The following is a 144,179-nucleotide window of genomic DNA, read 5'->3' on the forward strand; positions in this document are numbered from 1 at the left end:
CGACTCCATGGCTAAATGGTTAGCGTACTGTCCTTTGGTCACAGGGGTCCCGGGTTCGATTACCGGCACAGTCGGGAATTTTAACCATTCCCCAGGCACGGGGCCATCTTCATCATCATTTCATACTCATCACGAAGCGCAGGTCACCTACTAACGTCAAATCAAAAGACCTGCACTAGGCCTCTCCGGAGGCCACACAACATACCATTATTGAATAAAATGGGAAATGAATTCAATCAAACAGGGCAGCTGATAACATCCGCAGCACCACTCGCAGGCGCAATGACACTCGGTCGCTAGCCGGTATAATGCACGCTTTTCCTCCCCACTACTCAGGCAATCACACATATAAATCCATTTCTAGTGAAACTATTAGTCTAAAACCTACCTGGCATTACATTGGATGTTGAAAATGTTGCCCCTCAGCTGTCAAACACGCCTGACACCTCGTAAATAGGTTTGCTGACACTCGGCGAATCTCAGCCAGTGTGATGTTCGAAATAACTTGTGTAAGTTCTCTTGTAGTTCTTCTCTTGTGTGAGAGTTTTTTCTATTTGTTTTACGTCGTACCGACACAGATAGGTCTTATGGCGACGATGGGATAGGAAAGACCTAGGAGTGGGAAGGAAACGGACGTGGCCTTGAATAAGGTACAGCTCCAGCATTTGCCTGGTGTGAAAATGGGAAACCACGGAAGCCATCTTCAGGGCTGCCGACAGTGGGGTTCGAACCACTATCTCCTGGATGCAAGCTCACAGCTGCGCGCCCCTAACCGCACGACCAACTTTCCCGGTGTGTGAGAGTTGTTCACATACACTTTTCCCTTCAGCATGCCCCACAGGTAATAATCACAGGGATTTAAATCATGAGATCTAGGGAGATAATTAACCACACGATCTTCGAAAACTTCCCGCATTACCTCCATAGACCGGTTAGCAGCGTGTGCCGTTGCATTATCTTGCATAAAGTAACCATTACTCCTTTCATCTTGCGTCAGCTCTTGAAAGAGTGGTCTGGGAATGAGGTCTATATTATATCGATCAGCATTTATTGTTTCGCGGGAAAAAGATATGCCATATAATTCTGCGAGGACTTATTGCGCACCAAACTCCTATTTTTACATCATGAAGTGGACGGACATGCAGCTGGTGGGGATTTTCTGCACACCAGTAGCGATTGTTTTGACTCTTTGCATTGCCACTTAAATGTAGCCATGATTCATCACTATAAAATAAAAGTTCTGGGTCAACGTGCCCATCGTGAACTGACTGAAGCAACCAGTTACAATACCGAACCCTAGCGAAACTCTCTGGTCCTCTTAAATATTGGGCAGGGGTGGGTTTGTACGGTTTTGTTGCTTTGTGGGCAGAAGATGAATGAATCGAAAACGGCATTCTGTATATGAATGCTTCGCATAGCACAACACACGCCGTTCTACTGTATACCGTGCATCACTCGTTAAACACACGATCAGTGTTCCTACAGAAACTCCGCTATTTTAAAGCGAACACATTGAACACGCTATCAATACCGCAGATGTTAAACTGAACTATTGCTGTGAAGCAACGGTTATCGCTACCGTACTGCATTAGATCATCTTAGCCGGTCATGAACAATATATCCCTCGGCAAATGAGTCACCCGACCGCGCTATCGCCACCCGTGCGTGTTCCTCTGACACACGGAACAAGCCATAAAAAATAGACCCTGTGTTATTCCCCTTTTGAATTAATAAAAATCAAAATAAAAGGGCCGGGCTGAGTGGCTCAGACGGTTAAGGCGCTGGCCTTCTGACCCCAACTTGGCAGGTTCGATCCTGGCTCAGTCCGGTGGTATTTGAAGGTGCTCAAATACGTCAGCCTCGTGTCGGTAGATTTACTGGCACGTAAAAGAACTCCTGCGGGACTAAATTCCGGCACCTTGGCGTCTCCGAAAACCGTAAAAGAGTAGTTAGTGGGACGTAAGGCAAATAACATTATTATTAAAATAAAAGGTGTAACAAAACAAGAAAGGCATAATCTTGTTAAGATGACTGTTATTCTGTGAAATGCGGGAGAGACTTGGATTATAGATTACCATATTGATCTGAAGCATTTATGGTAGTTATTTGATGAATATACATACCTTCATCATACATACATACATCTCTATTATAGACTGTTATGCCGTTCAGTGTTCAGTCTGCAAGCCTCTGTGAATTTACTTAATGCCTCCACAGTCCTCTATTTGTACCAAGTTCGGTTCTCTACCTCCATATCATGTACATTTAAATTATTAGAAAATTAGTCTAAACATCATCATATTGGTCTCCCTCTACCTTTCCTACACTCCATGATCAAGTTAATTAGTCTCCTAGGTAATCTATCCTCCTCCATTCGCCTCACATGACCCCACCACCAAAGCCAGTTTATGTGTTCAACTTCACTTTTATCTCATCATTCTGAGTACCTCCTGCCATCGTTCCCACATGTTTGTACCAGCGATCATTCTCACTAGTTTCATGTCCGTTACCAAACACAGTAGAGACAATACGCGACACTTCCGGATTTAGCCTTGTTAAAATGGGAGACAAGTCCCAAGTGGCGCTCCGAGTGGCTTGACCTGAAAATTCGCGCTAAATTCAAATATCAATGGAAATGTATATACTGAAATGGATAAATAAATTACGTCTAGAAAGAAAGTCTTACTAAGATATTAACTTCAAAGTTGCTAAAGCAATTCTCGATAAATGAATGAAGAATTATTTAACAGGCTATTATTTAAAGACTGAAATTAGACATATAATCAAGATGTGAAATGGACTGCTGTGAAAGGGCTTGATCTTTCATTTATGCATTACATTTTTAGATTTAGAATTTTTGCCTGAACATTCACGGCTAGATTTTTCCTTTTTCTCATTTAAAAGCATTGCATCATCATATTAAACCACTTGTCAACAAAAATATCGGCACATTCCTTACACATATGATTCAATGAATTTACATTGAAGAGCTGGACAATTTTCCTTTTAACTTGAAGCCTACTAACAGAAAGACAATCTATAAATTTAGCATCAAAAACATTCAAACATTCCTTATAAGCAATACTTGCCATAATGCCATTACATTACGGTAAAGCAAATTTGCATAATCATATTGTTTCAACAAAATATGAACATTTCTTAAATCACCCATATTTTCTTCAGTGCTTGACAACGCATTACGGCATTCCAAATTGGGTAATTTGGAACACAACCAGCCACACTCATGTGCATATATATTTTCCTGAATTAAATCAAACCCACAAATTACACCTACAACAACACATCTGTATTGAAGGTTAACTGCTTCAATATAAAATAAAATATGCTTATTATACTTTAAGGCAGTTAAAATATGGGTCGAGCAGGTCAGAAGATTATGAAGTACTATAAAAATCTCTTTGTCACTGGAAGAATATACACTGACTGACAGTGACAATGCAACACCAAGGAGGAGTGGTTCGAAAGGGATGAAAGTTGGGGAAAAACAGAGACGGCACGGACGAATAATTGATGTTTATTTCAAACCGATATGCAGGTTACACAATGCGCACGGCATCGACTCAGTAGGATGTAGGACCACCGCGAGCGGCGATGCACGCAGAAACACGTCGAGGTACAGAGTCAATAAGAGTGTGGATGGTGTCCTGAGGGATGGTTCTCCATTCTCTGTCAACCATTTGCCACAGTTGGTCGTCCGTACGAGGCTGGGGCAGAGTTTGCAAACGGCGTCCAATGAGATACCACACGTGTTCGATTGGTGAGAGATCCGGAGAGTACGCTGGCCACGGAAGCATCTGTATACCTCGTAGAGCCTGTTGGGAGATGCGAGCAGTGTGTGGGCGGGCATTATCCTGCTGAAACAGAGCAATGGGCAGCCCCTGAAGGTACGGGAGTGCCACCGGCCGCAGCACATGCTGCACGTAGCGGTGGGCATTTAACGTGCCTTGAATACGCACTAGAGGTGACGTGGAATCATACGCAATAGCGCCCCAAACCATGATGCCGCGTTGTCTAGTGGTAGGGCGCTCCACAGTTACTGCCGGATTTGACCTTTCTCCACGCCGACGCCACACTCGTCTGCGGTGACTATCACTGACAGAACAGAAGCGTGACTCATCGGAGAACACGACGTTCCGCCATTCCCTCATCCAAGTCGCTCTAGCCCGGCACCATGCCAGGCGTGCACGTCTATGCTGTGGAGTCAATGGTAGTCTTCTGAGCGGACGCCGGGAGTGCAGGCCTCCTTCAACCAATCGACGGGAAATTGTTCTGGTCGATATTGGAACAGCCAGGGTGTCTTGCACATGCTGAAGAATGGCGGTTGACGTGGCGTGCGGGGCTGCCACCGCTTGGCGGCGGATGCGCCGATCCTCGCGTGCTGACGTCACTCGGGCTGCGCCTGGACCCCTCGCACGTGCCACATGTCCCTGCGCCAACCATCTTTGCCACAGGCGCTGCACCGTGGACACATCCCTATGGGTATCGGCTGCGATTTGACGAAGCGACCAACCTGCCCTTCTCAGCCCGATCACCATACCCCTCGTAAAGTCGTCTGTCTGCTGGAAATGCCTCCGTTGACGGCGGCCTGGCATTCTTAGCTATACACGTGTCCTGTGGCACACGACAACACGTTCTACAATGACTGTCGGCTGAGAAATCACGGTACGAAGTGGGCCATTCGCCAACGCCGTGTCCCATTTATCGTTCGCTACGTGCGCAGCACAGCGGCGCATTTCACATCATGAGCATACCTCAGTGACGTCAGTCTACCCTGCAATTGGCATAAAGTTCTGACCACTCCTTCTTGGTGTTGCATTTGCTCTGTCAGTCAGTGTATATGCAAACATAATATTACTGACATTTTCTTGTCACGAGGGAAACAGAAGAAAGACCGCGCATTCTTCTCTACTTCATAGTTACTGCAGCCAAACACAACACATACCTTTCCTCTCGTGTTGAGAGGAGATATCAAGCAATGACACACGATACTATTTAATTATGTCAACTCACTGTAAATTCATTAATAATACCAAAGACTTCAGACACAAATACACATGCTCTTATGACAGAGTCTGTAGTTCTCAGGCCAATCCACTAGAGAGAGCTCTGATAGCTGTCCCTCGATATCTCGCTGAGTGTCACGTATTGTCTCTAATGTATTTGCTGTTACTTCTAACTTATGAATAAGATATCCTGAGTCCACCCAGTTTCACTCCTGCACAGCTAAGTTGGCCTAAAAACAGAACAATGTAAAGATAGTTTCTTCTTTCTTACAGAATACTGTTGATCGCAACTGCAAGCTCACTGCAAATAGCTTTGCTGCACCTTCATTCAATCTCACCATACTGCACAATCTAAATACTTCAAATGAACTACCTCTTCCAGTTTTGTATTTCCAATCTGGCATTCAATTCTCTCAGGTTTCTTCCCTACTAACATCACTTTAGTCTTGAAAATGATAATTTTCATATTATACTTGCTGCAACTATTTTCTAATTCCATGATATTCGATTGCAGGCTTTTAGCACAGACTATCATAAGACCAAGTCATCAGCACATGCCAGACCACATTTCCGCCTAACTAAATCCCTACTTGCCACTTCATAGCTTTCTGCAGATGATCCATGTAAACTACGAACAACAAAGGTGAAAACTCACAGCCTTTTCTAATGCCTGTAAGTACCTTGAGCGAAGAATTCACCCTGTTGTCAGTTCTCACTGTAACGAAAACGTCAATATAAATATATTTTTTGATTACTTTTAATAATGTATCCTTAATCCCATAATCTCTCAGTACGGCGAACATCTTTTTCCTCATACGCCTTTCTGAACAGCACCTTCGAGGTCTGAAAATACACAGAATTTCTACCACTGATCGTACCCTCCTTTCCAAAAAGCTAGTGAACACCTAGCCTGGTATACTGTACTTGTTCCTGTATCACTTTTCCCACGCCTGTGGGGGGTGCAAACTGTGTTGCTCATGGGGATTTGGCCCTCTTTTACGGCCGGATGCCCTTCCTGACGCCAACTCTCTATATTTTTAAGTCACCTCCGTACAGGCCATGAAGGCCTTTGGAAGAGTGGAAGGTAAAGGCTTCCACCATTGTTAACCTCGGCACGCGATGGGGTAGAGTGGTTGGCTCTACGCCCGGCCGCCTTTGCCCCCAGGAATTAACCTGGTACTCATTTTTGGTGTAGGCTGAATGAACCTCAGGGCCATATGCACCTCCGGAAGTGGAAATCTCGTTTCTTAAATTTTACGACTTCCTGACGGGGATTCGAACCCACGTCTTTCCGGGCGAACCGAGTACGCCTTTACCGCCTCGGCCAGGCAGCACCTCCAACTCTATATGGAGGGATTTAATCACTATTGTGTGTTTCTGTGTTGGTTGGTAGTGTGTAGTGTTGTCTGGATATGAAGAGGAGAGTGCTGGGACAAACACAGAAACACAGTCTCCGAGGCAGAATAATTAATCAGACTCGATTAAAATCCCTGACCTAGCCAGGAATCGAACCTGGCGCCCTCTGAACTGAAGGCGTCAATGTTGGCCTTTCAGCCAAGGAGTCGGACTAGACTGGTATACAGATCAGTGAAATACAGTTGTTGCAATCCTTCCTGTTGCCCCGCTTATAGAGAGGTACAGTTACTGTTTTCATCCATTCAGAAGGTACCTTAACAACATTCAAAACTAATGCTATTACTCATCCTATTGACCGGATGTTAATGACCTAAAAATTATTGAAAAATGACCTGTAGAATGCCCCTAAAATTATCCTAAGCTGACCTCAAGTTTTAAAAAATTACCTAATAAAATGATAAATTTCTTAATAATCGTCTTAGACAAATAATGAATACATGGTTAGAATATCTGTATTGTAAAATCTGTAATATACGAGCACTGCACCAAAGACTAAAGACTTCAAAAACGTACCCTGTTGTATATAGCATTATATTTTATATTTTATTGGAATATGTGGCATTCATGTTTAGTCTAAGTAATGTGTTACATTGTACAATCATTATTGAGTAAGCAGGTTCATCAGCAGCTGACGATGACCTAATTAACAGATCGAAACCGGTGCTGCGTTTTAATGTGATTGAAATATTTTAAACACTTTATATAATAAAGTATTGATTAGGTGGAAAACTCTCATTCTTTATACTTGTGTGAACCTCCCATATCTAACATATTTATTGCAGAATACACTTAATTGTCACTAAGCATCGGCTCTGAATACTCAGAAAAAAGATGACTTTTCATCAAAATCTGAGCCCTACTCATTATGATGTAACCCTTCCAGCTTGCCGGATAGAGTGGTGTTCAGTGAGCTCTCACCACCGTTGTCTATCCATTTAGGTCTCTCTCTCCATGATCACTCTCCGGTCTCCTCTCTTCTCTCTCCACCCTTGTTTGAGACCACGCTCCCAAGGTACCGCTACGGTACTTGAATTCTTGTACTGTTGTAATGTATTGTCATTCATCATCAATGATCTGCATGTAGGGCTGTCACCCAGGTGGCAGATTCTCTGTCAATTGTTTGTTTTTTGAAGGTTTCCAAAGAACTTGGAAACTTTTTGAACATTTCCCTTGATAAAAGATTCGAATTTCTTACTCCTCATTCTATAAATGAATAATAAATGTCCCTGAAGATGTATTTGGCAACCAGTTTTATCTTTACTCATTTTCATGGCAATGGTTTTGGTTTTGCTTACTTATAGGCTACCCATTTGTTGAGCTGGTCTTGTACCTCTTTTTCTGCATCCCCCCAAATACCTACATCATCAGCAGACACCAAGGCATTTAACTCTCCATTTAGTTGTTTTTCTCAAGTCCTTCTTTAGAGCATCTGACTGTCGCAAACAGCAGATATGAAAGAGCACTTCCCTGTTGTATTCCCCGAACTGTCTCAAACCATTCTGAATGATAATCAGCAATTCTGTTGCAACTGTAGCATTTATTGTATAACATTTTGATCTTGCCAGTGTGATAGTCTGGTACGGCTAGTTAATCAAGGCTTCTCCAGATGACATTTGTTAGAACGCTGTAAAGGCCTTTTCCAAATCCAAGAAGACCACAAATAGATTTTTATCCTGTACTTCTCCATGAGCAAAGCACAGGTCTACAGCACTTTGTGAGATCTAAGGCCATGTTCTTCCTCTCAGATAGGCTCTAATATGGTCCAGAGTCTAGCTTTGATAATCTTTTCCATAATCTTTAAACCATGGGACAGAAGTTTAATACCACTGTAGTTCTCTTATATTAACTCTAGTGTACCGTATGTTTTACCACATAGCTCGACAGCACTCCTTACTAGAGCATTCCTCATGTTGTCCCATTCTTCATTACCTACCACTTTTGGGTTCAGAAACTGGTAGTTTATTTTTTTACTCTCTTGAAACTGTTACTTGTTATCCCATTCCTCTAGTTTCCAGTTCTTAATCTTGGGTTTCCTTCTCCTACTTGTGAATTGCCACAAGAAGTCGATGATGACATTTACAACCAGATACAAAAGTTGAAAACTAGAAAATCGGCTGGAATTGATAAGATTTCAGGGGATATACTAAAGACAATTGGTTGGGATATACAGTAGTACCAAATCTGAAGTACTTATCTGATTATTGTTTGCATGAAGGAGCTATACCAAATGAATGTAGAGTGAAGGAGCTATACCAAATGAATGTAGAGTTGCTATAGTAACCCCTGTGTATAAAGGAAAGGGTGATAGACATAAAGCTGAAAATTACAGGCCAGTAAGTTTGACATGCATTGCATGTAAGTTTTGGGAAGGCATTCTTTCCGATTATATTAGACATGTTTGCAAAATTAATAACTGGTTTGATAGAAGGTAGTTCGAGTTTAGGAAAGGTTATTCCACTGAAGCTCAACTTGTAGGATTCAAGCAAGGTATAGCAGATATCTTGGATTCAGGAGGACAAATGGACTGTATCTTGATTGACCTGTCTAAAGCATTTGATAAGGTGGATCATGGGAGACTAGTGGCAAAAATGAGTGCAATTGGACTAGACAAAAGAGTGACTGAATGGGATGCTATATTTCTAGAAAATAGATCTCAGAGAATTAGAGTAGGCGAGGCTTTATCTGGCACTGCAATAATTAAAAGGGGAATTCCTCAAGGCAGTATTATTGGACCTTAATATTTTCTAATATGTACAAGGTGTCCGGGTTAAAGGTATAGTAATATATAATTTAATAACTTGAGAAATAATGGTGATATTCATTGGCGGTTTGTTTCTACAACTAGGGTAACTCAATTTGTTTTCTGTGTTTGCTTGCGGTGGCGGTGGTACCACATGTGCATGCACGTAACTGCATTGTTCACGAGAAGCGCGCCAGTAACCATGTGGACTCAACAGTAGGAGGTGTTCTGCATGCTTTCGCTCGCGGAGATAAAACCCGTTACACTAGTAAAACGTAGATTTCGGTGTGGGTATGAACTGTTACGAACTGATGACGTTCCCACTTACGTAACAATCATGAAATGGGACAGGCGCCTTCGAGAATCTGGGACCTTGCTGTCGATGTCGGGCCGCCACGCCAAGCACGCTGTTTCAGAGGCTGCTGTTGATTTAATCCGTGAGTACTTCAAGCGGAGCCCTCGTGAGTCAATTCGACAAGCAAGTAGGCAGTTACAGTTACCTCGTTCGACAGTACACGATTTCGTCCACAGAAGGTTGCACCTACGGGCGTACAAACTGCAGCTTCACCAGAAAATCAAACCTCAGGACAGGCCGCTATGGAAGGCATTTGCGGAGACAATTCTGGCAAAAATTGATGGAAACGAGGCATTCCTCAATTCGGTCTGTTTCTCAGACGAGGCTACATTCCATATTTCCGGCACGGTAAACAAGCACAATTGCCGCATATGGGGATCTGACACCCCCCCACATAGTGATAGATTTAGAACGGGACTCTCTGAAAGTGAATGTGTGGTGTGGATTGTTGAAGGATAGGGTTATTGGCCCATTCTTCTTCGCGGAGCCTACAGTTAAAGGAACACGTTACCTAGACATGTTGGAGCAGGTTTGCCACAACTTCCTCGTGACGTGATCTTTCAGCAAGATGGTGCACCATGCCATTATGCGGAAGTTGTGAGGGATTTCTTGAATCAGGAGTTCCGGGAAGCCCCGACATTACGCAACTTGTTTCTTTTCTGTGGGGGTTTGTCAGGAATCAAGTGTACCAGACACCAGTTCATGATCTACCAGATCTGTGTCATTGCAAATGTTATGCCTACAATGCTGCAGAACACTTGGAGAGAAGTGGAATACCTATTAGATATCTGTCGCACTATTAATGGTGCGCATATCAAGGTTTATTAGGTATGCAAATAAACATTTTGAGTTACCCTACTTGTAGAAACAAACTGAAAGTAAATATCTCCACTACTTCTCAAGTTATTCAATTTTACATTATTATACCTTTAACCCGAACACTTTGTATAAATGATATGAGTAAAGAAGTGGAATCAGAGATAAAGATTTTTGAGGATGATGTCATTCTGTATAGAGTAATAAATAAATTACAAGACTGTAAGCAACTGCAAAATTACCTCGACAATATTGTGAGATGGACAGCAGGCAATGGTATGATGATAAACGGGGTTAAAAGTCAGGTTGTGAGTTTCACAAATAAGAAAAGTCCTCTGAGCTTTAATTACTGCGTTGATGGGGTGAAAGTTCCTTTTGGGGATCATTGTAAGTATCTAGGTGTTAATATAAGGAAAGATCTTAATTGGGGTAATCACACAAATGGGATTATAAATAAATATCTGTGGGAATATCTGTGTAAATATCTATAGGAATCAACATCTATATCATAAGTGGTATGTTCCGGGCTGTCAGCGGAGAGATGGCGTGGAATGACACTAGTAGGCGAATAAGTTTGAATGGAGTATTTAAAAGTAGGAAAGATCACAATATGAAGATAAAGTTGGAATTCAAGAGGACAAACTGGGGCAAATATTCGTTTATAAGAAGGGGAGTTAGGGATTGGAAAACCTTATCAAGGGAGATGTTCAGTACATTTCCAATTTCTATGAAATTATTTAAGAAAATGCTAGGAAACAACAGATAGGGAATCTGCCATCCGGGCGACTGCCCTAAATGCAAATCAGTATTGATTGATCACTTTCAAGCCATTCACTTTGATATCTCCCAATTTAGCTCCACTACCTATGTAAGTATGTATGTAATATGTTTTATTTATCCTGGCAAAGTTAGGGATGTATTCCCTTTCTTACACTTAACCGCACTCTATCTGAGATTTTGATTTGCCATCCCAGCTGTATCTTGTCACCTTATGACATTCTTTCTTCTGGAACCGTGCATTTTTGACTAAGAGTTTATTACTCAAGCACAGGTCAAGTAAAAGTTTTCCTTCCATACCCGAATGGTTTCATGGTTGCCTCGTATCCTGTTCTTTCTGTTCCTAACTGGGCATTACAGTCACATATCATTATGAGGTTCTCTTCATCGATGTTGTCTTCCAACTGCTGTAGGAAATTTATCTTTCCTTCTTCACTACAGCCTTGTTGGGGAGCGTAGACCTGAAAATGTTTAAGATATTCTTCATTTACAAAACCTTTACTTTAATTATTCTTTCAATAACATAGGTGACATCAGAAATACAGTCAATGTCCTGGTGCAGGACTATCCCCATACCATTCCTTGCTGTTGTCTTATTTCCACTCTAACAAAGTTTATAGTCATTATCTAATGTTTTTGTGTCACAACCCTTCCATTGTGTTTCAATCAGGCCTGAGGTCGTTAGATGCCTGTGGTCCATCATGTCAGTGATTTCATTGACTTTATTGGTCATGGTTAATATACTCAACGTGCCAATTCTTAAATTGTATTCTTTATGTCTTTTTAAAGTGTCTCTTTTAGTACACTTTGGAGGAACATCACATCCTACACAGCCATCATCAATTCCAAATGTATCAGAAATGTTGGTCGCAGTCTGTGTTTTACTATTCTTTCCTCTCCGAAAACCGAAAAAGTAGTTAGTGGGACATAAAGCAAATAACATCATTGTTATTACTATTCTTTCCGAGGCTCGTTTTTGTGTTGAATCATCAATGCAGGTGGCAGATTCCCTATCACTTGCTTTTTCTTAAAAGTTGTCAAAGAATTTGGAAATTTACAAACATTTAAAAACATTTGAAAGCAATCCACTTTATTTTCCTATTCTGCTGACTTGCTAGGTCTACCACAATCGAGGGATTTTCTGTCAGCGAGAACTCCCCTAGCCCTTAGTAGTCCTCTACTTCATCTACAAGGTAGCAGATCAATTTACTGTACTCTTATTAATCCCCGAGTAATGGCTCTTCCATCATCTCCACTATACCGAAGTCCATCTTCTCCACTGCAGATGTCTTAGAGGTTTTCACTCGTAACAGTCATTTGAGAACTTTACCAGATGCTACACACCGGGTCAGTGTGATCTCGGACTCACGTCAGCAGGGTCGCCACACCATGCCGTAGAGCTGCCTCACAGAGAGTCGCTACCCGTAATGCTATTTCTCTGTGTACCAATTTCATCCCAGCCTTCCCACTCCATTTCAAATTTTCAGGTCTAATTTCATCTATTCTTGCTGCTTTATGACAATAGAGTTTATTTACCATCCTTTGCACCTCCTTAAGCGTCATTTTACTAACCCTGTATGCCACCTGAACCAGTCTGTTGCCTGGAACCTTTCAATAATCGTTTCCATGTACTTCTGTCCAATTTCCTTGTCCACGAGATTCTCTGTTCTTGTTCGTCAGCAGACAGATTTCACTTTCTCTATTCTAGGCCTAGAGGTACTTATTGTACAGTATAGAATCAAAATCTCAAAAAGCTATTATTTCTGCACTTAAGTTGGTTGACTATCAACCTTTATCTCTCTGTCGAAATTCGCTCAGAGAGCATAAAGAAACTTACCACTTTGTAGCATTTTTCCAGTTTCGATGTCTATACTCCCCTTGCGCCACTATATCCCACAAACCTAGGTACATTTTGTTGTCTGTACTTTTCTTGCCTCTCCCCAATCGCCGCTACTGGGTAAGAGTGATGTTAGTAATGCCATTCGTTATGCAGCCAGTCCCTGTGATGAATGGTGTGAAAATGTTGTTCATAGGGTCAATTGGTGTATCATTTTCAGTAGGCTTGACAGACTGATATTTAATAGCATTTTCTGGCTTGGTGAGGAAAGTAACTGGAAACTAAAAAATCTCACTTCTCATTTCCCTAGTACAACTCTTCAGTGACACCTAGGCCATCTGTGATGGCTGATGGAGGAGCTATTAGGCTCAGTACTCGAATAGACATCGATATTAAAACAGCTCTAGAGTTCACATCCTCATTACTCTCCGCTGTTCTCCAGGTTAGAAGTGACTGTCAAAGGCATCTGTTCCATAGGTTAAAGGTAGCCTATTTTCAAGCACAGAATTAACAGGAGCCTCACTGTGCTGTGTTTGCCCCAAGAACTCTGAAGGACTAGGGACAAACAACATTATAATAAACCAAAACACAATACAACAGGCCATCGGCGCAGCAGCTCAGATTCCAGTTCTGAGGGCATGAGATGGGTCTTATGGCTACGAAGGAATAGGAAAGTGCTAGGATTGAGAAGGAAGCAACAATGGCCTTCATTTTTTTTGCTAGTGGCTTTAAGTCGCACCGATACAGATAGGTCTTATGGCGACGATAGGATAGGAAAGGACTAGGAGTTCGAAGGATGCGGCTGTGACCTTAATTAAGGTACAGCCCCAGCATTTGCCTGGTGTGAAAATGGGAAACCACGGAAAACCTTCAGGGCTGCCGACAGTGGTATTCAAACTCACTATCTCCCGAATGCAAGCTCACAGCTGCGCGCCCCTAACCACACGCCTAACTTGCCCGGTAATGGCCTTAATCAAGGTACAGTTCCAGATTTTGCCTGGTGTGAAAACGAGCAACAACGGAAAATAATCATCAGGGCTGCCGACAGTGGGGTTCGAACCCACTATTTCCTGAATGCAAACCGCACGCTACGTGACCTAAACTGTATAACCACATACTCGGTAAAACCATCTGCAGAGTTGCCGAGAGTGGAATTCGAACACACGATCTCCCTAATGAAAGCTTACAGCTATGTGACCCAAAACTCAAATACAAAGATCTTAATTCTGAACTTCATGAGACCTACTGAGGAGTTGTTCAATACAAATTGCAGCAGACCTGGTTACAAAAGCCGCAGATGTCCTCATGCTGACCACATGACAGCCATCTAATAATAATAATTATCTGTGTATATAAAAACGAATGTGTCTTTGTTTGTCCCGTATGTGTTCCTACACCATTCATCCGATTGCGATGAAACTTTGGTGAGTTGTTGTGCGTATGCCTGAGAAAGTTTCTGAATCAGACACTCTTAGCACCCTAGGGGTTGGGGGTGGTGGGAAGGGGTGAGTTATAAAAATAATTAAAAATAGTTTCGAATCCATAGTTTTTAGTGTTGCTGAAATGAATAATGACTCTCCAGATATCGTTTATGTTCAAGTTCAGCCCCTATCGGGCTTGGAGGGGGGGGGGGGGGGGGGTGGATGAGAAGGGGTGAAAAAGAAAATGTCCAAAATGACCAAGATTGGAGATGAATGTGTTTATGTTCCAGAATAGCTCTCAATCAAACTTGGTAAAAATATGTCTTACTATCCAGAAAAAAAATACTGTGGGGGCAAGAAACCCTAGCTACCATAGGGGAGGGGATAATATATTATGATAATAAATAAAAACGACTGATATTAGTGTCGAATCCATTGTTTTTGTGGACGCTGAGAGGAACTGTAACACTCTGGGTGCTGTTTAAGTCAAATTTCATTCCCAATCGGAATGGGGATTAGAAGGGGCGAAAAAGAAAATGTCAAAATGACAGAGATTACAGATGTAAGTGTGTATTGTGTCTGTTCCAACACAGCTCTCAACCAAACTTGGTACACATAAGACTAACTATCTGGAAAGAAAGTACTGTGGGGTAAGACACCCCAAGGGGCAGGGGAAGAAAGTGAGTGAAATATAAAAATAATAGAAAACGACCAATATTAATGTAGAATCCATGGTTATCGGGGTCGCTAAGATGAATAGGAAACTTCGGATACCGGTATCACTTTAGTCCAAGTTCGGTCCCTATAGTTATGAGAGTGAGAAAGGGGTGAAATTAAAAATAAAATAATGTACTTCATACAATTTATTTAAAAACGATGTGTATTACTAAATTTAAAAAATAAGTACGTGGTTCAAAAACATCTAACGGGTAAATTAATAAACGCAGGCGAAACCTCGGGTACGTGCTAGTCATAATAAAGTGAAGATGCTATTCGTTTTATGTTCCACTAACTACTTTCACGGTTTTCGGAGACGGCAAGGTGCCCGAATTTTGTCCCGCAGAAGTTATTTTACGTGCCAGTAAATATACTGACACGAGGCTGACGTATTTGAGCACGGAGGTACTCAACACGGAGAGTTTTTTCTTTAAATAACAATTTAAGGAAACCGAATATTAACCGACAAAAAGGAATCTCCACCAATGTAGGCCTATATATTATCTGCGCACTTTTTAGTGATAGATTTTTGTACTCGTTGGAGAAGTAAGAAGGGTTCCGTTAATACTGCCAACTGAATGGAAATGAATTCTGAATTGAATCGATAATATGATCGATCGATATGAATTTTATAAACCTTTATTATTTTAAGCAAACAACTGCGTCACACACACAATATATAATACTATATAACATTTCCCATTGCGAAACGTGTTCCTAGCATGAATTCTATAGTTTGGCTTTACTGTGTAAACAACAACAGTACGAGTACTTAAAGTGTACGCCAGATGTCGCACAGCGATGATAAGCGATTCTTAGTTTGTGTTTCAAAGGTTGCCAATACGAATCTCGAAGATAACCGAAGTCGACCACTTCAGCACTAGGGTGTAAATCTAGCTCGTTGGTGTAAATCTATCACTAAAAAGTGCACAGATAATAAAGAGAAACTGTGGATTTTAACAAGTTCATATAGCCTAGGCTACCCCAACTTATAATTTGATTTAATACATAGCATTTTACACATGCATCCTAAAGCAATAATTAGGATTAAAACTTAACCTAAATAGTACTAAATAATATGTTTATCCGTAGTTATGGGTAAAAGACTTTGCCCATTCGTGACATTTCAAATTAACCTAAATTGTACTGTTTATTCGTTGTTATGAGTTAAAAGACGGCCCATTCGTGACATTTTGCATATTGGCATCACCCCATAAACGCAGTAATTAAAACTGAGAGGACTTTTCCTATTTGTGAAACTCACAACTTGACTTTTTTGATCGGGTTGTTGCATTTTCAGATTAAAGCTCGCAAATCAGCTGTTTTCAATCAGTAATGGCTACTATACCCCACTACATCCAATCCCTCCTTGAACGCCAATAACCGAACACTGCCGAACCTTACCCCCACCACTACCCGTGTAAAGCGCACCAGGGAAAGGTCTGTATTGGTAATTAATAGTGTTACAGTGTGATTTATTACAATTATTGGAACTGGGTGATATAACAAGCCCATTCACATTTCAAGAGAAGAAGAAGTGTCGCATACTCTGCCTTTGTCGCTAGTAATACATCCTTTCCTAAATTCAGCCTGTTTTACTGACTGTTACAAATCAAATTTGTTCTTCAAGAGTTTGTTTTAAGTGATTAAACAACATTCAAATACTTGGTTTTGTTTCGAAGTGGCTGGTATGTAGTTATACAAGGCGCGTATTCGCCTATTCTACAGCTAATTCCGTTAAGTGAGTTACGGATTTTCTTCATTGAGGAATTGTGATTTCTATCATTTTACACTGTGTCCACAACGTCTAACATACTGTCGGTAATGTTCAAATTCAATAATTCAATTTTGCTAAATGTATAGATCTCAATTGAGAATGTTAGAAGTTAATACTAATCTTTCTCAGTTTCAGCATTCTACATATTTGTAATATTTAATGTTATTAATTTTCTTAAATTTGATTCTTAATTAAGCATGAAAAATAAATACGCATATAACTAGCTTGCTTTATAGAAAACTCCCAGCAAGTGCCTGCAAGTTGTGTGTACTAGCCAGGGTGCGAAATCGCGCAGGGGGGGGGGGGGGGGATGTCTCCCGCACCGATGATTTTATCTCAGAGGCTCCCCCCACTAAAATTTCCCGGGGGCTTCCTTTCATTATAAAATAAACAGGAAAATGTAGAACCCATAATTTATTACTGAAATTAATGATTTTTACTGGGCATATATTCATAAAAACATCAGAAATAATTCAAATGACTGCCAGACCTTGAGCAATGAAACAACGCAGCAGTGGCAACTCCGCACCTGCAGCCTATTGTTGATGTTTCACGCTGGCAAGTCCATCCTCCCTCGTCATTGCTATAAGTAGCTCGAGTTTACACCACTCCTGTACTTCTTGGAGTCGGTGTGTTTCCTATAGGTATCAATAGGACAATATTCACTTGAGCAGGGTACAAACAGACAAATTTGTTTAGTCAACACATAGCCCTGGTAGAGGAAAGTTCCATTAAAAAAAGCAATAAACCATGGAAACTCATGCCTTGTCTGGCCTTTCTTAAGATAGCAAGTCTCTCATAAATTTCTCAGCTGATTGGAATAGCGTTCTAATGTTTATCGTTCCCGTTATAACAGCAAAATTTGAACAAAAAGATCTCAAATTTACATTTTTCTGGGTGAGAGGGTAATTGAAATACAGGGGAATTTTATACCCCCCCCCCTCACCAGGTACTGCCTGAAAAAAAAATTAGTAGTTAAGCCCTATGTTCCTTCTCCCCCCACCACCACCACAACTTCTTTCTGATTTCGCACCCTGTTAGTGGCAATATATCGTATATCTAAATTTAGTGGAATGATGATTTTTTTTCTGAAGAGCAACTCAGGTGAAGAAATGCAGATGGTAGTTTCAGAAAGAAATTGCGATATGTAGTGTGTAATTTTAATTATTATTTTGCTGTGTTATTTACCTTTGTGTGCAATTTTCTAGTGATGCTGTGAATGTTGAGTTGTTCTTTACTCTGTATGCTGCGACATATGGTAGTAGGGTAAAAAATCTTGAGAGGTTCCCATTTAGGATATCTATATCTTGTTATATCAGTGTTGTTATGGAGATTTTTCTGTATCACATCATTACGCCACAGCAGCTATATACGGTATTTATTCGTGATGATTTAGGTAACAGTTGGCTTCCTCTCTGATTTATTGGTGTGTAAAAGATTTTCAGGGGTAAGTGACAGTGAGTTTGCAGGGGGTCGAATCCTAGGATCTGCAGTCCTGAAAAGCGTTACCGTGGTATCCCCATTTTATCATTCATTAACCTTAATTAATGCTGCTGCATACGTAATATTATCCCTTTCCCTTGGAGTTGTTGGTGCAACATTAAACTGCTAGCAGGAATGGAAGAACAATCTTCAGGAATAAATTCTGGCTGTGGAAACTGTAAAAGGTAGTTGCTGGAAAGTAAAGCCAATAACATATTATTAGAATAACCTGTGATGGCCAGAACAAGTAAACACGGCACTCTTCAGTATTGTCCCCACCGGTGAAATATACAAAATACAATTGATCGTAGTTACCTGAATAGATATGTGTTTACATAGAAATCTGTTCCCTGGCAATGCATAAGAATCAACTCAATTAGCCACAGGAACGAAGCTAGTATTACCTGTAGGAGAAATTTTAGTATTCATTGTTAGTGCAGTATGTTTACATTTACAGTAAAATATAACAAAGTGACTAGCGAACACTGCTGTTGGGTGAAATGAATTCTCTGAGGCACTACTCGAGTTATTGAACATAGACAATTTTTGCGCCACCTGGGGAACAATAAAAACTGCTAAACATTTAAACCACTCGTTTGACATGGAACTCCCTACAAGGGGCACTCTGGTAAACACCACTCAGTTGTGTCATTAGACAAGACACGCATAGAAAAATAAAGAAACGGCACTTAAGTAAAGGTTGGTGGCCTTGTTCATGAAATGAGCTGATAGCAGTATTGTATAAATTTTTGTCTTTATTTCAACAGAATTTTCTTCATTTTCCATTTCCAGTCTTCTGGGTAGAAATGTGAATCAAGAACCTCCTCAGTTTTTCTCTCTCCACCACTCCATTCCTTCCTCGAAATTTTTTTCTTCTTTTACTCCACTCTTCTCTGTACTCTCCTTACCGTAGCCATTCACCCCTTTCTGGGCATTCCCCAATGTCTTTCTCCTATGACTTTCTCTGTAAATACTTACTGTGGAACTCTATCCTCTTCCATTCTCATCATTTGTCCATACCATTTCAGCTTTTGTGTCTCTATCTTGACTTTCAGTTCAGGGATTCCAATTCACTCCCTCATTTCTATGTTTCTGACTTTATTCCTTTATGCCCTCCCTATTATTTCTCTAAGGAATTTCATCTTGGCCTCTTGCATTCTGCGTTCATCATGTTTTTTTGTTGTCCATGTGCTGGTGCATATGTCAAAATTGCTGTGTAATACATTGGGTGCAAAATTTTCCTGCATTCCGTTGGACGACCCAGTTACAGACTATACATCTCACACATTGGTTAAACTCATTGGCCTGTTCAAGTCTCTATCCAATTTCTTATTTTATTTAACTTACCCATTTTCTTCAATTATTCTCCCTGAATACTTGAAGCTTTCCACAACTTCTAATGGTCTTCCAATTACTTCATTATTCCCACTTCCTTCTCTATTACCTCTTGTCACCACTATTATCGTACCCTTTTCCACACTTATTTTCATTCCATATTCCTCCATCTCCTGATTCCTTACATTATCTTGTTCTTGTGCTTCCATTTCATCTTCTCCACATATTATTGTCTCATCTGCAAAGAGTGAGGCCTTTGCCTCCTTGGTTCCCATTTTTGTAGTACACCGGTACTCGTATGGATTTCATCCATGATTGTAATGAAGATTGGAGGGGATAAAACACATCCTTTTTAAGTCATGTTTCTACTTTGAACCAGTTTGTTTGTCCTTTCGTAGTATTCATACTGCTTACTCACTTTTCTTTCATGGCTTTTATGATTGGTTCTTCACTTCTCCCTGCATCCGAGACCACTTGCCATGGTACACTGACATATGCCTTCTCAATATCGATAAATATCATCACTGAATCCAGCTTAAATTCCCATCTGTTCTCCATCACATTCTTTAGGTTCAACAGGTTGAAAACTTTTAAAATTATGTTTGCACTGAGTAAGGAGTATGACACTGTATGGAAGTGAAACACAGATAATAACTGGTGCCGAGAAAAACAGAGTTGAAGCCTTTTAAATGCCGTGTTATCAGAAGTTCTTGAAGATCAGATTGATAGAACATGTCTCAAATAAAGAGATAGTGAATAAGCTTATTGAGAGGGGAATGGTTTGAGAGAATTTGATCCTGGGAAGGAAAATTTTGACAGAACATATCTCAAAGAACTGTGAACTTGTTCAGTTAGTTTTGAAGCTGATTGCAAAGGATAAAAGTGGTAGGAAGATTCCAGTATATGGATCTGGGTGATCAAAGTGATATGCAAACCATACAGTCACTGAATTTTCAAGAAAGGTCATCTTGTTTTGGTTTCGGTTCCATATAAAACTGTATGTTAGATAGCTATTAACGATATAAGGTGTCATGCAATAATAGGGGTCCTGACTGTGATCTTGATATTGACAGATAAGTTAAATTATATTATGGAAGTGATCGCTGTTTTAGAAATCATGTAAAACTGCAGGTCCTTAGCTTTGATCGAAGTATTAGTCATAGAAAACTTGAGGTCCTGTATGTATGATCACAATATCAACAGTCATGTAAAATTTTGGGTTTTTTCGTATGATCATAATATTGAAGGTCATTTAAAATGAAAATGTTGTTGCTTAGTCTGTTAACAAACACCATAAGTATCAATGACATTAATAAGGTAATATATTTTTCTGGATTATGTTTTAGTGTAAGGTCACTGGAAGTAATCACCCATTCCAGTACCTTCTAACTACTTCAGTTTGCAGTGCAAAATGGACCTGGAAGCAAAGATCAAAGAGGAACCAGGCTGGATTGAAGGAAAAACAACTGCATCCCTTGTAAGTCTCATTCCAGATAACTTTATAGGGGTCAGAAATTAACCCTTAATAGCTGAATAAGTTTGGCAGGGGCATAATTTTCTATGTGCTTCCTCAGTATTAACACCAGCAGTCACCAATTCCTGAATGAGCATCTATGCGTAGTACAACTCTGTTTTGTTTATTTGTCTGAGAATACACCACAATGCGCTACACAAATCTGCCAACACTTAGGAACTTAAGTTTAGGCTTGGATTAGTCTGTACTTTTTACTGTCAGTATTAAAATTACTTTGGTTTAGGGGTTGCACATTTTTTATTTTTCCCCTTTGATTATAATAGATGATGGTTGGCCGATCTTACTTAAAAAAAACCTAATATCCTCCTACACTACTGCACCATCATTAGCACCACATGTCCTACCATAATTAGTATAGAAGAAGTTTAATCACAAATCTTTCATTAGTGTTTTTGAGCCTGGATACACCAGTCTGCTAAACGAAATGTCAACACAGGTGTGATTATTCTGGGTTACCCTCACATCCACAATGTGCTGGAAGATATTATGTGTTTTAAGGAACGAGCAGATTTGCCTATGACATACGAGGTATGAAATAGCTCAAAATCTGAATATATATTTTCTCTAAATAAGTATTTTGCTCAGATGTTGAATTCTTCTACAAAGACAGAATAGTGATTGGCTCATTTTATTCCTCAAATACAGGTCAGATTCTATGATATATACAGTAGAGAACCATGTCTAAGGGCTCTAGAATATATGATTTCTGAGAATGATTTCTTTTATATACCCCTTCTTAGTGTGCTCTGACACTTTAAGGACTTAAGGCACATTAAACAGAACTTTTCTTTCCTCTTTGTCATTATTTCCTTGTCCTTTTTGTGCATCCTTTTCATCCATTCCTTTGTTCAGCTACTGTTCTCTTCTGTATTGAATTTGTTAAGTTGGTATATTCTAGAACTTATTACTTTAATTCACTTTTATTGGTTACTTAACTTACATTAGAATATAAGCTTTTAATCACAGTCCCTCCCCCCTTTAATGCTGACAAGGTTTTATGAATCCAAGAGTGAAATTTAAATGTCTTGTAGTACTGTAGATCATAAAAGATCTTCTGAAACTGCAGATATGCACTCCAACACTGCTGATTCTCCACTGACGATGTTCTCATCCCCTCAGTTCTTCACAGAACACTACATAACATGCTTATAGTAGAAAAATATTTCATTTCTAGCTGCTTTAACTTTGGGTTACATCACATCTTTCACTGGTATATGACTGTGATAAGTTTGCTTCCTTCATGTTTATATTTTTTATTTTACACTTGGAAGCATTGAAATATGCTGTTTGAAACAGAACTGTATTAGTTTTATGTAGCCCCTGTGATCTCAGCAAAACCATAGTAGAGAATGTGATTCCATTGTTTCAAGTAACTTTAATCTGGCTATAAACAGACTCTATGCTGAGAACAAAAAATCATTTAGAAATGTTGTAACGCTTTTAATTGGTTCAGACAACTTTTATGATTTGATTGATATGATTAAACATATGAAAACAGTTCATACAGTTTAGTGTTTATGCCTATGGCTGCTTCCTTCCAAATTCTGTGTGAGATGGCCCCAATTCCATCCCTGGTATTATATCTTCTGGTGTGGCTAGAAAATGTTTCACATTTTGTGTTTTGTTCTCAGTCTCAGCCTTTCTCTGACATAAGGAGTGAGCAAGAATAGTAACACCTTTCTCAGTGCAGCCTTTGGTTTTAACAATCCTCTGCTTGAAGAAATCTTCCTTAAACATTAGTGAAATTATGAAAGTAACTGTAATACTGGAAATTAATGAATTAACGTGCTCATTTGTTTGTGACTGTATTTGTAGACATGTGTTATGACCATACCTAATACATGTTATTTTTCACAGAAAAATTTGGAACATGTATCAGAAGTGATAGCTCTGAAAGAAGAAGTTAAATCAGAGTTAACCGAGCCAGAGTCATCGCAGGAAAACTCTCTTGAGGTAATGTACATAATTTGATAAGCCATCGTCAGATAATGGAAAAGGTTAGAAAGTGGCTCAACAGATACCGGGGTTTGATCCATCTTTTTAGTGCATATGATTGACAGTCCTACTGATAATATACTTTTTTATGAGATGGCTGTTTACATACCTAGTTTTCACTTTTCCTTCAAGTTGTTCCACAATCTTGCGTTATGAATTGTGCAGCAGTTAGGATTATTCCAAAGACCTCTACTCTATGTCATTTGGTAGCTGGTATCATTCCTACTGATACTTTTGAATTTGTTAATTAGTTTTGAACACAAAGTAGCTGAAAGGTACATTCTTTTGTTACTGTTACAGGATATTTTACTGGTTGTTTCCAAATGAAACATCTTTGTTATCTTATTGATTATATTAATTATTGTTTTCTAAACAATACAGTAATTTGTTGATACAAGTTGCAGGTGATATGCTTGTTTACTGTGTTTGTTTGCTTGTATACTACACACATTGTAGCCATCTCTTGGCAAGTGAAAAATTTATTTTTTTCCCTAATGTGGTCTGTGATGTACTAGTCCATTGTGATTTATAATATTTGTACCGGGAGGTGCACCTCAACCCTGCACATTTAAAAGAAGTGCCTTAGGGAACACTATCTATTGAACAAAACTTGAAACTGCTAATGCATAAAGTTGGGACATTGATCGGAAGATGTCACTACTGAATAACTCAGTAGTATATTATTTTAAAGTTTCCTAAACTGACTGGATTTCTTTGTTATGTTTTGGTATACATCAAAAAGTTTGTATTTTTCTCCATAGATGTCCCTACAAAAAGCTGAGGTCATGCACTCTGGTGCAAGGTGGAATTATTAATGATTTAAAGAAGTTTTGGGTTTATAAGTTTTCTCAACTAAATTGACTTTCATTTATTTTGATACTACAATGTTTTTGCAACACTTCCTTCTCATCCTGCCAGCTTTGAAGTCTGGTAAATCACAAATTTTCTGTATTTATTTTTCAGCCAATCATAAGCTTCTTGTAACTTTTTGAGTATCAAATAAAGTGGGAGGGTGTGGTCGGATTTAGCCCAGAACCTTCTTGAACCCTCCCCTTGGGTATAAGAGCCGCGGTAGTTACCTTGTCTTATTCTCGTCAAATTTCTGAGTGTGTGTGTTAAGACAGGAGGAGGGGTGCCTAATTCTTTGGCAGGCAGAACGTCAGCCCAGGTAATGGCCACCAGTTTTCTATATCTGTAGCTGTCTCTGCAAACTCACAGCTGTTTTCAAAAATGTAAATATTCATTCTGCTAATGTAAAATTTCATACAGACTTAAACTGTAAATTGGGGATAGAGAGTATGTTACCCTCTCAAATTTCCCTTCAGTTTATATTGTTGTAAGTACGATTTTGTAACTGTTTTCTCCTGTAAATCACTCATTAACTTCTCTTTCGAGTCACCTCAGTTGTGTAGAATTTGTCTCTGCATCATCGGGCCACAAGCCCAAGTAGGTTTTTAAAGCTTGGTTTTCAAGGAGCGCAAGTTTACGACTGTATACTTTTTGAGTCTGGGCCAGTAATATAACCTCTTGTTCTTTTCCATGAAGGCCCAGTAGTATGGGTACTACATACCCCTGTGTAAAGGAATTGTAAATTGTAGGTTGGACCGAGAGATGCTAGAAATTGTAAGGTTTTGTGTAATGTTTCCTTGAGTAGGCTGTAATGAATTGGGAGCATAGCCTCCTTCGTTGAATTTAAAGAGCATGTAAACTCTTGTCTGTTATTGGTGCAATTTTGAGTGGGGCCTTCGGAAGGCCGTATGTGTAACCTTTGGAGCAAGGTGCTCTTGAACTGTGTCTTGAGAGATATCTCTCGTTATCTAACCAAATGCAACATTTATGATGATGTAAACTTTTAAATTGAAGCTGGAAGCTCAAAACTTGTAACTTCCAACCCTTGGGTTTCTATTCTTGATTGTTATTTTGTACCTGACATTTTGTTCCTTCACCTAGTGAAGAATTTTGTTAAATTTGAGATCTGAAAAGAAATATAACCTTCGTTTTAAAGTTTAAATTAATCTTTGATATCGTAGATAGACCCATTCAAGCTGACACCTTCTTACACCTCTCTGAGTTCCAGAGATAATCTCACAACAATATTACTTAAACATGCGATGAATAAATAAGCCATTCAAGAGTTATCTTGCCTTTCTGTTTCATACTTCATAAGGGATAGTGTTTGTGAATAGGCCTTGTAAGTTCACCATTACTCACCTGAACATTCGTTACATGAATGAATTCCTCATTACCAGGATGCACATTTGATCACTGTCATCGTCCACTTCATAGAATGAGTGTCATCTTCTTTCAGTATGACTATGTTGCTATGGGGTATTTCATAGCCCATTTATTGAGATATTCATTTCACCATCTCTTCCAGGAGTTCTGGGTTAGCTGCTGAAAATATAGCTATGTGGGCAAGGTTGTGATGAGAGGGGAAGTATAATCATGATCAGGGAGTGTAGTAATTGGCTCTCCTATAAGGAAATGGGATGTAGTTAGGTAAGAAGTGTCAAAAGGGTCATCATTTAGCTTTGGTGATTGGATGCGAGTATGTGTTGTAAGAATGGTCCATTCTTTGTTGGTGAAGTGATAAGAATCCATCACTCATCTGAGGTGTTATATCAGAATCTTGACAGCTGCTTCCTAGATTCCACCAGAGTGTGACGCTGCACAAGGGATGAAACGCCACGTCAGTCCCATGTCTGCAGTTGTGTGAAAAGATGGTTTCTGAGGGTGGTTTTGCAGAAAGGCCTTGATTTCTGTAGCTGCTCTGAAGAAGTTTGTGCTGTAATTGCTGTAAGTGTTCAGGGGTTGACCTCTATGAGAACTAAGTCTATAAAGTGCAGAGAGAAATGTTTTGGTGATATCAGGTATCTTGTCTATGTTGACAGCCTCGGTAGCTAGGCAGTCTGGTCTTGTTTGATTTCACATGATTCTTCATTAGAATTTGGCCAGCGGTTTTAAGGAATGGGTAATTCTGGGTTACAGGCACCATTTGTGTATTTCACATTAATTGTTCTGAGGTATCTGCATTCATCATAGAACACTTGAAGACATGTATCAGTGTGGCATCTTTCTGTCCCCCTTACTGATGAGATCCTAAACTTGTCCCTCAGAGAGTTGAGTGTCAGGATGAAATAGTCGAAGGTGTTCCGCCATCATAATTATATTTGTGAGATGATACAGAATTTCTAAATTTTTTACTCCACTGTTATTGGAGTCTATGTCAACAAGAAGATGGCCTTCTTTATCTATGATTGGATTTATAGTCTTTATACTGTATGAGTTGATAGTTTCCTACACAATATTAATCTAACATTTGTGTAGAGCGTTCAACTCCTATACGAACAGTGGACTTTATTTTCACTCCGTGGGTTGTTTATGACAATCTTAGATAATTATATGTTACAAATCTCATGACTAGTCCATATTGAAATGTACATTAATTCAACAATGTTACAAAAGTTTATTGAAATCCACGTATTCAATATGCATTGGGGTCTTAAAATTAAGATTTATATATTGTAATACTAATTTAAGGGGACATGTTTCGCCCATTGTTTGGGCATCATCAGCCGTGATCTCATGCCTAAGGGACTATAATCAGGATCCTGATTACTCTAGTCAAGTTACATAGAGGAATGTGTGTTATAAAAATGAGGAAACTTGTAAGTTCACAAACGACAATTTACACAATTAAGACACGTTTAAAAAATATTTGGTGAGAGGATGTATGTGTTATAAGAGTGGTACCTTCTTTGTTGGTGAAGCAATAAGAATCCATCACTCTTCTCAAGTGATATATCAGACTCTTGACAGCTGCTTTCCAGTGTGGTGCTGCAGGAGGGATGAAATGCCATGTCAGTCCCATGACTGCAGTTGTGTGAAGAGTTGGTTTTCGGAGGGTTGTTTTGCTGGAAAGCCTTGATTTCTTTTGCTGCTTCAAAGAAGTTTGTGCCATTATCACTGTGAATGTTCAGCCTACAGCCAGCAGCGCATAAGCTCAATGTTCCGCCCATCTCCTCTCCTCCGCCACACACCCTTCCATCAATATCACACAGGTACAATACAAGAAGTGAAACTGTCATTGGTTCTGATGCTGAGAAGGCAACTAGTTCCCACCAGAAAGGTCGACGGGGTGAGTAATTTTATACACAGCGTTTTTCGTCAAATTTTACCCTTTGTGCTCTAATCTTAAAAATCCTTCTAGCCTCCTCTCGTTACAGATTCTTCACCACACATCCCTCAGTATTCGATTTCAACACTGAAGCTGTAGCCAACTTCTAGCACAAGCATTCCCATTTGAATAATAGGACAAGAGGAGGCTATCACATCAGCTAGTAAAGACACACACGTTAACACACAGTCGTGAACCTTTTTTCACGCCATCATCAAAAATAAGAAGACTATGGTCTCACCAAACAAATACGGGATTAACAGGGTGTCCACCCGTATGAAATACTGGTGATCGGGGAATGTCAGGGAATTCCAGAAACAGTGGGAAAACCAGGAAATGTCAGGGAATGTAGAAAATAATCTGGAAATTCGTTCTTCTGCCAGATAAAATGGACATACCTTATTTGTACGTTAATAGAAGCAATTTTTCAATTTTTGTAAGATTAATCTTGGGCATGTCTTTTATGCCACGAATAAATTGTAAAGAAACCTGAATAAACATTAACAAAATCAAGTGTGATCGCGAATATGAAGTAACCAATATCTTCTATAGCTATATGAATAGCATATAGCAGGCACTAGCGACTATGTTCGGTCGAATTTTCAATTTTTTGATCTGCTTACTATTGTATATTCTGTGTTGTTGGGGAATGGTGAGGCCTATATTGCGTTCTCAGTTTTCTAATCGTAATCGCTTAAATGTATGGTTTCCACAGCAAAACATGCATATAGACAAAATTCCAGTACCCAACAAATGACTGTGTTTGTTTACTATGTAATGACGTGTGCGATAGTCACTACCTCATAAAATGTAAAAAGAGAAAAGACACTGACTCAATGCAGGAAAGTGTGAAATTCGCTTAAACTTAATACTCTTTTGAGTGCTCATTATTATTATGATTAATATTACAATTATTAAATGTGCAGATGTAGGTAAACCTTGTGTAAATGTGTAATGCAACGTGACACTGTTCGAGTCGCGCCATGTTGAGTTTCTAACCTATCTGATGAAATGGTTGGTGATGGACGTCAGTGAGTGAGGCTCCACAGTAATCAAGAGATTTGAAGGTGTTATACATCAGTGGAAGTGATAGAAACTTGCGGAAGTGTTATGTTTGTATTTACGAATCGATATACCCATATTTTTTGTCGGTGTTGATCTTTTTCTTCCAAATTTGCAATGTAAAGAAAATGGGGAAACAGTGGATTTGGAAGCCCAGCCACTACCAGTGCTGCCAACGTAGACTGCCTCGTGAAGTGCGTGCTGGAGGGATTCATTAACTCGGACAGCTTCTTTGAAAAAATTGTGCAGGCCATTACGACCCGCATCACACAAGTGGTTATAAAAGAATTTGAAAAGAGTTTAAATTTTAACATCGAAGCATTTTCAGAGTTAACTGAAAAACATGGTAAGGAGGCAGAAATCTGCAAACTGAAGGAGGATATGGATGCCAAGTGCAATTCATTGGAGCAGTACAGAAGGAGAAATAATGTTAGAAATTTCGGCATCCCTGAATGTTCGAACGAAAACTGTGATGAACTAGTGCTCAACATGTGCAAAGTAGTAGGTGCAGATGTTAGACTTAATGACATTGATAGGTGTCACAGAGTAGGACCTTGATTACCAGAGAAAACAAGGCGTATCCTAGTGATATTTGTGTCTTATCGGTCACAGCAGGATGTCTTCGCTAGGTAAACGAAACTGAAAGGCTTATCGACAACAATCCATGAAGATCTTACGGCTTGAAGACAGGAATCCAGTGTTTTGTTCTTACAAACACTTGGACTGACTCAGGAGACATCGTAATCAAGAAGGCGGACAGGATGGAATTAAGAGTGTGCCAGTTAAAGGAACTTCCTATGGCATAAGCTTCTGTTGCAGTGCTGCCTTATCACTTGAAAATGTGAGTCAACTCCCATCCTTTACCGTAAGTCGCAGCTGAGAAGCTAGCTTTTTAAATTTTTTTTCAAGTAACCATATCTATCTATCTATCTAGGTATGTATCATCTATCTACGTATCTATCCATTTGCCAAATTTATCTATTTATCTAAATATCTGTTCACTTATCTGTCTTCTTATCCTACCACCTATCGATCTACTTACTCTTTAATAAAATTTTCCTAACTGGATCTTATTTAAGTCAGGCCTCTGTATTATGTCTACATAGATCTAACATCAACACTACATAGAATAAGCTCCTACTTGAGCATTCTGTATGCCTAATCTGCTGGTGCATGTTATCACTATTATTATTATTATTATTATTATTATTATTATTATTATTATTATTGTTATTAATATTGTTATGATTACTGATAATTTAATTATCTAAAATATATTAATTGCTAACCATTCTTAGGATGTAGTCACATGCTGTGTTCTAGTTAGTTTCATGTTAGCAGTTGGTTTATTTATTTAGCGTATGGCTTTACAGATACAACACACAATGATTTTGAAAGACAAACTATATATTTATATCCAGGTTATTTATATAGCTAACTGTCTCTGGAAGCGCATGGGCAAAGTCACTGATATCACCACTGTACTTTCTTTTTGGACATTCGCTGATAATTTTCAGGATGGTCTGTTTGGAGGCACCACAGTCGCAGTTAGGCGTAGGAATTCTTTTCCACTTGTAGTGGAAATCTGCGCAGTTACCATGGCCCGATCATATCCTGTTAAGAGTAGACCAGGTTTTCCTAGGAAGCTCAAATCCAGGTGGCAGTGACGGTCCTATGTGTGGCAAAGTTGACTCAGGCCTAGTATCTTGTCTTCCCTGTCATTCCTTAGTAATACTGAAGTTGATATTCTTCAGTTCTACTGCAGTTCTTAATGGTGGATTTCGGGACCTTAGACGGTTCAGTTAAACATCAGCGATGTCGTCATGTATTGGTAATTGGGGATTATTTATTAATTTCTTAAATTCCCTGAGGAGAGCATTTTTACGTTGAAGAACTGGTGGGGAGATATGCCTGAAAATAGGTAGACTGTATGTTGGTGTAGACCTTATTGTGCCTGTGACAAGTCGCATCGTGGTGTTGAGCTGCGTATCTATGAGGTTGGTGTGAGGGCTATTCAGCCAAACAGGAGCGCAGTACTCAGCAGCCGAGAACACAAGTCCCAAGGCGGTGCATCGGAGTAAAGTTGCTGTTGAACACCAAGTTGTACCACATGATTTTTGAATTACGTTGTTGCGAGTTCTTACTTTGGATTGGACGTTACGAAGGTGTTGTCTAAAGGAGAGTGTTCTGTCTAAGGTAACTCCTAGGTATTTAGGGAATATATTATGTCTCGATAACTGATTTCCAATGTACACCTGCAATTGTTTATTAGCCATCTTGCTGTTTAGATGGAAACAGCATCCTTCTGTTTTATTGGCATTAAGTGTAAGTCTCCACAATTTAAAGTACTGTACCAACACTTTTACGTCGTCCATTAAGGTCGATATAGATGTTGATTCCCATAGGGAATCTGAAATATTTGTCCTGAATGAGTAAATTTATAATGCCAATATAAATGGTCCGTTATTGGACATTATAAATTTTCCAGCTAACTCAATCTTGGTTGCCAGCGTTTCGCCCTCGTGTGCTAGGGTGGGCTCTTCAGTTGGTACCTAGCACACCTACCAATACGCTGGCCAGTGCATACCATGGAGGCCACTGCGTAGGCTAACTGGAGCCACCGGCAGTGCCAATGCACTAAGAGACTTTGTCTCATTATCAAAAATTGATGCCTGCTTGGCCATCAGGATGATGATGGAGTTGATTCAGTCCTGGCTGACAAATCTTACGATTGGTCCCTTTAGCACCCTTTAGGATGTGGTGGGATCTAGAATGTGTGATTAATTGGAAACCAATCATAATTTATCTTCACGTCTTCTTTAAAAATCATGGCTCGAAACTGGTCTTGTGAATAGTTCTGAAAACTTGCCCTGTGGTGCTAGCCTTGAAAATGTTAGCTATTCATATCTGTCGCATGTTAAGCTCCTGGCCAATACGAGAAAAGAAACGGATCGCCACGTGGTCATGCATCTATGAGCTTAAAGGCGACTTGATCCAAGGTTATCGGATCCTGGCCTTCACCACAGCTGTTATAAATGGCCCACTGACCGAATTAAATTAGCCTTTTGCGGCAATCTCAATGTTAACCATGTTACGCTATATTCGGATAAAATATGTTGTAGATGAAAGATTTCTTTCCACAGTATATACTACTGTATAAATGATACAGAACTATAAAAAAGTGTATTATTTTGATATATTGATGCGTTGTTGAATTAGTAATATATTTTGTAGAAATCCTATGTGTGGTGTGATAATTGCATTTTCAGATTAAATTGTTCTGTAGAACTTTAAAGTGAAACTATCTGTAGGTTTGTACAGTGCTTATGCAGTGTCATTCTACATTATTAACAGTTTTCTGAGATGCCTAGCTATCTTTTAGCTGTTAATTTTAATACTATAATTGGTTTTACAGTAAAATAATGATAATCATTTCATTTACTATTTGTTAATTGATAATTCACCCAAGTGTCATTTAAATTTGTTTGATCCGATCCAATCTCTTCCCTTTGGAGATAAATTGACCCATGATCGTTTCTCTGTGCCTAGATACTTTTGAATCATGATTACTTTGTTTCCCAACACGGATAGATCTGTGTTGATATAGGGCAGTCAATGTTCATAGAACTATTGTGATAAATCCATGTCTTGATTGTTGTCTCTTTTTCTCCGTACCTCAGTGGGAGAATTTGTTTGTTGTATCGTGTGATACTGAATGTTCACATTGTCAACAAATGTTAGTTGAAGTGAATTGTTTTTTAGTGTTTTACTCTAGCTGAAGTTCTGTTAGGTTCTACTTTCGTTAGTTTGATTACCTCAAGAATATGTCTTTGGCAGTTTTTCTGAGTAGGATTCTTTCGTGGGGTTTTCTTCGGACTGTGCTGCAAGAATATAAGCATAAACTTGGCAGCATGGTTTATCGTAATTACCATGCCGACATGCTTGATAAGTCTCCTAAATGGGTACTTGGTGGAAGGCATACGGAGAAGCTGCGAGGAAGTAAGGGCTACCTCAATCCTAGAACCGAAGAGCATAGGTAGGCAGCTCATCTTGACTTCAAGGGAGGAAAGCATTCTCTGCATAGAATTTTGAAGGATGTGAATTTGGGGTTCTACTTTACTCTTTACTTTTCCCAAGTATCCCCATGTATCGTTAAATTTTGGACATGTATATGAAAACCTATGTCCAAATGTGCATGTAAACCTGGGGAACTTAAACACCGAATTTTTAAAATAAGGACTTGCTTTTTAACGTATTCTTTGAAATTACATATTAAGATACTCTCACAATAAGTATTGGAAGGAAAGAAATTCAAGCAATTGCTTCTTTGTGGTACTGAGCAACTGGGCGTTTAGCTATCGGCCTGCATTTGGGAGATGCTGGGTTCGAACCCAATGTTGACGGCCCTGAAGTGCATGTTTTCCATGGTTTCACATTTTCGCAGAAAAAAATGGTGTTACTGTACCTTAAATAAGGCCACAGTTGCTTCCTTCCCACTAGTAGCCATTTTTAGCTCATCACCGCCATACGACCTATCTGTGTCGGTGTGAAAGGGAAATGGTAGAAACCATCAAATAAACAAAATGCTGTAGGTTATGTTAAATTAACTTTCAGTAGTAAGGTTTAAATTTGTGATTATAACTGGCCACTGTTCTTTGACCGATAATTACATTCAAACTTTTCACCTTTTTGTCTCTTTCATAATACAAGGAAACTAAATGTTATGTACATAGTCAATGAAAATTTACAGTACATTCTCCGAAGTTCCATAGATTCATAGTTTAGGAATGTTTTAATTCAGTTTTGTAATTAGTATACATCTTAATGTGGTTTAGAGTTATTGTAGAATAGTTGGTTTATTAGTAAATATCATTCTGCTTTATTATTTCTTAATCTTTTCATGGTATGGGAGATATCTGCTTGGCAATGTAGTTACTTCTTTTGTTTCTGTTAATCTGCTGTAATTAGGATAATGTAAGTCCGGTTTAGAATTGAAGAGTAGCTATGTTAATTTAGATAGTAACTTGCTTGCTTTGGAAAGGCCAGAAATCTCATGACTTCACAGATGTCTATGAACTTATTTACCAGGTTACATCCGGCAAAAATGGTATTGACTTCATTGTGTGTGCAAGCCTACAAGATAGATTTACTGAGGTTCAGCGCTATTCAGACAGCCTTACGTCAATTACACTCGACAGTGCATCCTCTCGAACTTGTGTTTTCTCTGTCACAATCTGGCTGTGATGACCTGGGTAAGGAACAACGTTGGCAGTAGCTACGAGATCATGTTGCAGCGTGTCCTGAAGATGAGTTTCCACTCGTCTGTGGTGACCACAATGCGCATGTTGGTCACATTAATAATTTTTATAGCTGCCATGGTGGTAATACCTTCGGTATCTGATATGGTGATGGAACTCATATTTTAGGTTTCACTTGTGGTGATTGCAGCAAGCAAATTGACCTTATCGTTGTTCAGCACCGTGATCTCCAACCAACAAAGTATGTGCATGTCATATCATCTGACTGTGTACCACCTCTGCATAAGGTAGGCATAGCGGATTTAATGACCTCTATGCATCGTAGAGGTGGATTGATAAATGCCCCCGAGAAGATCAAGTGGTGAAAACTTCAAGACTGGAAGGAGACTCTAGCAGACAGCATAAATTTTCCTCTCGTTGACCTGAATGCAATTGGCAACATTGGACACATTCTACGGATCTTTCATTGCAGCCGTCACAGTAATATTCGGTACGACATAAACTAGCTCCTACTGTATTGAAAATCAAGCGTTCTTATGGATGATTCTAGTCCAAGAAGAGGCGAAAAAAAGACAGAGGCATACTGTATATTAATTGGCTTTCACAAAAGACTCCAGAACTAAGGGAAAGAATTGTCTTTGCCGAACGTGTGGCTAAGAAATCTGAATCGAGGCGCACTCACTGTAATTACCTGTGTACAATGTGTATCAGAAATGTACTGACAAGTAAATCAGAGATGGCCTTCGTGTAATGTTTAATATGATGGTGCAGTTGGATTGCCGTGGAAATGTTTCTTTTTCAGGAAATGAAGTATTTATTCTATTTGCTATACCAGAGAGTCAGCCGCTGCCCGTTGCTGTGCGTCAGAATAGGCAACGGAGGGGAAGTGAAAAGTGGGAGACAGAGGTAATGATCGGTGAGAATGGACAAGTTTCTCGATCATTTCGCATAGTCGCTTCCGAGCTCCGGTAGGCAGTGTACAGTTTGTTCTACAGAAATTGACTACTATGTGATCCCCTAGAAAGAGAAGACATACTTGTGCCAAGAATACAGACAGCTTTCCAAGTCGTTTGCCACACACTACACATCCTGGACAGAGTCCAGAGGTCACTAACTACTACACCGTTGTGAACTATGCACCAAAATAGGAGGGGGCCATATAGAACTTCTATTGTAATCAAACCGTTGGGCGTATTGATTCCTTCGTTTAGTATTTCATTGAATTTACAATGTTGTGAGTGAAGGATCTCACAGTCGCGATGCGGCAGCTTTGCATCTTCGAGCATGTTAATTAATAATGAATATTACTGCGACAAACAGACGGGAGGACAAACAATCTGGTGCTTTCCTTGACTGACAAGTGTGTCGATGTCCATAATCCTGTAGACTGCTCCTTCGGGCGATGGGTGAAACATCCTGGCGAAGATTACCGAACACGTAGAGGTCCTCTTCTCTCTTGACTGGATAAGAGCTGAAACTGACAAAGATTTTAGACTGTGTTCTCGCACACAACCACGTGGAAAATATCGAAGAACAGTACGTAACTTGGTTCTCGAAAATCTGCTTCACTCGACGACTACCAGAAGATAAGAGATAAGAGAGCGTTTATTCCAAAAACACAGGTATTTAAGCATTTACCCGGGTGGGTGTGTCTCTATGTCGTCTCGTAATTGGACATCGTACTTTCACCTGTTGGGTTCTCATAATTCTAGATATTACTGTCTCCAGAGTATTCCACACGCTCTGCTAATTAGGGCGGCCTTGAGAGTTTCCCAGTAGGTCACATGACTCAGCTGGCTGGTCGATTGAATAATCAATACTGCGCTCCCTGCCTGTCCAAACCGGTTCTCTATAAGAAGACACGACTCTGTTGGCATAAACTTGTAATATATCACCCTTAATGAAAGAATGATAACATCCCATTTCCACATACAAGAAAATGTGCATTGTAGGCCAAAGTTGAAGGGGACAACACGAAAGTCAATTCTTCGAAGTATTGATTAGTGTATGTGTGAAGCAGCTATAGCAGATGAATGAATAATTGGTGTAGTAGCACCGTGTGGCTATTAGATTCACGTGGTCAAATGTGTCACGATTGACATATCTAATGATTTTCATAGGGTAGATCTCGGGAAACTACTGACAAAAATTGGTGTGGTTGAGATAGATAAAATAGTGGCTAAATGGGTGACTATAAAGACGTGGCAAAATTATTAAACATAAAAAAATTGAGAATTGGGCACATAAGATGTTACCAATTTTTATGTTGATGACTTTCGACTTGGTATGCATCCCGTTAGCTTCCGTGAGTGACTTGATTAGACTGGGCATACCCTCAAACAGTATTTTACACTGACTCTTTAAATCGTCATCATGACACCAGATCTGAACGAGCTTCACAGTAAAGCCAATTTTTGTCGTTATATTCGTTTGTCAGACTTTTCTTTTCTATTGCCCAAGGATGTTCTATGGGGTTCATGTCAGGACTGTTTCTAGGCTTTGTGGCAAGGAGGCCCATCTTGCATAAAACTAAATTCACTTTGGCCAAACCACTCTTGCACCTGAGCTATCAAACGGGTTCTTAATGCTATATAGTTCACGTCTCATAGTTCCTTCTACAATATATAATCGTCCACAGCCGTACCAAAGAAACACACTCCAGACCATCGCTGAAGTTTGATGCTTCACTCTCTGCTTCACTCAATCTGGATGGAATGCTTCTACTCCTGACACATCGACTTGTCTCTTCTTCGACAGGAAATACCGATTCGTCACTAAAAGAACCTGAAATAAATAAAAAAAATAAGCCTAGCATTAAATGCAATAAGCTGTACAGTTTGAAAGAAAAATTTCATACATTTACTGTACTGTACGGTTACACCACTTACATTGGGTTAAAATGGAATAATGAATGATAATTTAGGAATTACAGTAATTGTCATGGACTTGCCTGTTTCCATTGATCAGATGACCAATTCTGGAGAGTCTTAGCCCACTGGAACCTCTTTGCAGCCATAGCAGGAGTAATCTTCGCTTTTCTTTGAGGTCGTCTTGCTCTCAATCTAGCATTAAACAGCTCTCGTCTCAAAAATTCCTGGCTGGTTCCAATGACCCACACTCTTCTAATTTCTTACGTAAATCCAAACTAGTAACCTTGCGGTAGTTTACTGACAAATTAATAAGTTTTGCTTCCTCCTTGGGGTTAGTTTCTTCTTTCGCCCACAGTTTCCAACACGTTGTTGTCAATTTCTCTTCCCCTTATCTTCACATTTTAAAATTCTACTTACAGATTGCTGTGATGGATGCAATCTAGAATCTGTATCTTGCTGTGAATAACGTTTCTCAACAAGTAACTCTCTGACAATGCCTTTCTTGGCGAAAGGTCATTTCGTCTCCCCATAACCTCAACATTTGACCGTTCTCAAGAACCAATATTAAAAAATATCAACTGAACTCGTGGATAGTATCAATAATGCATGTAACTTACAGAATGCCCAGTCTTAACAATAGGTCACATTATCTACTTCTATACAGCAACAATATGCTTATATAGACAATAAACAACAGAACATGTTCACTAACAAAAGTGAACAAAACCATATGAATAATGAAATTACATTGTGGTTCTCACTGTAGCCACTGTATGATAAAATACAATAGTGTGGACAGGGATTTGCCAAGTGGTAACTTTACCACCAAACATGTTCAAGGATTAGGCTATAAAGGTCAATAATTTACATTAGAAATATACCTTTTACCATTAAAATTTGGCCTCGTCTGGTGTATTTCTAAAAAGTAGAACTCAGAGCTTTAGAGTAGATTAAGCTTTATTTGATCCTGTAACAATTATGGGATTGGGTCCCATGGGGTAGTATTGAGACCTTTATTTTCGGATATATATAAACAATTTGATTAATGAACTGAGAATGGTGATGAGGCTCTTTGTAAAAAATAAGTTTCAGGATTGTGAGTAACTGCTTAAAGGACCTTGACAATATTGTAAGATGGACATCGGGCAATGCTATATTGGTAAACGGGGTGAAAAGTCAGGTTATGTGTTTCACAAATAGAAAAAGTCCTCTGTGGTTTAATTGTTGTGTTGATGGGGTGAAAGTTCTTCATGGGGATCTCTGTAAGTACCTTGTTATTCATAATAAGTATATATCTTCATTGTGGTAATCATATGAACATATTGAAAATAAAATTTACAGGTCTCTTAATATGTTCATGAGGTTATTTAGGGGTTATAAAGGAGAGGGCATATTAATCTCCAGCAAAACCACAATGAGAATATGAGACCATCAGCAGTATTACTTAAGTGGAGAACAGGCAATTATCCACAGAAATAGTTCCATTTCTTGTGGGTGATTTCTAACAAAAGAGTTGTGTTAGAGAGATGTTAAAAAGCTCCAGCTGAGAAGACTTTGAGAAAGGACACAAGCTGTTCGATTAAGCAGTATATTCTGAGATGTCATTGGAAAGATGGCTTGGAATGACATTAGCTGATGAATACATTTAAGTCATGTTCTTTTAGTGTAGGAAAGGTCACAACATGAAGATAAGTTGGAATTCATGGGGACAAATTTTGGCAAATGTTCACTTATAGGAAGATGATTTAGTGATTGAAATAATTTACCATGGGAGTTGTTTCATATATTTCCACAATCTTTCTCTATACAAACAACCAATAGCCCTAAATGCTGTTGTTTCATTCATTCATTCCTTGATTGGGACATTGACTGATTTATGATTTTTGGTCTTAATGTGCTGTACAGAGAGGGATGATGGATATTTCTATGCTTATGATTTAAGCATTGTCCACTTGTTGGGAAAGTAGTGGGAATAATGTGGGATTATTTGATATTACAGTGAAGTGTTTTCGGAAAGAAAGTATATAGGAACATGGAAATGAACAAAGAAGTTACAAGTCCAGTTGGTATAGAAAGATGGGAACAGAGGAATGTGAACATAAAAGGATGCTAGTTGCTTTACGTCGCACCGACACACATAGGTCTTATGGCGACGGCATAAAAGGATGAAGAAAGTAGCTATTCAGTGTGGAAATAGGGATCAACAGAAAGAGAAACACAAGCACGGGATGTTATTGGGTAATGATTTGGAGATAGTGTTTATTATTATTATTTACTTTCCTTAAATTGTACATGTGCACATACACGAAAGTGCCTCCTCCCACACATGTATGTGTACACATACTCTGGTGAATATTCACAAATATGTAGGTAATTTTAAATTTACATATTTGCAAATGATCCTCCTTTTCTATGCTACCTTGTCTACTGATATCTTACACTGTGTTCCTTTTCATGTTCTTATCTCTGCTATCATTTGTCTGAAAAGCAGTGGCAAAAGGGACCAGGCTAAAACGCAGCAGGTCATTATGCAAGTTAGGTTCCAAAAAGGGAAAAAATAAATAAATAAATAAATAAATAAATAAATTCAATGTAAATTTTAATCTAATAGAAGTTGTATACTATTATTTGAACTAATTGCACAAGTTGTGTATGTGTTGATTATGTTTGTAATAGAGAAGATGTTATGAGTAAAATTTTGTAAATTATATACATTTATTAAGGATGAGCTGTGTGCTTAATAGTAAAGAAAGCGTATATTGTGTAATACTGTATTTTAGGAAATTGCCTTCTTCTGTGTTCTTTTAAAATTTATTGCTTGATAATAATGTATTTTTGTGTACTATTTGCCACCAAGGTAGACACCTCTCTTGTATTTAGATTGATTTTGAATTGATTGTTCCTTTCCATTCTTATATTTTTTAAATGAGAGGTATATTAATTTTAATCTTTATTGTGCCACTATGAAATTTATTTTCTCAGCTGTTTCTTGTTTAGGCCTATATATTTGTACTCCCTTACTTCTTTACTCTACTTTTCTTATTACTTACTTATAGCCTTCCGAAGATACTAAGGAGGAAATATTCATAGAAGAACATACCGATGATCAGCTGTTGCCATACATCAAAGAAGAAACAAAGTAAGTACACTACAAATCCTATATAATATAGAATATGTCGTACCTATTCACAGTTGTGTTCAGTGTTGGTTGGTTTATCTCCAAAAACTGGCCATTTTCGTCAATTGAATCCTTTCTTTACAAGGTTTCATTTAAATGCAAATATCGTAAAATTCTTTTGGTTAAAATCATGTTAAATATTCAAGAACTTTAAGATCATATTTAATGTACCATCATGTAGTTTTATTGAAAACCGGTATATGTCTACAAAAAGAATCTCTGGTAAAGCTAGATATTTTGAAGTGTATTTGTTTACATTACCTTTAACCAACTATGAAGAAAGTGTTCCTTCTTTTACTGTCTCTGCACCATTAGTTCATCACATTCTTATCATCTGAAATGCCATCTGAAACTATTGCCTCCAGTTATTCTGAGTAAGTTTTTGTACGTTCACACCAACAGTGATACACAGAAAAAGCGATGTTTGTAGATTATAAATTAAATCTACAAATTCAGAATTGTTAAGTTTTATGTACATTGTATCATTTTGAACTAACATAATCATTCTCATTAATCAATACAATGATGGCTGAGTTCAATAAAGTTATAACTCAAAGAATGTCATTTTAAACTATTTCGTTAGATTCCTTTTTTATGATAATTTCTGCTCTCTTGTTTGTTAAGTCAGATTCCTCCAATTGTGGACGCCAAAGCAGATAATGTGTTGTAGAAATGAAACGTTCAGGTCATAATGCTACATCATCGATATCATAGCTTTCAAATAAAATTTGTTCATTGTTGTAAGCGTAAAAATATGTGGTATTGAATTTATGTTCATTCCAGTGTTGTGGTCACACTTGCTGATTCATTTTAGTGTTCATTGTCAGTCAGGGGCTTGTAGTGTGTTGATTGCAAACATACTTACACAATTAGTATAAAGTAATAAAATGGTCCGGTACAAGTGGAGTTTTAAATTTGTGCAGCTTGCCTAAAAAATTCAGAATTCTTTAAGTAAGTGAATTTATTATCTCATAAAATTAGATAAATAGGGGGTACATTATTGCTTCATGTCCTTAGGTTTAACCTCAAAGTGCCCTACACATGACCCCCGGGTGCTACTAAGAAAGCAATAACTTTGGCTGCTGGACCTGTCTTTTTAAAGATCTCCCAACAATGGAAAAGTTATTTCATGGAAATGGTTCTTCTCATAGCTCCCAGACAAGAAACATTGGACCTTTCATCCATGTCTTCCAGCTTAACGTAGAGAGCAACAGCAAAGCAAAATGTGACTACCTATCCAAGGTTATCCTGGATAATAATATAGATTTTGTGGCTATACAGGAAACCCATACAGCCAATGAAGAAGAGTTTCGGAAAAGGGGCCGCATTAATGGTTATACAGCACTTGGTGCAACATATCACAGTGCACATGGTATAGCTACTTATGTTCGTAATAATATCCGAGATGCCTCACTGCTCTTTCAAAACGAAGACGAAGACATCCATTGTGTTTCTGTGTGAGTGGCAGATGTTACTATTTTTAACATTTATAAACCCCCAAACGCACAGTGGCCAAGTACAGTACTACCTAATGCTCAACACCCTGCAGTTTATATAGGCGACTTCAACAGCCATCACGAACAATGGAAGTACTCGAATAACAGTGAATGTGGAACAAAACTCGTAGAATGGACAGAGATGAACAATCTCCATCTGATGTTTGACCCAAAAGATCTTGGTACTTTCCAATCAGCTGCATGGAATAGGGATTCCAATCTTGACCTGTGTTTTATTAGCTGCAATGAGGGAGGACAGTCCTTACATACCAGTCGTAGAGTGGTAATACATTTTCCCCACAGTCAACATCGCCCCATTATAGCGGATATTGGCATCAAAATTCCTGTTGTACGGTCAATACCACATGCACGGTGGAACTTCAGAAAAGCAAATTGGTCAACATTCACCACTGAACTGGATATATGCGTTCGGTGGATTGCTCCCAAGCTCAACAATTACTAGCGTTTCGTAGGTGCAGTTATGATGGCGGCTAAGAAGAGTATGCTTGGAGGCCATAAAAATAATACACCCCTGGTTGGATTGTTGAGACTGATGCGCTCTATAACGAATGTCTGCAGACTGGTGATGAAGGCATACCTGATGAACTTCTTTCCAGCATGGATACTACCCGGAGAGAACGGTGAATTGAAACAGTGGAGAATATCGACTTAACTCATTCCAGTAGAAGAACTCAGGGAGTCCTCAGAAAACTTTGTGGAAGGACACCTTTGGTGAAGCAAGAGCCTGGAGTTATTCCGGATGAAGTAGCATCTCACATCGTCACAACTCCCCAAACTCCATCAGATAAGAAACATACCAAACACATACGGCGCCAGCTCCAAACTCTGAAATAAAGAACACCACGCACACCAAGGTATTCACTACCGCTTACGGTGCAAGACATCAATGCTGCTCTCAAAGACGTTAAACCAAGTACAGCTCCAGATTTTGATGGCATTTATCCAGAATTTCGCATTCATTTAGGGAAGAATGCTAGAAGTTGGCTGGCAAGGTTTTGTACCGACCTTCTACAGAAGAGACAACTCCCGGCAGAATTCAAACGAACGAAAGTGATTTCCATCTTGAAACCAGGTAAGCCTGCCAATGACCCAAGCAGTTATAGACCAATTGCGCTTCTTTTAGGGAGGCTAATCTACAACGGAATCAGCGCAACTGTTTTCCAGCATATTGAAGTTGATCAGGCCGGATTCAGGCCCAATCGCAGCTGCTGCGATCAAGTGCTTTCACTCACATTCCACATGGAAGGAGGTTTCCAGAAACAACTCAAGACCTCAGCTGTATTCATTGATCTTACAGCAGCATTTGACGCAGTCTGGAGGGAAGGATTAATTTACAAGCTTCTCCGAATTGTACCCTGTAGGACCATCGTGCAGGTTATAAGCAATATGCTCAATGACAGATGATTTCAAGTGTGTATGGGAAATAGTATGAGTAGCGAAAAGAAGCTCAAAAATGGATTACCTGAAGGATCAGTACTGTCTCCCCTACTGTTCAATTTGTATATCTCCGATCTCCCAGAAACATCATCACAAACATTTTGTTATGCTGAATATCATAACACTAGCCACTCAACATCGAGACCTTAGTGTGACAGAAGAAGTGCTACAAAGAGACCTGATTTCACTTTAAACGCACTTCAAGAAATGGCAACTGTGTCCTAACTCTAACAAAACAGAAGTGTCATGTTTTCACCTGAATAATCGCCAAGCTGGCGTTAAACTTCACATACATTTTTGTCACCAAGAACTTCGGCACAGCAGCTATCCCAAATATTTGGGTATTACACTTGATCGCACACTAACTTACAAACAACATCTTATGAATCTGTCCAAAAAGCTCAAAACACATAATATTATCCTTCAGAAATTGTTTGTATGGCTTAAGTTGGGATTCATCAGCAAAGAATTTATGATCTGCTTTGGGACAGGTTTTCTTGTGTGCTGAGTACTGTGCACCAGTTTGGCTGGATAGCCCATATACAAGACTAATTGATACTCAACTGAATGCTAGCATGCGGTTAATATCTGGTACTGTCCATCCACACCCCTTTATTGGCTCCCAATTTTGTCAGGTATAATGCCGCATGATTTAAGAAGATCAAATGCTCCCATTCGAGAATTCAAGAAGATAGAAATGAACCCTCAACTGTATGTTTTGGATGATATTCCTATTCTCAAGGTAACAAGGTTCAAGTCACGACATCCATCTTTGCTTGATGCTGTCGCATTGGCTGATGGGATTTTTCACCCTTTAGAAGAATGGAGAAGTAGCTGGAAATTTGCCACAGACAGTTCCTTACACAACATCTTTTCTGGTGAACATCATCTACCACGTAAGATTTGGACCCCTCTGAATCGGGTGAGAACAAATCATGGACGATGCAGGGATGCCCTTTATAAGTGGAAATATATCTCATCACCAGAGTCGACTGTGCATCTCGGCAGATGATCCCCATATTGTAAGTGAATGTATACGACGTTCCAACACAGGTAGCCCGAGTGACTTTTTGGAACCAACAGAGGAAGCCATACAGTAGATCACCCAACTGGACATCCTGTTATAAAACATGTTTATGTCTGTGTATATTTGTAAATACTATATATTTGTATATATGTATCTAACTTGTTGCCCTATGCTAATAATAATAATAATAATAATAATAATAATAATAATAATAATAGGTAAATAACATAGGGGTATAATATTCTTTAAAAATTGTAATTATTGTCACTGACCTCACAAAGTCCTGTTTTAAAACATTTAATGCAGGTCATGCGATGGCTAGTCATAGCCTAAGATTTGACTTCAAACCAGATTTGTGATGGAAACTACGAATTCTGAATGGTTTATTTGATTTTGTGAGTGGTTAGAGCCTTCTCGACTCTTATGTGATGCACTGACTTGTTCCTACTGTACTTTCACAACTAGTGGCAAGAAATATTCATGTCGGTCCTCAGAACTACCAAGTACCAGCTCACACACTCTTATTAGTCAGAGTAAAACCATGTATACAACTGAAGATCGCCCAAATACTCTATTCTTCGAGGTTTAAATCCTGCAGTTTCTTTGTAATTCATGTATAACAGGACACAATAGGCCGAACAATCTTGTATTATGACCACCAGTAAAAATGTTGCTTCTGAATCCTTTTCACACACAAAAGCATATTTCTATTTTTGGTGGAGTCTGAATTAGCTTACTACTTTCTAAACATATTTGGTGCAGAGGCACTCTCGGACCAGCAAAGCGACATGCATTTTATGTGTGTTCTTTTTCCTTGGCATATATGTCAGAGGACAGTCCATTGTCTACGTAGCTTAGTCCATTTTACATCATAGATTTTAGATGCTTCTGAAGGATACAGTCGACCGGATCTTATCTGCTACTTCCCACTTTGTTTTATATCTCACCCCAGGCGCTATTGTTTCCTCACTCTCATTTCAGCAGTCTACAAATGTCATGCCGCAACTTAAATGACTTCCTTTAAAATGTCTAAAATATTTGCCATGCCAGTTTGGTATTGATTTTAAGATTCATAAAATTTCCTAATTGCTGACTTGTGGAAATACACGTATTTCTGAGATTACCAATTAGTGATGAGATTACCTTCCATTTGTGGAGACACACATCGTCCTGAGCTAAATAGTGCTGAGGTTTACTTCCGTTTGTGTAGAGACACATGGTCCTGAACTAACCACTTAGTTACGTGGTTTCCTTCCAGCTTTAGAGCATTGAGTGTCACATGGCCCTGAGCTGACCACTTTGTGCCACTCCTCCATGGTCTTCATATTTATAGGCATGAGCGGAGTGAAAATAACAAACTGATTAATATGATCGTCTGCTGTCTATGACGTATGTAAGCAGAAATATGAATTGCAAAATTCTATTCAGGCTAGAATACACTGACGGACTCCCCTCTTGTAGGTACTCATAGAATTTCACCGGATATTCAAACAGTCCTTCCCATTTAACACACATATACCCATTTTTTTATTTTTTGAGTTACAAGTATTTCTTCACAATGCATTTATAGGAGTCACTTAAACACGAAATCCAGAAGCGTTCAGCCATTCAGACACTATTTTGTGAAAATAATTTTTTATATATATCGGACATAGGCTTTAGGGGAGAAAATTTGAACATACAATAAACTAATTTGAATGTTAGGATGTGTAAAATGTCCATTGCATTCCATTTTTGTAACAGAATATTCATCAGTCTGCATCTGGTGGCAGGGTCCGGTGTTGTGATTCATTGACTCCAGTTAGTTTGGTCTCGGGCCATGTCTGCATGTAGTCTTCCAACTTTCAGGCCGTTGTGCACTTTATCAGTCTATGCTGTCTGGTTCGTCCCTAGCGCCTCTTTTCACCGACTTTCTGTGTAATAGTCTGACTTTCCCAATGTATCGTCCTCTACACGCAACACATGCCCAAACCAGCGCACACGCCTTTCCCCAATTTTCTTCTGGATCGGTGCAATGCCAAAACGTTTTCTAATAACATCATTTGAAATGTGATCTAGTCTAGTAATGCCAGGCTTCCACCTAAGCAGCTTCGTATCCATGATGCTTAGTTGGCGTTCTATCTCTAGAGCAGGGCAGCATTCGATGCCGTAGAAAACGACAGGATGGATATCGATAGGACAGATATCAGTTCGGTAGAACTTAGTTTAGAGATGGTCCTTCGTCCAAAGTTCGGAAGGGCGCCTGTTGTCATTCTCCACTTCAGTCAGGCTTTGTATATCCTTAAGTTGACTTTATCAGTAAGTCGGCCATCATCATAGATTGTGGAGCCAATATACTTAAATATCTCTACTCGTGCTATATCTTCAACGTCAACATGCATGGTTCCAACTTCTCGACGATGTAATGCAATGTATTCTGTCTTGTTCTTGTTGAGGCGCGGGGCTTATTGCGCTAGTCGATTGTTCCAGTCTTCTGTTTGACGCTGCAGGTCTAGCCAAAATGATATCATTTGCTTAGAGAAGTGTCCATAGTACTGGACTGCGCAGGTTTGTGGTAATTGTGTCCATCACAAGAATGAGTAGCAGTGGTGATAAGCCGGTGCCTTGATGGACTCCTACAGTTATGCGGAAGTCATCAGACGCTCCTGCGGCAGCTTGAACACAGCTCATTTGTTCTTTGTAGAGCAATTATACCCTCTCAGCAAGGTGCTCTGGAATGCCATGTACTTGTAGGGCTGACTGATTAGGTCATGAAGAACCCGATGGAAGGCCTTCTAAGGGTCCAGAAATTTGTGATGAAGCCTCTTATTCTTTTCACAGTGTTTCTCAAGTAATAGTCCGGCAGCATGGGTTTCTCCTACTGCGCCACAATTTTCCACAAATCCAGCTTGGCTTGTTGTATGTTTGGCTAAATCGCTAATCCTTTTGTCGAAGATTTGTTCTAAGTCTCTCATTGCGTGTCTCATAAGTATGATCGGGCCGTGATTAGAAATATCGGCAGGGCTTCCCTTATTTCTGAATGGATACTCCGTCGCCAGTCTGTTTGTTTTTGACCTTCTTTGATGATATGGTTGAAAAGCTTGCTTTAGCCACACTGCTGCATCCCACCATTGAGAGCAACAAAACTCTGCTGGAAGATAATCGGGACAGATGGCTTTCCCTGGTTTCATTTCCCTCAGCATAGCCTGGACTTTAGTGACGTCATTTTCCTACATTGGACCTTCAACAGCGGAGGTGATTAGGATTGGTAGATACGGAAATTCCATGATTGAAATTTAGTCAAAATAGTTCCGCCAGTGTACTCGCGCTTCTCGCCAGTCCAGTAGCAAATCGTCTGTTTCCTCATTGATGCCGTAAAAACGTCGGACTTCTGTCATTTTGCGATGGCTCGATTGGACTAGCCGTTAAAAATTCCGCTCGAATTCGCTCATGTCAAGTTTCACGTATAGACCTGCCTACCGGTTTGATTTTGTTACGGCGAAGTCCTCCTTCATTTTATGAGAGGCTGCCTTGTAGGCTTTCCAACGAGCATGAAACTCGTGGTACAGGTGCTTCTTCAACCGTGCTGCATATTTAACATCTTCATTCCTTAGCCATATGTCATGTTTAATCCTTCGTTGTCGTCGCCCTGACTTAATTGTTGCAGGATAGAGCGAACGGCGTCTTTCAGTTTAGTCCGGCTCACTTCAACTGTGGTGATTTGTGGCTCTGTAACTTTTGCAACAACGGTAGTCTCCTTCTTCAGGGGCCACCATTTGATCCCAATTTGTCTATTTCCTGTGAAGTATTGGGCTCTTGGTGACTTTATCCGCAGCTTAGATGACTGGTCTTTGTTGCATCGCAAGGATTTAATAAGGGACAATTGTTATCTCTAGAACATCTTCGAGATTTCATCCTCTCACAAGGATGTAGTCAATGCGAATTGGATGGGAGCCACTGTAGTACAGAGTAGATGAATATCACTCTTTTTCTACCGTGTGTTTGCGGTGATCAGTTTCTGCATAATCGCGAATTTGTTGGGCATCGTTGTCCTTTTCTCCACATCCATGAACGCCATGGACTGTTTGTTCTTCTTTCCTCCGTCCGACACGTCCATTCAGATCAGCGGCAGCGATAAGATAGTCAGCGGTCTTCTTGTCAGGCGGTGCCCAGAACGCATCTTTGGTTTCCATGCGCACGTCAGTTTGTGGAGCGTTGCGCTGAATAATTGGAATTTACTTCTCTCGCCAATGCGGACGAGTTACATCAAGCGATTGTCAAACTTTTGCACCTCCGAGACTGAACAGTTAAATTTTGTTGATATGACAATGTCAACTCCATGAGCTGTTCTTCGGTCTCTGTTGTACACCAGTTAGTAACCACACCTCTTTTCACATGACTTTTCTCCACTCCATCTTTTTCCCCATCTCTCAGATGCCTACAAGCCTTCTCTCAAGTGCAGTGGCTTATTTGGTACTTCATCCAGGCATAATTCAATGATGGGATACAAAATGGGGGTACTAGCATGGTTAGCCGTCACAGCCCGTGCGACTGTAAGCCTAGCATACTTTTAATGTCGTATATGTAAACAAGTTTTCCTTATTGTACTTCACTTCGTACCAAGAGAAAACATAGTGACGTCAAAGAAGATACAAGGAATTCACACACAGAGAAAATAAAGGCATCGTTAATCCTGCACATCCTCCCTACCCTGGTCGATCTCCAATGGTACGACAAGCTGTACCGGTCGGGTAATGTTCCATCGCTGAGTCGGAGGACGAGAGTCCTCGCCTTCCCGTCACGGCCAGGTCCCACTCCAGTGATGCGAGTTCGTTGCTATACGTGACGAGGACGCAGATCGTCTTGAAGCAGGACGACATCCCCCTTCCGGCACTTCGTCGATCTTCCGTCTGGTTGCCGCACCTCGTGGATATTTCTTAGGGCGAGAAGGTACTCCTTCCTCCTCTTCCAAAAGTCGTCTTGAATCTTTGCCCTTAGTCTTGCTTCTTTTCTCAGATCTGTGTAGTCTCTAGGTTCTGGACCGTTGGGTAATGTTAATAGTCCCCCGTTTATGAAGTGGTTTGGTGTCAGTACATTGTGACCGCCTTGTGTAAATGGTCTGCTGTTGATGGCGGCTTCTATTTCTGCCAGTATTGTTCTCAGAGTTTCCTCGTCCACTTGAGACGTGCCCAATACTTTTCTCAAGCATAGTTTTGTTGTGCCCATCATTCGTTCACACCAGGCTCCCCACCAAGCCGCCCGTGGAACAATAAACTTCCAGGATACATCGTTGTGGGCGAAATGCTGGCTCGTACGTGGGTCCGTGAAGATCCGAGAAAGTTCTGCCAGTTCTCTGCTCGCCGCTTGAAAAGTCTTCGCATTGTCCGAGTAGATGGTGTGAGGTAATCCGTGTCCGGTGGAGAAGCGTCTGAACGACATGATGAATTTTTCAGTACTCATGTCCGATGTTAATTCCAGGTGCAAAACCCTTGTAGTGGCGCGAGTGATGATTTCTGTAACATGCTCCCCACCCTGACATACAGTGGACCGGCGAAGTCCACCCCTGTGACCGTGAAAGATTTAGTGGCTTGTATGCGATCCACAGGTAGGGGCGCCTCTATTTCGTCTGCTCGGTGGTTCTTGACGATTTTGCAAGGGAGGCAAGCGTGAATGACTTTCTTAATGGACTGGCGTGCCTTTAAGTTCCAGTACTGCGAGCGTAGTTCGCACAGCTCAATTCTTACTACCAGATGCTGTAGATGAATATGCGTCTGCTTGATCAACAATTTTGTGAATTGATGGGATCCATCGAGGAGGAGTGGATGCTTCTCTTGAGATGTCAGGTCTGCATGATCCAGGCGTCCCCCCAGTCTGAAGAGATCTCCCTCAAGGAAGGGATTGTAGCGTGCAATTTAGGACTTAGATGGGAGATTCCTTTTATCTCGTAGACATGCGTGTTCTGCACCAAAGCTTCCCAGTTGTACAATGTAAATCCAACGCAGTTTTGCAGTCTCCAGCTCCGTAGAAGTTAATTCACCTTTGTGTTTGTTCGTGCTTCGAACATTCTTCATAAACTGTAGAATACAACCCATGATCCGAATCATCTTCCCATAAGAGCTGAATCGACTGGCATCTATGGGACTTTCCCATATGCTAACTGTTAATACTTGGCCGTTCTTTCGTGCTTCTGGGTGTGGGGTGGTGTTAGACACCGAGTGTTGAGGCCAAGAGTTAGGATCGTTGGCAAGCCATTCTGATGCATTCCACCATCGTGAGCTCTGCAACTCTTTCGGTAACATCACCCGTGATAGTATATCTGCTTGATTGTCTTCACCTGAACAATGTCGCCATTGTGTAGGATTGGAGCTCTGCTTTATTTCCGTGACACGATTGGAGACGAATGGTTTCCATCTATTTGGGTTGTTGTGAATCCAGCCTAGTGTCACCATAGAATCACTCCATAGCGTTGCCTTCGTGATATCATATCATGTAGACTGACAGAAATACTTGAGAAGTCGTATACGCACTAGAACTGAAAGGTGTTCAAGTCTAGGGAGGGTCACTCGCTTGATAGGTGACAGTCTGTTCTTGCTGCAAACCAAGTGTACCGAGACTGTATCACTCTCCAATACTCTGAGATAAAGTACGGCACCATAAGCCATCTCCGAAGCGTCACAGAATACACGCACTTGATAGTTCTCTGGCGTTGTAGAAGAAGATCCTATCCATCGAGGGATTTGAATGGCTGACAAGTGAATGAGGCTGGAAGCCCAGAGTTGCCACCTTCTTGCTAGGTCTGTGGGTAGGAGATCGTCTCATGCTATCCCTCTACACCAAGTATTCTGGAACAGGATTTTACCTGTAATCGATATTGGCAACAGGAGACCAAGCGGATCCTAAAATATTGCTGTAGCTTGTAGTACCTGTCTCTTCGTTGCCGGCTCTTCTGGTAGCGTTCCAATGATGTCGTTAGGGTCGAAAAGACGACAGTCCGTGTGCGTGTTCCAGTTAACACCCAAAACTCGTGTATCTCTCGTTTCCTCGGCTCTCCATATATCCTTTAACAGTACTGAAATGGTCGCCCACTTTGACATCGGCATTTGTATCTCTCGGAGAAGCCCTGTTATCTCGTAGTACACAGCAATGATTTCATTTTCGTCTTCTGTACTGGCTGTGAAATTATCCATGCAGGCCCCTTGATCTAGCAGTTTTGTACCCAAGGGATATTTGTCACAAAATCTGGAAGCCAATTCACGTAATGTAGCTGATAAAAGGAATGGGCTGCATGTATGTCCAAACGGAAAACGGGCGAATCTGTATACTGCAGTGTTGTCAGTTTTCTTCCAATCTCCTTTTTCCCCTCTCTCCATTTCAAACCTTGAAATCCCGTTAAGTCTCTGTCATTTTTATCCAGACACAACTGCAGAAAGGCTTGGGTTCCGTACCCAATTGAAGCTAGTCGGTAGAGTCGGAAGCGGAGTAGTGTTGCGAGAATTTCTGGTAGTAGATTAGGCCCTACCTCCAGGGCATCATTGAGTGATAGGATACCCTTTTCGTGATATGAAGCATCAAAAACTATTTTCCACTTCGTCGTACCGTCTCTTTGCTTGTTTATAGCATGGTGAGGCAAATAGAAGATGTCGGTAACCGATTCAGCCTCGGGGGCTATCTCTACATGTCCCTTCGCAAAGTAGTCGGTCATTAAAGCGTGATATGCTTCTCGGAACTGTTTGTTTCCATTAAGTTTGTTCTTCAGGGAATCTAAACGTTTCTCAGCGTTCTTGCGATTCGAGTGCAGTATTACTCCTTCCTTCCTAGGTAGGGAGACAACCCTCCTCCCGTCTTCCATTTTGAATGATTCATGAAAGCCTTTCAAGATTGCTGACTCTCTCGCAGTGAGTGCTCGTTGCTAATCTTCCTTTATCCCTAGTGTCTCTAGATCCCAAAACTTGCGTAGATTGCCCTCGGAAGATAGTAATTCTGCATTGATAGTGACGTGGTTTATGGACACATGATTCACTGTAGTACCAAACTTATTCCCAGTAAGAATCCAACCAAACCTAGAGGGAAGAAGTACCATGGAACTCGAGATGCGTATTGGCTGTTCGTCCTTCACCACCTGCCAGTACTGGTCTCCTCCTATCAGGACCTCAATCATCAGATCGTCTGCATCATCTTGAGGATCTGCTAGTTGCAATTTGTGAAGGCGTGATAGACTCTGTATGTCACGTGGGACGGTTGGGTGTGGTGAGTACGTGTTCCTGCTCTCGAATGCCGAGATTCGCACGGAATCTTTCGTCTACATTCCACTTATACTGAAGTTGGCCAATCTACGAGTCACCGATGTACTTAATGGTGCTTCAAATGCTGTGACTGACAGATCTCTCCTGTCAATGACTTTCAGCTTCAAATCGTCTACCAGTTCCAAGCTGATGAAGCTTGACTGACTTCCGGCGTTCAGAATTTAACGTGTTCTTTTCCAAAGACCGGTTGGTCCGATTACCCAAATTCGAGCTGTTTGGAGGTATATCAAGTTCGGCATGCTAACATCTATTTTTCCTACAGTTACTCCCACTTGTCCTTCACAGATAGAGATGTGATGTGGTCCCTTACATTTAGTGCAGGTTACTTTGTTCTTCTTGGTGCAGTTTTTCAAGGTGTGACTTCTGTTTAGGCATAAAAAGCATCGTTGAGTACACTTCAGTTGGTCTATGCGTTGCTTGACATCTGCCATCTTGGTACAGTTTTGAGCCCAATGGCCTTTCCCTTCGCAAAAAACGCAAAAAGGTGACGTCTTCGTCTCCCTGGACGTCTGGCCCGTCCTAGTAGTGACTTGCAAGGCAGCAGCAGTTGGGTAATATGAGTTTGAGATGGCGTTGTCTCCTTTGATTTTCTGCGCCGTCATTACGCCCTCCACGTCTTCATTGAGGAATTCCATAAGCCTTGTTATGTGCGCTTCGGAAATCTCTCTCTTCGCGTAGATGGTCCACCTTCTAGAGATATCATCCGGAAATGCACGTAACAGTTTGGGGGCTAACATTCTCCCGTATTGGTCGACATTTTCCCCTAATGCTCTTGACGCCTGAATACGTCTATTATATTCTATATATGTGTGATTGAGGGCGTCGGGCGTAGCATCGCGAACTGGTCTCATGGTTTCCAGATAATCCAGATGCGCCTGGATGATGCGGTTCCTATCGCCATATCGTCCAATAAGATTCATCTTTATTTCCTCGTATGCGTCTGCAGTCACCGCTATGCCATCGATTAGCTTCTTAGGTTCTCCGTCCAGGTATCCACGAAGGAAGACGTGTTTGTCGATAGTGTTGATGGTCGGGTTCTTGTCTACCGCTGACTGTAATTGCTCCCAAAACCGGGACCATTTTTCTACATCTCCTGCGAATGGTTCTAGTTTGATAGTGAGTAATTTAACAGAGTGGGTGATGGAAAAGTGTGATGGCTCTGGTACTGCCGATAAACGTCTGGAAGGGTCAAGATTCATATTTCCGAGCGACTCAGATAATTTGTCACGAAAGACGGGTGTCGAATTAAATATCGCGCGCTTCGCGACCTCGATGTATTTCTCACACTCTAAAACGTCTGCGTCATATTCGGCGTCTGATAGAAGTTCGTGAATGCCATTTACGAGGTAAATGAGTTTATCTAAAGGTTCCTGGTTCGATCCCGGGTATCGGCACCAAATTATGTCGTATATGTAAACAAGTTTCCTTTATTGTACTTCACTTCGTACCAAGAGAAAAACATAGTGACGTCAAAGAAGATACAAAGAATTCACACACAGAGGAAATAAAGCCATCGTTAATCCTCAACATTTCATGCTGACTGGGTCCTGCCAATGCGCGTCCCTTCCAGAGGCTGCACTAACCTTGGTTCCGATACCATGAGAGATATTTCTGTAATGATGTGATGGTATTATTTTACGGCCGATTTGTCTTGAAGCATTTTAGAGCTCATGACAGAAGGTAGAAACGCAGCTCCGGACATGGGGAACAGATGCCTTTTTCAGCCACTCCTCTAGAGAAGAAGCGCTACGCTCTTTTCTGCATTAACTTCCAGAAATTTAGTGTACCTCTTCCGCCATCTGCTCCGTACTGAACGTCTCCATCTTCTGATCAGTATCTTGTGAGATGATCAAGAGGTTTAGTCTGTCATATCTGGAATCAATGTCCCCCGTTTATTTGTCCACTTATTTTCTCCAAAGAGAGTAGTAACAATACGTGGTCGAGCCTCCCATTACTTTGCTTGTGAGCCAGTCATACATTCGACTGGGCCATGTGAATTGAGTTCATACAGCACGAATTGGAAAGTAATAGATCTTGTTACGATATATTTTAGCCTGAGTGATCGAATTTCCCATGTGCCAGTTGTTAGCGGATCTCACCTTTAACCAAGAAATTTGCATTTACCGCCCTTCTTTCGTAGAGTACGTAGAACTACTGTGCGGTGGGGAGACAGGCACAGAATTGGAAGCTATCTATCCTATCAATCCACTAAAAATAATCACGTTGTCCGTGATCTTTTGAAATAAATAGAATATCATCCCTTCCTTTACATAGCAGCAATATCCACTACGATGCAATTCAACGTCTTTTCATCTCGAATTTTGTCTCAAGCCTTGATTTTCGTGCTCCTTCTATCCGTATTGTTAAAGTAACACTTGTAAGAATATTCAAGGGCATAATAGGTTGCGTTTGGTTTCAAAATCAGGATATTAGAACATTGTAATAAAACGCTACCACCAAATCCATATTCTGTGTGGCCTTCATAATGTCTATAACAGCAGTATCTGGGGGAGAAAGGACAATACCAATGCTAGGGAGAGAGCCGTCGTATACTTGTTATATTTCAGCTTTTCCAGGATTTCATCAGGATTAGTGGTTTTTCGTGTTGCATGCGGCTTGTGTTAAATACAGCAATTAAGACGTAGACTGATGTAGTACATGGTAGTAAGTATGAACGTCCTTGTGTAAACCTACCGTCCTATATGTTGGTTGGGTCTGTTTGATTGCTCATCAAAGCTACATATTTCGGAAAAGCGACACAGTGACATTATAAAATGCTATAGTGATATGAGAACAATGTACAAATTCAATATGTATATTTGTGTGACAAAATAACATTCATAAAAGATTAGCCATGCTTCAGCAGATCTTGCTGACTGTCGGCAAACGATGATCTCAACTTTATTAATATCTACAACACTGACATTCTCTCAAACAACCTCAAGAACAAGGTCCTTTACAAAAATTATTACTTGCCTGCGACAAAGCGCAGAATGGTTGAACAAAATCAAAACTCCAAAGCATATGCCGTCCTTTATGTAGGAGAACAGACTACGGATTTCAATAGAATAATATGTGCTGGATTAAAGAGCTTCTGTTTCTCCTTTTAGGCTGGATCACTTCTCATGCATTCTTTAAATGAGGTTGTCTATTAACTCGTACATTTCTAAACCGTGACAAGTTTCTTGCGCGTGACATCGTGATTAAGAAAAGACGCAACACATTCTCGTTACAAGTGAGAGCTTTTGAAATTTAACAGTATACTCTGAATTTGACCTCAGATGATGTTTACTCTCAGGAATGTAATGTTTATGAGTAACGAGCTCTCTACACTGGATATCAGTGAATGGAATGTCCAGTAGCAAATCCCCTGTGTGAGAGTTGTAGTGGAGTTGGCTGTTGAAATATTGTTCTCATGGTTTTAATTTGTCACTGTAGATCGAGACCCGAGGTGAGCTATACAGATCATCAACCACCGGATGGCGGATCAAATCTGAAGAGACACAAGGATGATCGACCCTTCAAGTGCGATCACTGCGGAAAGGTGTTAGGTAGCCGAAGCAGCTTGTCGGAACACCTCAGAATCCACCCGCTCGAAGTGTGTGGATTTCCAGATAATTGCTTTACAAAGAGGAAAATGCTGACAGGAGACACGCGATTGCATACAGGTAGGATTGTACACGAATGCTCAGTATGTCATAAAAATTTCAGGAAAAGTACAGACCTGATTCTGTCCCACACGGGCGAGAAGCCATACAGCTGCAATATCTGTAGCAAATCATTCGTCCTCAATGGTAGTCTAACACTTCATATGCGGACACATTCAGGCGTGAAGCCATACAGGTGCACTGTATGTTGCAAATCATTTGTTCTCAAAAGCGGTTTATCTTATCATATGTTGTTACACACAGGCGAGAAGCCATACATTTGCAATGTCTGTGGCAAATCATTCCTGGCGAAAGCCAAACTAATTGTTCATTTGCGGACCCATACAGGCGAGAAGCCTTACAGCTGTACTGTATGTGGCAAATCATTTATCCAGAAAAGCGATTTATCTTATCACACGTTGTCTCACACAGGCGAGAAGCCTTTCAATTGCAATATCTGTGGAAAATCATTAACCTCGAAAGCCAAACTAATTTTTCATATCCGGATTCATACAGGCGAGAAGCCGTACAGCTGCAATGTCTGTGGCAAATCATTCATCAAGAAAAGTACGCTAACAGTTCATTTGCGGACACATTCAGGCGTGAAGCCACACAGGTGCACTGTATGTTGCAAATCATTTGTTCATAAAAGCGGTTTATCTTATCACACGTTGATTCACACAGGCGAGAAGCCTTTCATATGCAATATCTGTGGAAAATCATTAATCTCGAAAGCCAGACTAATTGTTCATATCCGGACTCATACAGGCGAGAAGCCATACAGCTGCAATATCTGTGGGAAGTCATTCAGCAGTACGACCGTCCGTGCTCTTCACGTGCGGAGGCACACTGACTGAAGCAAAACACCTGCAACGTTTGTGGTAAATCTTTCAAACGGAAGGTCCATCTAACAAGTCACATTCGTACTCACACAGGTGTCATGCCAAACTGATGCAAAGTCTGTGGCAAATCATTCAAGCGGAATGACGCTCTTACTTCTCATATGTGTACCCATACAGGCGATAGGCCATGTAGGTGTAAGTCTGGTGAAACACTCAGCAGGAAAGACAACCATGCTATTCACATGCGTTCTCGCACGGGCGAATACCCCAACTGTTGTAATGTCTGTGGCTAGTTATTCAGCAGTTAATCCGTCCAAGTTGTACTGCTCTAAGTTCTGTGGGAGATCTTTTAGCCACAGAGTTACATAAACACGCCATAATCGTACTCGCACATGCGATAAGCTACACATCATTCATCCAGAAACGCGCCTTAGCAGTTCATATGCGCAAACACAAACACCAGAAGCCATAAAGCTGCAACGTCTGTGGGAAAATCAGCTAGAAAGTCCATCCAACAAATCACATGCATATCCTCACAGCCGATAAGCTACACTGCTGCAGACACGCGACTGAGGAGATCACATGCCGACACACTTAGGCGATAAGCCATTCTGCTGCAATATCTGTGGCATATTCTTCAGCCTAGTAGTTCACATGCCGACTGGCACAGGCAAGAAGCCAATCTCATACAATGTCTGATGCAGGGTATTCAGCAGTGATCCCACCTGGCACGTCGTATGCCGACTCACACGGGTCTAAGGCGCACTGCCGCAATATCTGTTGCAAATCCCTCATCCAGAAAAGTGACCAACCAGTTCACATATGGACTCACACATGCGAGAAGCTCTACTGTTGTATGTGACAAATATTCAGCCAAGAAAGTGACTAACAGTTCAGATCAGAACACTCACGAGTTCTCAGTAGTGCGATAAAATGTTCAGAGAATCATGTAAGTTAACCATGCATATGTAAACCACACTGGAGAGGTGCCGTACTCCTCCATGTTTCTTGGCAAATCGTTTGAACGCAGCACTACGCTGTCGGTTCACACGGGCGAGATGGCTTACGAGCGTTACGTCACCTGATTGAGCCGCACGTGATTTAACAATGTTATTTTGCTTAACGTCCCACTAACTACTACACAAGTTTCCGGAGTTCCACAAGACCTTATCCAATTCCGGAGATATAGCGAGGCACATGCGATCGCACACAGCAGAGAAGTAATAAGTTCTCCACCTAGAACAGCACCTTTTCTGCACACCTCATAATATACACCGGAGAGCAGTCCATCCCTTTGTGCCATTTTTTCTGAGAGAAAATCTTCAGGTAACATAATGCTAGGTCCGTGTGCGAAAAGAGCAAATGTCATTTCATGAATTATCTCCTCATCAACCACAGATATACACAACCGCTCGTTCTCAACCATGGACGAACCGTTTTATGTTTTTGGAGCAAAGTAGAAGTGTGCTCATTAACAATCGTTTGGGAGCCGTCCAGAGGCGAGCATAAGAAGCAATTCGGATGAACACAGAAATATCATGTGACAAAGAAAACTGGTAAAAGACTGGAAGCGCAGGAAAGAATTCAAACTTTTGAACAAACAATTCAAGGGAATAAGTAAGTGCCGAATCAAGTCATCATATTACGCAGTTGAAGAAATTGTTGCTGAAACCTGAGCACACTTGTGCTCCCCTTACTACATGTGTTTTCTTTTAATTATGAGTAGACCAGTAGCTCAAAACTGTACATGCTCCCCCGGCACTTGTACGATAATATTGTATCTGTTAGCCGGTTCTGAATGCAAATTGAAAGTTCTACTTCAGTGCCCTTAGCTATTCATGAATATCACGTAACTCTCGAGGGGCGTCTTTAAGTAGGGAGTCATATGTCAACAGCTGCAGTATACTTTTCTCCATTTTTGTTTACCTGGTGGCAGTGAATTGGCCACTCTCTTTTCTCTAATGGATCCACAAGGAAGTCACTAAAAATCTCTTATATCTCAACGTTGCAAGTGTTGAAGAGATAGTGAGTAATGAACCCTTTCGTCATGTCAAACTGATGTTTGCCTGTTCCAGGTCTTCAGCATGAATTTTTAACTCTTATGTCTCAGGGGTTGTTAATGGCTCTTCGTCATTTCCAGACATAAGTATTGGGGTATCAAGGAAGGCCTACATAAATTAAAAGCCTACATACAACTATTATTCAATAAAAGACAATGAAGTATGATGGCGGGTGTGTATACAAATATGGCCATATACAGTGGTCTGCGGTCACTGACATTAATATAACGCTGCGGCTGGACGATTTCGAGTAGAAATTAAAATCCACCCCAAAAATATCTGACGGGCCATTTACAGAAAACCAGTTTATGGTTAACTAGAAAACAACATGAGATTCAATCTGCTCAGCTCCATAAACAACTGTGCGTTATGCATCCGATTTCTCGATCGTCTTATTATCAGGAAGTGTTTTCGATACCTTTTTAATTTAGGCCATCCACTAAATGTCCATCAGTATAGGACGAGATACCTGGGCCCTCAATGGAATCTGAGTAACATCCAATTCACATCACTGAGCTATTATGGTCACCCATTATGTAAATGTTTAAGGTTGAGGACCAAAGCGACTTCTCGTTGAATTTAATTGAACGTGCGTGATGACCCCAGTGACCCTCCAAAACAAGTGTACTTCAAGTGCCAGTGAATAATAGCGTAAAATTACACAACATAAAATAGTTTTATTTGTATTGACTGAATGGTGTTTCATGAACCGAAACAACAGGTTGAAGTCAGTGATTGGAATAAATTCATGACAACCTGTGAAAAGAAATCCGGTTACCATTTAGTTATAACTTTCAGTCATACCCCAAAATAAACTCGACTTATGTGTAACCCTTACATATTGTAGGTCACGGAGTTCAACTGCATCCACCTTTATAGTTCTGCTAAAATATACACACACACAATATTACAACTCCTTTATGAACAACACGGCCAAAAATCATGGGTATCCCATGGACTAACGGCAGGGTGCTACTACATCCTATGGAATACCATGTGGTACCAACTCTTTGTGTAAAACAAGAATACTTACCTCTCATCTAGGAGCAGTTGGCTAGCTACATAATTTCACGATCCTAGCATGGGCGAGCAATCCCAAGAATCCCTTCCATGCACTTCAACCACCATCCTGCTTTCCACTGAAGGACACGCCATCGGCAGTCCTTAACACCTAGCTGCACTACGAATATATCAAGAAATGGAAATCTTAATATCTAAGGACAACCTTCTGACACCAAAGTAATTATTTAAATGCTCAGTGGCAATACGAACTGTGACTGTGTTATGGAAACATCGAAACTAGAATACATAGTCAAGTGTTCGGGAATGTTACTGAGAATCCACTCTGTCATTTGCCTATGCAGTCGAATTAAAATTCAAATTACTCCCCATTTATTTTAACATCAATAATGTTGTAACACGGCCCTCTATTTCCAAAGAGGTTCCGCCTCATATAAATGTGAACACCTGTTATCTCGTCAAACAGGTTTATACCTGCCGCTCTCCACTGGCTTACATGTGAGCAAACAAATCTCGCCACGGACGGCCTTTTACTACAGCACAAATCTTCGTCCAAATCCTTGTATTATCACAATTTATCGGTCAACATTATTGCCATCACAAATTATTTCAAGTCTACTGAGATCTGTGGAATCTGATATGCATTTCACTGCTACTAATGGAGTTATTGGATGAACGAAGAATCCCTCTGGATATAGGATCCTGTTCAGTGTTCAAACCATGGACCTTACCATATTTTAAAACACTCTGTGCTGATTTTTTCCCTCGAGCATTTTTACAAAGAAACCTCAGCATTATCTGCACCATTACCTCTGGAGTATCTACTAGGAGCATGTCTGACAAACTGAGTCGCATGGTTTCATAACTACATGGACAAATACCACGACAGTTATGGACATTTACGAAGTTTCTCACTTCACTTGGAAATACAATATTCCAGACGCATATGGCACCTAACATAGACCCTAAACCTCAATAGACCGAACCCCGAACTATCACGTCCTGACAAATGTATCGCAGACTGACCCTTCACAAAAAAGCATACCACGTGGATGGTAACTATTACTCATTACTGATTATTATTTCAAAATGTTTTGCCCCACTAAGGAGCTCGATTGTACTTATTTTGCAGATGGTTGTGCTTTTTTCTCCTACCAGAGTTTCCTCCCTCTTTGTGTTTATCATCTGTTCTTCCTTCTGTGTAACTGTGTACTCATCTTGTGTTCTCAGCAAAATGATGTTTGTTCACCAACGTTCTAAAGCTAGGCGTGTCCCATATAATTTCATCTGGAATGTTGATTTCTTGAAGGTCCTTTTCAATGTCGATTATCTAGTTATTCTGACTTAGCGAGGAGGCATTATTATATATCTATTTAGTGAGTCTTTCATCATCTATTCTTTGAATATGGAAATCAAACTTCAATCACCTTTTCCAAAGATTGTATCTGATATTTCCTCAATATGTTGATATAATTCCGGAGACCTCCTATTCATCCACACTCCTATGCATACTGGGCCATGGTTTCCCTGAGAGACTTCCCTTTCTTGTTTTTCGATCATTTTAGATAATGATCATTCTCGACTGATCAAGGTTTCTGACGTGTGTAATGTTTGAGGCTTAATTACGGTGTTATAATGCTTTAATTTAGCGTTGCTTGATACTGATATTTTGTCGTACCTTTTCCATGTGATTCTATGGCCTACTTGTAATGTAGAAATCTCTCTCTGCTTGCCTCATGATTTAATGCAGATTGTTGGATGATTTCCCCAAGTATTTGAAATTATTTACCCCAGTAATTTTGCGAAAATGAGTTACCAGATTTTGTTTGTGTAATTATCGAGTACATCCTTCCATGTATTGGGTTTTCTTATATGAGTCTTAGATTCGTTTTAGATGCAATTGCACGAAGTTTTCCAGGGACTTAATTCGTTCCTGCCTATTGTTGGATAAAATAATGAGACCTTTTGTGAAGGTCGAACATTGGATATGAATGTTATGATTAACTGGCTTCACAGAAAATGTCTTGAGGCAACCTCAGATGCTAAATATCTTAGTTATACTGCTGAGATAGATTAAAATCGAACTCTCCCCTGTCTTCAACTTATTAACGTTATGAAATCAATTATTGTTATTAGTATGAGATAATATTTGTAAATATTATTTGTTTTAGTGATGTAGCCACACGCCAAATAAATAAATAAATAAATATTGTAATTACTGACATTTACAAATTAGAAAGTTGACCAGAACTTTCCAATTTGCATCCACAACTGATTCTGCGTCTGTGAGTAGTATAATAGGACAGTTCGGCGGCCTCCTCCTCCTCCCGCGGGAAATTTGAATTTTGGCGGGAGATTAAATTTTGGTGGGAAATTTGAATTTTGGCGCGAGATTTGAATTTGTAAACAAAGCCACGTGCTTTTTGACAGCTGTCATCGACAACAACGCATCGCTAACTTCACTGCTGCCATCTTGATGGGCCTAAACCTCAGTGGTACCATCTTAACCTAACTAGCGCGAGATTTGAATTTGTAAACAAAGCCACGTGCTTTTTGACAGACAACGCATCGCTAACCTCAGTGCTGCCATCTTGACGGGCCTAAACCTCAGTAGTACCAACGTAACCTCACAAGAGCGAGATTTGAATTTGTAAACAAATCCACGTGTTTTTTGACAGTCACGTGCTTTTATGAGAGCTGTCATCCGCCATCTTTAAACTACGGAGCACCGTGCTGCCCTTTTTATCGCAGTAGCTGCTAATTCGTCACCTGTCATCGGCAGTGCTGCCATCTTGGCGGGCCTAAACCTTAATGCTACCAACTTAACCTCACTAGCGTGAGATAAACAACGCCACGTGAATTTTTTGACAGCTGTCATCCGCCATCTTTAATCAAGAGAGCGCCGTGTTGCACTCTATGTGGTGGCGGCAAATTCGAAGTGCTTTACAAACTCATGTACTTTTGTCATCCGCCATCTTTAGCCCAGAGAGGACCGTGCTGCCCTCTTTGTGGCGGTGGCAAATTCCACGTGCTCTTGTTTGGGAAACAAACTCACGTGCTTTTTTTCTGACAGCTGTCATCCGCCATCTTTAGTCAAGAAAGCACAGTGCTGCCCTCTTTAGCTACTTACCTTTGAAATGTGGTGGCGGATAATTTGAAAAATGCTTTTTGATAGCAGCCATCTTTGAGCACCGTGCTGCCCTCTTTAGCTAGATACCTGTGGTGGCATACAATTCTACGTGACAGCAGCCATCTTTGAGCACCGTGCTGCCCTCTTTGTGGTGGCGGCAAATTCCACGTGCTCTACAAACTCACGTGTTTTTTCTGACAGCTGTCATCCGCCATCTTGCATCACAAACCTCAGTGCTGCACTCTATATGGTGGCGGCAAATTCCACGTGCTCTTGTTTGGGAAACAAACCCACGTGCTTTTTTCTGACAGCTGTCATCCGCCATCTTTAATCAAGAGAGCACCATGCTGCTATCATGCGGGCAATTTCGCCAGCTGTCATCCGCCATCTTTAATGAACAGAGCACCGTGTTGCCCTCATGTGGGCAATTTCGTCAGCTGTCATCCGCCATCATTAAACTACAGAGCACCGTGCCGCACTCTTGCGGGCAATTCCGTCAGCTGTCATCCGCCATCTTTAATCAAGAGAGCGCAGTGCCGCACTCTTTAGTTGAAATGTGATGGCAGACAATTTGAAAAGCTGCCAAGAGAGCATCGTGTTGGCATCTTTATTCTTTGACATGTGGTGGTGGCAAATTCCACATCCGCCATCTGAGAGCACCGTGCTGCGCTCTTGATCGTAGTAGCGGACAATTTAAAAAGAACATGTCAAGGAATACCTTTGTTCTAGGAGAAGAAAAGATTACAGTTCCGAACGGCTTGCCTAAGATAGCGATTGTGTTAACCTCCTTTTCCCTGCTCTGTTAAGGCATAGCTTTATCGAATACTTTAAGATTATATTACGAAAGAAGTGATTAAGAATATAATCGATACAACATATGATCAGAACATTGAATGATGTGTTTGGGGTGCACCTTTGTTCTAAGAGAATCGAACCCGAGACTGCCGGGTGAGAGGCAAGCACACTAAACCAAACCGTAGGAGCCGGCAATTCTCTTTCTATATAATAATTTTGTGTGGCTATTTCTAGCCAAGTGCAGTCTAAAAATAAATCCTAGTCTTGTTACATCAGGAAGGGTAACTGGCTAAATCCTGGTCTTTCAGCGTCAGGAAGGGCAATCAGCTGTAAAACAGATTCTTGCGATTTAAACTCTTGCGTCAGGAGGGGCACTCGGCTGTAAAACATATTTTTAATCCCAAGAGAATCGAACCCGAGACTGCCGGGTGAGAGGCAAGCACACTAAACCAAACCGGAGGAGCCGGCAATTGCCTATGGGTTGCGTCCTTATGTGATGAGCACCGAAAGTTTACGTTACTTTTGAGAAACATCATGTCTTCGGAGGTTTGATTATTGGAATTCGATTTAATATTCAATATCGTGAGTTGGATCCGCTGATTATCCTGCTTTCGTATTCGTCCATTCATTATTCACAATCAAGATATGAATTCTGGTCAGAGGTTGAATATTTGGACCTTTAAATTGTTCTTACATTTCGTATCATTAGGGGCCGAGGAGCTAGATGCTAGGCCTCTTTAAATAACAATCATCATCATCATCATCAAATCACGAAGAGATGGCGTAGACTTGGCTAATTGTTACACACGTTGCAGTTCCGTCATGAGGAATGTAATCACTATATAGCTCAGGAGATTTCTGGGTGTGGTTGTTATATGTTCAGTGCAGTTTCAAATATGTACACAGGGCCGAGTAATAAACAGTCCTTCCTCTGTTATACATAACGGAAAGACGAGGTAAGCTGAGCCACAGCTTGTAGGAACACGTCATTCCACTCGACGGCCACAAGCGTTGCCAGATTCCCACTTTCACGGCAGTTTCATGTTGCTACATCTTCAGAGCTACACCAACAATGTGTTTTATGTTTACTTTCAGAGAAATTTCTTGCCGCTTCGGGTTGCTCTTCCATTTACTGGATGCCACTCCTTCAGTACACTACTGAACTTCATACGGAGCGGATTCCTGGGAATGCCTCGCTCAGTTTCCGGTGGGACATTGGCAACTACTAACGCAATTCGACCACGGCATACAGCCAAGACAACGGCCGTGAAAGTCTAAACCGACAATCTCAAAGAATTCAGGAAGCCCTCGAGCTTAACCTCCTCAGTCCCGAGAGGAAATGAAGTTTGTTACAAGTTTGTTTTTTGCATCCTGAATTCAGTTAGGTATCAAATAACATGTGAAAAGTAATACTTTTCTTTCATCATAGATCTTTCATTACATAACTAAGTGTCCAGCAGGCTGGACACTGTGACTCAGTTGTAAACAATGAGAAAAAACTGAATATAAATTACGATTCTAACTATCGAGCATCAGTTGTTTACACACCTTATGCATCTGTTGTTAACAATGTAACATTCAGTTGTGAAACTGGAGGAAAATCTGCCTCTCACTTCAAATACACAGAAATACATTACACTTAACACACTTGAATTTCGTTTCAGATTTACAGTCCTTATTTCGACATCTTAGCCATTTGTTTTTGTCATTAATTTTGCAGAGAGGCTAAAATCATGCCAGGTCATTCATCATTTCATGAAATGCTCTAGGTATACTTGCATGTTTCCTGATTTTCTTACGTCGTCGTTGGGAATTGGAGCTGGAGATTTTTTTTCCTTGGTGGTTCAGGGCTCTCATCGTCCTCATCAAAAGAATGAATTGTCTGTCTTCTAGAAGTGGCAGCAAAGCTGAGTGATGCTCCAGTGTAGATCTTGAACTCCGGGAGATCATAAATTCTTTACATCTGTCACCAAGTTGAAGTATCTGTTGCATTTCTCGCAGTGAACTAAATGTTCACTTGGAGTTCTATCTTACACCAGTTTCACTACAACTGACCTTCCAATACCGAAATAAGTGGAAGGCTTGCCATTAGGCCACATTTTGGCTCCTTGATAGATGGAAAGATCCAGTACCAGTCCATCTGGTATTGCAAGAGCAAAGTTTTAATACCAATTGGATTTGGTTGTTTTTTTACTAACTGTCTCCGTGACACAGTTCCAGTAAATGGAATCATCTGCTCATCTACTGACAGACTGCGTGAAAAGCGGAAGAGTCAAGCAATTTCTACGAACAGTATCAAGTATCGGCCGTACCTTCCACCGTTTATTTTCCTATTTTTTTCATCTGAAACTCCTAAATTGTCCACAAAATGCTCAATTTCCTCAATTTGAACATGCTGTCTGTGGAAAGGACAGCCACTGCAGGCACCCTTAATCCCTGACGATAGTACATCCGAAATCTGGGAAATTTCATGCATCCTGTAATCATATGTGCCCTCCACAAGGTGCTTAATTCCCTTCGTAATGGTCTCAAGTGGTTTGTGATTATCCTGAAAGGCTCTGATATTAGTTTGTTCAGCTACAATCTTCCATATTTCAACAGAAAAATACTGCTCAAAGTACTTTAGTAGTATCCCTAGTTCCCTTCCTTCCTCAGACCATTCTTTCTCACGTAGATCCTTCACTTCGTCAGCAAATTGCTGCCTCTTCCATTTCATATTCCTTTGCTTGGTATACTGTTGTGCATCGGATATGTATATCTTGAGATTCATCTGGCTCTGGTGATGGATCAGAATTTTCTTCGGAAGAAACCACACCCCACGTCATAAACATATCATCTGATAAAATAATCATCAATGTCACTGCCCTCTTCCCAACAGAGTGAATATGTCCTCATGTGTGGTAGGTTTTCTGTAAACTAAACATAATAGAATTATTATTATTATTATTATTATTATTATTATTATTATTATTATTATTATTATTATTATTATTATTATTATTATTATTATAACACACAGTATAAAAATAACGAATCAACCTATATATTAATTTTGGATATATTCTATGTCAATGCAACAAACATTCGGACTGAAGTGAGTTAAGATCTCACTTTGCAAAGACGTCATATTCTCCCACCAATAAGCTGAGATACTGAACAGAGACCTGGTGTCCGGACTTCCTAAGAAATACAGGATTAAGCAAATAAAATATCTAGGTACATTATGCTATATTATATAGAGAGCTTCTCCATTACATATACAAATAATTTCAATTCATAAATATACAGTAATTAGTAAATTATTCCGATACTGACCCTTATTTCATTAGTAAGTCTTCCCACCCATCTCAGCTATAGACAACATGATGGCTGAACACTAATAGCCGACTTCAGAAGCATAAAATCAAAACTTAAAAACCCAAAGCATAAAGGGTACATCTGCAGCATACTGGACATCAGGATTTAGAGAGTGTAAAACGGTATTTCTAGCATTTACAGCTGTATATACTGTATGTGTGTCCAGCCGGCTGGACATCTGGACTGAGGAGGAGCGGGCAGTGGTGAAGTGACTACCCGCACAACCAAGGACATCTAAAAATATCTTCCTTCCAACACATTTACACAAAACTCTAAATTCTCTTGGTCTCTTCCTGTAGCTCCACATCTCTCTTGCTAGTGTTCTATCAGTGGACCATCCAAATGGTGCCTTAAGTGAAGACATCCAACTTTGACACAAAGTAAAGGCCCGTTTCGTCCAGGACCGATGTGCCTATCATAAGGGTATTGCTGACTTAATCCAACGATATAGATCAGGGGGCATGATAGCCTAGTATCATTGTTGGTGAGCTGGCTGCGGTTCGAGTTCTGGCCACGGATTTTCGGAGTTATGAAATGAAGGCATCCTCTGGTTCGGATTCCGCATTACTCTAGAAACCTTTGGTCATGATCAGGGTATATATGTTCATGAAAGACAGGAAGTTTCCTTGCAGAGGAGACTAATTCATCTTGGTGTTGCTTTATTCCCAGTTGTCCAGGGACTTCTCTGGTTACATGATAAATTGACTATACTATATGATATTGGTCTGGATGGAAAAGATATACGAACCATTGCCAATCTACTGTATATTAAAATCAGTCCGCATCTGTTAAGGTTGATAACACCAACGCCTGTGCTATTGAAGTAAAGCAAGGGATGAGGCAAGGCTCTGTTATAACTCCACTCCTCTTCAATAACTTCTATGAAAGGGTGTTTTTCTGATATCAGTATTGTTAAAGGAATCGCAATAAATAATCTGCCATGTGTGGATGATACCTTTCGGATTGCAATAGGTGCTGAAGGTCCACAGATATTAGCGAACTTTGTGGTCAAACAGAGTTGTGCGTTTAAACACGAAAACACTAACTTCATGATCGTAAGAAAACATGTCAGTCAACCTATAAAGTTGAGAGTAGCTGGCACATCACTAAAGCAAGTCCAGTACATTAGGTCTCTCACCTGCGTACTTGATCACAGCTTGAACTGTCCTGTTGAAACTGGGTCCCAAGGACTGCCTTCAAGAGAATTATTTAAATCCTCTGTAACAGGGACTTCATTTTCTCCGTCCATATTTACTTCGGTGTTGTGTATCTCCTGTCTTACTTAATGTTCTTGAGGCCTGAACACCATCCTTTGAGATGTGAGGCTACAGTACTTCGAGCTGGAGGTCACGTACAATATCAGAATCAGTATCATTCGAAATGATGAGGTTGTGCAATAGTTTATACGTTTGGAGAATAATAAGTTAAAACCAAATGCATCAAAAAACCAGATCCATGCTTTTCACGTGAGGAATAAAGAAGCATCTTGAAACTTACCGGTCAAGTGGATGGGAGAAGTACTGGAACACAGAGCGATACACCTATGTACCTGTGGCCACACATTGCAAGTGTCACTGCGCCAACACCGAGGGAAAACTCCTCTCTCGCGATGCTTTGACATGATCAGGTAGGGCTGCTTATCCAGATCGCCTGGAACTTGTGAAACTTGAATAGAATTTGCCCCGGAACTACGAAGAGTCCTGGACGATGTGGAAGTCTTTAAACAGACAAAGTGGGACAAAGTAAAGAATAATATCCACCTGATACTAGTGCTCGTATCTGGCACTAGGCAGCACCACTGTAATATGTATCATCTCTCTTGTAATTTGTACTGTATTATGAGACTGACATAAATAAATAAACGACCTCCTTCAGTTTATCTCAAAGATACACTTTAAGAAAGGAGGTGTAGGGGAAGAAGGAGAAAATCTTGGCTACGGACTGTGCGAGAATGGTATGGACTCGGTACCCCAACTTGCTTAGGACAAGGGTCAGATCGCCCCTATGACAGCCGACATACGATGAGGATATTGTAGAAGAGAAGAAGATGAGACATTGCTAGTTTTATATTGTCAGTATATCTGTACAACTTAGAATGCAATAAGCCTGAATTATTCCGCCTCGTGTGGCTTAAATACTGTTTTAATAATAGACATGTCACTGCTGAATGTTTCATACGGCAGCACATTTCGACACACGGCGCACTTCCGTCTCGGAATGCAAGAGAAACAGTGCTTCGCGATGGCGTGGTGGAACATGAACCACGTTTCATAGCTAAGTCTAATTCACTGACTAAAATGTTCGACGTTCTGATACAGATAAAATATGAGGTCCATGAAATATTTAATGAGCAAATGTACAACGAGCAGTATGATAACTATATGATGCCCAGTATTGTACAGTAGTAGCAGTATAACGGTAATATACAGCGTTCCCTTCTTCATTACGCGCTTACAGTGGTACTAAAAGCCGTTAAATGCACATTAAACAGCAACTAATATGAATAATTATAAAATGATTAACGATACTTAAAAACAGTTTAAAATAGTTTTTCTATGTATACCTAAAGCATGCGGCAGCTGAGTGGCTCAGACGGTTAAGGCGCTGGCCTTCTAACCCCACCTCGGCAGGTTCGATCCTGGCTCAGTCCGGTGGTATTTGAAGGTGTGCAAATACGACAGCCTCGTGTCGGTAGATTTACTGGCACGTAAAATAACTCCTGCGGGACTAAATTCCGGCACCTCGGCGTCTCCGAAGCCCGTGAAAGTAGTTAGTTGGACGTAAAGCAAATAACATTTTTATTATTATTTCAACTTGAATAAATTATAAAATGAGTAATAAAATCTCAGAAGTACCCAAGATCGGTATTATGTGTATAGTAACAGACTTGGTCTATTCCAGTTTAAAATTTTACTCCATTTTTAAGTTTAAAAGCATAAATTTAGAAACTTTGCACTTCTTTCTGTTATAATGTGACCCTCCTTTCAGAGCAATAATGTCATTTTTCCGTGTGAAAGACCTTACATTGTGGAGTGCATTGTTATTTTAATCATTTGACTCGCGATTCGGAATATAAAGAGTCTCGGCTTAACTTCAGGGCAATGTCTCGCGGAGTGTTTCTATTGTGGCGAGGAGTTGAACAAAGCACCGTCACTGTTTCAAAGCTGTGCTGTTCCGAAGCATCGATGTAGCTGACGTGTGTTGGTTCCTGTTCACTCGACACGACACACGAAGTAATTTCAGTGCTTCGAAACAGTGGAGCTTTGATGTGTTGATTGCGCCGGCACAGTGTTTCGAAGCCTACTGGGCCTATGGTATAAATGTAAGGTGATCTAGGGACGTCTCCTCTAAAATATAAATGCAAGTTTTTCGCTTATGAACATTCAGAGTGGATGGCATATGTTCACACATCACTGTAGCTTGTACCGTCACGCAGGAGTGTTGGCAGATATCCACCTCGTTAATAGCTCGGAACACGGGGCGCATGACAGTACCTCGAAGTGTTTCGTCGTAGATACGTACAGAACTAATGCGACAATCACCTCACAACACGATGGGTCCCGCGGAGTGATGACAGCTGCTTTAAAATTGGAGCTATATTTCTTTCTGTTCTACTTTTCCTTTTCAAATTTTAAATTTTACACTTTGCTAAACAAATAACGATTCAGGTACAGCACCAGCTCGTTATCTTTGGTACAATGTTGGAAAAATCAGATACTAGTAAATTAACAATATGAGCATGAAACTCCCTAATTACAATTTTTACATGAGCGCTACAGATCCTTTCAATCAACAGTCAAGGAGGCGGATCTCCCAATTTCTACATCAGTGAAGAGCTTTTTGTTCTACAAGTTCACATTTTAGTGGACTATTCTCGAAAGTTACAAGTTCCAGGCCTATTCAGGCACAACCTACATTTAACAAAAGTAAACAGTAGTCACTGTCCTAACTGCTCAACAGTCTAATTGCCTAAAAATGAAATGAATGATGTTAACTGTAACAAGTACCCATCATACCTGACCTAAAGGAGGCGAACACTTGCACTCCTTGAGATAAACACTACTTGGGATTACGGCCCGACGTTACAGAGGCTACGGAAGTGACTACATGAGACATGCCAGGTGGATTTTAACGGTTATAAAATCATAGCCACCTCAATATCAAGTTGAGAGGGAATACAAGAGAGTTTTAATCACCCTCTATTCCCTGATTTCGGTTAAGTTCTCATGACTTGTTTGAAATTTACATTTAAAGTTTGAAATTAACATTTGAGAAAATAAAAGTTACAGTACTAAATATTTGAAACGTTCCCCTCGAGCTATCACGTAGTTACGCCGAGACTGCCATTACCTTGAGCTGGTGGACATCCAGAAGATGGACGAGGGAGCCTTTCCGCTGCCTCCGTTACGTACACACTCTAGACCGAAGCGGTCACCAAGCCTCGCCTTTTATAACGGAGAGGTAAGATCCAGGAAACTCTGGACGCGCCCCCATTCTTATTGGTTAATTTATTAAGTGTGAGAAATTTTTGATTGGTCGATAAATAAATGTACAAAAATTTTCGCTGGCCAACGTCTTCAGTTGGTGGGAAGAGATGGAAGTGTTGATAACTTTTGAACATCGAAAACAAACAATAAATATTCTAGTTCAGGAAAACTTAACACACAAAATTTATTCGAAACTAGCTGTAGTACCCGGCGTTGTCCGGGTAACTTATGAATGTTTACCTTTGGTATTTGTATTACCAGTTAGTTATGTGCGAAGTGGATGCTTATTGATTTATTTTTGAGATGTTGACATTACGACCTATTATGTAGTTTTAGAGTTATTTAGTTGTATCTGATTTCAAGTTTTAGATTATTTAATTTTCGAGTAAAACCTTGTCCTTGTGGAAGCTAGAATTGACTGGAAGTATTTTATTCTTTCCAAAAAAATAAAAGTAATAATTATATATACTTACCCGTCACACTATACATATGATATACACGATATTGGCAGTCTTTAAGACTGTCACAATCAGCCTAGTGACCCCAAAAGCAGTGAAATTCAACACTAATCTCGGTCATTTTATACTGTATACTTTTAAGCCCTTCTCAGCTCCTGTCTCAATGCAGACCGAACGTGGACTTAAACAGTATCAAGAGCGTCACAGTTCGTATAAGAGACACATAAACAATGGATTTCGACATTAATGTCGGTTATTTTCCATCACTTTTGCACGTCAGCCCCTCTCATTCCCTACCCCCAGCTGAGGCTTTGATTTTTCATCTCCATAGTATTATTTCTAAGATGGTAAGTCATATGTGTACCAAGTTTGGTTGAGAACAATTCTGGAACATACCCACATCCATAATATCCGATATATTTACATTCATTTTCACCCCCTCTCAACCTCCATACTGATTGCGGCTGAAGTATGACTTAACCATCCAGAGTGTCACAGATCAACTCTGTGACGTCGTAAAGAACGTATTTGACATTTATATCAGTAAAAAATTGTTTATTTTTATATTTCACCATCTCCCCTAGGTGTGCTAGGGGTGTTTTACCCCAACAGTATTTTCTTTGATAGTAAGTCATACGTGTACCAATTTTATAAGAGTGCTATGCTGGATGAAGAATACATCTGTATTTTTGGTCATTTTGAACAGTTTTCTTTCCACCCCTTCTAATATCCCTGCCGACAGGGGCTGAACAACGGCAACCGGAGTGTAATTATTCACCTCAGCGACCTCGAAAAGTATGGACTGTACACGAATATTTGTCGTTATCTATTATTTTTTATATTTCACCCGTCTTTCTGTGTTTTTTTTATAATTCACCCTCGCCCGTATGGGTGCTAGGTGTATCTGACCCCCACAGTAATGTATCCTATATAGTAAGTCATGTGTATACCAAGTTTGCCCCTAAAGTGAACCTGGGATGTCTCAACCCTACGTGGTTTGTCTCATTACACTAATAATCTGGAGTGCCGCTATTCATCTCAGCGACCCCGCAAACTGTGGATTCGACACTATTCTCGACTATTTTTATATACCATTCCTCCCCCGCCCCTAACCCAAAGGGGGCTGAACTTTGACTTATAAAAATCCGGAGACTCACTATTCATCTCAGCCACCCCGAAATGTATGGATTCGACACTATTTTCGATTATTTTTATATCACTCCCCCATCGCCCCCCTCTCCGAAGAGGGATAGACTTGGACGTTAAAAAATTCTGGAGTGTCACTATTCATCTCTTCTTCTTCTTCTTCTTCTTCTTCGTTTTGCCTCATGACTGAGGCGTCGTGACTATCATAATATTCAGCCCTCTAGCCGATGAATCATAATCCGCCATCCTACCCTATCTAAAGCTTTCAATGTGGTTACTCTGAGAGAACACTGTAGGGGGCCGTTCACCATGTCAATCCATCGCGTTGGTATTCGCCCTCGTTGTCTGGTTCCCTGGACTTTGCCCTCAACAATCAGCTTTTGTAGACTACCATCTCGGCGCATTATATGTCCAAAGTAGCGTACAATTCGTTGAGAGACCTTACACGATAGACAAACTTTTATCTGAAGGTGGTTCAGGATTGATGTGTTCGTGCGATGAGCTGTCCAAGGAATCCTTAACATTTTCCTCCAGCACCACATTTCAAAGCTTTCTATCCGTTCACGATCACGTTTGAGATTCAATGAGCTTCTTTTTTGTCTTAATGGTGATGTTGTTATCTTTCCAGATCTTCCGCAGACGGATCATTGCTACCTTTGCTATTTCAATTCTGCGCTTTATTTCATCTTTGGAACCACCAGAATTGGATAGTAAGGAGCCTAGGTATACATACTGATGTACAACTTCACACCCTCCAATCTGTTTGTTTCATCTCAGCGACCCTTAAAAATGTGGATTCGACATTATTTTTGATGATATTTATATCTCACCCGCCTCGCCCTCCACCCCTAACGGTTCCTGACTTAAACCCACCCTTGGCGACCCCGAAAACTATGTATTTGACATTATTTTCGATTAATTTTATATAACACACTCCCCTCCCCCACCCCAAAAGGGGCTGAACTTGGACTTCAAAAATATTCAGACTGTCACTATTCATCTCAGCGACCACAAAAAGTATGGATTTGACACTATTTTCGAATATTTTATAAGTCTCCCCTTCGCCCCCCACCCCAATGGGTACATGGGATGTCTTACCCCCACGCGGTTTGTCAGAAGAAATGCGGAGTGTCATACTCGTCTCAGCGACCCCGAAAAGTATGGATTCGACACTATTTTCGGTCATTTGGATATATCACTGCCCCCTCGCCCCCACCCCAAAGGGGGCTGAACTTATACTTTAAAAAATCCAGAGTGTTACTACTCATCTCAGCGTCCCCGAAAATTATGGATTCGACACTATTTTCGGTAATTTGTACATATCACTCAACCATCGCCCCCCACCCCAGAGGGTGTTTTACTTGGACTTTTAAAAAATCCGGAGTATCACTATTAACCTTGGCGACCCCGAAAAGTATGGATTCAAAAATTTCAATAATTTTCTTATATCACTCCCCCTCGCTCCCCACCCGAAAGGGGGCTGAACTTGGACTTTAAAAACTTCCAGATTGTTACTATTCATCTCAGCGATCACGAAAAGTATGGATTCGACACTTTTCTCGAATATTTTATATGTCACCCCTCTCGCCCACCCCGCCTCAATAGGTCCCAAAGAGGACTGACCTTGGACCCTAAAAAATTACAGAGTGTCACTACTCATCTCAGCGACCCCGAAAAGTATGGATTCGACACCATTTTCGGTCGTTTGGATATATCACTCAACCCTCGCCCTCGCCCACCTCTCCTGGACTTTAACAAAATCCGGAGTGTCACTATTAACCTTAGCGACCCCGAAAAGTATGGATTCGACACTGTTTTCGAATGGTTTTCTTGTATCTCATCCCCCTCGCCCCCTCCCCATAGGGGCTTAACTTGGACTTTAAAAAAATCCGCAGTGTCACTACTAATCTTGGCGACCCCGAAAAGTATATATTCGACACTATTTTCGATAATTTTCTTATATCACTCCCCCCTCGCCCCCACTCCAAAAGGGGGCTTAACTTTAAAAACTTTCAGAGTGTCAGTATTCATCTCAGCGACTACGAAAAGTATGGATTCGACACTTTTCTCGAATGTTTTATGTCACCCCTCTCGCCCACCCCGCCTCAATGGGCCCCAAAGGGGACTGACCTTGGACCTTAAAAAATTCCAGAGTGTCACTACTCATCTCAGCGACACCGAAAAGTATGGATTCGACACTATTTTCGGTCGTTTGGATATATCACTCGACCCTTGCCCTCCACTCCAGCGGGGGCTGAACCTGGACTTTAAAAAAATCCGGAGTGTCACTATTAACCTTAGCGACCCGAAAAGTATGGATTCGACACTGTTTTCAATTATTTTCTTGTATCACTACCCCCTTGCCCCCTCCCCATAGGGTTCTGAACTTGGACTTTAAAAAATCTGCAGTGTCACTATTAATCTTGGCGACCCCGAAAAGTATGTATTCGACACTATTTTCGATAATTTTCTTATATCATTCCCCTCGCCCCCCACCCCAAAGGGGGATGAACTTGGACATTAAAAACTTCCAGACTGTCACTATTCATATCAGCGACCTTCAAAAGTATGGATTCGACACTTTTTTCGAATATTTTATATGTCAACCCCCGCCCCTAAGGGTACTTCGGGTGTCTTACCCCCACGCGGCTTGTCAAGAAAAATCCGGAGTGTCACTATTCATCTCAGGGACCCCGAAAAAGGATGGATTCTACATTATTTTCTATTATTTTGATACATCACTCCCCCTTGCCCCCACCCAAAAGGGGGCTGAATTTGGACGTTAAAAATTCCGGTGTATCACTATTCATCTCAGCGACCCCGAAAAGTATGGATTCGACAACATTTTCGAATATTTTATATGTCAACCCCATCGCCCCCCCCCCGCCCCTAAGGGTACTTCGGGTGTCTTACCCCCACGCGGTTTGTCAAGAAAAATCCGGAGTGTCACTATTCATCTCAGCGACCCCGAAAAAGGATGGATTCACATTATTTTATATTATTTTTGATATATAACCCCCTTGCGCCCACTTAAAAGGGGGCTGAATTTGGACGTTAAAAATTCCGGAGTGTTACTATTCATCTCAGTGACCCCGAAAAGTATGGATTCGACACAATTTTTGAATATTTTAAAATATCACCCCCTCGCCCCCGGCACGAAGGGTATTTTGGGTGTCTTACCCCCTTGCGGTTTGTCAAAAAAATCCGGAGTGTCATTATTCATCTTAGCGACCCCGAAAAGGATGGATTCGACATTATCTTCTATTATTTTGATATATTACTCCCCCCTTGCCCCCACCCAAAAGGGGGCTGATTTTGGACGTTAAAAATTCCGGAGTATCACTATTCATCTCAGCGACCCCGAAAAGTATGGATTCGACACCATTTTCGAATATTCTTAAATATCACCCCCTCGCCCCCCCCCCAGCCCTTAAGGTTACTTTGGGTGTCTCACCCCCACGCGGTTTGTCAAAAAAATTCGGAATGTCACTATTCATCTCAGCGACCCCGAAAAAAGGATGGATTCGACATTATTTTCTATTACTTTGATATATCACTCCCCCCTTGCTCCCACCCAAAAAGGGGCTGAATTTATATGTTACCAAATTCCGGAGTATCACTATTCATCACAGCGACCCCGAAAAGTATGGATTCGACACCATTTTCGAATATTTTTAAATGTGACCCCCTCGCCCCCCCCCGCCCCTAAGGGTACTTGGGGGTCTTACCCCCACGCAAGTGTACCAAGTTAGGTGTAAATCGCTCCAGTGGTTTAGGAGGGGATGCAATACATACATACATACATACAAACAAACATACATACAAACATACAATGACATTTATATATATACTAGCTGTAGTACCCAGCGTTGTCCGGGTAGCTTTTGATTGTTTACCTTTAGTATTTGTACTACCAGTTAGTTAAGTGTGAAGTAGATGCTTATTGATTTATTTTCGAGATATTGATTTTACGACCTATTATGCAGTTTTAGAGTTATTTAGATCTGGTTTCAAGTTTTTGATTATTTAATTTTCGAGTAATTTGCATGTCAGCCCCTCTCATTCCCCACACCCAGCGGAGGCTGTGATTCTTCATCTCCATAGTATTTTTTCTAAGATGGTAAGTCATATGTGTACCAAGTTTCGTTGAGAGCAATTCTGGAACATACCCACATACAGTACATCCATAATATCCGTTATATTTACATTCATTTTACCCCCTCTCAACCTCCATACTGATTGCGGCTGAAGTATGCCTTAACCATCCAGAGTGTCACAGATCAACTCTGTGACCTCGTAAAGAAAGTATTCGACATTAATATCAGTAAAAAATCGTTTACTTTTATATTTCACCGTCTCCCCCAGGTGTGCTAGGGGTGTTTTACCTCAACTGTATTTTTTTCAGATAGCAAGTCATATGTGTACCAATTTTATATGAAGGCATGCTGGATGAAAAGTACATCCGTATTTTTTTTTATTTTGAGCATTTTCCTTTCCACCCCTTTTAATATCCATGCCGATAGGGGCTGAACAACGACAACCGGAGTGTGATTATTCATCTCAGCGACGTCAAAATGTATGTCTGTACCAAGGTCCTGGCGCTTCCTTCCAATTCCTAGGCCTTTCCTATCCCATCGTCGCCGTAAGACATATCTGTGTCGGTACGACGTAAAGCAAATTAGCAAAAAGGAAATAAATAATTAGAAATGCATGGATTCGACACAATTTTCGGTTATTTTTATATATCATTCCCCCATCGTTCCCCCACCCGGAAGGAGGCTAAAATTGGACATGAAAAATTTTCGGCGTGTCACTATTCATCTCAGCGACAGCGAAAAGTATGGATTCAACACTACTTTTGGTGATTTTTATATCTCACTCCCTGGCCCCCTTCCCCTAAGGTCAGGTGGGGTGCCTAACCCCCACGTGGTTTGACTCATGATACTAAAAATTCGGAGTGCCGCTATTCATCTCAGTGACCCCGAAAAATGTGGATTCGACATTATTTTCGACAATTTTTTTTGTATAACTACCCCTTCGCCCCCACCCCAGAGGAGCTGAATTTGGACTTATAAAAAATCCCGAGTCTCACTATTCATCTCAACAACCACAAAAAGTATGGATTCGACACTTTTTCAAATATTTTATGTGAACCCCTCGCCCCCCCCGCCACAATGGGTACGTGGTGGTGTCTTACCCCCACGCGGTTTGTCAAAAGAAATCCGGAGTGTCTATATTCATCTCAGCGACCCCGAAAAGGATGGATTCGACCCCATTTTCGGTTATTTTGATTTATCAGCCGCCTCGACCCCCACCCCGAAGGGGGCAGAACTTCGACTTTTAAAAATTCCGGAATGTCGCTATTCATCTCAGTGATCTTAGAAAGTATGGATTCGACACTATTTTCGAATGTTTTATATGTCAGCCCCCTTGCGCCCCCCGCCCCTATGGGTACATGGGGTGACTTACCCCCACGCGGTTTGTCAAAAGAAATCCGGAGTGTTGCTATTCATCTCAGCGACCCCGAAAAGGATGGATTCGACACTATTTCCTATTACTTTGATATATCACTCCCTCCTCGCACCCCCACCCAAAAGGGGGCTGAATTTGGACTTGGAAAAATTCCGTAGTATCACTATTCATCTCAGCGAATCCGAAAACGATGGATTCGACACTATTTTCGTATATTTTTATATGTGACACCCCTCGCCCCCCGCCCCTATGGGTACATGGTTGTCTTACCCCAAGCGGTTTGTCAAAAGAAATCCAGAGTGTCACTATTCATTTCAGCGAACCCGAAAAAGATGGATTCGACACTATTTCCTATTACTTTGATGTATCATTCCCCTTGCCCCCACCTAAAAGGGGGCCGAATTTGGACTTGGAAAAATTCCATAGTATCACTATTCATCTCAGCGAATCCGAAAACGATGGATTCGACACTATTTTCGTATATTCTTATGTGAGCCCACTCGCCCCCCCCCCCTATGGGTACATGGGGTGTCTTACTCCCACGCGGTTTGTCTAAAGAAATCCGGAGTGTCACTATTCATCTCAGTGACCCCGAAAAGGATGGATTCGACACTATTTCCTATTACTTTGATATATCACTCCCCCCTCGCCGCCACCCAAAAGGCAGATGAATTTGGGCTTGGAAAAATTCCGGAGTACCACTATTCATCTCAGCGAATCCGAAAACGATGGATTCGACACTATTTTCGTATATTCTTATATGTGACGACACTCGCCCCCCCCCTATGGGTACATGGGGTGTCTTACTCCCACGCGGTTTGTCAAAAGAAATCCGGAGTGTCACTATTCATCTCAGTGACCCCGAAAAGGATAGATTCGACACTATTTCCTATTACTTTGATATATCACTCCCCCTTCGCCCCCACCCAAAAGGCAGATGAATTTGGGGTTGGAAAAGTTCCGGAGTACCACTATTCATCTCAGCGAATCCGAAAACGATGGATTCGACACCATTTTCGTATATTTTGATATGTGACCCCACTCGCCCACCCCCCCTCCCCCGCCCCTAAGGGTACATGGGGTGTCCTCCAACAAAAAGAAATCCGGAGTGTTACTATTCATCTCAGCGACCCCGAAAAGGATGGATTCGACACTATTTTCGATTATTTTGATATCTCTTTCCCCTTTGCCCCCCACCCCAAAGGGGGCTGAAATTGGTCTTCAAAAGTTCCGGAGTGTCAGTATTCATCTCAGCGACCCCGAAAAGTATGGATTGGTCACTAATTTCGTATATTTTTAAATGTCACCCGCCTCGCCCTCCTCCCTAAGTATACTTCGGGTGTCTTTCCCCAACGCGGTTTTGTCAAAAAATCCGGAGTGTCACTATTCATCTCAGCGACCCCGAAATGGATGGATTCTACACTATTTTCGATTACTTTGATATATCACTCCCCCTCGCTCCCCACTCAAAGGGGGCTGAAATTGGACTTTAAAAATTTCGGAGTGTCACGATTCATTTCAGCGACCACGAAAAGTATGGATTGGACACTATTTTCGAATATTATATGTGTCACCCCTCCCCTCGCCCCCCACCACCGCTATGGATACGTGGGGTGTCTTACCCCACGCGGTTTGTCAAAAGAAATCCGGAGTTTCACTATTCATCTCAGTGACCCCGAAAAGGATGGATTCGGCACTATTTTCGATTATCTTGGCATATCACTCCCACTCGCCCCCCGCCCAGAAGGGGGCTGAATTTGGACTTGGAAAAATTCGGGAGTATCACTATTCATCTCAGCGACCCCGAAAAAAGGATGGATTCGACATTATTTTCTATTACTTTGATATATCACTCCCCCCTTGCTCCCACCCAAAAAGGGGCTGAATTTATATGTTACCAAATTCCGGAGTATCACTATTCATCACAGCGACCCCGAAAAGTATGGATTCGACACCATTTTCGAATATTTTTAAATGTGACCCCCTCGCCCCCCCCCCGCCCCTAAGGGTACTTGGGGGTCTTACCCCCACGCAAGTGTACCAAGTTAGGTGTAAATCGCTCCAGTGGTTTAGGAGGGGATGCAATACATACATACATACATACAAACAAACATACATACAAACATACAATGACATTTATATATATACTAGCTGTAGTACCCAGCGTTGTCCGGGTAGCTTTTGATTGTTTACCTTTAGTATTTGTACTACCAGTTAGTTAAGTGTGAAGTAGATGCTTATTGATTTATTTTCGAGATATTGATTTTACGACCTATTATGCAGTTTTAGAGTTATTTAGATCTGGTTTCAAGTTTTTGATTATTTAATTTTCGAGTAATTTGCATGTCAGCCCCTCTCATTCCCCACACCCAGCGGAGGCTGTGATTCTTCATCTCCATAGTATTTTTTCTAAGATGGTAAGTCATATGTGTACCAAGTTTCGTTGAGAGCAATTCTGGAACATACCCACATACAGTACATCCATAATATCCGTTATATTTACATTCATTTTACCCCCTCTCAACCTCCATACTGATTGCGGCTGAAGTATGCCTTAACCATCCAGAGTGTCACAGATCAACTCTGTGACCTCGTAAAGAAAGTATTCGACATTAATATCAGTAAAAAATCGTTTACTTTTATATTTCACCGTCTCCCCCAGGTGTGCTAGGGGTGTTTTACCTCAACTGTATTTTTTTCAGATAGCAAGTCATATGTGTACCAATTTTATATGAAGGCATGCTGGATGAAAAGTACATCCGTATTTTTTTTTATTTTGAGCATTTTCCTTTCCACCCCTTTTAATATCCATGCCGATAGGGGCTGAACAACGACAACCGGAGTGTGATTATTCATCTCAGCGACGTCAAAATGTATGTCTGTACCAAGGTCCTGGCGCTTCCTTCCAATTCCTAGGCCTTTCCTATCCCATCGTCGCCGTAAGACATATCTGTGTCGGTACGACGTAAAGCAAATTAGCAAAAAGGAAATAAATAATTAGAAATGCATGGATTCGACACAATTTTCGGTTATTTTTATATATCATTCCCCCATCGTTCCCCCACCCGGAAGGAGGCTAAAATTGGACATGAAAAATTTTCGGCGTGTCACTATTCATCTCAGCGACAGCGAAAAGTATGGATTCAACACTACTTTTGGTGATTTTTATATCTCACTCCCTGGCCCCCTTCCCCTAAGGTCAGGTGGGGTGCCTAACCCCCACGTGGTTTGACTCATGATACTAAAAATTCGGAGTGCCGCTATTCATCTCAGTGACCCCGAAAAATGTGGATTCGACATTATTTTCGACAATTTTTTTTGTATAACTACCCCTTCGCCCCCACCCCAGAGGAGCTGAATTTGGACTTATAAAAAATCCCGAGTCTCACTATTCATCTCAACAACCACAAAAAGTATGGATTCGACACTTTTTCAAATATTTTATGTGAACCCCTCGCCCCCCCCGCCACAATGGGTACGTGGTGGTGTCTTACCCCCACGCGGTTTGTCAAAAGAAATCCGGAGTGTCTATATTCATCTCAGCGACCCCGAAAAGGATGGATTCGACCCCATTTTCGGTTATTTTGATTTATCAGCCGCCTCGACCCCCACCCCGAAGGGGGCAGAACTTCGACTTTTAAAAATTCCGGAATGTCGCTATTCATCTCAGTGATCTTAGAAAGTATGGATTCGACACTATTTTCGAATGTTTTATATGTCAGCCCCCTTGCGCCCCCCGCCCCTATGGGTACATGGGGTGACTTACCCCCACGCGGTTTGTCAAAAGAAATCCGGAGTGTTGCTATTCATCTCAGCGACCCCGAAAAGGATGGATTCGACACTATTTCCTATTACTTTGATATATCACTCCCTCCTCGCACCCCCACCCAAAAGGGGGCTGAATTTGGACTTGGAAAAATTCCGTAGTATCACTATTCATCTCAGCGAATCCGAAAACGATGGATTCGACACTATTTTCGTATATTTTTATATGTGACACCCCTCGCCCCCCGCCCCTATGGGTACATGGTTGTCTTACCCCAAGCGGTTTGTCAAAAGAAATCCAGAGTGTCACTATTCATTTCAGCGAACCCGAAAAAGATGGATTCGACACTATTTCCTATTACTTTGATGTATCATTCCCCTTGCCCCCACCTAAAAGGGGGCCGAATTTGGACTTGGAAAAATTCCATAGTATCACTATTCATCTCAGCGAATCCGAAAACGATGGATTCGACACTATTTTCGTATATTCTTATGTGAGCCCACTCGCCCCCCCCCCCTATGGGTACATGGGGTGTCTTACTCCCACGCGGTTTGTCTAAAGAAATCCGGAGTGTCACTATTCATCTCAGTGACCCCGAAAAGGATGGATTCGACACTATTTCCTATTACTTTGATATATCACTCCCCCCTCGCCGCCACCCAAAAGGCAGATGAATTTGGGCTTGGAAAAATTCCGGAGTACCACTATTCATCTCAGCGAATCCGAAAACGATGGATTCGACACTATTTTCGTATATTCTTATATGTGACGACACTCGCCCCCCCCCTATGGGTACATGGGGTGTCTTACTCCCACGCGGTTTGTCAAAAGAAATCCGGAGTGTCACTATTCATCTCAGTGACCCCGAAAAGGATAGATTCGACACTATTTCCTATTACTTTGATATATCACTCCCCCTTCGCCCCCACCCAAAAGGCAGATGAATTTGGGGTTGGAAAAGTTCCGGAGTACCACTATTCATCTCAGCGAATCCGAAAACGATGGATTCGACACCATTTTCGTATATTTTGATATGTGACCCCACTCGCCCACCCCCCCTCCCCCGCCCCTAAGGGTACATGGGGTGTCCTCCAACAAAAAGAAATCCGGAGTGTTACTATTCATCTCAGCGACCCCGAAAAGGATGGATTCGACACTATTTTCGATTATTTTGATATCTCTTTCCCCTTTGCCCCCCACCCCAAAGGGGGCTGAAATTGGTCTTCAAAAGTTCCGGAGTGTCAGTATTCATCTCAGCGACCCCGAAAAGTATGGATTGGTCACTAATTTCGTATATTTTTAAATGTCACCCGCCTCGCCCTCCTCCCTAAGTATACTTCGGGTGTCTTTCCCCAACGCGGTTTTGTCAAAAAATCCGGAGTGTCACTATTCATCTCAGCGACCCCGAAATGGATGGATTCTACACTATTTTCGATTACTTTGATATATCACTCCCCCTCGCTCCCCACTCAAAGGGGGCTGAAATTGGACTTTAAAAATTTCGGAGTGTCACGATTCATTTCAGCGACCACGAAAAGTATGGATTGGACACTATTTTCGAATATTATATGTGTCACCCCTCCCCTCGCCCCCCACCACCGCTATGGATACGTGGGGTGTCTTACCCCACGCGGTTTGTCAAAAGAAATCCGGAGTTTCACTATTCATCTCAGTGACCCCGAAAAGGATGGATTCGGCACTATTTTCGATTATCTTGGCATATCACTCCCACTCGCCCCCCGCCCAGAAGGGGGCTGAATTTGGACTTGGAAAAATTCGGGAGTATCACTATTCATCTCAGCGACCCCGAAAAAAGGATGGATTCGACATTATTTTCTATTACTTTGATATATCACTCCCCCCTTGCTCCCACCCAAAAAGGGGCTGAATTTATATGTTACCAAATTCCGGAGTATCACTATTCATCACAGCGACCCCGAAAAGTATGGATTCGACACCATTTTCGAATATTTTTAAATGTGACCCCCTCGCCCCCCCCCCGCCCCTAAGGGTACTTGGGGGTCTTACCCCCACGCAAGTGTACCAAGTTAGGTGTAAATCGCTCCAGTGGTTTAGGAGGGGATGCAATACATACATACATACATACAAACAAACATACATACAAACATACAATGACATTTATATATATACTAGCTGTAGTACCCAGCGTTGTCCGGGTAGCTTTTGATTGTTTACCTTTAGTATTTGTACTACCAGTTAGTTAAGTGTGAAGTAGATGCTTATTGATTTATTTTCGAGATATTGATTTTACGACCTATTATGCAGTTTTAGAGTTATTTAGATCTGGTTTCAAGTTTTTGATTATTTAATTTTCGAGTAATTTGCATGTCAGCCCCTCTCATTCCCCACACCCAGCGGAGGCTGTGATTCTTCATCTCCATAGTATTTTTTCTAAGATGGTAAGTCATATGTGTACCAAGTTTCGTTGAGAGCAATTCTGGAACATACCCACATACAGTACATCCATAATATCCGTTATATTTACATTCATTTTACCCCCTCTCAACCTCCATACTGATTGCGGCTGAAGTATGCCTTAACCATCCAGAGTGTCACAGATCAACTCTGTGACCTCGTAAAGAAAGTATTCGACATTAATATCAGTAAAAAATCGTTTACTTTTATATTTCACCGTCTCCCCCAGGTGTGCTAGGGGTGTTTTACCTCAACTGTATTTTTTTCAGATAGCAAGTCATATGTGTACCAATTTTATATGAAGGCATGCTGGATGAAAAGTACATCCGTATTTTTTTTTATTTTGAGCATTTTCCTTTCCACCCCTTTTAATATCCATGCCGATAGGGGCTGAACAACGACAACCGGAGTGTGATTATTCATCTCAGCGACGTCAAAATGTATGTCTGTACCAAGGTCCTGGCGCTTCCTTCCAATTCCTAGGCCTTTCCTATCCCATCGTCGCCGTAAGACATATCTGTGTCGGTACGACGTAAAGCAAATTAGCAAAAAGGAAATAAATAATTAGAAATGCATGGATTCGACACAATTTTCGGTTATTTTTATATATCATTCCCCCATCGTTCCCCCACCCGGAAGGAGGCTAAAATTGGACATGAAAAATTTTCGGCGTGTCACTATTCATCTCAGCGACAGCGAAAAGTATGGATTCAACACTACTTTTGGTGATTTTTATATCTCACTCCCTGGCCCCCTTCCCCTAAGGTCAGGTGGGGTGCCTAACCCCCACGTGGTTTGACTCATGATACTAAAAATTCGGAGTGCCGCTATTCATCTCAGTGACCCCGAAAAATGTGGATTCGACATTATTTTCGACAATTTTTTTTTGTATAACTACCCCTTCGCCCCCACCCCAGAGGAGCTGAATTTGGACTTATAAAAAATCCCGAGTCTCACTATTCATCTCAACAACCACAAAAAGTATGGATTCGACACTTTTTCAAATATTTTATGTGAACCCCTCGCCCCCCCCGCCACAATGGGTACGTGGTGGTGTCTTACCCCCACGCGGTTTGTCAAAAGAAATCCGGAGTGTCTATATTCATCTCAGCGACCCCGAAAAGGATGGATTCGACCCCATTTTCGGTTATTTTGATTTATCAGCCGCCTCGACCCCCACCCCGAAGGGGGCAGAACTTCGACTTTTAAAAATTCCGGAATGTCGCTATTCATCTCAGTGATCTTAGAAAGTATGGATTCGACACTATTTTCGAATGTTTTATATGTCAGCCCCCTTGCGCCCCCCGCCCCTATGGGTACATGGGGTGACTTACCCCCACGCGGTTTGTCAAAAGAAATCCGGAGTGTTGCTATTCATCTCAGCGACCCCGAAAAGGATGGATTCGACACTATTTCCTATTACTTTGATATATCACTCCCTCCTCGCACCCCCCACCCAAAAGGGGGCTGAATTTGGACTTGGAAAAATTCCGTAGTATCACTATTCATCTCAGCGAATCCGAAAACGATGGATTCGACACTATTTTCGTATATTTTTATATGTGACACCCCTCGCCCCCCGCCCCTATGGGTACATGGTTGTCTTACCCCAAGCGGTTTGTCAAAAGAAATCCAGAGTGTCACTATTCATTTCAGCGAACCCGAAAAAGATGGATTCGACACTATTTCCTATTACTTTGATGTATCATTCCCCTTGCCCCCACCTAAAAGGGGGCCGAATTTGGACTTGGAAAAATTCCATAGTATCACTATTCATCTCAGCGAATCCGAAAACGATGGATTCGACACTATTTTCGTATATTCTTATGTGAGCCCACTCGCCCCCCCCCCCTATGGGTACATGGGGTGTCTTACTCCCACGCGGTTTGTCTAAAGAAATCCGGAGTGTCACTATTCATCTCAGTGACCCCGAAAAGGATGGATTCGACACTATTTCCTATTACTTTGATATATCACTCCCCCCTCGCCGCCACCCAAAAGGCAGATGAATTTGGGCTTGGAAAAATTCCGGAGTACCACTATTCATCTCAGCGAATCCGAAAACGATGGATTCGACACTATTTTCGTATATTCTTATATGTGACGACACTCGCCCCCCCCCTATGGGTACATGGGGTGTCTTACTCCCACGCGGTTTGTCAAAAGAAATCCGGAGTGTCACTATTCATCTCAGTGACCCCGAAAAGGATAGATTCGACACTATTTCCTATTACTTTGATATATCACTCCCCCTTCGCCCCCACCCAAAAGGCAGATGAATTTGGGCTTGGAAAAGTTCCGGAGTACCACTATTCATCTCAGCGAATCCGAAAACGATGGATTCGACACCATTTTCGTATATTTTGATATGTGACCCCACTCGCCCACCCCCCCCCCCGCCCCTAAGGGTACATGGGGTGTCCTCCAACAAAAAGAAATCCGGAGTGTTACTATTCATCTCAGCGACCCCGAAAAGGATGGATTCGACACTATTTTCGATTATTTTGATATCTCTTTCCCCTTTGCCCCCCACCCCAAAGGGGGCTGAAATTGGTCTTCAAAAGTTCCGGAGTGTCAGTATTCATCTCAGCGACCCCGAAAAGTATGGATTGGTCACTAATTTCGTATATTTTTAAATGTCACCCGCCTCGCCCTCCTCCCTAAGTATACTTCGGGTGTCTTTCCCCAACGCGGTTTTGTCAAAAAATCCGGAGTGTCACTATTCATCTCAGCGACCCCGAAATGGATGGATTCGACACTATTTTCGATTACTTTGATATATCACTCCCCCTCGCTCCCCACTCAAAGGGGGCTGAAATTGGACTTTAAAAATTTCGGAGTGTCACGATTCATTTCAGCGACCACGAAAAGTATGGATTGGACACTATTTTCGAATATTATATGTGTCACCCCTCCCCTCGCCCCCCACCACCGCTATGGATACGTGGGGTGTCTTACCCCACGCGGTTTGTCAAAAGAAATCCGGAGTTTCACTATTCATCTCAGTGACCCCGAAAAGGATGGATTCGGCACTATTTTCGATTATCTGGGCATATCACTCCCACTCGCCCCCCGCCCAGAAGGGGGCTGAATTTGGACTTGGAAAAATTCGGGAGTATCACTATTCATCTCAGTGAATCCAGAAATGATGGATTCGACACTATTTTCGAATATTTTATATGTCACCCCATTTGCGCCTCCCCCCACCCCTAACGGAACATGGGGTGTCTTACTTCCACGCGGTTTGTCAAAGGAAATCCGGAGTGTCACTATTCATCTCAGCGGCCCCGAAAAGGATGGTTTCGACACCATTTCCTATTACTTTGATATATCACTTCCCCCTCGCCCCCCCACCCAAAAGGGGGCTGAATGTAGACTTGGAAAAAATCGGGAGTATCACTATTCATCTCAGTGAATCCAGAAATGATGGATTCAACACTATTTTCGTATATTTTTATATGTGACCCCCTCACCCCCCCCGGCCTCCAACCCAAAGGGGGCATAATTTGGACTTCAAAAAGTTTCTGTAAGTCACTATTTATCTCAGCGACCATAAAAATTATGGATTCGACACTGTTTTCGAATATTTTATGTGTCACCCCCCTTGCGCCCTCCCCCCCCCCCGCACCTAAGGGTACATGGGTTGTCTTACCTCCACGCGGTTTGTCAAAAGAAATCCGGAGTGTCACTATTCATCTTAGCGACCCCGAAAAGGATGGATTCGACAGGATTTCATATTTATTTCCCAAAAGGGGGCTGAATGTGGGCTTGGAAAAATTCGGGAGTAACACTATTCATCTCAGTGAATCCAAAAATCATGTTTTGGATTCTATTTTCGTATATTTTTATATGTGAACCCACTCGTCCCCCCGCACCCCCCCGCCCCCAGGGGTACTCAGGGTGTCTTACCACACGCGGTTTGTCTCCTGATACTAAGTCGTAAGTGTACCGAATTTGGTGTAAATCGCTCCAGTGGTTTAGGAGGAGATGTAATACATGCATGCATACATACATACATACATACATACATACATACATACATACAATGACATTTATACAGGGTGAAGCGTAATTCGCGCACTCGGGCGTCGCAGCGCGACTCCTCACATGCCCAGCAATAAAAAAATGTCTCTTAAAAAATTTCGTCCTGCGAATATATCCGGTAGAAAACGGACGTTGAAGAGTAGCAATCTGGCAACACTGTAAGCATATGTAGGGTAACTACCGCTGTCAGCGCGTTTTGGCCGTGCTGTACACTTGGTGCAGTGGGTAGAGTTTTTGGTTGGCATGCAGGAGATCGATGGTTCGATCTTGGGTTGAGGCGCATTTTTTATTTGCTAATTTCCATCTGACATTACCTACTGTAATACAGTAAGACACCGTTTCTGAGGTTACATGTATCCTACATTTACAACATTTTGTAACGCTGAAACAACAAATACCTGGTTAGACTAATAAGAAATAGACAACTGAAACAAATGACCAGTCATAGGACAGAATAACTACACAAACAATATCACGTTCGATATGCTAAAGATGATAGCACAGTACAGTAACACAACGTCTACCTTGTCATTTACATACTAAATGTATAATAATAATGTTATTTGTTTCACGTCCCACGAACTACCTTTTTTAAGGTTTTCGGAGATGCCACCATACTACATGTAATATGCTCGCGCAGATGTAGCACATTAGCACTTATATTGTCCATATTAAATTCACGCCCACGACGTGGAAAGGGCGCCTTTCAAAGCTGACCAATGAAAACGATTGTTCGTCCATTTCTAGGATCGTATTATGTAAGTGCAAATGGTTTCTAGAGGACCCACTGCAATCGCTGTTGACGATTAAGATGCCAGATACCATACCACCTGGACTACATTTACGAAATAAAAAACGTACACCTCAACCCAGGATCGACCACTCGACCTCCTGCAAGCTATCCCAAAACTCTATCCACTGCACCAACTGTTCAGTACGACTAACGTCTGCTGACAGAGGTAGTTACCCTAGATGTGGTTACAGCGTTGCCAGATTGCTACTCTTCAACGTCGTTTTTTTCTGCCGGATATACTGGCAAGATGAAATTTTGTAAGATATATTTTTATTGCTGGCATGTGAGGAGTCGCGCTGCGACGCCCGAGTGCGCGAATTACGCTTCACCCTGTATATATACTAGCTGTAGTACCCGGCGTTGTCCGGGTAGCTTTTGAATGTTTACCTTTAGTATTTGTATTACCAGTTAGTTAAGTGTGAAGTGGATGCTTATTGATTTAATTTTGAGATATTGATTTTACGACATATTATGTAGATTTAGAGTTATATAGATGTATCTGATTTCAAGTTTTAGATTATTTAATTTTCGTGTAAAACCTTGTCCTTGTGGAAGCTAGAATTGACTGGGAAGTATCTGTTTCTTTCCAAAAGAAAAAAGTAATAATTATATGTATTTACCCGTCACACTATGCATAATGATGTACACGATTTCATTGAGACTGTCACAATCAGCCTAATGACCCCAAAAGCAGTATATTCAATACTAAGCTCGGTCACTTTATACAATATACTTTTAAGCCCTACACAGCTTTTGTCTCAATGGAGACCGAACGTGGACTTAAACGGTATCAAGATCGTCACAGTTCGTATAAGAGACACATAAACGATGGCTTTCGACCTTCATATCGATTGTTTCCCATCATTTTTGCACGTCAGCCCCTCTCATTTACCACCTCCAGTGGAGGCTGTGATTCTTCATCTCCATAGTATTCTTCCTAAGATGGTAAGTCATATGTGTCCCAAGTTTCGTTGAGAGCAATTCTGGAACATACCCACATACAGCACATCCATAATATCCCTTATATTTACATTCATTTTCACCCCCTGTCAAGTGATTGCGGCTGAAGTATGACAACCATCCAGAGTGTCACAGATCAACTCTGTTACCTCGTAAAGAAGTATTCGACATTAATATCAGTAAAACGTTTATTTTTATAGTTCACCATTTCCCGTATGTGTGCTAGAGGTGTTTTACCCCAACAGTATTTTTTTCAGATAGTAAGCCATACGTGTACCAATTTTATATGAGGGCTATGCTTATTGAAAAATACATCCGTATTTTTGGTCATTTTGAACGTTTTTTTTTCCACCCCTTCTAATATCCATGCCTATAGGGGCTGAACAACTACAACCGGATTGTAATTATTCATCTCAGCGACCTCGAAATGTATGGCTGTACCTTAATTAAGGCCACGGCCGCTTCCTTCCAATTCCTAGGCCTTTCCTATCCCATCGACGCCGTAAGACATATCTGTGTCGGTACGACGTAAAGCAAATTGGGAAAAAAATTAGAATTGTATGGATTGGACACAATTTTCGATTATTTGTATATATCATTCCCCCATCGTTCCCCCACCCCGAAGGAGGCTAAAATTAGACATTAAAAATTTCTGGCATGCCACTATTCATCTCAGCGACAGCGAAAAGTATGGATTCAATACTACTTTTGATGATTTTTATATCTTACCCCCTCGCCCCCTACCCATAAAGGTAGGTGGGGTGTCTAACTCCAACGTGGTTTGTCTCATGCTACTAAAAATTCGGGGTGCCGCTATTCATCTCAGTGACCCCGAAAAATGTCGATTCGACATTATTTTCGACAATTTTTATTTATCACTACCCCCTCGCCTCCTACCCCAGAGGGGGCTGAACTTGGATTTTGAAAAATTTCGGAGTGCCAATATTCACCTTGACGACCCCGAAAACTATGTATTCGACACCATTTTCGATTAATTTTATATAACACTCCCCCGCCTCCACCCCAAAGGGGGTTGAACTTGGACTTTAAAAATATTCACATTGTCACTATTCATCTCAGCGACCACGAAAAGTATGGATTCGACACTATTTTCGAATAATTTATATATCACCACCTCGCCCCCGCTCCGCAATTGGTACATGGGGCGTCCTACCCCCAAGTGGTTTGTCAAAACAAATCAGGAGTGTAACGTTTCACCTCAGCGACTCCGAAAAGGGTGAATTCGACGCTATTTTCGGTCATTTTGATATATCACTCCACCCTCGCCCCCACTCCAAAGGGGGCTTAATATGTACTTTAAAAATCCGCAATGACACTAACAATCTTGGCGATCCCGAAAAGTATGGATTCGACCTATTTTCGATAATTTTCTTATATCACTCCCCCCTCGTTCCCACCCCAAACGGTGCTGAACTTGGACTTTAAAATCTTCCAGAGTGTCACTATTCACCTCACCGACCACGAAAAGTATGGATTCGACACCTTTTCATATTTTTTATGTCACCCCCTCCCCCACCCCCCGCCACAATGGATACGTGGTGGTGTCTTACACCCACGCGGTTTGTCAAAAGAAATCCGGAGTGTCAATATTCATCTCAGCGACCCCGATAAGGATGGATTCGACCCCATTTTCTGTTATTTTTATTTATCACTCCCCCTCGCCCCCACCCCAAAGGGGGCAGAACTTCGACCTTAAAAAATTCCGGAATGTCGCTATTCATCTCAGTGATCGTAAAAAGTATGGATTCGACACTATTTTCGAATATTTTATATGTCAGCCCCCTTGCGCCCCCCGCCCCTATGGGTACATGGGGTGACTTACCCCCACGCGGTTTATCAAAAGAAATCCCGAGTGTTGCTATTCATCTCAGCGACCCCGAAAAGGATGGATTCGACACTATTTCCTATTACTTTGATATATCTCTCCCTCCTCGCCCCACACCCAAAAGGGGGCTGAATTTGGACTTGGAAAAATTTCGGAGTATCACTATTCATCTCAGCGATTCCGAAAACGATGGATTCGACACTACTTTCGTATATTTTTATATGTGACCCCCTCGCCCCATCACCCCCTCGCCCCACTCCCCTATGGGTACATGGGATGTCTTACCCCCATGCGGTTTGTCAAAAGAAATCCAGAGTGTCACTATTCATTTCAGCGACCCAGAAAAGCATAGATTCAACACTATTTCCTATTACTTTGATGTATCTCTACCCCCCTCGCCCACCACCCAAATGGGGGCTGAATTTGGACTTAGAAAAATTCCGAAGTATCACTATTCATCTCAGCGAATCCGAAAACGATGGATTCGACACAATTTGCGTATATTTTTATATGTGACCCCCTCGTCCCCCCCAGCCCCTATGGGTACATGGGGTGTTTTGCCCCCACGCGGTTTGTCAAAAGAAATCTGGAGTGTCACTATTCATCTCAGCGACCCCGAAAAGGATGGATTCGACACTATTTCCTATTACTTTGATATATCATTCCCCCCTCACCCCCTACCCAAAAGGCGACTGAATTTGGACGTGGAAATTTTCCGGAGGACCACTATTCATCTCAGCGAATCCGAAAACGATGGATTCGACACTATTTTCATAGATGTTGACATGTGACCCCCTCGCTCCCCGCCCCTAAGGGTACATGGGGTGTCTTGCCCCTCGCGGTTTGGACTTAAAAATATTCCGGAGTGTCAGCATTCTTCTCAGCGACCACGAAAAGTATGGATTGGACACTATATTCGAATATTTTAAAATGTCACCCCCTCGCCCCCCCCCCACGACTCTAAGGGTACTTCGGGTGTCTTACCTCAAAGCGGTTTGTCAAAAAAATCCGGAGTGTTACTGTTCATCTCAGCGACCCCGAAAAGGATGGATTCGACACTATTTTCGACTATTTTGATATCTCAATCCCCTTTGCCCCCCACCCCAAAGGGGGCTGAATTTGGCCTTTAAAAAATTCCGGAGTGTCAGTATTCATCTCTGCGACCCCGAAAAGTATGGATTGGACACTATATTAGAATATTTTAAAAGTCACCCCTCGCCCCCCTCCCGACTCTAAGGGTACTTCGGGTGTCTTACCCCAAAGCGGTTTGTCAAAAGAAATCCGGAGTGTCACTATTCATCTCAGCGACCCCGAAAAGGACCGATTCGACACAATTTTCGATTATTTTTATATATCACTCCCCCACGCCCCCACCCCAAAGGGGGCTGAATTTAGACTTTGAAAAATTCCGGAGTGTCACTATTCATCCCAGCGACCCCGAAAAGTATGGATTCGACAACATTTTCAAATATTTTTAAATGTGACCCCCCTCGCCCCCCGCTCCTAAGGGTACTTCAGGTGTCTTACCCCAACGCTGTTTGTAAAAAAAATCCGGAGTGTCACTATTCATCTCAGAGACCTCGAAAAGGGTGGATTCGACACTATTTTCGATTATTTTGATATATCACTCCCCCTCGCCCCCACCCAAGGGGGGATGAATTTGGACTTTGAAATATTCCGGAGTGTCACTATTCATCCCAGCGACCCCTAAAAGTATGGATTCGACACCATTTTCGAATATTTTTAAATGTGACACCCTCGCGCCCCTCCGCCCCTAAGGGTACTTGGGGTGTCTTACCCCCACGCGGTTTGTCTCCTGATACTAAGTCGTAAGTGTACCAAGTTTGGAGTAAATCGCTCCAGTGGTTTAGGAGGAGATGTAATACATACATACAATGGCATATATATATATATATATAGTAGTTCATCTCCACCTCAGAGAAATGTTCCACACTATTTCCAAAATGAGTTTCATTTTTCATGATCTAGATGACCTTCTACAAGGCGCTGGTGCGGGTGTACCTCCGGTACAGTAACCACGGCATGGATCTGTTGTGTTCTACCTCGCCAGTGGGTGCGAGATGTGTCGCACATGTAGATTTGACTCTGTTTTACGACCTGATGCTCTTCCCGGCGTCAAGCCTACGTGATGGGATGTAATCTCTATTGCGTGTTGATAGTGTTGCGTAAATATAAAGAGAAATATTCTGGGACAAACACAAATTCCCAATCCCCGAGCGTGAACCAAGACCAATTACAATATTATCAGACCTGAATGCATACAGTGGCGGCTCGTGATCAATTCCACCAGTGGGGCCCGATATAGACTTTTCGGCTATGGAAATGGGATTGCGGCAGGTATTTTTGAAACATGGGTATCTACACCGTACCACAAAAACTCCAAAGGAGAGTACGTATATCAAAATATATCGGCCTAAATATATACACTAAGTAGTTAATAATGAAGGAATAGTATTTATTTCACCAAATGGCACATTACTTATACAGCGGTTGAGCACGCCTGTTCTTCTGAACAATGACTCTGTTGTTAAAGTTGGGCATCCACCAGATTCCTCCTTATGAACTGAACAAGCAGTGAGTGAATTCAGTCTGTTTTGACCAATATTATTCAAAGATAATCATTGACTCTTTTTAATGTGCTGTAACTTCGCTCTTCTTTCGCTGTTGAAACTGGCGTAGTTAGTTCAATTTGTAGAGTTTTGTGTACCTCAGAGAACGATTCTTCGGAGGAATGCGTCATGAAGAATGTGAACAAAACACAAGCAGAAGGAATATCCTTAAAGTATCATTCCGATAAATCACTGAAAGTTCACTTCTCAGTTTATCTTCGTAGATAAATGGATTGCAACTTAATGAGAAAGTATTGGCTAAATTCGCTGGGAAAGTTTCTCTGACCGTAGCAAACTTTTCGGAACAAAATTTCGAAACTACTTAATATATGAGACTCTTGGAATTTGTCTTATTTGGTTGATCACTATATCCAACACTTCGTTGGCATCTACAATCAGATTTAAACTAGAACTCGATTTAGAGCTTTTTGTTGCTGTGGTACAACATTCATCATCATCTTCTTCCTGATACCATTCATTATTCTCTCTTATTCCAGAAACAGCTGATTCAAAACGTTCTAATGCATTGAATATAGTAACTGCATTGGCACTCTGCGTCGGAATTATGTTATACAAATTATCAATATGTTTCATCGTCTCATAGAAGAATTCCAGAAGAAAGCAAAAATTCTGAATTGTTAATTAATTTTTAGCTGGGCTGAGTGGCTCAGACGGTTGAGGCGCTGGCCTTCTGACCCCAACTTGGCAGGTTCGATTCTGGCTCAGTCCGGTGATATTTGAAGGTGCTCAAATATGTCAGCCTCGTGTCGGTAGATTTACTGGCACGTAAAAGAACTCCTGTGGGACAAAATTCCGGCACCTCGGCGTCTCCGAAAACCGTAAAAGTAGTTAGTGGGACGTTAAGCAAGTAGCATTATTATATTATAAGTAATTTTTAAAACCAAAATACTCCCTTATTGTTACATCATCCTAACCATCTTCGATCTCAATCTTCTCAAAACATTCCAATAAATGTGATTTCTTTTAAGCCCATACGGCATATAGTTGAATTGAAATAGTCCAACAGGGGTGATTAGGGCTAAGTTTTCTTTATCTTCATCTACTAAGCATACCTGGCAGAAGGCTTGTCACATGTCTAATTTAAGGAACACTGTTTTACCTTGAAGAAAGTGTGAGGTATAGTACACTCTTTGAGACTGCGATAGTTACCACACACACACACACACACACACACACACACACACACACACACACACACACACACACACACACACACACACCATGTTAACCCTTCAAGGCCCAAATACAATGTACGAAATAGATCTATGTATTTCATTTTAGATTACATTTCTTGCCGACCGGCCGTTTATAATTTAATTTCGTTTATTTAAAGTGTTCTGTTCAACGTGATGGTACGATTTTATTTCCTTTAATTTATTTCTTGCCGACCGGCGGTTTTAAAAATAATTCCGTTATTTTACCCTTGGTGTTCAACTTGAATTTAATTGGAGTTTTTCTGTGGATTTAGTGAGGTCAGGTTACTTTGATTTCATCTAATTTGATGTTATTTTAAAGACCATTTTATTCCCATTCGATTTAAAACTGATTTTATTTTGTTCAGTTAACCTATTATTTTATCTTGGTAAAACAAAACTGCGAGGATGACCTGTAATTTGATCTGTCAACTTCTCTTTGAGTTTATGAATTATATTTTTCTTAAAAAAGGAAAGATTTGTCTTGTTTTCTGCTCTATAACTATTTCACACACTGACAGTTGGTAACTTGATCCACCGGTTTGTCCTTGTTTTCTGCCACCTGGAGGTAAGTTTACTCTGTTTCTATGTTCTTTTCATATTGTTCTGGGTGTGTAGTGTATGTGACGCTTCCTGTTTGTTTCTCTTGCACTGTACCTTTTATCCTGAGTGGTGCAGTTTTACTGCCGATCAGCTAGGTTGGTATGTGTTACCTAGCTGGTGGGGCAGTACAATACAATCTGTACCTCAAATGTCCATAAAGAATGACCGAAACATGCCTGTTCTTGTAAGTAAACCTGACATGAATTTGTAACCCCCTCCGGAGGTTGAATAAGGTTTTGAATGGGAGGAAGAAACAAAGACTTATACTTTGCACAGTTCAGCACTGACAATACAGATCATGAAGTTTATACAGTTTAGTCCAGATTATTTTCAGACGTTTACAGAAGAGACTGAAAATAATGTAGTTTACATTAACTTTGTATTTACCTTGATAGTTTAGTAATAGAGAAGGGACGTTCCGCATTTGTACACAATGAAAGTGACGTTCTTGTATTTGCCTGGGATGTTTCGCAATGCAGTCAAAACTACGGTAATTGTTGTCTCAGTAACTGAGTGGAAGATCTGAGAACAATAGGTCGAAGATTTATTTGGCACCAATCCCAGGTTAATGGGTCGAATAGTTCATGAGAAAGGGGACGTATACTTTGGCGTGTTTCGTCGTCCGTTACTTTGCTGCGCACCATGCCCCCCAATTTCTTTTGTTAATACGCCCATTCTCGCTTCGCTGATTTATTAAACCTGTATTACTTCCCTTTCATTCAAACTACACCGTGCCATCCTTCTGCTCCACGCAATGTCATTTCAAATTGACAGCGGGTCAATTAATAATGATAATCAGCTCATATTGGTGGTATTGACTTTGTAATTGATTGTGTAGTTATCTCTACATCCTTTTTCTCAACTAATAAGGTGTCAGAGGAGATTTCAAGGCACTGAAAGAATTACGGTATATGAATTCACCAGATGATGTCAACATTCATATCACTGAAGAGATTGCGATTTCTACTATCAATCTACGTGAGGAAACATCCCGTAATGAAACGTACATCTGCTAGATTCGACTTCGTGCTCTCAAGCGGACAGGGATCAGACTATTTCAAACACTTCAGAGAGAAAGACAGAAAAACTGATTTGGGATTATTCATACATACAAGCAAGGTAGAGATCCTTACCATCAAAGGTATACCACTTCCATCTCTACAACATTTAATACTTTAAGAGCAACAACAAAATGATGTTGGGCCTGCAGGTGTCTATACCTCGTATGGAGGTCGGCAGCGTGTCTATAAAAGGAGTCGTATATGATATATGGATGTCGGCGTCAGAGGGTTAATGTGGGGCTGTTGTCATTTGCCTCAATGAGGGAGATTAAGATACAGTAATTAAGGTACAGGACTGCAGGAAGTATGACTTACCTTTAGTTCTATTTCATGTAATGAATTGATTATAGTTTTCACTTAATTTAATCTAACTATTAAATATCACCTTTCCTGAAGTATCACGAATTTAATTAAAATAAGGAAATAGGTATAAATAAATTTACAGTATATTTTTGTGACGTACATGGTCAGTTTCTAGAACTCAACTCAATAAACTCGTATAAAATATATAATAATTCATTATGTTTATTAACTTACTCTTGTCACCTCCTCGTCTGTAAACTCACTGCCACAACCAAGACAAATAACGAAACTATGTAATGTTTATGTTACATATATCACTCAAATATTCTCCTTGTCTATATCGTACTATTGTTATGTATTATTTACTTCGAATCATAGTTAGTATTTTCAGGGAACATAAAATACGCGAACTTTTTTTAAAAATCAAAATAAATTTTGCTTTTATACTATCCCCCAGTCTTTCGTGAATCCAGCCATATAAATTAAGTACATATTATTAATGTTTTACGACCTTTTACAGCCCTAATCTGAAATATATGCAGAACTCTGCCACGCCCCTTTACATGTCAAATGTATTTAAACTTCATAATATTTCCTGAACATGTCACTTTGGGGCATTAAAGGTAATTTCTATGCAAAAATAGTAAATTTAACTTTCAGAAGTTGGCTAACCTGCACGATGTTCATCTTTCTCCACAACAGTAATAAATAAACAATAGTGTTGATCACAATAGCTTTTCTAAAATATAAGTAGCAAATATTTCCATAGATAGACAAGGAAATTTGGTGCTGGAAGGCGCAAGTTTTACGGAAATAGATTTACATTTAAGGAGCAAGAAACACAAATCAATACCAGTAATGGTTCTGGTGAGAGTGAGGTTAAGGTGCAATCAAGTGCTTCAAAAAAGAAACTGAAATATTTGGACGACTCATACAGCAGTAACTTTAGTGAAGAAAAGATTCCAAACATAAATCCTGGGTCTGTGCTAATTGAACTGAGTGTTGTGAGCAGTTTACTGAACAAATGTTTAAAGTGTAAATATTGTGAATGTGAAAGTAGTATTGAACTGCTTGAGATACAAATAGTAGAAAGAGTTTAGCCTCAAAACTTATCATTATGTGCAGTGTCTGTGGTCATGGTCTCAGGGGTAAATAACAAGAGGCTTTATAATATGAACACAAGAGTAGCTTGTGGTATGCGGTGTATTAGCAAAGGGTATAAAGCAACACAAACTTTCTGTGCAGTTATGGATCTTCCTCTACCTCCTCACTGCTATTGACATAATAGTTGCCGAGGCAGAGAGAATGTTCAAGGTGACTTCCAAGGAGGCAAGAACCAGAAAAAAGGAATATAAGGATTAAGAAAGAGGACGAAGATCTTCTGAACCAAGATGATTATGGGGCTGGAATGCAGTAAATAGATCAGGTTACGCCACAACTTTCATTAAAATCTAAGTTAAACTTTAAGTCCAATTTCCCGAAAGTTTAGTTTTCTGACATATTTAATTTAATAGACCAAAAACTACTCAAGCTAGAAGGCTGAAACTTCGTACATAGAATCAGTACGATAATGGAAGAAAAGTAGACTACTATCTCGGACCTATCTTAAAAAATTAGGACTTGACTTCAGCTACACCCAACAAAAAATTGCTGTATACTTATATACCAAGTTTTAATTAATGCTGCTAATTCATTTCTTTCTCTGTGTTCTCCGTAGTAGTCTACTTTATGTACACACACATTCTCTGTATACAGTTGAAAATGGTGGATTTTATTGATAACTTTCAGAGATAAAGGTACTTAAAAACCTGTCTACACTCTCAAAAATTAAATTACATCCAAAGGATAAAGTAGGCTAATTATTAAAATACTTCACTAACTAATTTTTATTTGTTGTTTTATGGTTCTAAAAGGTTAATTCCACTCGTACAGTGAATTTAGGGTGTATATGAAGCATACTACTGGTGATATATTGTGTGTGATTTGTAGTTAAAATTATGGTCCTTCACAGACATGTACCCTTAAGTTCAGGTTTATATGCAAACACTCTCCCTTAAGCATGACAGGTACCAGTGTGCATCCTTCATAATGATAATTGTAGAGAATTTAATAAGAAATTAGGCTTGTTGTCAAGTGAAGAGAGTTTCCCCAATACCTGGAAATAGTTGCCATATACAAGACAGCTTACATGGGAAAACAGAGGGAGCACTTTGGATCACAGATATCCATGAGCAATTGTCTCTACATGTCTCATATTCTCCCGTATGAATCACATGATTTCATTGGTACAAACTGAAGCTTACAAGGCTCAGCCTTCCCTGGCATGGAGTAGCCGGTCGGAGTGCAATCGCTGTTGCTGTATGAAGATTAACAGCAACACTGAGAAGCATAATAATTAGCAAAATGGAGTTGAGATCCTGGTTATGGGAGCTTCCCATTAAAGACATGTAGAGAATTGTAAAAACGCCCGTAAGTTTTCGTTGGATAAAGGGCCGATGTCTCCTTCGCTTATTCCGTTTCCTCATATGCTTGCGTAGGCTGTGCGCAATGTGTTATATTTGAAGCACTGGCACGAACTGGTATGCACTTTGCTGTGCAAGTCTGTCAAAAGTGTGGCCTAATGCGTCATGCATTGATCATAAGATTCCTGTAGATCGTCGAACATATTTGTAAATACTGGTTGCAGCAGAGTGTTTTCTCTTGTCATTCATGTTCATTCATGTTCATTTCTAGATAGAGTCGTCTTGACTGGAAAACAAACTCTTTCAGTATGTCCATATGTGGCCATCTACAGGTGTGACATCCGGAGAACTGAACAATCTCCAAAGGACCGTTGTGAAGTGAACATGTGCTGTACCAGGGCACGTAGATATGTGTTCTGGTTGTTATGCGTTAGGTTAGGTATCAAATGTTTAATAGACTGTGGTAAGTTGACTTGTAACTCAAGCGAGTTGGCTATAATGATAATAATACTCACGAACGTCAATACAGAAACTAATGTCCAACCGACAAAGAGCAATGATAAGAGGAATTAACTAGATTCGTGGAAGCATTTCGGCAACCAGAGATTTTCGCAGGAAAGTACATTATTGACAAAAGATTGTAGAAAAATATTTCAAACAACTCAACGTATAACACGTATTAATGCTAAGAATTAAGTACACAATTCAGAGGACCAAGTTCAGAGAGCAACACGGAATAACATTCATAAAACGAATCACTGACCAAGACGCAGTGTACCAGCCGCATATTACTTGAATGGTCGCAAAGATAACAACAGTGAAAGTTACCTTAAGAAAATAATCCTGACACCAAATCTCAGATAAACAATAACAAGACGTGGCTAACATTAAAAAGGAAGAAGCCCCATCATTGGAAAAAGGAAAAGGGGAACTCGGGGAAGGTACATGAATCGAAGCAACCGTCCCGCGTAGTTGAAAATGGCATAAGTAAAGAAAAATATTTCACATGGCCACACGCGGTTACGTAACCAAAATAATGCAAAGGACCGTTAACCACCTGTAATCACTGTGCTTCTCTGGGAACTTCATAAATTTCGAGATAGCTTAATAAACACTCGTAGATGATTGGCTAACGGAGCTGATGAAATGAAGGACTTAATGCTCACAACAAAATATAAATGTCAAGCCTTTTCTCACCCATGCCGTGCTGAACAAGAGTCCAGGTAGCAAAGATGTTAAGTCAAATTAAATACGCCGAAAGCAGAACCACACCGCTGTCAGAATTGAACTGATTTGTAGAAGCGGAGGGCTGATCTGTTATAGGGCGAGTGTAGAAAGTTCAAAAACACATTTATCATAAGATAATTCCAGACGGCTGATGTTGTAGTGACATAGAGGTTCCCAGGTTGAAGAAGTGAGGAGAGTAAGCGAAGGTAGCAGCTGTACGGCGAGGCAGTATAAAGTCAGTAGTGTAGTAGCAAGCTGCAATGCAGGCGGCGAAGTAAAGGTAATTTGTGAAATCTTGAGAGTATTTTGGGGAATTGTACTCTGTGATCACATTTCATGTTATAATGCCAAGTTTTGAAGTTTATAACTTGTTCGTAATTTCAGTGTTGTTTATTTTATCTCAAAATCTACTTGTTAATTCTTTTCTCCTGAAGTTGTTTTTTCCACGTGTTTGAATACACCAGGTATTCAGAGAGAAGCGATAAGCTGTGACACGTAACCAAGCTGTGTATCGGCCATCTTTTCCTGCAGCTAGCGGGGTCTGGCGTCATTTCATCCCTGCGCATCTTGGAAGGAGGAATATTCGGAATAAGGACAGGCTTGATACAAACAAAAACTACTGTCAAAGACTCGGGAAGTGTGTCTTATAAATACTTATAAATTTCCAACTGTCACGTATTTTGCGTTCAGTCTGCAACCCTCTGTGGTTCATTTAGTTTCATACCTTTAATTCTTAACTCGTTAAGAACTGAGTCTTACCAACGTCGTATTGGTCCTCCCTGTACTTCTCTTACACTCTATTTCAATGTACATTATTCTTCGCCACTCGCCAAACATGACCCCACCACGAAAGCCACACTAAATCAGCAGCTGTACTGTACGAATTGGGATTGAACTACCCTCATTCCGAATATCCTCCTGCCATTGTTTCCACCTTATTGTACCAGCAGTCACTCTCACTACTTTCAGGTCTGTTACTTATATATCATAAATAATGTACCCCCACATCCACCCAGCTTTCACTCCCATGCAGCAAAGTTGATGTGAAAACAGACCGATGAAAAGATAGTGTGGTCTGGGAATTATTTCTCACAGAATGCCGTTGATCAAACTCTGAGCTCACTGCAGTGGCTTTTCACAGGGAGGGCTAAAACTCAGAATGTTCTTCAGGTGGCCACACCTATTTTGTAGCAACTTGTATCCCGAACTCAGGACCACTTATCTGTTGAAGTACGTGACTACAGTAACCTACACCATGAACTATTGATATTGAACTTATAATATGGTAATAAGTTTAAGACTTAGCGGGGTAACCGCAAGGACTCTGTAGAATATAGGCCTAATTGTCACAAATCCACAATTCAGTACAAGTGTTTGCTACCACATTGAAGCACATTGCCTGCGATATATTTCCAGCCGAAAGTAGGAGTTTTTATACCAGGGTTTAGCTCGTCCCTTGGATACAATACTACAGCTGTAGAAGGGATTTCTGGAGATTATGATACTAGACACGCGTTACGTCCTCTGACACCTTCAGACATTAGGATGCCGTTATCATGTGGAATACTGTCGAAAGAGGCTCCTAAAAGAGGTGCCTGACTTGAAAGTGCATGGGTTAGCGAACTGGGTGCTTTAGCTGAGTATAGCCATGATGTATTTTGAGTTGTTGTCTATCTAACCCCCTTGGCCAACTCTTGTAGGACATTTTATTCTGATGTGGTGGGGTTCTAAAAGAGTAAAGCTACTCCAGGGGCACCCTTGCCGTAAGTAAGAGCCGAGCAACCTATGCTGTTGTTGTGTCTGCATTGGTGAACTAGGGGTATTTAGTTGAGTCTAGACATGTTGTGTGCTAAGCTGTCGTCTATCTAACCTCCTTGGCTAACTCTTGTAGGGGGCACTTCAACCCTAGGTGAGCAGAGTAAATGCCACTCCTAAGGATTCGAACGTGGAGTTCACATAAACTCAAAAACTAAAAGAGCTTAAGTGCATTTCAAATATCCTCACCGTGCTTGAAATATGTGTACGATGAAGATGTACTGACTACAGTAAATGTGGAGACGTGTACATTTCAGCAGAAAAGAAAAGAATGACTTTGCGAGCTAAGTTGTATTTTTCCTATCTGGCGTTGTAAAGGAATGCGACAGTGTGTTATGACCCAAGACACCTGACTTGAGAGAACTTGGAGTCTTCAGCTACAGGTCAAAGCTTGTTCGCGGTGACGTCAATACAGCTCTTGCTTCTATGATGACGTCACTCCACACAGATACTCATTTTTATGAGGTGAGATGGAGGGGTAGAATTGCATCAATGGTGTACTGCCAGTCGTAAGGGTGACTAATAGGGAGGGCTAACTCAGGGGAGAGCTCTGCTAGGACACAGGGGTAAATAGACATACACAGAACCTTATAGAGGCAATTCCCTAAACCCTTCTTCTTCTCCTTCTTCTTCTTTATCTATTTACCCTCCAGGGTCGGTTTTCCATTGGACTTACCGAGGGATTATACCTCTACCGCCTCAAGGGCAGTGTCCTGGAGCTACAGACTCTGGGGGTCGGGGAATACAACTGAGGAGGATGACCAGTACATCAGCCCGCCTCACCCACGCGTTAACATCCCAAGACCTAATTGCTGACGTGATTATGGTCAAAAGTGCTAGGTTAACCCATGCGTTTGACGCCAGGCTTAACTTTACAATGGCGTTACAGTTTCAAGTTTGAGATTCGACTTTGATGCTGAGATTTGTGGAAGCTCATGGCTACACATAGGACTAGGGATATGGTGTAATATAAATGTTTTATTCATACGGGGCGTAATATTGGGAAGCATCTTGGAAATTCTAGAAACGGTGAACCTAGGATGCACATATCAGCAAAAAAAATAACTGTTCGTGCAATTTGACTAGTTTAGATGTATTTGTTGACGCATGGAATACAAAGTTCATTTTTTCTACAAGTTCGTAACTTAGGTACAATCACGCAGGAAGACCTAAACTAGATTTATACTGAATACCCAATATAATAGGTAAAAATTAATGTAGTGCCGGAATTTAGCTCTGCAGGATTTCGCGTATTATCAGAATTCCAGAATATGGAATGAAATCCCTACCTACACTACACATTCGATGCTCCTGAGGGCCTAAATTCGCGTTGACCACGCCAACCTCCTAGGACTTGACACGGTACCAGGGAGATGGTGTAAGTCTTAATACACAATGTGCATTATTCATTGAGACTTAACGCTGAAAAGCGACATAAGGTCTTGGGGAGTGGAGCGACCGCGCAAGGTATCAGCCAAAGACAGACAAGAGCTACGAAAGGCGTGGAAATTAAAGACTCCTTAGCCCTCGTAAACGTAATAGCGTGGGGCCGGAAAAGAACAAGAGTTAACCGAGGAAGGTCGGATAGGATAGATAAAAGTGAGTGGCCTAACACAAGTAAGTAGAAGCACGCGCATACATGGACTCTTATGACAATAACCCGGTGGAGGCTGTGCTAGGGCTTTTTTCACGTATTACCCCAATTCGAGGTTCTATCCTTCTAACCGGATGCCCTTCCTAACTTGCGACTCTCGGTGGAGTGATGTAACATAGGCAGGAGGGTGATGGAATACTGTTTCAAGAAACGACAAAAAAGGGGTGTGATGAGTTTTTAGCTCCCGACCGTGGTATTAGCGGCTAGAGTACCTCAAGCTGAGTCTGGCATTAATTATAGTTGTTTACATTTCTTTGAATAAGTAATCGAGGATTGATATTACTTTGAAAGGATGAACTATTCCGTAGACAAACTGAGCTGCCAAAAAACCTAACACAGAATAATATAATATTTAATTTAAAATATTAAATGTAAAACTAAAATAAAAAGTGAAGAATATAAATTTCTCTCACAGTAAAGAAATCTCCAAAAATTCACATCATAGATAATTGACAGGTCGTAACAATCCTAGAAGTAAACATTCAACCGTCAACATTGAGAAATACAGGTAGTTCAATATAAAACGTGTGGCAGGTGAGGGCTCTACATTGCAAATAAATTCAATGTTTAAATCATCCTTTTAGCGTGCAATTTATTCTTTCTTTCTTTGTTGGCAATCTGACTACAGTGCCACTCATCTGACGAAGTAAGTTTCTAGAACATTATAACAAGGTTTGCCATATCTGCCGCACTTCGTAACTTAATCAATTTCCTTTCAGGTAATTCTCATGGTGGCCAGTTTCATTAACATGATCCCATGTAAACCGGCTCTAAGGAGGACTTTCTGTTAATTTGTGATGTTATTGTGTGTTTCAGACGCGGTGCGACTGTGTGCGGCACTCCATGGGTCGCGGAACATGTGGACATTAGGGAATTGCAGCTGGAAGATGACACCAGAGTGGTGGAAGGATTGGGGAGAACCCCTAAGGAGACAGAGAACAGCACGAGTTCATGGGAAGATGTGCTGAAAAAGAGGGAGATGGTGATAGAACAGAGGGAGGAGGCATTTGAGAAGAAAGCAAAGGATGTGGAGAAAGCACGTAAGGAGAGAGGAGTTGGGGAGAGCATGTAAGAAGAGAGAGGAGGAAAAGGAAAGAGCATGTAAGGACAGAGAGAAGGTTGTTGAGAAGAGAGAGCTGGCTTGCGAGATGAGAGAGAAACCTCCTCTCCAGAGAGAGAGGATTGGCGGAAAAGAGAGGAAGGTCCACGGTGGCGGGAACTGCTCGTCCAGTACGAACCAGGTCACGAAATCCTTCAGCAAATTCTGTATTGGTCCGCTGATCAGGGATATATCAATGTGGTGAATTTCCTTCTTGCAAGAAATCCCTGTGTGGACTGGAAACGTACCGATTTGAACCATGCTGAAGAAGGGGACAGCTGCATGTTGTGGAGGCACTGGTAGGAAAGTAGAAAATCGAGGTCGAGAGGACTGTCCTTTGGAAGGAGTGTCATTGATGTGAACATTGGTACCCACAGACAAGGAGTGCCTGCACTTTCCTTGTCAGCCGTACAGGGCCACGTGGATGTGGTGATGTACCTGGTGGAGGAGGGAGGTGTTACTGGGGAGTTGCTGGGTACTACTCTTGTACAAGCTGCTCAGTGGGGTCACCTCGATATAGTGAGGTACCTCACCACACAAGACCCCACTAGTTTCAATGCAAAGACTAATAGTTGCACAGCTCTAACCCTTGCCAAACGGAGGGGGGAAGGCACCATGATGTGGTACACTTCCTAGAGCAGTGCTCATTGAATAAGTAAGTTACTTGGACACACAACAGTAATCTAGTGTGTCTCCCTCTATCCGTAGTACGATCCTTACCTGCGCCTTGGAGGTGAGGAAGAGCCCTTCCTCCTCTCAGGAGGTTCAGTGCTACAACAGTGAGGGTTTCTGCCGGTAACAAAGAACTCTGTGTTGTGCCGTTGCCTGGAAGCGAATGGTATTCTATGCTAAGGCTTGTATCAATGTAAATAAATTATTTCAAGGCAATAAAACTGTTAAATATGAGTTAGTGTTGACCCCAGACCCATCTTCCTTGTGATTAAATTAGCAGCTCTCTGCCTCCTTTGTTCCCGAGGGGTGCAGACCATATGCCGCTCTCTAATTGGGAGTTGAGTAGAGTAATAAACAGTATCGTCGAATTAAGTGGTTGAAGCCGCTCTACAGGCTGAGGACAGTGTGGATAGTCAGCACCATAGATCATCCAGGTATGTGACCTCGAGGAACGTTACCGTTGAAATATGTAGCTTGATCTCACTTAGGTAGGTAGCCTCCAGATATGGCACAGATGGGAAACTTGAAGTAATGTACGTAATTCTCCCATCACACAAATGACAAGCACATCAGTCATCTTATAATGTTCATGTTTTCACTCTTCACCACTACATTTACGCTTTCAGTAGTTCCTGCATTGATCCCTGCAGAAGTATCTGAATTACTTTTTAAACAGGGGTGAAAGTGAGAATCGATGCAAGTGGCTGTGTCAGCGGTGAATAAGGCAGACTAATGATCCACTTATCCCAGTGCTTGAAATGTGATTTTACAAGGGTATAAAATCAGGCTTGAAATTAGAAACCATATTTTGATATTAATTACATAGTATTTATCAAAATAATAATGAATGATCTCAATTAACTTATGACGATAAAAATATATTTTGCATTGAATATTTGGTTTGAAAAGCTGTTGGCTCAGTAAACTCGCGTCCTCACCCTGAATTAGTGCAGCTAATTTCAGGTGCACCCCCCAATGGAGCCGCACATAACTTTTTAATCACTTAACTGGAATCGAACCCAAGCTAAATGCTATGCTGCCGTAGTTTCATTGAAATGGCAGAATGGGTTTGAACATAACACAGGTTGAAAGGAGGGAGCTGACGGCTGTCATACTGAGCTATGCACAGGGGGAGAACGGCCAATGACATAAGAGGCATGCCGGTACAAAGAAACTATTGATCCCATACGAAGCTTGAGTGGGTCACTAGTTGCACTATGCGATATTATGCATTTCAATCTAAACATTTTAACTCTTACTTCCAACAAATCATTTGCGAATCTTCCCCCAAGAAATGCCGCATTTGATTCCTTGATGCGTTTGTGAATATCCGTGGTATTCGAACAGGAGGGTGCAACTTTCAGTCAGTTGCCACTGATCTGCATTTAGGGCAGTCACCAGGTGGCAGGTTCTCTACTAGATGTGGACAGGTCTTACGGTGACAATGAGATAGCGAGGGAAGTTACTCTGGCCTTAGTTTGCCTGGTGTGGAATTTGGAAACCACAGAAATCAATATTGAAGTTTGCTGAGGTGGGGTTTGATCCCATTTTCTCCCGACAGTTATGTGGTCACTCGCTCTGTGGAAACATTTTAGTTATGCTGTAACTAAGCTGTGATGGGAAAAGTGAAAAATAAAAGTGATTGGGTTCAATAAATTACCCGAGCAAAAATTAATTTCTGAATGTAATCAGTAAAGCTACAATAATCGTAGGACGCGAGTCTTCAGAGAATCACTGAGTTTTTTACATGGGTATGCCAGAAGGTAGTTCATTTGTCTGTTTTGTACCTTTTAGTACAAGGACATTAAGTGGCTATCATTGCTGCGTGAGACTAAACAGACATTCAAAATGATAGCTCCCGAGCGAAAATAGAATGTCACTTTCGAGTTTTCAGGGTAACTTATTCAAATAGGGGAGCGAATATGCCTTAACCCGTTCACTGTCACGTGTTTATTCCGGCTTCACGACGTGGGGGCGGTATGAGGCGACTTTAAGGGAGACCAGGGACTGTCAACTTGGGAGTGTCGTTTGGTGACCACGTTTCCGCTAGCTGAGTCTGGTATGAGGCTCCTCCACGGTTTGTGAGTCCTCCCTCTATTTTGCCGATACCTTCACTTCTCCTCCATTTTACCTCTAATTAGTGTTAATAGAAGATGGTTGCTCTGTTGTACTTCCTTTTAGAACAATAATCACCACCACCGTCTCACTATTACCTAAATATCAACAACGTGTGATTAAATGAACGAGTGCTGGGCCTTCAAAGTTAGCAAGCTCTCGATGAGATGTATATCGATTACTACAATGTATCGATTACAATTTTATTTTCAGAAGTAAATTACGAGTAAAAGTTACTAAGAAAGTAGTCGTTACCAGTAATTCAATTACTTGCCAACGCTGTAAGTAAGATATTCGTGCTCATGACACAAGCTCGTATTACTACGTGTTAACGGTACTGATGTCGGAACAGAGTACAGTTTACTGTATTGTTACATCCTGATTGTTACAGAGCACTTCATAGGCAAGTAATACCTGTTAGCGCTTGTCCTGCAGTGGAGCAGGGTCTGCTGTTTTTTCAAGCGAATCTTCACTTGGTTCTATAAGAGCATCATTCGAAACAAGATGAACGTCCCTCATGTCTTCTTGAAGGTGTTTCTAGGACCGACCACGTGGCCTGTCTCCAGTTGGTGTGTTGTGAAGTGCCCTCTGTACGCATTACATGGCCACACCAAGTAGGTTATAAAGATAATAGCAGAAACACTCTCCAAAGTGCAGCCACTGCCACTATCTAGCGGCTCGCTGTCGACTGCTCCTTGTGCCTGCTATGACATAATACCTGAACCAGACGTCTCGAAATTTCACCTGCACACGAAAATATATTGGTTTTAAGTTTTAGACGAATTATGAAATAGCTCTCTAAGTACAAAATGTTTGATCTGCGGTTATAACATTTTAGTAGTCACGAAATACCCTGAGGCATGAAAAGTAACATCCGTTTTAGGCCTACACCTAGACCAAAACTACTGGATTTTACATGTGATAGTCCACTGTCTACAATTTTTACATACCATGTAATATTCATTCAAAAATAAATTATTCTCCCGTTCTCAAGCTATTTTCTACAAATTGAAGATTAGTCATGACAAATTTCTGTAACAATTTGCATAAACTTCAGGCCAGGCATCCATATATACTGACAACCATGCACATACTATAATTATATATATACTACCTTATGTACATCCCAATGCACTTGGATATGAAATTACATATGCGTTACTTTCTGTAATTTGGCATTTTTCTTTATCTACTGAGATGTGTAGAAACGATTCGTTTTATTTACAAAAGCTTTATTGAGAACTGTAAAGTATTTATGGGCCAACAAGGAATAACAGTTGTCACAAACACCTTCTACACTAACATATTCATTCATGAAGGTCTTCACTAACTTGTCTTTGATATCTCGAGTGTCCAACCAATGACATAATTGTCTGCCTTTGCCTGTGTGGTTTGCACATTACAGTCGACGATCTCATTTTCTTCATTACAATTAGGTCTCTTATCACTAATATTTAATCTTACATTCACAGTGTAACTTAGTTTAAATTATTGTGTTTTGTTAGGGATACTGCAACATCAGCCTCACAATTGCTATCGTGTGAAGGGGATAGTAAGTTATTTATCTAACAGTTCTTAATGCACTGTAAAAATTAGATGCATCTGGAGCGATATTATTGCCCTCTTTATCCCTGACAATGGGAAATTAATTTTCCAGACAATCCTGTGCCTGTCTTCTACTGAATAGAAATTGAAAATCTATTGCTCCAATAATTCTGACCACAAAATCTTAAGAGCAGTGACATTATCTACCCAACATTGATACCACCTCTGTTTAACACAATGATCTGCCTTAGATATTTTCAATTTCTACCAATTTTCTTAAATTATTATAATTACTGCAAAGGTGTTTTCAATACTGCTTAGAGCCTGTGGTACTACATTTTGAGGAATTGAAGATGTCAAATAGTATGTCACATATTTCAATTAAATCAGCTCTAATAGCTGCAGAGGGTGACAATGAATTACACTGAACACGCACCTTTATGCCACAAGCAACAGATTGACTCACAGTCTGAACAGCTAAACACACTCTCATTGGTGAAAAGGAGGGAAGAGAAATACATTGTTTTGTTAAGTTTGGGGCTAGTCTCTGAACAATGGTTGAATCTTTGTTATAAATTTCTTCAGTATGAGACTAGGTAAAAAGTTCCACTCCTACATTTAAATCATACTTCTTTAGATTGTTTTTGAGTGATTTAATCAAGTGAGGGGCATCATGGATAAAGTATATTTTTTCACCATTTATTCCTGTTACTGGGATACCGTGGTAGACAGAGAGGAAACAAGGTCGCTCAGCAACGGAGCAAGGTTTCAGGCACAGAAGTAGCTCGGTAGCTTAGATATGTACAATCTTCCGAGAGCACCTTTTGCTCTACAACGTTACCGCCTTCCAAAAGGCACCATTCAATATTTACACTAACACCTCTACAAGAATAGAAAGAGCAACTATGCTCTATGAATTTATCTAGGAGGCTGCGCTCCGAACCTTATACCCTTACTGCCTCCTCAAGGCAACCTGCAACTTTTATATTTACAACCAGAGCATCTGTGCCCAATAAAATTAACACTTTCAAGGCCTCTCGAGGCACAACCAACATTTTACAATTCAAACCGCATTCACTGTCTTAAACACTCAACAGTCTAACATCTTAACATAAATAATCAATTTTACAGAAGTATAGAATACCCATTCTACCGGAACTTGGTGGGAGAAAAAAGACACATTAAAGTTACTGGCCCAAAAATCAAAATGATGCGGAGGCGGACACTTGCACTCCTTGAAATTTGCACTCAAAACATTAAAACCCTATTTGGGCTTCGGCCCGAAGTTACAGAGGCTGAGCCTATACTACTGAGGTGACTAGATGGAGAAAATGTAAGTTAGGAAAGCTACAGACAGAAAACGGTTACAAAGTCATAGTCACCTCTAAGTCAAGTTGATAGGGAACTCAAGAGGTGTCACTCTCTCTAGTCCCGAATTTTAACCAAGTGCTTTTCGGCTCGTTTAAAATTTACATTATACGTAGATATTTACATTTTAGAAGACTGAAAATTTAATGTTACATTATTAAAGATAGGAAACTCTCCCCTCGAGTTAGCTTTCAGAGGCTGTCACATAGTTATTAAAGGGCTGCCATTACCATAATCTGCTGGAATACTCGATGAAGGGCGAGACTTCCCTCCTCATCTATTAACACACACTCAGTAGACTGGGCGATCAATAAGGCAAGGTAGCTCGAAAAGGTACCAGATTTTATATCCGAGAGAAAGGTTCTAGAGAGCTCTGGGTTAAGGCTCAACACACCTCCAAAGTTTATTGGATAATCAAAAAGGTACAAGACGGATCCTATTTGCTAAATATAAAAAATACAAAATTTTATATTGGTCGATATTTGAAGTTAGTGGACAGAGATAGAAGTGTTGCAATCTGTAATACACCCAAAACAAAGCATAATCAACCCAGTTTAAGAAACCTCAAAATAGACATTTCTTTAGGATTTGAATAGTTCCTCTTCACACTAGAGTGCATAACATAAGTTTTTGGGCAGAGATATCTGTAGAGAAAAGTCCAAACTTCTTGCGCTAGTAGCTGCGACATTCATATATCATATGGCATTCTTCAAGACGCTTCATTTCCCTTAAAGTCTCTCCTCAAAGTTAAAGTTTGACATTTCGCTGGTTGTTTCGCTGTTCGCAAGTTGTATTTCACAGAGAGAAATTTTCTTGAAAAAGTTCATTTTTAAGAAATTACGTTAAAAACAAGTCTTGAAGTCTTCTTCCAGCCGTACCAGTGTAAGATATACAGTTCAAGTTTTGACGGCAAAAGCAGCCGCCGCAGCCGGTGCCAAAGTTGGGTCACCCGGATCCCCCAAGTACTCTCAGATACATCTCTCCCGCTACCTTCAGAGGGCTAGCCATGGTGATGGTCGCCACAGACCAAATATAGTGATAATGCTGCAAGATGGGCAGGCACCACAGCGCTCGCCGGAAAGGATGGTGTTCCAGTACGCCGTTATGCAGGAGACTGGGCCAGAGCAGAGTGGGCCGTTACCACACGCCGGCATCAATCGCCAGATGTTGAGACACGGCCGCAGATGAAAGAGAGGGCACTGAAACTGTCATTTATTTGGTGACAAAAATTGTTTTTGTGGGGAGCGAGAGTTGTGTATTTTTCTAAGTTGCAGTTTCTGATCAGGCCGGCTGCATGTGTGACTAGCAGGCTTGGGCTTAGAGGCGCGCAACTGGATAAAATAAACCTAACTAGAGGGGAAGGTTGTACAGGATTAAGTATATGCAAAAGATACTGCCGTCAGGTGGATATGTGAGGGGCAGAAGGCCTCCCCATATACCTTACACGCTGATATTGTTTAAACATTTACAGAACTGACGCCGAATAAATATAGCTGATTCTTTACTGCCATGATTTAGGGGCCTATACTGCAAAACAAAATATTATGCCGGTTTAATCTGCGAAAGTGTTCTCTAAATATCCTCTCAGTGGCTGGGTAACTGACCAAAAGAATAACAGGAGTAAAGAAGTCCAAAAACTATATATGGCCCATAAAATCCTGGGGTAAGATTTCCTGCAGGTACGAAATTCTTAACCATAACTTGATCTCCAACCTTTAAATTGTTGGGCCTACGTCCACGATCATATCTCTCTTTAACCTTTTCATGAGAAGCCTTCAGATTACTTTCAGCCTTCTTCCATAGGTCTCTGATATTATCAGGACCTATTGCCTCTGGTAATCTGTCATTGAGTGACCAAAGATTAGACAGCGGCGTGTTGGGAATAAATTTAAACATGAGAGAGGCGGGAGTGAAGTTGTGAGACTCATGAACAGCCGAATTTAAAGTAAAACATAACCAATGCAGAGAAGTATCCCACTTGCAATGATCTCCATGATGAAAAGCGATCAACACGGATCGAAGATTACGATTGATCCCCTCAGCCGGAGATGATTGAGTGTAATAAGCGGAAGTTGTTACATGGGATATGGACAGATTGAAACACAATTTCCGGAATGAGTTAGATATGAAAGCCTTTGCATTATCCAGTTGACAGGGGCCAAAAGAAGCAGATAGTATTAACACGTTGAATGCCAGACCGATTTTCATAGGCTTGCCGTCTAGTGCCGTGAGCTAATAACATCGAGTTACTCCCTGGTGCCAAAACGTTCACAGGCTTAACCAAGCAAATGATCGCTGAAATGAGGATGTATGTATGATATATTAGGTTAACTTATTATGTATATTAAGTAAAATATTGCGACCCCATATGGGGTCGTATTGGTCATTACGAACTGTACACATACACGCGCCCCCATATGGGGTCGTACTTACACAGTAGGTACTGTCCCGACGCTCGGTCATATTTGCCTTTTCCTTTACAGGGACACGTTAAACGCTGTTGATTATGATAGATGTGTTAGCTTGTTCATACTGGAGCCGTAAAAATGTACGATCCCCTATTTTAGGTCGGGAAATGTTTGTAAATGATGATTTTCCAATTTTAGGTTAGGGAATTTTCGTATAGAATATAGTTATATAAAGTAGTGAAAATCATGTGAATTTGGTAAATTAGGATGTAACAGAATAATATTATAAGAAGAATTAGTAGATAAGGAATACTGAACAAGCATATAATTTTGTTTGTATATCTTTTAATTTGAGTAAGAGAACCTGGCAGCGATGATTGTGCAACATGGGTAACCAGTGACTATATCGTTGAAGACGGTCATAATTTTTGCAACAGCTGGCTTGGAAACCCGGAATACAGCGAGGATACGTATGCTGAAGACTGCAACATCAATGTGGATGAACGTGCGAGATCGCTATTTGTTCTTTACTGGGTTCAAAATCACTGTAACTATATACTTCGTCTACATCATCATCTTCAGACTTGTTCGATATATCGTCCAGACTATCTGCAATAAATCTCTTACTGTTCGATTTACTCGCAACGGCTTAAAAAGGGAAAGGAAACTCACAGCATTGCACACTTACATAAACAATCCGTGCCCGAGATAGACAATAACTTTGTCACCCTACAAAGCACTTTTGACCTACCCATATGGGGTCGCGCCAAAACAGGAATATAGGAATGGGAGGTGGACTATGCACATACTTAAATAGACGACCAGCAGATGGCAGGAAGAGACTTTATAGAGCTTCGAAACACATACTTACTGCGCACCCAAATGGGTTCGCACAGTTCTCGATTTAGAACGAACGTACGACCCCATATGGGGACGTGAAGTTCAAAAACTTTACTACTCTCACGTACCCAAATGGGGTCGCATGGCACTCAACGTGTTAAGACAAGAAATAGTAGACTGAGCGGTAGTCAGCTTAGTGGGAAACAACCATGAAAATCTAGTGAAGCCGTCTACACATACAATAATAATAAATTTATTCCCGTTCCCCTTTGATCCCTAATGGGGTCTCATGATAGTATTTGAAGATCATTAGCACAAGAAAGGTTGGAACCACAACCTTCATTTTCTGATCATGTCTCGAAGGGCAACACAAAACCCCGTTCCTCAATACATAAGGGACAACATGTTCCCCAGAAGAAATGGTTTCCATTATCGGAGCCAGCACGGGATCTTCTTGTTGATAATTCTCAGTGTCACGAAACAGAGTCAAAATAGCATTAATACTAGGAGGTGTGGGCATAAAAAGAGAAGAACTAACTTCCTGTTCACTGGTCTCAATATCACTAGAAAACATGTGGCTTAGTCCACCAGCAACTACATTTTCTGATCGCCTAATGTGTCGTACATCACATAGGAAAGCTGAGATCCTGATAGCCCGACGGGCGTTACGTCGGTTACTACGAGGCCACCTTAAGGCTGCTTGTGTCTTTCCAATTCAAATTTAACATGTTCCAGATAAAGGCGGAACTTCTCTGGGGCCAACAAGACTGTCAATGCCTCTAATTCATAGCTAGAATACTTTACTTCTCGAACCGATAAGGTCCTAGACGCATAGAATGTATGCCGCCTTCCGAGTTCCGTTTCCTGAAAAAGGACAGCAGCCACAGCAGATGAACTGGCATCACTTTGGACAGTGAATTTCTTAGAGAAATCGGGCATGACTTGTACAGGGACGTTACAAAGAGCTAAATTAAGGTCTTCAAAAGCGGCTGGCTGCGACGGCCCCCATTCAAATTTTACACCTTTCTTGCGAAGTAAGTTCAAAGGGCGCCGCCCTAATAGCAAAGTTAGGAATACATTTCCTGAAAAAATCACCATACCTATGAATCTAGCCATTCCCGTTATGTCCTTCGGAGGCTTGAAGTCACGAATAGCCTGTGTTCTGGAATGGTCAATATAAACACCATCGGGCGACACAGTATGCCCTAAGAACAACATAGAAGGATTAGAAGAGGCTACCTTAGATAATTTAATGGTCAACCCAGGCTTCCGAAGGTGATTGAGGACTTCCGTCAATTGATCTAAGTGCTCTTCGGAGGTCACTGAAAACACGACGACATCATCGAGGTAATGTGTCAGATATTCGAATTTGATATCGGAGAAGACCCTCTCCAGCTGTCTAGTAAGGACAGCTGCATACGTGTGGATCCCGAAGGGGCGCGGTAGTATTGATACAGATTCCAATCCGTGGCGAAAGCTGTCAGGTGTTTGGATTCTTCTGCCAGAGGTATTTTATTATATGCCTGGTTAAGATCTAATATGGTAAAGAACTTAGCCTTGCGAAACCATGAAAACAAGAATGAACATTCAGAAGGGGTACAGATTGTAACAAAACCGATATATAAGGCCCTCAGGCCTCCTCTTCCATCTATCCAGGAAGTGAAATATACATATTTTTTTGCTAGGGGCTTTACGTCGCACCGACACAGATAGGTCTTATGGCGACGATGTGAAATATACATATATTACATTGTGTTACTCACAATAAGTAGATCCCATACAAATTAAATTAATAAAAATACAAGGATGGTGGGATTACATTAAGATGAAATAAATGAAGATTAAATTAAGATGAAATAAATCAGATATAATGAAAGGATAAATTCTTCAAACTAATATTCTGCATGTAAAAGAAAGAGGCAGTACATAAAACTTGATTTTAAAAACAAATTGGATAAGAATTTTGGACTCTCTACCAGGACATCCATAACAAGAGAATGGTTGTAAGTAGCAGCATCAAGTTTACAGATGATCCTTACTAGTGCGTAAAATGTCTCCAAAGTGCTTCCTTGAAAGTGCGAATAGCGCTTAACCCCCTGATACTTTCGGGAAGGAGGTTCCACTCACGGCAGGCAATTACTGTGAATGATTTATCGTAGATGGCAGTTCTATGGGTAGGTAAAGCAAGGATGGAATTATTAGCAGATCTGGTGTTAAGAGTATGATAAGAGGATAGGTATTTGAAATATGAAGTATGGTAATATGGCTTTGAAGAATTAAGGATTTTATGGAGATGGCATAGGGTATGCACAGTGCGACGGATTTCTAGTCGGAGTCAAGATAGGTGGTTATATGAAGGAGTTACGTGGTCATAGTACCGTAGGTTACAGACGTATCTCACACATGCATTTTTACCACGTTGTAATCTGCTCAATAACATGTTCCGAGTGTCTCTATAAATCGCGTCACAATAGTCGAAATGAGGGAAAACCAGAGCTTCTACCAGTACTGTATTTTTTGAGTTTTTTAGGAAAATAAGTATTTATACCCGCGCGGCATGTGCAATGCAGAGAATGTTTTCTGGGTGATGTTTGTAATATGCGTTTTCCGTGACATGTCATCATCGAAAGTAACACCTAGGACTTTTACTGATGACATGAATGGTATGTCAGTATTACACAACCTTATAGATGGAATCTCTGGTGGATTGATATTCGCGAGTATTTTCGGGTATCCAAAAATGATGGCCTGCGTTTTTGTTGGGTTTAACCTAAGACCACATCTCAAAGTCCAAGAAGAAAACGATATTAAATCCTGATTGATTTTGTCTAGGGCCAAAAATATTAGATTTGGAGATGTATGGAGGTACATTTGTTCACCATCAGCATAAATATGGTATTTGCAGTGTATTAGGATTTGGGAGACGTCATTAATGTAAATAGAAAAAGGAAGGGGTCCTAACACCGACCCTTGGGGTACACAACACTGCACAGACCGCCAAATTGATTTGTTTATTCTATCTGTAACACACTGCCGACGGCCTTATAAGTAGGAATGCAACCAAAGAAGGGCGCTGACCGAGAAATGGAGGGAATACAATTTCGAGAGCAAAATGTCAATGTCAACAGAGTCAAAAGCTTTGCTCAAGTCTAGGAGTATTAAAACTGTCACTTCCTTGTTGTCCATAGCTTCTCGGATGTCCTCTGTGACCTTCAGTAGTGCCGTTGTAGTACTGTGTGCTTGACGAAAACCAGATTGTAGTGGATCAAGTATGTTGTAAGTCGTCATGTAGTCTGTTATTTGTCTATGAGCGATGAACTCTAGCGCTTTGGATAAAGCAGAAGTATGCAGATGGCTCTGTAGTCAGATGGTTCAGAAGGGGATGCTACTTTTTTTAGAGGACGTATAATGCCCACTTTCCATATTTCGGGAAATGTGCTCTATACAAGGGAAGAGTTAAATTTGTTAATTAGTGCAGGTAATATCACACCCAGAATAATTTTTATCGTCTCTATTCCTATACTGTCCTTTCCTTTTGCCGCTGATGTTATCCGATTTATAGCAAACCTGACTTGTGAGTGGGTTGTTGGACGGAAGTAGAAGTTTTCTCTATCTGTTCGCGTCTTTGCATAATTCGCGTCTAGAGCTTCCTGTTTCAGGGCTGCATTTAATGTGCAGTTAGATGAAAAATAATCGTTCAGTTTTTCCAAGGGTATTTTTTTTCGTCGTCGTCTCGTCCTTTGGTAATTCCAAATGTCTTTATGGATTTCCACAATACAGCTGTTAAAGCATTTGTCTGAATTAAACTGTGAGCGTGTCGTAGTTTCGCGTTTCTAATCTGTTGGGTCGTAGCGTTTCTTGGTCTCTTATAGTTCAGTAGATTGTCAGGAGTGCAATGTTCCTTAACTCGTTTATAAGCAGCATCGCGTTCAGCCATTAGTGCTCTAATCTCATCTGAGAGCCTGGGAGCTGGTTTTCGCGTACCTCGTGCCTTTTTTTCATGGGCATATCTATCGTACAGTTCAGTCATATGTTGATTGAATAGGGTCACCTTGTCATTTATGTTTTTAAGTTTAAATATGTCATGCCATGGCACTGCAACTGTGTCTTGTAAAAGTTTATTATTATCAATTCTTCGTAGATCTCTATATGAAATTATTTTCGGTTTGAACTTGGGACTTTTAATAGAATAGGCCATAAATATAGCATCATGTCGCGATATCCCTGGGGCACTAATTTGACCGCGATGAAGAACTAATTCAGGTTGGTTAGTGGTAATGAGATCAATTAAAGTGTGTGATGTGTCTGTGTGATGTGTAGCGTTGAGAGGAAGAAACGTTAAATTGCAAGCTTTAAAAGAAGTCTGAGGAGAGTTAGGTTCAAGAAGGTTTATGTTGAAGTCAACCGTTATAATTATTTTTGAGTAATCAGGGACTCAGTCTTGTATTTGAGTCTCTAGATCGCATAAAAAACCCGCTTTCGGTGGTTTATATGCTACACCCAGAAGACATTTTACTTCACTCACAGTTATTTCCAGGAACATGAACTCAGGTTTTCGCTCGTACGGACCTGGAGATCTACAGATTATTTTAGGGCGTAAGCTGGTCGTAACATATGCGGCAGTACCCCCGGAGGGATTAGTAATCTGTCGGATCTGAGAAATGTATAACCCGCCAGCTGCAGTCTTTCTATTGCGTGGTGTGGTTTTAACCAATATTCAGTGATTAATATTGCGTGGAAACTGGGAGGCATAAATAGGGCTTTTATTTCATCAATTCGCGCCTCCGCAAGGAAGTTTTGAGCGTTTATATTGCAAATATTTAAAGCATTACTGTACGCAGAAAGCTGGTGTTTAATGATGTCCCTTGTCGACTAGGAATGGCAAGAAAGCTCAGATGACAATAGATGTGTGTTGCCTGCACAGCTGGTTCCAGCGACAGTGGGGGAGGGTGGAGTAAATGAAAGGTTTTGAGGACCGGTTGCAAGGAATAGGGGAGCCTGTACGTTTGTCTCAAGTTCATCAGGGGGACTGTAACTTACGTTGTTCTCAGTTGCGTTGGAGATGATTGTGACAATAATGGGAATGGAAATAACAATTTACAGCGATCAATACGATAATGGCAATGTGTCAATAATGTAAGTGGAAATAAACACGACAAAAATAAGGCACTGAACCAAGTCTGCTGCTACTAAATCCAATCTACCACTACGGCAAGCAAAAGTAAACTATATTACTAACTACGTTCTAATAGAGAGTTAAAGTTAAAAATTACGATATACTACAAGGATAACTCTAAAATTAAACTACAATAGAAAGTTACAAAATGTTGTGACCATTTCTCCAGCATATCACATTAGTTCATTTAACTGTTCCATAGTGCACATTTTATACTTATTTGATCCTATTTTTATATTAATTAGCCCATCAATGGTCCATACCTGGCACACAATAACGCGAAACACAAACAGACAGTTCTTGAATTAAAATAGAACAGAGTGTTTTAGGCAAGTAGAAATAATAAGTTAGGAGTATGGCCCCCAGTAACTTAGAAGTAGTCGTAGAAAACCAGTTTGAAAGATAAGCATGAAGTGACACTAATTTCTACAGCGATAGCCAGTCCAAAACATAAATGGGGAAGGCTAAAAAAGTTACCTCGGTAACGGTGTGAGACACCTCCACGTTTTCGCTAGCTCGGTCTTGTGTGAGGCTCTTCAACTGTTCCGCTATCTGAGTCTTGTGTGAGGTTCCTCCCAGGTTCCGCTAGTTGAGTCTTGTGTGAGGTACCTCCCAGGTTCCGCTAGTTGAGTCTTGTGTGAGGTACCTCCCAGATTCCGCTAGCTGGCTCTTGTGTGAGGCTCCTCCACTGTTCTGCTATCTGAGTCTTGTGTGAGGTTCCTCCCAGGTTCCACTAGTTGAGTCTTGTGTGAGGCTCCTCCACTGTTCTGCTATCTGAGTCTTGTGTGAGGTTCCTCCCAGGTTCCGCTAGTTGAGTCTTGTGTGAGGTACCTCCCAGATTCCTCTAGCTGGCTCTTGTGTGAGGTTCCTCCACGGTTCCGCTAGCTGGCTCTCGTGTGAGGTTCCTCCACGGTTCCGCTAGCTGGCTCTTGTGTGAGGCTCCTCCACTGTTCCGCTAGCTGAGTCTTGTGTGAGGCTCCGCCACGATTCCGCTAGCTGGCTCTTGTATGAGGCTCCTCCAGGGTTCCGCTACCTCAGTCTTGTGTGAGCCCCTCCATGGTTCCGCTAGCTCAGTCTTGTGTAAGGCTCCTCCATGGTTCCGGTAGCTCAGTCTTGTGTGAGTCTCTTCCACGGTTTTTTTGAGGTGCTCGAGTCCTATGGAGTCCACTCTTTCTTTTGCCGATACCTTTAAATGTCATATCTCCTCCATTTTCCCTCTGCTTAGTGTTAACAGAGGATGGTTGTCCAGTTGTACTTCCTCTTAAAACAATAAACACCGCTACCGTCTGAACAATGTAGTACAAGCTGCGAGTGCTGGGGCTCCAAAGTTACCAAGCTCTTGTTGCGATGTATCTCGATTACTACAATGTAACGATTACAATTTTAATTTCAGAAGTGAATTACGAGTAAAAATTACAAATAAAGTAATTTTTACATGTAATTCAATAACTTGCCAATTTTGGAAGCGAGCTCTTCATAAATGTAGTGTTCGTGCTCCTTACAAAGTATGGATTGTGACCAGGACGGTACAGCGCGCAGATGAAACAAAAGAGAAAATAGAATGCAATGAAGACATGTCCACAGAAAATGAGGGATTCACTGTGCGTCAGAAGACACCAGGACTTTACCAAGAGATATCGGACAGGGAGAGGGGAAACATTGTCTTACCCAGCTCGTGATCCCACGGTCGCCACTCTGACCTAACACCCCTTCTCTGGCTACAATACGAAGCTCATAATTTTAAATGTAGTATACAAACAACCAGACTGAACAGAATCACCCTGAGCGCGGTCGTAAGAAAGGACTTAAAGGGGTGCCTAACTCTATGTAGCCACCAAGTTATCTGATTAGTGATGCGACATGTTGAACTGATAGGGGACAGCTGTAGAAATGATCGTCCGTCTCTGAATCACATAATCGTAAGTAGGAGAAAGAAGAGGTAACCTCTCCTTGACTCTACGCTTGGTGACCACGAAACTCGTAGCTGAGTCTAACACACTATCTAGTTATTTTTGTGAGCCTCCTAACTTTGGTATTCACTGTCCGATCTTCCTTAGTCAACTCCTAATCTTTTCCGACTATGACGCTATTAGTTTTGTGTCTTTCCTTCCTTTTATCGATAGCTTCATTGTCCTCTGATTGGTGTTAAGAGAGGAAGGTTGTCATCAGTTCTGTAACAATCTGTTCCCGATCTCCTGGTGCTCTGCCATGAGCATAACTATCTCTCCCTATCGTTCAATTACTTGACTGATACTGACAATCTTGTGCTCTCAGCCCACACACTGCCTGTGACTGATCAACGAAATATCTTCCCTCCATCTCCCTTGCTCATGGATTGGTGTTCGCTAGAGGATCTCTTTCCAAATGCCCAATACAAAGGGCACTAGGAAAGTTTTGCAATGTGAGTGAACGCTTTAGACTTTTTCAAAATAATTTCCACCCGACTCAATTTACTTCTACATACGTCGAAACCAGTCACTGAACCAACTCTGCCACTCTTATTCGATTACATTTTCACACTCTTGATCCCATGCTGCCAGAAGCTCCTCGTCGGATGTAAAACGCCACCCTTTCAGCTTCATCTTCACTTCTGGGAAGAGTGCGAAGTCACAAGGGCAAGATCAGGACTCTATGGAGGGCGATCAAGCACAGTCAAACCTGATCTGGCAAGAAAATCCATTGTTGCATTAGCACGATGTCCCTCTTGCTGCAACATTTTCCTCACAGCTTCAATGTTTTCCCCAGTCACTGATTCAGACGGTCGTCCAGAATGAGAATCATCTTCAACCCCAAAATTTCCCCTCTGGAACTCCTATTACCAGCGGAAAATTGTATGTGCTGGAGCATTGTCGTGATGCAAGAGCCAAGTGTTGAGCCGTGACCTTGGACGGAGCTGCTTCAGAGCCTGGGTGACCTGAGGCAGACAAGTCTCAGTGTACCACTTCTCAGTTATTGCCCTTTGTGTTTCTAGCACAACCCGAGTCAGGATAACCCCTTTAGTGAAGAATACTGCAGTCATCCTTTTCTTCACTGACCTTGACTTTTGTTCAGTCACAGGAGTACCCTCATCTTCAAACAGGCACACCTTGTTCTGGGATTTTGTTGGGACATCGTAATTGTTACCGTATTTTAGTGGTAGTTATGCATGAAAGAAGGTGCGGGCGTGAACGGGTCTCAAACTACGGAATCAAATTTAATGTAAAATTGAACAAGGTTATATTTTCTTTTCAAAAACAAGGAAAGAACATGCATGGCAGGTACAAAGTAGCAAGTACAAAGGGTAGTTACAATTTTTACAGGATTTGGGCTTCGTGCCCTGTCTTTACAATCCTTGGGCAATCAGTTCAGTTTTACCCCAAACACAAGTTTTAACAGAGGGGCAGAAAACCCCATTCATACCTAGGAGCCCTTGCTCCAAATTACACTGAAAAGCCTCCTCGAGGCATACAACACTCAATTTTCAAAAGAGCCACTCGCTCTCAAATTTAAGCCTCTCCCAGGCCACACCAAACTCCACCTTCAAGCTGTCCTCAACGGACATAACACAGGGGTAAAATACCCAATCTACTGAGGTCTATTAAACGAAAAGAAGGTTAATTAAATGACCTCTAAAATAACAATTTGAGAGGAGGCGAACTTGCACTCCTAATACACTTTGATTAAGACCTACTTGGCGCTAGGCCGTTAATACAAGGGCTAATCCCATACTAAAGAGGTGACTTAAAAGGAAACAATTTACATTACATTACGGAAGAATTGGTAGAGAAAAATAAGTTCACCTCAAAACAATGTGAGTGGGAGCTCGAGAGGGTTAGCACTCTCTATCCCAGTATGTAGCTTTACAAGAGAATAGATGAAAAGAGTAGTTACATTTTAGGAAAAGGTTACATAGTGGAACGCTTCGAACCCGCCCCGAAAGTTAAACTGCTGAGCTAGCAAAGAAAGAAGTTATTAATTGGCCATTACCTGGTTGTTGAGCGCTGCCGAAGAAAGAGGCGCTTCCCGCCTCCTGCTATGTACCTTTTACACTGAAAGATGGAACAGAAGTGGCCCGGAGACCCTAAAATCAGCAGTTTATATCCTCTCGCAGAAGGTTCGAGGCGTTAGGGGAATGAAAACACCCTCCCGCAAATTCTTTATTGGCTAGGGTACAGAAACATATCCAAGTTGGGGGAAGATACATCGGATTGGTCGGAAATAACTAAAAGAAATTCGGGATTGGATAAATCAAAAACAAGGGGAAAAGAGGGGTATACAGCCAACTTAAACAATAACAGAAAGAAATTTAACAAAGCACAAACTCTTGAAATTAAATTTTCTCCAAAAAACAGTTCTTTCACTTCGCACTAGAGTGCACCGTTGTTGATCTTCAGTAGTGTGCTCTAGAAGAGAAAGTTCACACTTCTAACTACAAGCAAAACAAAAATACGTCGAAAATGGCACAGTTCACAAACTCAAAAATTTCCACGTAGTGACATCTTCTGAGGAACTAGAAAGTTAATAGTGTAAATAAAGTTCAGACTTCCTCCAGCAGAGGAGTTTCAACTGGCGCAAATTTTAAATTAGCGGCGTGGAGGTGTACCGCCTGGTACAGACCTCCCCCCCCCTCCAAAAGTTCCTCCAGGGGTGACACATGAAGTCAGTTTGAAACAAGTTCCAAGTTATGATGTGAATATGAAGATAGATTGCAGAAGCATTTATGAGATTTTCTTAATTTGGTTTGTTTCAGTTTCAAAATTTTGTTGTTGCAGGTGAAGTAAAGTCTTTCTGTTTGTAGTAGTTGAATTCTGAAGATAAACTTTTAATACTTAACAGTGAAGAAAAATTTTGCAATGTCCACCAAATATTGCTGTTGAATTCCCATGAAACGGTATTAACGTTGAACAGGAATGTCCATGTAGTTGATGTAGGCTAAGTTGGATGGCCAGACCGGCCGTTACAGCTTGCGTCCAAAGGAGGCCGCTCGGACCCCTCAAGTACCCTGAGATACCGCTCGCCCGCACTATGAGGGGAGCAGAGGTGTTGAAACACGCCGCGCCCGCGGTGAACATATACAGGCTGCGGGCCAGTAGCAGGTCGTGCGCCGCACATCAGCCTTGGCCGGGAGGAGAGCTCCGGCTCGCCGTGCACATGTCGTCCTCGCTGGGGTTGAGGGGGCCCGTCCTCAAACCCAATCGCGGCACAGCGCCGCGCGGCTGCGGGGGCACTGAAACATTAAAGCTAGGCGGCAGAATTGTGTTGGACCATCATCTTTTTTGAGGGAACAGGCTTGTAGAGAGATTGAGGTGTCAGCGGCGTGCAGATATCCATGGCATTTCATCTAAGCCAGCCACTGTGTGTAGTGGAGCAGGAGACGGGAGCGTGGTAATGGCCGTGGCAAGGATAGGATGGCAGTTTAACAAATCGGGGAAGGTTTACAAAAAATGCTTAAATATGAAACAAAATATTCTAGAAGGGGCAGAATGCCTTAAAAGTGAAAACTCAAAAAAAAATATAACCTTCATATTCCTTTCAAAATGATATGAAGCAAGTTAACACAGAAATTACACCGGTTTCACCTGGGACAGGTGAACCCTAAATATCCTCTCGGTGGCTGGATTGCTTAATAACAACGTAACCGGCGTAAGAAAATCGAGAATGATACAAGGCCCATGAAATCTGGGGGCAAGCTTGCCCGCGGAAACAAAATTTTTGACCATAACCTGGTCACCTACCTTCAAAGGGGTGGGTCTCCGTCCACGATCATACCTTTCCCTAACCTTTTCATGAGACATTTTAAGATTGGCTTTAGCCTTCTTCCAAAGATCTTTAATGTTGTCCGGATCTATTGTCTCGGGTAAAATGTCATTCAGAGACCAGAGGTTAGAGAGCGGCGAGTTGGGAACAAACTTGAACATCAAAGAAGCTGGAGTAAACTTCTGAGATTCATGAACCGCCGAATTCAAAGCAAAAGCTATCCAATGCAGGGACGTGTCCCACCTGGAAGGATCTTCATGATGATAGGCAATAAGTGCGGACCTGAGATTACGGTTAACCCGTTCAGCCAGAGATGGTTGAGGGTAATAAGCAGAAGTAGTTACATGAGAGATGGACAAGTCAAAACAGAATTTACGAAAAAGATTTGATGTGAACGCCTTAGCATTATCAGATACAATATATTGGCACGGACCAAAAGAGGCAAAAATAGAATTTAAGCAAGTAATGGTAGACTGAGCGGTAGCCAGCTTAGTCGGAAATAACCAGGAAAATCTGGTAAACCCATCTACACACACAAAGATGAACTTGTTAGCATTACCCTTTGACTGGGGGAAGGGTCCTACATAATCAATATACAGGCGTTCCATGGGGCGCGACGCTTGATGGGAAGACAAAAGGCCCACCTTGGTGGACATGGTTGGTTTACTAAGCAAACAGGATTTACACGCCTTCACTAGTTCACGGATTTCACCGTCCATACCTTTCCAGATGAACATATCACGAATCTTTTCACGAGTTTTAAAGATACCAAGATGCCCTCCTAATGGGGTCTCATGATAATACTTGAAGATCATAGGTACAAGAACCGCTGGAACAACAACTTTCATCATCTTATCATGCCTCGAAGGGCAACATAGAACTCCATTCCTCAAAACATAAGGGACAACATGTTCCCCAGAAGAAAGGGTTTCCATTATCGGAGCCAGCGTCGGATCTTCACGTTGGTATTTCTCGATATCCCTAAAAAGCATGGGAGCATCTGTTAGGATGGCATTAACCTCAGATAGTATGGACTCGGAAGATGATGAACTGTCGACCGGTTCGTGGGTCTCGATGTCGTTAGAAAACATACGGCTGAGTCCATCAGCAACAACATTTTCGGTACCTCTGATATGTCTAACATCAAACTGGAAGGCAGAAATACGAATGGCCCAGCGGGCTATACGACCAGTACGACGCGGCCTACCTAAGACCCAGCTTAAGGCTTGATTATCTGTCTCCAGGTCGAATTTGACATGTTCCAGATAGAGACGGAACTTCTCTAAGGCGAATAAGACTGCCAAACCTTCGAGCTCATAGATGGAATACTTGGCTTCTTGAGCCGACAATGTCCTAGACGCATAGGCGATGGGTCGCCTCCCTAGTTCAGTCTCTTGAAGAAGGACTGCAGCTACTGCTGACGACGATGCGTCGGTTTGGACAATGAATTTCTTCGAGAAATCAGGCATAGCAAGGACAGGAGCATTACAAAGAGCTAATTTAAGATCTTCAAAAGCGGCTTGTTGAGAAGGTCCCCACTCGAATTTGATGCCTTTCCTACGAAGAAGGTTTAAGGGCGCCGCTCTATTAGCAAAGTTAGGAATGAACTTTCTGAAGAAATTCACCATACCAATAAACCTGGCGATACCTTTAATGTCCTTGGGAGGTTTAAAGTCACGGATGGCCTGTGTTCTGGAATGATCGACTGCTACACCATCAGGTGACACGATATGCCCTAGGAATGACATAGAGGGCTTAGCAAAGGCAACCTTGGACAACTTGACAGTTAACCCAGCCTTACGAAGGCGACTGAGAACTTCTTGCAGATGATCTAGATGTTCTTCAAAAGTTTCGGAAAATACGACGACATCATCCAAGTAGTGATATAAGTACTCAAATTTGATGTCGGAGAAGACCCTATCTAGTAGCCTAGTGAGTACAGCTGCTCCCGTGGGGAGCCCGAAAGGCACGCGGTTGTATTCGTATAAATTCCAGTCCGTGGCAAACGCTGTAAGATGTTTAGACTCTTCGGCAAGGGGAATTTGATTATAGGCCTGATTCAAGTCCAAGATAGTAAAGAACTTGGCCTTACGAAACCATGAAAAACAAGAATGAAGGTCAGGAAGGGGCACAGATTGCAACACCACCTTCCGATTGAGAGCCCTGTAATCAATGACAGGCCTGAAGCCTCCTTGGGGTTTCGGGACTAGAAAAATAGGCGATGAATACGCCGACTTAGAGGGCCTAATAATACCATCCTTCAACATCTGATCGATAATTTCTTTTAGAGCCTTCATTTTAGGTGGAGATAACCTATACGGTGGAAAACGGACAGGAATCGAATCCGTGACCTCAATTTTGTATTCAATAAGGTCAGTAACACCAAGAGTATCAGAGAACACCTCGGGAAACGACTGACACAATTTGCGAATACTATCAGCCTGCTCCTCAGGTAGATGTCTAAGGTCTAACAACATCTCATCCTGGGTAGGCGAAATAGAAGAACATGATGCAGAATTACACTTTAATAGTGGGATTTTACAATTAGAGGCAAATTTGAAAGTGCAAGACCTACTCTGAAGATCGAGCACAAGACCAGAGTGAGAAATAAAGTCAGCTCCCAATATAATGGGGCAAGACAGGTGCTTGGCCACAAACAGTTTGATTTTCCATGTGAATTTAAAAATACGAATTTTGACATATAAGGAACCGAGAATTTCTAATGGAGAGGAATTAGCCGAAATGTATTGTATCGCCGACAAACAATAGTTAGGAAGCTTACAAACAGATTTCAATTTTGAATACCAATCAGCCGAAATAATAGAACAAACACTACCTGAATCTAAGAGAGCTGTTATAGGCTCGTTATTTAACTCAATTTTGAGAAAGGGGACCGGTGCGGGGGAATCCGCCGCAATCCTAAGACACTCTTTGGGACCTTCAAAAGATGAATTTGAAAATTGCTCGTTCCCTGCATTTACAACCTGTTTACCAGGGGCTGAGTCTCGGGAAGATGGATTAGTCGACTCAGCCGAAGCCACTAGTCACTTTTTATTATTGGCATAGGTGAAATTTGCACCAGAAGTTGAACAGGAGGGGGTGCTATTCGAATTGGGACAATTCTTGGCGATATGTGAGAAAGCCCCACATTTAAAACAGCCTTGTGATGACCCGGCTCCATTCCTTGTCCCACTTGACTTGATCAGTGGACACTTGTTGCGCAGATGGTCAGGCGACCCGCAAGCATAACATTTACGGGGATTGACTGGTCGGCGAGGTGGAATCCGAGTGTTACTAAAGGAAGGCGGGGGTTCTTTCGCGACACGCAAAGAATCGGCGTATCTAACTCCTTCCGCTGAGACGGCCAATGCTTCAAGTTCAGAGAAAGTTTGCGGGCACGCCGCGAAACACAAATATGACCTATAGGGTGGTGAAATCCCTTCCACAATAGCTTGTACAATCTGATCCTCAGGGAAATGAAGAGCAAACACCCTAGTATAAAACTTAATATCTTGGATGAAGTCTGCCAAGTTTTCATCCAAGCGCTGTACCCGATAATAGTATTTCTGAATCAGAGATGACCTCGCGCGGGCGGGAATAAAATTAGCAAGCAAGTGTGCATGAAAATCTTCAATAGATGACTGTTCGGCTATGGCTCTTACTATTTTGTCAGAAAGAATACCAATTGCATAAGGATAGATGATTTGCAAAATTTGACATGGAGAAAGGGAAAAAACAAGGGCATGATCCTGAAATTCAACTAAAAACCTTAGGAACGAAATAACGTCACTAGTGGTATTAACAGAAAACTTAGAGATACCTCTGAGCAACATAGCTAATGGATGAGGCAAACTGCTGAACCCGGGTGACATAGTAGGTAGAGGTTTCAGGGGCAAAGAAGTTAATTCAGAACGGATGTTACTCAACGATGCACGGCGTTCAGACTCGTTGTCCAATGGGGCAGAGATAGTTTGAGCAGCGATGGTTTTCCTATTTATTTCTCCCTTAGCAGGTTCTTCCTCGCTACCTACATTCACTATGGTGGGCTGATCAGATTTGGGAGGAACTTCCCCAGTTAACAATTGAGTGACCTTACTAGATAATTCGGAAATATTTTCCAGGAGCGTACTAGCTTCCTTCCTCTGAACGTCATTCAGTTTTAGAGACAACAGATCGTTAACCCTATTCGAAAAATGATATAGCCTGCCTTGCACACGCTTAATTTGATTAGGAGACGGATCATTTTCATCAAAAAAACTAACTACAGAAGCTAGCCCAGTAATATTCTCGACGATCGTGGAAAGAGAGTCATCAATTTCTTTCTCTCCCAAATTGGGGATGGAAATGGGCAAATCAAGGGACTCTCTAAGCTTGTTAGTGTCTACTGCAACCGTGCCTCCAGATTGCACATTTCTGATAGTTAATTCATAGATCAACTCCTCTTTGCGCAAATAATTAAGATGGAGAACATCGCGAGGGCCGGGCATGATGACAGAACAATTTTGAAAAGGTCAAAAAATTCCAGCAACTGAGAAAATGGTTAGAGTTCGGATCAAAACAATGTTTAGCCGTCAAAAGGGGCTAAATTGAGACCCATTCCACCACGCTCTGCTACCACTTGTTACCGTATTTTAGTGGTAGTTATGCATGAAAGAAGGTGCGGGCGTGAACGGGTCTCAAACTACGGAATCAAATTTAATGTAAAATTGAACAAGGTTATATTTTCTTTTCAAAAACAAGGAAAGAACAAGCATGGCAGGTACAAAGTAGCAAGTACAAAGGGTAGTTACAATTTTTACAGGATTTGGGCTTCGTGCCCTGTCTTTACAATCCTTGGGCAATCAGTTCAGTTTTACCCCAAACACAAGTTTTAACAGAGGGGCAGAAAACCCCATTCATACCTAGGAGCCCTTGCTCCAAATTACACTGAAAAGCCTCCTCGAGGCATACAACACTCAATTTTCAAAAGAGCCACTCGCTCTCAAATTTAAGCCTCTCCCAGGCCACACCAAACTCCACCTTCAAGCTGTCCTCAACGGACATAACACAGGGGTAAAATACCCAATCTACTGAGGTCTATTAAACGAAAAGAAGGTTAATTAAATGACCTCTAAAATAACAATTTGAGAGGAGGCGAACTTGCACTCCTAATACACTTTGATTAAGACCTACTTGGCGCTAGGCCGTTAATACAAGGGCTAATCCCATACTAAAGAGGTGACTTAAAAGGAAACAATTTGCATTACATTACGGAAGAATTGGTAGAGAAAAATAAGTTCACCTCAAAACAATGTGAGTGGGAGCTCGAGAGGGTTAGCACTCTCTATCCCAGTATGTAGCTTTACAAGAGAATAGATGAAAAGAGTAGTTACATTTTAGGAAAAGGTTACATAGTGGAACGCTTCGAACCCGCCCCGAAAGTTAAACTGCTGAACTAGCAAAGAAAGAAGTTATTAATTGGCCATTACCTGGTTGTTGAGCGCTGCCGAAGAAAGAGGCGCTTTCCGCCTCCTGCTATGTACCTTTTACACTGAAAGATGGAACAGAAGTGGCCCGGAGACCCTAAAATCAGCAGTTTATATCCTCTCGCAGAAGGTTCGAGGCGTTAGGGGAATGAAAACACCCTCCCGCAAATTTTTTATTGGCTAGGGTACAGAAACATATCCAAGTTGGGGGAAGATACATCGGATTGGTCGGAAATAACTCAAAGAAATTCGGGATTGGATAAATCAAAAACAAGGGGAAAAGAGGGGTATACAGCCAACTTAAACAATAACAGAAAGAAATTTAACAAAGCACAAACTCTTGAAATTAAATTTTCTCCAAAAAACAGTTCTTTCACTTCGCACTAGAGTGCACCGTTGTTGATCTTCAGTAGTGTGCTCTAGAAGAGAAAGTTCACACTTCTAACTACAAGCAAAACAAAAATACGTCGAAAATGGCACAGTTCACAAACTCAAAAATTTCCACGTAGTGACATCTTCTGAGGAACTAGAAAGTTAATAGTGTAAATAAAGTTCAGACTTCCTCCAGCAGAGGAGTTTCAACTGGCGCAAATTTTAAATTAGCGGCGTGGAGGTGTACCGCCTGGTACAGTAATAATAGAGTCAAATTTCGTCATCTGTAACGATGCTATTGGCGTTACGCGAAGTCTCATTTTCAAACTGTTTTAGCATTTTTCAGTACCATTTCACTCGATGTGCCCTTTGCTCTGAAAGTGAATGGGGCATCCTAGGGGAACAAACCTTTCTAACGTGGAGATGGTCGTGTAGAATTGAATGAATAGCTGGTGCAGGGATGTGGAAGGTCTCTTCTACCTGCCGATATGTCATACGCCCCTCTTGCTGCAACATTTTCCTCAGAGCTTCAATGTTTTCCTCAGTCACTGATTCAAAGGGTCGCCCAGAATGAGGATTGTCTTGAACCCCAAAATTTCCCCTCTGGAACTGCTTATACCAGCGGAAAATTGGTGTCCGATGTGGACAATCTTTCCCCAGCACCGGAGTCATTTCCTCCAGGCACTGGTTAACAGTTTATACACGAGCAAAACTGTAGCGGATATTTGCGCGATATTCACCCTTAGACCATACTGACATCTTAACATGCTATCAATCCCACTGCTTGGTAACAAATGGTGTGAAGGTCGCGCCTTGCTGTCTTCTAGACCGGTTTTCACCCCTCTTTTCATCCCTCACCATAAATACGGTGTCCAGCCAACTGGTTCTGCGTATTGCAAAACTTTCCTAGTGCCCACTATTAAGTTTATGATCCGAGTGAGTGTTTCTATTATTCGTATCAGGAGTGCTTACAATCGAGTAATATAACTAATATAACACGAAAATAAACAATGTGGACCATTACGGGATTTAGAAGTAGTTAGTGGTTAAAACAAGCAATTGCCGTACCTGCTCAATGTCCGCTGTGCTATGAATATCTTGTTATTGTTTTCATTGTGATGTATGATGAGATGAGTAGCTCGTGCGGTAAAATGTACCTGAGTTGCAGTTTCTTCAACGTTTGTTACATGAATATATCTGGATATACTTGGTAGTTCTCATTCCTCTCACGATAAAAACAGATCTACACATTTTCTCATTACAGATACCGTAATGTGAGCTACTTTAAGAAGTACAATCACACCCGCGGTGTACAACTGTTTATTACCAACGCCTTTCTTACGACCAATCTGAGGTTATTTTCTAAAACACCTGTTTGTTCTTGTAACTGCTAAACGCGTAGAGTAAACATTCCTTCAATGTCAAATTACGACGAATAAAATGCAGTTTTATTGTCTATGAACACTTGTGTTGCCCGTTAGGCACGCGTATTAAATCGCCTAACACTTGGATGTAACTCATTGGTCGTCCGAGAGAGGGAGAAATATCCTGAATTTACACCAGTCACCTGTCTTCACAGAATTGAGACTCACCCTTACAGTAAGACCTCTATTTAACAAGGGCTGCATAACCGAAGTTGCCAACACGTCCTTGATTCTCCTGGAAGGGTGTGAGTTCGAGAAACGTGAGAAAATAGATTTCATTTTCTGGAGCAGCACATGACCCAGAGGTTCACTCAGCCTGCTCCAGATAGGAGTAGCAGGTTAATTCGTGGGTCCAAAGTGATTTCGTTCTTCCTCGTAGCTGTACTAGGGAATGCACTATGCGTTTTGTTCACTTGTAGCCAAATTTCTCTCACTGGTGGTGGAGGACATTTATACTCGTATCTCAACGAACAGGAAACATCTAAAAGCAATTGGATTCTCATTCAAAGAGAACTGAGGCGTTGTAATTGGCATTGTTCATTTCTTAGCGCGACGATGTTTACCTTTCCATGGAACTTCCGGTAAGTTGTACGTTCCTAGTAACGGCTAGACTTGACAACGTTACTGAGAGTTCCTCGTTCTACTGCTAACGAACTGAGTTCTCTCACCTCTGGAGCCTGTTTCTGTTGTGTACAGCAAAGTTCTACTGCTAGTAGGTATCAGAAGGAACTGAGTTCTATCATGTCTGGAGTCAGTTCTTGTGGTACGCAGCAAAGTTCTACTGCTAGTAGTTATTAGAAAGAACTGAGTTTTCTCACCTATGCAGCCTGTTTCTGTTGTGTACAGCAAAGTTCTACTGCTAGTAGTTATCAGAAACAACTGAGTTCTCTCATCTCTGGAGTCAGTTCTTGTGGTACGCAGCAAAGTTCTACTGCTATTAGTTATCAGAACGAACTGAGTTCTCTCACCTCTGGAGTCTGTTTCTGTGGTGCACAACAAAGTTCTACTGCTAGTTGTTATCAGAATGAACTGAGTTCTCTCACCTCTGGAGTCTGTTTCTGTGGTGCACAACAAAGTTCTACTGCTAGTAGTTATCAGAAAGAACTGAGTTCTCTCACCTCTGGAGTCTGTTTCTGTGGTGCACAACAAAGTTCTACTGCTAGTAGTTATCAGAAAGAACTGAGTTCTCTCACCTCTGGAGTCTGTTTCTGTGGTGCACAACAAAGTTCTACTGCTAGTAGTTATCAGTAAGAACTGAGTTCTCTCACCTCTGGAGCCTTTTTCTGTGGTGCACAACAAAGTTCTACTGCTAGTAGTTACCAGAAAGAACTGAGTTCTCTCACCTCTGGAGTCAGTTCTTGTGGTGCACAACAAAGTTCTACTGCTAGTAGTTATCAGAAAGAACTGAGTTCTCTCACCTCTGGAGCCTTTTCCTGTGGTGCACAACAAAGTTCTACTGCTAGTAGGTATCAGAAAGAACTGAGTTCTCTCATCTCTGGAGTCAGTTCCTGTGGTGAACAGCAACTTTCTCCTGACATAAGTCAAACTGAGCGATTGGCACTGACTGAGTCGGTCATCTGGAAAAGGGGACTCGTCTAAAATATTGCATTTAACAGGAGAGATACAAAATGGAATTAACAAACGAAATTTTCGAATTTGCATATAACTAGTAAAGGGCCATTTATTCCTATCATACGGATTTCATATCCCATCCCTGAAGGTAAGGAAAATCAAATTTTGTTTTCTGTATGCGTACAGTTTTCCATGTGAACTGAATTTTCTTAGAAAATAAAAACGAAATTTTCATCCCTGTCCTTTAGTTTTGATTTTAATTTGAGTTTCCGTTACAATGTCTTTTTTCAATCAACCTATAACGTTTAGAAATCAGAGATTTATGAAGTGATCCTAAACAACGGACATATTATAGTTTTAACAAAAAAATCTGCAAACATATTCATTCCGTCTTATAGGACATTACATTTTTCAATACGGTTCATGTTCTCTCATCGAGAACTGACCTTGTAACCATTGTAATGAACATATTGTAGTCCCTGACCGTAGGTTAAGAATATAAAACAAGAACTGCAAGTAGCTTCTCTTTAAGGGGATCAGAATTCTTCTTCATGCAGAGCTTCCTGCTCAGTAATTGGACAGTTGTTGACAGTGTCATGGTAGACTTAGTATACCGTATACTGAGAGAACGAATGGAGAATAACGTATAATAATTGAAGTATTATAAGAAAATTAAGTTTCACACTTGACAACTCTTTTTACAACACCCAGTATGTCGTACTTTTCATAAGAATGCAAGTGTATTTTGCACAATTACATCTTCTGACAGGGAACACTTACATTCAGTGAATTCATCTAGGCCCTATATCAGGAAGTGTATTTTCAGCTTCCGCAGTGGACTTCAACTTCGAAGACTGTGTCAATCAGCGGTAAAGGACTAACAGATCCTTGTACTTTTGCTTGGAAATCGGAAGTGCAGTGACGAAAAAATATTCGGCTGTAGTTTCTTCGATACAAACAGGTTTGTGTCATCATTCAGTGTGTATTCTGATTTCAGTCGAACTGAAGGATTCACCTGATGAAGAGAAATTTCATTTTTGATCTCTTGTTCTCCTTAATCCTTGGCTAGCTTCAATTTCATTTGTAGAGTTCCACGCTTGTGACATGTTTGAAAGATATTCCCTAGAATATAGAGTGCGACCGACACGGAGTACATAGTGTTCTTCTTGTGTAACGAGATTCAAACGAACGAAACTCAGCCATACATCGCATCACCAGGTGACTTTAATATAGAAAACATTTCTCAGCTGACAATGTAGGGTCCCCATACTGCGAAAACCATAAACGTGGGGAATTTCCTCAATTGTGCCGAGAGTTGAGGGGCTAACGTGTTATGTTGTGAGCACTGGAGAACTCTATCAAATTAAAAAAGCAAATTTCTAAAAGTCACTTCGAGCCTAAAACCGCTTGGTCATTACTCGTTTTCCTTCTTATTCAAATCCTAGCCGAAATATTCTTTCTGTAATGCGTTCCTTGGTTCAGCACTCTCATGGATCTTTGATTTTTTGAAAAGTGGATCACGCCCAACGCAGGTTTTTCTATACCGGGGCATCGATCCTGTACTACGCACTAACCAAGGGGTGGAGCATGGCTGTCCAGGTGGACAACGCCACCGCTGATGACCTGGTCAACTTGCCGCCCGGTTTCCAGTTTCAGAACCCCACCATGCTACCCGCGGTCAGTCGCGGCAGGGTCGCGGCGCTCGCGGGGCCCGTGGGGCGCCATCCGCAGGTACATCCTAGTGACGACGTCTGGGAAGTGCCTGCCGCCCACCACGCCGTACATCAGCCATCACCAGTTGTGTCGTGGACTTGTGGAGTGATTCTGTGTATTGTTTTGTTCATTACAGCCTATGCAGCCTTGATCTTATTCTTTGTTAATGGTATTCTCATGCATAATTTGTTTGTACTAGGTCTTCGGACCGCCCTCCTGTATTCTTTCATGTTAATAAAGCACTCGATGGTTCCAGCTTGACGCCGCAATCGAGGTGCCGACTAAACGAGTTTGGGGAGTACCCTCTGGTCAGACGCCCGATTGTAGGTCTCCAACGGAGCCTCTCGCCACCGTCACCCGGACGCCCGCGGCTGCGCCGAATGCTGCCCGGCGGTGGGAATGTGACGCCCCATCGCCCCGAACCGACAGCCGACTGACGTCCCTCCCGGGGAGAGCCTCCTTATATAGAATTGAGGCTCACGTGTACTGAGGACAGCACTTCCCGGGAGGGAGCGTCAGCAGGATTATCGGCCGACGCGATGGGCCTCTACGAGAGGCGAACGCCTCTCTGTGCTGCTTTATTGAGAACTTGTACATACAAATGAAGAAGAAATACATTAGAATGGAGGGCAGGTCCGCGGCCCGACTACAAAGTGTATCGGGCCACGGAACTGTCCGTATACACAAGAACATGATCATAGCCCAAGTGGGCAAAGTCCTGTACGAAGCGATGCACTGCCACGACCGCGGCCACATTGATCCGATGAGGCTGGTGGAATGCCTGTGCCCAGGCCTGGTTCACTGCAGGGCAGACTGCTGCAACGCTTTGTGGGGTGGCGTCGCTGTAGAGAGCCACCGGACATCTGGCGGGGCGTCGACAGGAACTGAGGGGTGAAGAGTCGTCGTACCCAGAAGAACTCGCCTGAAAGGATGTGTTTAGCGGGGAATACCGGCCACCCCATGACCCAGCAGAGCCAAGAAAAGTAGCCGGCAGCCTGTTGGAGTTGATGTGGGGACAGGTCGGGCAGCTCGCGCACAAGGGAGAGGGCGCGCTGCTGGGTGACATGTTGCATGGTCACCTCTTGGCTGGGGATGTCGATGGTGACGCCAAGATACCTCAGTACGGGAGTCGGGTGCAGCACCGACTTGGAATAGTTGAGGGTGTTGCCCAGAATCTGGGTAAGATAGACATCGATCTCGCGCATGAAAGCGTCCGTGAGATCGGGGCTATGGATGAGCCAGTCGTCGAGAAAAGGGATCATCTGAACACCGAACTCAAGGGACAGAAGTGGCTGCACTGCAACGACCCAGCGTTGCATGACGGATGGGACCAGGCTATGACCCATCGGCAGGCGGGTCCAGCGATACCGAACCCCGCGGTAGAGTATACCGTAGGGGTGTCGGGTGTCGCGGGAGATCCGGATCCATGTGGGGCCATATGGACGAAGGCTTAAGTGAAACTCTGCATAGACTCACATTAGCGCTCGTAGTGGTGCTTAAGTGACACAATGCACTTGCTCACACTAGCGCTCGTAGTGGTGGACAAAGGCAAACTGCTAAACTAATCGACCGGGTAACGATGATTAAACAAATGGTTGCAGTTTTTAGGAATCAATATAGAATATATTCTCATAGTTTAAAATATTTTATTTACTTAAGAGTCGTAGCTCATATCCCTAGGATATGGATATTTTCAGCATTGAGTTGCTTGCCACAGGCCTAGTACTGTGGATTTTCCTCTCTTTTCTTCTTGCGTTATGCCATATGTAGAAACATTTTTGTTAATTACTGCCGATGTGTTTATAAAACATCCTCCGCACACGTTTACTCATACTGCATCTGTCTTAAGATATGAAACATACGACACAATTCTAAATGTCCCCTCATCAGGATCTCCTGTTCTGTATCAACATGTGGTGTTCTCCCCTGCGCACTTTTACTCATACTGCATCTGTCTTAAGATATGAAACATATGACACAATTCTAAATGTCCCCTCATCAGGATCTCCTGTTCTGTATCAACATGTGGTGTTCTCCCCTGCGCACTTTTACTCATACTACATCTGTCTTAAGATATAAAAGATATGACACAATTCTAAATGTCCCCTCATCAGGATCTCCTGTTCTGTACCAACATGTGGTGTTCTTCCCTGCGCACTTTTACTCATACTACATCTGTCTTAAGATATGAAACACATGACACAATTATAAATATCTCCTTATCAGTATCAACATGTGGTGTTCTCTTACCTCTGCTGCCAAGAGACCAATATTCTTTCAATAATGTTTCTCGTACGTCTTCACGAAGTCTCTCTTTACACTTTGATCGATAGTCGCTAAGTGGTTCCATTACTATGGCTCTAAAGCGGTATAAGATTTTCCCTTTCCGCTGTTTTTAACCTGCGAACAGCCTTCTTCTCGCGAGAAACCTGATGGAAAACATATCCCTAGGATATGGATATTTTCAGCATTGAGTTGCTTGCCACAGGCCTAGAGCTGTGGATTTTCCTCTCTTCTCCCCTTGAGCTTTCAACTTACACAGGCAGAGAATCTGGATCGTTTCCCTGTTGTCATTCACTTCTTCACTTTCATCTCCGGCCATTGGCTTCAACACTCAAATGACCATTGTTGTACTCCTGAGCACGTAAGCCCGTGCACTAAGGGTGCAACCTTACTCTTTCTCCCCTGTAATGTAAAGATAGTGATTTATAGTTACCTTTCTAACTGTTGGGTTTCTATTCAGTGTCGCTAACCATACAGTTTAGGGACCCTACTTTCCGATACGACGTCCGGCACTATACAGTCAGGATTTATCTCGTGAATTGCCTGAATTACGTATTGCCACTGCAGTCACTAGTCTTACGTTTGCGGGTGTCATTGTAAATCTGTTTGGCTAATACCAGGTGGCATTTGATAACGTAGTTTATGACAAATGACGAACGCAGCATTTTATTAATTTTGGTTTAATAATTTGGTTTTATTTCGTCCAATATTTACGTACAGAAATCAGTTAGGATGTCTAAGGAGCACGAAATGTCATCAAGGACTCCTACGAAACGAAAGCAACGTTACCTCGTTCACAAAAATCACTTCAGTTATTGCTACGTGGTATTGAAAGAGGAAGGCGATGAGTTGTCACTCTTAGTGATATGGACTTTATGGCAAGAGTTTTACAATTAATTAGGGCAAGTGTTAATTTTAACTTTATTCCTGCGATAAGTTTCTGACAATGAGAATCAGTTGAAATGGAAAAATACTTCGTTATGAACCTATCCTAACCAAACCTAACCTAAACATGTCTTGTCTCGAATTTTAATACGGTTTGCAGACCTACCTTTGTGTATTCTTATTGCCTTACGGCATATGCGTATGCAATATACTTGCTCATGTGTATTATTACAGCGAGGTTTCATTTAGATTTCTATTCTGTTTATTGGGTAACATCTGCCACCTGGGCGACTGTCCTAAATGCTTCCAGTAATGCTGGGTGGTTTGCACATCATTTCTAGTGGTGAAATCCTCCACTCTCTAGTAAATTAATAGTTTGAGACTGCAACTGAAGAGCATCCTCTATATTTTCACAGCCGCTTACTTGGTCATCAGCATAAAAATCTCTGCGAACAACTTGTGCGTCTCTGGGAAACCTCGATTCTTCATCTTCAGCAAGTTGTTTCTGTGGTCTTGTAGCTAGGAAGGCTGCTGCTGCTGTACAATATGTTACAGTTGTCAGTCCATAACGACAGGGTGGGTTCCTAGGAGATTCACTCCAGATAATAAGCTGAACGTTCCTATCATCTGCATGAACCATGACTTGCCGATACATTTCAGCAATATCTGCAGTGAAGACAAATATATGAATTCTAAATCTTAGAATAATGGAGTAATGATCATCTTGTATTGTCGTTCCAGCCATTAATATATCATTAAAGGAAATATTGTTAGAAGTTTTAGCAGGTTAATCAAATACAAACCTCGTTTTTGTAGTTGAGCTACTAAGCTTAAAAACTGGATGATGTAGTAGATAATAGTTTCCACCTTCATTCCCTGACCTTATCCATATACCACATGGCCTCATACTAGTGAAGAAGGTTACAGAACTCGTGCTCAAGTGAGGGCTGCCTACTGAAATGCAGTTCTAGTTGTGCCAGTCTTGACATGGCATGACTGAAGGAGTTTCCCAGAATCTCAGGTTTGTGCTTGAGGGGTAACTAAACTATAAATCTACCTATAGCTTCCCTAGTGGTACTGTAAAGTGCCTTTCTGTTGCTCTCTCTTCTCTTGTCATGACTGGGGACGTAATCTCTTCTATTTCCCTGGACTGCTGTAGCCGCGTGTCTAACCTGTCCTCTGACTTCGAGAAACATGTTATTAATGTAAGACATTATTCTCTTCCCCCTGATGGTAGTGTCCAGCAATAATCCATCCTAGTTCTGTGTCTTGAGGAAGAGGATAATCTGGAGATCGAGTTCTGTGACCAAGTTCAATAATGAAAATAAATGTTTTGTACCCATTAACAAATCAATGTCACTTGGCGGGAAGAACTTGCGGTCATTGAGCAAGTTCCAATGTTAATGCTGAATGTAGAGCTAACACTCTACCCCACCAAGTGCCAAAGTTATGAACAGTGGAAGCCTTTACCTTCCACCATTCCAATGGCCCCCATTGCTTGTACGGAGATGATTATGTTTTTTCCTTTTTAAATACAAATACTCATGTTTATTATGTTTGTTTATTCACACTCCCTGCTCTGTAGGTAATTCAGTGTCCATGGAATGGCTCTTGATTTTGAAAATTACCGTTCATTTATTTTGTATTGCATACTTCTGTTGTTATTATTATTATTATTAATATTACATACGGTATCTCTTAAAATGTAAATAAACTAATATTTAATATAGTAAATTATGCTTATCTCTTTGGATTCATTTATTTCATTGCATATTGTTATCGCTATGGCAAGATGACTTCTTTATGATGTAGACACAGTACAAATGTATTTCTTCCCAAATAGATTTGTTATACACCCCGTGTGGGTGAGGGACGAAGATGAAGAGTACACCCACGATGTACTCTGTCTGTTATAGGAGGCGACTATAAGGGACGACCAAGGGATGATAGTGTTAGAGCCATGAATATAATTGTGATTAGTAGCATCATGCGGGGAACTCCATGGGTCACCTTTACTTGCGAGTGGTACCACTATGTTAGGTACACAATAGGTTTGTGATTAGTAGCAACATAAGATGAGTCTGTATGGGTTTTCCAGTACCCGTGATTGGTGCCATTCTGCGAAACACCACGGGTCTGGGCGTTGTCTGCGATTAGCACCACTATATCAGCGACACCGTGGATCTGCTTTTCCTGTAATTAGTACCCACTATATGAAGAAGACCAAGGGAATAGTGGAACCCGTGAATAGTACACCTAGGTGAGGAACACTATGGGTTTGCGTTGCCTATAAGTAGCGTCATAATGTGAGAAACACCATTGGTCTCCGTTACCTGTGCTAAGTAAAATACTTTTGAGTCATATCATAATGTATGGAACACTATGAGTCTACACAATTTTTTATTAGTACTGCAACATTACAAATACTATGATTTTACTTTACTAGCGATACGTGTCATTATGACGGGCCATTGACCAGCATTTTGGACCCCTTTACAAAACAAGCATCCTCGATTCAGCATTATGCTTTAGAAGCAGTCCCTTGGTCAGTAATACTATCGTTTATGACAGTTTCTGGGTCGGATCCACCGATTGTTTTAAATTCATATCCACCCTTAATTCTTCATCACGTTTTTATTCTGCTCTGTGGACGATTTTGAATTTTTAAATTGTCATTCTCTTTCGTCTCATTTCATACCATTAGGGACTGATGACCTAGATGTTAGGCCCCTTCAAGCAAAAAGTACCACCATCATCATCACTAGGTTAATTATACCCGCACCAGTTAGACTACAGACTAGGGAAATGCCTTTTATTGCAGTACATAACGTTCTTACTTATTTGTATCATTAAAGATCTGAAGATCCATATACAGTTATAACTGGTATAAATCGAAACTGTATAATTTGGGAGAGAGTAAGCCCATGTGGTATTGCGCGTCACAAGAAACTGAGTGAATTGGCTGTGCAGTTCGATTACACTGCTGTGACTTTCTTTCAGGAGGTGGTGGATTCCAACCCCTCAGTCGGTAGATCTGAAGTTATATTTGTTTTTTCCTTGGTTCCCTCGTTTTCACTTTAGGCTAATTCTGTGGCTGTACCCTTATTAAGGCAAAGACCGCTTCCTTTCATTTTAGTATTAGCCCTCTTTCCCATCCCATTCTTGCCTTACAACCTGTCCTCTATCAGTGTGGCTTAGGCCAATATATTTAAATAATCTGGTAATTTTGTTTGACTCATTAGTGCCCCTGGAGAATTCCTGGGCTCCCCTAATGTGGTAAGCTTGAGATACACCAAAGTGTAAGTTAAAAATATGTTTAGAATGACCCTCCTGTCCCCTACTGCTTATTGAAGAGAGAAGAAGAATAAAAAACATCCAAGCCAAAGGAAGGATGTATAGGTCCTACGTGGTAAGTCCTTGAACTTATGGAAATTGCAATAAAATATACAATCTAGATCTCTCTCGCTCCCCCTCCCGTTGACAATACGGTTATACTAATGCCTAAATCAAAATAAAGGCAGGAAATATTTAACTTACATTTAATTTAAGCTGATGAAGGAGGTAACGTATGACTAGCTCGGGTTGGCGGGTTCGAGTCCGGCAGTATTTGAGGGTGTTCAAATACGCCAGTCTCATGTCTGCGGACATACTGGTACGTAAAAGAATTCTTGTGGGACGAAATTCTGGCTCCTTGTCCTTTATAAAAACCATAGATTTAGTAGAAATATTAACATTATTATTCTCAATTCAGAAATGAGCTTGAAAGCTGACCTAATTTCTGTTCACATAGCTTAGCACATTAGTTCTCCTCTATGTTTCCTGGATAAGCTTGAAGACATAACCAGCCTGTAAACTGAAAATATGACGAATAATCTCTCTTACAGGTTGTTGATGAGAGAAAGAAACTGAGAAAATCGAAAAGAAAGCAGCTTGATTTGTTCTGGGTGATATGTGACAAAAGAATAGCGTTACAAAAATGTTGCAAAGTTTGGGCTGGGAAGAATTAGAATAAAGGAGACGGGCTGCTCGACTAAGTGGTATGTTCCGAGCTGTCAGTGGAGAGAAAGCGCGGAATGACATCAGTAGACGAATAAGATTGAGTGGTTTCTTTAAAAGTAGGAAAGATTAAAATACGAAGATAAGGCTGGAATTCAAGAGGAAAAATTGGGGCAAATGTACGTTCATAGGATGTGGAGTTAGGGAGTGGAATAACTTACCAAGGGAAACGTTCAATAAATTTCCAA

At 41.3% G+C, this 144,179-nt stretch overlaps 1 protein-coding gene across 1 annotated transcript; it reads left to right on the forward strand.

Moving 5' to 3' along the window:
- Positions 1-13,308: 13,308 nt before the first annotated feature.
- LOC137503322 (uncharacterized) lies at positions 13,309-106,607 on the forward strand. Its single transcript, XM_068230873.1, has 4 exons — positions 13,309-13,407; positions 23,089-23,184; positions 39,650-39,732; positions 106,079-106,607. Exons 1-4 carry the CDS (start codon positions 13,309-13,311, stop codon positions 106,332-106,334), a joined length of 534 nt encoding a protein of 177 aa, XP_068086974.1. The 3' UTR covers positions 106,335-106,607.
- The last annotated feature ends 37,572 nt before the right edge of the window (positions 106,608-144,179 follow it).

Source organism: Anabrus simplex, chromosome X (genome assembly GCF_040414725.1).
Source record: "Anabrus simplex isolate iqAnaSimp1 chromosome X, ASM4041472v1, whole genome shotgun sequence".
Taxonomy (NCBI): Eukaryota; Metazoa; Arthropoda; class Insecta; order Orthoptera; family Tettigoniidae; genus Anabrus; species Anabrus simplex.

Coding starts and splice junctions, on each gene's coding strand:
- LOC137503322 (XM_068230873.1), top strand. CDS start 13,309: ATGGCTGATGGAGGAGCTATTAGGCTCAGTACTCGAATAGACATCGAT. Junction 23,185..39,649: donor CGCAGGAAAACTCTCTTGAG/GTAATGTACATA, acceptor ACTTACTTATAG/CCTTCCGAAGATACTAAGGA. Junction 39,733..106,078: donor TACATCAAAGAAGAAACAAA/GTAAGTACACTA, acceptor TGTGTGTTTCAG/ACGCGGTGCGACTGTGTGCG.